The 144,179-nt window shown below is 31.0% G+C and overlaps 12 protein-coding genes and 1 long non-coding RNA gene across 24 annotated transcripts in view; 3 read left to right on the forward strand and 10 right to left on the reverse strand.

Annotated features, from left to right (window-relative positions):
* Positions 1-16,482: 16,482 nt before the first annotated feature.
* Positions 16,483-26,719, forward strand: LOC133801536 (receptor-like protein 4). The gene is made up of 9 exons (XM_062239772.1): positions 16,483-16,702; positions 18,018-19,073; positions 23,262-23,409; positions 24,368-24,439; positions 24,715-24,786; positions 25,234-25,305; positions 25,397-25,474; positions 25,659-25,840; positions 26,076-26,719. Exons 1-9 carry the CDS (start codon positions 16,639-16,641, stop codon positions 26,195-26,197), a joined length of 1,866 nt encoding a protein of 621 aa, XP_062095756.1. The 5' UTR covers positions 16,483-16,638; the 3' UTR covers positions 26,198-26,719.
* Positions 26,720-31,021: 4,302 nt separating this feature from the next.
* Positions 31,022-31,893, forward strand: LOC133801537 (ethylene-responsive transcription factor 12). Its single transcript, XM_062239773.1, has one exon. The coding sequence runs from the start codon at positions 31,197-31,199 to the stop codon at positions 31,710-31,712; it is 516 nt and encodes a 171-aa protein (XP_062095757.1). The 5' UTR covers positions 31,022-31,196; the 3' UTR covers positions 31,713-31,893.
* Positions 31,894-41,483: 9,590 nt separating this feature from the next.
* LOC133801538 (protein yippee-like At5g53940) lies at positions 41,484-43,773 on the reverse strand. Its single transcript, XM_062239774.1, has 5 exons — positions 43,583-43,773; positions 42,578-42,621; positions 42,088-42,196; positions 41,862-41,917; positions 41,484-41,770 (listed from the first exon to the last, which is right to left on the reverse strand). The coding sequence occupies exons 1-5, from the start codon at positions 43,676-43,678 to the stop codon at positions 41,692-41,694; spliced, it is 384 nt and encodes a 127-aa protein (XP_062095758.1). The 5' UTR covers positions 43,679-43,773; the 3' UTR covers positions 41,484-41,691.
* An 11,909-nt stretch (positions 43,774-55,682) lies between these two features.
* On the reverse strand, positions 55,683-56,903 carry LOC133801540 (ethylene-responsive transcription factor 4). The gene has a single exon (XM_062239775.1). It carries the CDS (start codon positions 56,771-56,773, stop codon positions 56,045-56,047), a length of 729 nt encoding a protein of 242 aa, XP_062095759.1. The 5' UTR covers positions 56,774-56,903; the 3' UTR covers positions 55,683-56,044.
* A 21,780-nt stretch (positions 56,904-78,683) lies between these two features.
* LOC133801542 (MACPF domain-containing protein NSL1) lies at positions 78,684-84,521 on the forward strand. Its single transcript, XM_062239777.1, has 7 exons — positions 78,684-79,252; positions 79,994-80,232; positions 81,431-81,635; positions 82,112-82,195; positions 82,299-82,482; positions 83,062-83,228; positions 83,523-84,521. Exons 1-7 carry the CDS (start codon positions 78,983-78,985, stop codon positions 84,213-84,215), a joined length of 1,842 nt encoding a protein of 613 aa, XP_062095761.1. The 5' UTR covers positions 78,684-78,982; the 3' UTR covers positions 84,216-84,521.
* A 321-nt stretch (positions 84,522-84,842) lies between these two features.
* Positions 84,843-88,131, reverse strand: LOC133801541 (pentatricopeptide repeat-containing protein At5g04780, mitochondrial-like). The gene has a single exon (XM_062239776.1). The coding sequence runs from the start codon at positions 87,778-87,780 to the stop codon at positions 85,000-85,002; it is 2,781 nt and encodes a 926-aa protein (XP_062095760.1). The 5' UTR covers positions 87,781-88,131; the 3' UTR covers positions 84,843-84,999.
* Positions 88,132-90,189: 2,058 nt separating this feature from the next.
* Positions 90,190-90,993, reverse strand: LOC133801543 (uncharacterized). The gene is made up of 2 exons (XR_009876890.1): positions 90,634-90,993; positions 90,190-90,527 (listed from the first exon to the last, which is right to left on the reverse strand). It is a non-coding gene; the product is annotated as an uncharacterized LOC133801543 (long non-coding RNA).
* Positions 90,994-96,088: 5,095 nt separating this feature from the next.
* On the reverse strand, positions 96,089-99,392 carry LOC133801544 (protein DEHYDRATION-INDUCED 19-like). Its single transcript, XM_062239779.1, has 5 exons — positions 99,094-99,392; positions 98,848-98,987; positions 97,707-97,786; positions 97,270-97,560; positions 96,089-96,554 (listed from the first exon to the last, which is right to left on the reverse strand). Exons 1-5 carry the CDS (start codon positions 99,176-99,178, stop codon positions 96,446-96,448), a joined length of 705 nt encoding a protein of 234 aa, XP_062095763.1. The 5' UTR covers positions 99,179-99,392; the 3' UTR covers positions 96,089-96,445.
* Positions 99,393-102,861: 3,469 nt separating this feature from the next.
* On the reverse strand, positions 102,862-105,609 carry LOC133801545 (protein NUCLEAR FUSION DEFECTIVE 6, mitochondrial-like). 9 transcript variants are annotated; one of them, XM_062239783.1, is made up of 5 exons: positions 105,344-105,608; positions 105,146-105,267; positions 103,834-103,905; positions 103,096-103,190; positions 102,862-102,978 (listed from the first exon to the last, which is right to left on the reverse strand). In XM_062239783.1, the coding sequence occupies exons 1-3, from the start codon at positions 105,505-105,507 to the stop codon at positions 103,886-103,888; spliced, it is 306 nt and encodes a 101-aa protein (XP_062095767.1). In that variant the 5' UTR covers positions 105,508-105,608; the 3' UTR covers positions 102,862-102,978; positions 103,096-103,190; positions 103,834-103,885. The 9 variants fall into 9 exon arrangements, with proteins under 9 accessions (XP_062095767.1, XP_062095765.1, XP_062095772.1 ...); XM_062239781.1 differs by having other exon boundaries at positions 103,096-103,345; XM_062239788.1 differs by lacking the exon at positions 103,834-103,905.
* A 9,118-nt stretch (positions 105,610-114,727) lies between these two features.
* LOC133802630 (uncharacterized) lies at positions 114,728-116,716 on the reverse strand. 2 transcript variants are annotated; one of them, XM_062240980.1, is made up of 3 exons: positions 116,543-116,716; positions 115,571-115,732; positions 114,728-115,229 (listed from the first exon to the last, which is right to left on the reverse strand). In XM_062240980.1, exons 1-3 carry the CDS (start codon positions 116,546-116,548, stop codon positions 114,999-115,001), a joined length of 399 nt encoding a protein of 132 aa, XP_062096964.1. In that variant the 5' UTR covers positions 116,549-116,716; the 3' UTR covers positions 114,728-114,998. The 2 variants fall into 2 exon arrangements, with proteins under 2 accessions (XP_062096964.1, XP_062096962.1); XM_062240978.1 differs by lacking the exon at positions 116,543-116,716 and having other exon boundaries at positions 115,571-115,744.
* Positions 116,717-121,756: 5,040 nt separating this feature from the next.
* Positions 121,757-124,940, reverse strand: LOC133801546 (small ribosomal subunit protein bS16m/bS16c). 3 transcript variants are annotated; one of them, XM_062239791.1, is made up of 4 exons: positions 124,776-124,940; positions 123,302-123,451; positions 123,024-123,069; positions 121,757-122,322 (listed from the first exon to the last, which is right to left on the reverse strand). In XM_062239791.1, exons 2-4 carry the CDS (start codon positions 123,432-123,434, stop codon positions 122,082-122,084), a joined length of 420 nt encoding a protein of 139 aa, XP_062095775.1. In that variant the 5' UTR covers positions 123,435-123,451; positions 124,776-124,940; the 3' UTR covers positions 121,757-122,081. The 3 variants fall into 3 exon arrangements, with proteins under 3 accessions (XP_062095775.1, XP_062095773.1, XP_062095774.1); XM_062239789.1 differs by having other exon boundaries at positions 123,302-123,462; XM_062239790.1 differs by having other exon boundaries at positions 123,302-123,521.
* Positions 124,941-131,984: 7,044 nt separating this feature from the next.
* LOC133801547 (protein E6) lies at positions 131,985-133,299 on the reverse strand. Its single transcript, XM_062239792.1, has one exon. It carries the CDS (start codon positions 133,210-133,212, stop codon positions 132,313-132,315), a length of 900 nt encoding a protein of 299 aa, XP_062095776.1. The 5' UTR covers positions 133,213-133,299; the 3' UTR covers positions 131,985-132,312.
* Positions 133,300-143,611: 10,312 nt separating this feature from the next.
* Positions 143,612-144,179, reverse strand: part of LOC133801548 (uncharacterized) — a 749-nt gene continuing 181 nt past the window's right edge. The window contains exon 1 of the mRNA XM_062239793.1: positions 143,612-144,179. This exon is cut by the window's right edge and continues 181 nt beyond it. Coding sequence (XP_062095777.1) covers positions 143,697-144,164 — 468 coding nt within the window. The 5' untranslated portion in view covers positions 144,165-144,179 and the 3' untranslated portion in view covers positions 143,612-143,696.

The raw sequence follows: 144,179 nt of genomic DNA on the forward strand, positions 1-144,179 counted from the left end.
CAACTAAGCATACTCATACTTCATTATGCCCCTTACAGGCCAATAAACAAATATTACATATGGATTCTCAATTTAGGCAGCTAACCACACACACTCCATATGCAAACCATTATCCCAATATTCACCCACATGCATTAGCAACACTATTCAGCATACCCCAATCTCATCATGCAATAAGCAATAGTCAAGGGCCAGGCCCTATCAGTATCTCATGCATATGTTAACTCATTTATCATGCTCTAAACAAGATAAGCAGGCAAACAGGGCATTCACATACATATTAACCAATCTTACCAACCAACCCTGAGTTAAGCCTGTCACTGACTGCGTGTGTACATGTTCGGTCAATCTCCAGAACCAATAACCTTGGCTCGCTCTGATACCAAGTTGTAACGCCCTACTTCCTTAGAGCCGTTACTAAGTGAGTTTGAATACGTGCTTTCATCTCGCTAATCAAGGTTTTAGATCAAACAGTGTAATTAAGCGATAAACAAAGAGAAAACCTTAGAAATATTAATTTCCATAGAAAATCATAAAAGGTTTACACTTGGGATCCCAAAATACAGTTTAGAAATGTTTACAACATAATAATTAAACCAAGTCGACTAGACGACAAAATCAAAGTTTATTTACAAGCATCTCCCAAAATCCTCTGGCCGTGGCGGCCAGGTTGGCCGAACATGTACACGCTGTCTCACCCCTGCTGTACTCATGGTTGATTGATCATCTCTGTACCCTTTTACCTGCTCCATAGAGCATCTGTGAGCCAAAGCCCAGCAAGAGAACCCACAAGCAGATAACACATGCAGCACATATATATATCAAACATACCAACATGCCACCAATGGCTAAACACGTACGGCCTAGCCATTCCAGGCATTTACCAAGCCCTGGGGTCGCGGACCATGCCGTAAGGATATCCCAGGTATCCTTCTGGGGACTCGCCCTGGCAACTCGCACTCCACGTGCTCAGCGCTGCTCCCGGCCCCCTTGCCGTTCTCGGCCTTGCACTCAATGTGCCCAACGCCGTTCCCGGCCCTTCACCGTTCTTGGTCTACACTGTTCCCGGCCCTAGCCGACCATTCACATCATAATTCACAAAGCATAACAAGCATACATAAAATTCTAGCATAATCAGATAAAGGGCTACGCCCCGCAGTTCTAACATATTGGGCTCGGCCCTCCATTCAATCACACTGGGCTCAGCCCTGCACATCAGCTCATTCAAACACGTTGGACTCAACCCTGCACACAAGCTCTATGGGAACAAGGGTTCTCTTACCTGAGTTCCGAGCTTTCTGAGCACCGATGTCCCGAGCACAGTCCTCACACTGGAGCCTCGTCGAAATCCCTAGTCACAACACATCACCAATATTCAGTCATCAAGTTCTAATCTAATGAATAACCTCAAACCATAACCCTAACCTCCGGGACCTTGAATTCTATCAATTCGAATGATAAAATCCATCCCGAGCCTTACCCTTTAAGTTCCCAAGTCAAAAATATCATTAAAATCCTCACTGACACTAAGGGCCGCAACCCCACCCTCTAGAGCCGCGGCTAGCCTCAAAACAGAGGCTAGCTCTCCACGGCTGCGCGCGCCTGCGGGCCGCGGCACACCCCTCCTAGGGCCGCGACACTAACAGTAAACCCATATTTTCCATTAGTTTTTTCATCCTTTCTTCAAACCAATTTCCACCAAAACCAGGCTAAGACTCCTAGATATTCAACATAATTACTCCAGCACAGAAACAACATCAAAACCTCATCAAAGTGTGCTCCAAAGCTTAGCTAAAACACCCAAAGATTAAGCAAGCTTAACTACATGCAAACCTCTAAAACCAGCAGAAAATTAAAGACTAAACCTTAGTGTTTAGAGCTTACCTTGCTGAGCTTAGTCCCAGAATTTTGATCCTCAATCCCAAAGATTCAAGCTCCTAAATCATCCCAGCTGAAATCCCCTTAATTCTAGCCAATTCTTTTGAGTTCCTTCTTGAGTTCCACCTTAGAGAATGTAAGAGAAAGGAGAGAAAAAGGCTAACTTCAGTTCTTGGAAGAGTATGGTCGGTTTCTCAAGGTTTCTAAACAATTCCACACATTTATTTGTTTTATATAACTTAAGTCTAAAGGTTACCTCAAGGCTCGGGGTACCAAAACGTCCCCGAGGGCAAAAATGGTAAATTCCCCAGATATTCTCGCCTAGACATTCTATCCTCAAATATATCTCCAAATATTTATTTCTATGTCCCGATAATCCCGTAACTCAACTAATACCCGAATTACCCCTCGACTCGCCCCGAGTCCAAATTTCAACCCCGTTGTGACTCCCTGGCTAACCGCTCCCCAGGAATGTCTCGGATTGTGCTGTACAGACATATCACACATATACCACATATATTCATTTATCACATTTATGCCCCCAATATCCAGACGGGGCCCACATGCACATTTAACTCAATTAAACATGCATCATAATCATATATACACATAAATTCACATATGAGCATATTAAACCACTTATTGCCCTCCAGGCACACTAATCAAGGCCCTAAGCCTGATTAGCAAATTCGGGTCGTTACACATTATTACTCATGCAAGTCAAGCAAAGCTTGACGAGTTTCTTGTAGAAAACTTTGGTCTTAGAAAGCTAGAGAGAGAATGAGGTTAGAGAGAGAGTTTGAAAGTGTGATTAAGGCTTTTCAACTCTAATAACCCATATATATAGTGTAGGTATCATCATTAGTCTAACCAATATGATTAGAGCATTTAAAACTCATCATTTGGAGTATTTTGCGTAAACTGTACGGTTATAAAAGACCTCCCAGACGATGTATTGCTTGCTAGGGCTTTTAAATCCCTTTGCATTTCGGCGATGCTACGCCACTTAGGGGGCGACTAATCGCCACCCTCTCTAATTTTGGACCCCTCAAATGGTCCTAAAATTGCCTTATACACAATCTCATGTTTTCACTTCTCTTTAAGTGAAAAATCCGTTAAGTGGTTTGTACCTCAATGTGAAAACATCTTGACCATTATATTTAACCAATCTCAAAAGGTCCTGGTTGCTTCCTCCTTAAAACGCTTGATGTAAGCTTTAAGGGTTTCGATGGGTCCTTGCTTTATGTTGGCTAAAGCACTGACCTCAAAGTTCACCTTTCGAACATATATGAATTGTCTTCAGAAGGAGGTGGAGAGTTGTTGCTAGGAGTGGATGGAACCTGGTCGATGCTTCTTGAACCACTCATCTGTTGGTCCCGTCAAAGTTAACGGGAAGACGTGCCATTTAGCGTCTTCGGAGCTAAGTTTTCTCCTACCAGTAGATCAGTCAAGCGTATGATGCTGTAATGTCCCAAATTCCCTAATATGGCTTAGTGCTTGGATTAGGGGGCCAAGAGGGCCATAACTGATTTAATATGCAATTATGTGATTATATGCATGATTATGTGAGTTATATTATTATATGATGATAATTGCATGCATGTGGACCCACTTCTTATTAGAATGGCATTTTCGTAATTTTGGTCATTGAGAGCACAATTGTATATTTATGTGCATGTATGTGATATATGTGTGAGACCACATTATTATGTGGATATGTTTGAGCTATTCGACATGAGACGATCCTAGAATGCAAAGTAACGGTTTGGTCATAACGTGGTTAATTACCGGGCTAGGGGTGAGCCTGGAGGTAATTTGATGCTTAGTACATTACCGGGAATGAGCGGGTAATGGGATATGATTTATCAATTAATTGAGGATATTGGGAGCAACGGGAATTGGAGAACATTAATTATGATTAACGGGATAGGTGGGAAATGACGATTATACCCTTGGGTGGCTTTGAGGAATTAAAATGGCCCTAGGGGCATTTTGGTCATTTTGACCATTAGATATGTTCAGCCAAGGAAGGTTTTAGATTACATAGCAGAAAAAACAAAGTTGTGTTCTTTCTCTCTCTCAATTTCTCCTTTCTCTCCCTCGGTTGGGATTTTGAAGCAAGTTAGAGAATTGAAGCTTAAGGATTTGAGGATTGAGGGTTTAGGATCGTGATCAACAACTGAAGGTGTTAATTCTGGGAATGGGGTAAGGATTCTAAGCTTTAATTTTGAGTTATACTCTATTTTTAAGGCTATTTATAAGCTTGATATTTGATCTTAGGTTTGGGTGTGTTGGAGGTGTTTTTGAATGTTACAAAGCTTGGGTTTTGCTGTTAAACTAGTGATAATGTTGTATAAATTTTTGGTTGTGATTTTGGGATTGGTTTGATGAAGATTTGGTTGGGTTTAGATTGGAGAGAATGCAGGGGAGCTGGGTTCACGGGGTTAAGTCGCGACTTGAATGTATCTCAAACCTTCCCCTGGGCTCTGTTTGGCAGACGCGCCGCGACCCTCAAGGTCAAGTCACGACCCGCCTGTCTTCCTTGTGCTAGGTTGGGTTTTAATGAGTTTTAGGTGCAGGTTTTCAATTCTCAAGACTCGGGATCGAATCTATTAACTGTTTTAGTAGGATTCGAGGTCCCTAGAGCTGGGTTTTAGTCCATGAACCTTTTATTACTTATTTTATTGATGAGATTTCATATTTTGGTTATGATTAGGTGCCGCTAAGGACCTAAGGACAGAATCATTCTTAAAGGTTGTTTTTTTATTTATTTTACGCTCAAACTTGAGGTAAGAAAACTGCATCCAGTGTAACGCCTTGGATAACCAAGACCGTTACACTGTGTGTTTAAAATAGTGCAAGACTTGCTAATCAAGTCATTTAAAAAAAGTGTGAAATTTAGTGTCATCAACAGATAAGGAACAAAAGATTTTGGTCACAAACAGGCTATTTTCATTAAAAATGACAGTTTAATACATGGAAACTCAAGACAGGGTTTAGACGTCTTCGTTACAACAAATTCCAAGAGTTACAAATAATTCAAGCCACTCTAATGGCAAAATATACATTTTAGGTTTTCGTCCCTGTACAATTCCTCGACCGTGGCGGCCGAGCAGCTGACAATGTACACCTCGCCCCCAGAGCTCTCCAACTCATGGTTGACTCAGCCTACCTTTGCCTTTACCTGCACCACGTAGCACCCGTGAGTCGAGGCCCAGCAAGAAAGCATGATAACATAGCAAGATCAACACCATTTATCAAATATTTCACAATGCACAACCAGGAATTCAGCATTTCATAACATTTATCCAATCAGTGGTAACACACAACAGGTTAACAGTTTGTCATCCAGACATCCAACAAATCATGTTCATAACACAATATTCACGATCATAATCAACAGTTTATCAGATCATCAAATGATATTCAGGGTCAGCGCCCTTAGTCGCACCCTCTATTTAACACACTGTCTTCGGCTCTCTTGGGCCGCCCCCAGTGTAATACTCACTGACTCCGGCCAGCTTAACCGAGCTCAGTGACAAATAAGCTGCCTCAGCTACCAGTGGCCGAGCCGCGCCCTGTGCGCAAATATTGATTCTGACACCCTTAGGCCGGTTATCACATGTCCCATGGCATAATAATACCATCTAATGACATGATAAGCAAATATAGGGAGCTCTTAGTCCCATCGTATCCACATGGTTAATCACATTCACATAACAATGCATACAAACATAGGGAAAACTTAGTCCCAACCTAGCCACATATTCAGGTGCAGCCTTCTTACCTTTTGATTCGCTAGCCTTGATCACTTGACTCCTTGAGCACGATCCCACCCGAGCCCTAGCGCTCACCTAAACACAATCATAGGTCAAAGTCATCACCAAACCTCAAGTCCAAAACCTAGCCTCGGGACCAATCCCGAGCCCCCGGGAAGTTCTAGTTCCACCAAACAAGGTGGTGGAACCAAACCCCAAACCCTTGGTCAAAAACCCTTGCAAATAACCCTAAAATCCCTTTCTGGAAATAGGGCAGCGCTACAGCGCTCTTAGGAGGGCGCTATAGCGCTACAAGCAGAACCAAATTCCCCCAGAAATCTTGGCCTAGCGGTACAGAGCCCAAAGGCTAGCGCTGTAGCGCTAGTCACAGACAAGCCAATTCCAAATTTCTCTTCCTGCGATTTCCTCGAACCAAACTCAACCAAAACTTCTCCAAACCTTTGCCAACCTAAAAAACAACCTTATAAACATACTCCACTCATCCCAAGCACCCCAAAAACTCAAAACCCAATCACATGCATCTCTAATCCTAGAATCCACCATAGTTGTCCCTAAGCTCAGAAACTCAGCAAAACCAGTCAAAACTTCAGAGTTTGAGGCTTAGAATTCATACCTTTAATGGAGTTCGATTTTAAGATAACCTTTACACCTCCCTAGCTTGCTTTTCCTCACCCTTTGGCTTGAATTCCATAAAGTCCCCATCAGATTCAACTTAAGCACCATAGTTCAAAGCCAAAACCAGAAACTGAAAAAACTCTATAGAACCTTACCTCAAGTGTTAGGGTGCTCATGCTAATCCTCTGCCATTTCTCCAATCCTAGCTTAGGATTCTTGATGCTTAGCCTAACCCAGCTCTCCTCTGAGCTTTGCTCTAAGAAAACCCCAGAAAAGTGGTGAGAGAACCACAAACCGACCCAAGAGAAAACTCTCTGTTTTCCTCTCCTTTCTCTTTTCTTTCTTTTCCTTCTTCAGACTTCTGAAATATTCTACCTCTTCCACTAACACAAAGCCTCAGTAATACCCATCTTTAAAAAGCCAAATGACCTTAATGCCCTCCCTTTTATTTCTAACCTTTTAATCCACTTAAGGGCATTTTTGTCGTTTCACCCCAATTCCCGCTAACTCCTCGAGTGTCTCTAATATTCACCGCTTACTACCCAATACCTAATTAACTACCAATAATATTCCTCAATGTCAAAATAGTCCCCAATATACTTACTAAATCCTCATTTATACCCCCAGGCGCACCCCGAGCCGGGTATAAATCCCCGCCATGACTTTTCGCTAATCTGCTCACTAAGATCGTCTCGAGTCTCAGATCACAGATATATCCACATAATAATGTGGTCTCAACATTAGCCTACCAATATACACACAAATCCACAATTACGCTCTCAATGAGCCAAATTACCATAATACCCTCACAGCAGAGTATATAGCCCCATGCATGCCTTTATCATCATATAATAATATGACCCACATAATTATGCATATAATCATATAATAACACAGTAAATCAATTATGGCCCTCCCAGCCTCCTAATCAAGGTCCTAAACCTTATTAGGAAATTTGGGTCGTTACATCCAGTATGTGACATAAATGATTATTGATGAGGCATGTTGAGTGCTCTATATATGGACATTGGTTGCATTGTAAATGCCTGGCAGGGTTGCTTATTTTATGAATGGCACTGACTTATTAGTCAGAAACAACAATAATGTTTAGTACTGGTCAGAAAGCTCTGACTTACCAGTCATGATCGACAATAGTACTGAGCGCTGGTCGTATGGAATTGACTTATGAGTCAAAGAGCGACATTAGCGTTCTGAACGCAGGCCGAAATGATTAGATCTAATCAACATGAGCATTAAATATTTGACCGACCTATTGGTCGAAGAAAACTAAGCACTTGGCTAGTCTATGACTAGTTACTCAGAGTCAGGACCAGAAAGGTTCACGTGATTTGATAGTCACATGGCTTAGGGCGCAGGACCCCAAAGAGACTTATTAGTCATCTATTTGGTTGTAAAGCAATGACTTATCAATCAAGGTCGGCAATAACGCCGAGCGCTAGTCGAAAGGCATTGACTTATCAGTCAAGAGCGGCAATAGTGCTGGTCGTTTTGGTTAGGTGAACCAGAAGCATCAAGTGCGCTTATACAGAGGATAGGGCTAAGGTTCCCGGGGTGACTTATTAGTCCCATATCCTAGCATTGACTTATTAGTCAAGGACGACATTAGCATGGTGAGTGTTGGTCGTAAAGCATTGACTAATAAGCCTCTTTGGGGTCCTGTGCCCTAAGCCATGTGACTATCAAGTCACCTGAACCTTTTTGACCTTGGCTCTGAGTAACTAGTCATAGACTAGCCAAGCGCTTTAGTTTTCTTCGACCAATAGGTCAGTCAAGCATTTAATGCTCATGTTGATTATATATAATCATTTTGGCCTGGAGTTAGAACGCTAATGCCGCTTTTGACTCATAAGTCAATTTAATATGACCAGCGCTCAGTACAATTGACGTTCATGACTGATAAGTCTGAGCTTCCCGACCAGTACTAAACACCATTGTCATTTCTGACTAATAAGCCAGCGCCATTCACAAGTAAGCAATGCTATCAGGCATTTACAATGCAACCAATGTCCAAATATAAAACACTCAACATGACTCATCAATAATCATGTATGTCACATACTGGGTGCAGTTTTCTTACCTCAGGTTCGAGCGTAAAATAAATAAAGAACGATCCTTGAGAACAATCTATCCTTAAGCCCCTTAGCAGTCACCTAATCATAACCAAATATGAAATCCATCAATAAAATGAGTAGTAAAAGATTCATGGACTAAAACCCAACTCTCGAGACCTTGAATCCTACTAAAACGGTTAGTAGATTTGATCCCGAGCCTTGAAATTCGAAACCCGCACCTAAAATTAAACAAAAACCCAGCCTGGCACAAAGAGGACAGACGGGCTGCGACCTGCTCCCCAAGGGCCGCGGCGCGCCCCCAAGACAGAGAGCCCCATGTCTGGGTGCCAGGGGCGGGCCATGACTTGCCCCTAAGGGTCGCGGCGCGCCTGCCAGATAGAGCCCAGGGGAGGCTCTGGGGTTCATTCAAGTCGCGACTTGCATGAACTCGTTCGCCACTTGACCCCGCAAACCCAGCTCCCCTGCATTTTCTTCAATCTAAACTCAGCCAAATCTTCAACCAAACAATCCCAATATTAAAACCAAACATCAAAATCACATTATCACCAATCTAGCTATAAAACCTAAGCCTCTCAACACCTAAAACAATATCAAATACCCAATTACACAATCAAACTCTCAACTTACAAAACACCTTAAAAATAGAGTAAAACCAGAGATTTCCAGCTGAAAACCTTACCTCAAATATGAATTGAACCCCTTTCATTTGTTGTAACACAACCCTAAACTCCAAGCCTTAATCCTCAAGCTTAAATTCCCTAGCTTAGCTTCAAAAATTCCAACCCAAGAGAGAGAGAGGTGAGAAGAGAACTTTGTTTTGCCTGCCTATGAAATCTACAACCTTCCTTTGGTTAAACATATCCCATGGTCAAAATGACCAAATTGCCCCTAGGGCCATTCCAATCCTTCAAAGCCACCCAAGGGTATAATTGTCATTTCCCACATATCCCGTTAATCATAACTAACGTCCACCAATTCCCGTTACTCCCAATATCCTCAAATAATTAATAAATCATATCCCATTACCCGCTCATTCCCGGTAATGTACTAAGCATCTAATTACCCCTAGGCTCACCCCGAGCCCGATAAGTAACCCCGTTATGACTAAACCGCTAACTTGCATCCTAGGATCATCTCATGCCGAATAGCTCAAACATATCCACATAACAATGTGGTCTCACCCATATATCACATACATGCACATAAACATACAAATACGCCCTCAACAGGTCAAAATTACGAAAATGCCATTCTTATAAGAAGTGGGCCCACATGCATAAAATTATCATCATATAATAATATAACTCACATAATTATGCATATAATCACATACTTGCATATTAAATCAATTATGGCCATCCTCCTAATCGAGGCACTAAGCCACATTAGGGAATTTTGGACATTACACTTAAGTAACCTCAAGCAAATCCCAATGTTTGGGGTCCCAAAAACGCCCCTCAGGGTAAAATAGTTAAAATTCACAGAATTCCCTCCTGATCTCACTAACTCCCAATATATCATCAAATAATCATTCCCATTACCCAATATCCCGGTAATGTGCTAAATACCCAGTATACCCCTTGACTCACACCGAGTCAAATATGGGTCCCGTTGTGACTTTCCCACTAACTTGCTCCCTAGGATCGTCTCATGTAGAGCAACCCAAATATATCTACATAATAGTGTGGTCCCACACATATATCACATATATGTCAAATATACTCATAACATACCAAATTACGAAAATTTCCCTTTAAATGGCCCCACATGCATATCAAGTCATATTATAATATAACTCACATAATCACATATTGACACACATATTGTAACATCCCGATTTTCCTAATATGGCTTAGCTCCTGGATTAGGAGGCCGGGAGGCAATAATTGAATTATTATGTGGATTACATTATAATATAATCATGCTTGTATTTTAAAGATATTGAATATGTGTATGTGGGCCGCTTCTTATAAGAAGGGCATATTAGTAGTTTGACCCGTTAGGGGTGTAAATGTGAATATGTGGTTGTGTGATTGAGACCACATTATTATGTGAATATATTTGGGTTACTCGACGAGAGGCGGTCCCGATGAGCAAGTTAGCGAAAAAGTCACAACGGGGTCTAGATACCCGATTCGGGGTATTCTAGTAATTTAGTACGTTACCGGGAATAGTGGGTAATGGGAATTTATTGTTGACCATGTGAGAATATTGAAAGTAGCGGGTATTGTAGGATGCAAATTGTGGATGGCGGGATTTAAAGCAAAGGACAAATTTGCCCTTGTGATCACTTGATGAATAAGATAAGGACAAGGGGTGGAATGGTCATTTTGGGCTAAGTTTAATGTTTGAGTGAGCTGGGATAGCTGAGAAGGTTAAGGAACAAAAGGGAAATAAAATACGCAGCAGTTCTCTTTCTCTCTCTCGTTTGTTCTAGGTGCCAAGGAGGTTTGAGGAGTTTTTGGAGGATTGAAGAAGATCAAGGCTTGGGGATTAGTTCAAGGGCGTTTTCATCACAGCTGAGGTTTTCGCTAAGGGCTTCAATCGGGGATCGTGCTCGGAGGGTTGTCGCTAGTAACCCGCTTGCGGACCAATGGTAAGAAAACTGCACCTATTATGTGAATGCATGCTTAGAGCTCAGTTAAGGTGATGAACATGATTATGATTATGTTGTGAATGTCTGATTAGGTATGATGTAACGTGCATAATTATGATTATGCATATAACTGTTGAGTGGATGTATTATAATGCATTGTGTGATTATCTGATAAGTGTGCTATATGGAACATGAGACTGTTTGTATGAATGTGAGGCTTAGTTTATAAACTGGGGTATCTCTAGGGTGTTAAAAGGAGATCAACTTATTAGTTGAGAATTTGATGGGTTCTAGGAGATTCTTATTAGTTAAAAATCTCAAAGCTTCAACTTATAAGCTGGAGGCACGTGGTGGCTTGACTTATAAGTCAAGGGTATAAGGGACTTAGTTTATAAGCTAAGATTGGCATAATGCACGTGGAGTGCAGGCCACCATGGCTGGGCCACACAGGGAGTGCGACACGCACTTGACTAGCTCGGATGCCAACAACTTGAAAGGAAGTGCAACATGCACTTGTGGGACTCTATGGTCTCCAATTGAGTTTAATGAGTGCACTGGAATCAGTTATTACTGTTTGATGGTTGTTTATTCACAAAACTGTTAATTAAGTTTTCTTGCTGAGTCTTTTGGCTCACAGGTGCTTTGTGGTGCAGGTAAAGGTAAAGAGAAGCTCAACCAGCCATGAGTCGGATGGCATTAGTAGTGACATGTACATATGCAGTCCGCTCGACCACCACGTCCGAGATAGTCAGAGGAACTAGGGTTGAACCCAGCTTTTGCCGCTTAGGACGGCTTAATGTGTAATCTGAGTTTTGTAATATACTTTTAAACTAATGTTTTTGGGATCCCATGTAAAGAACTTATCTTTAACTTAATGGAAGTGTTGATGATATGATCAAAAGTTTTTAGTACCTAAACCTTAGTGGTTAATCATGTGTTTAGTCCAAATGACTTCTTTGTAAGTCCAGCACTGGTTTCAAAACACACCTGGTAATGGACCCTAATTAGTAGGGCGTTACACATATATATCACATAATCACATATTGACACACATATATATCACATAATCACATAATTTGTCATCCTGGCCCCCTAATCAAGGCTCTAAGCCTTATTAGGTAATTTGAGAAGTTACATGAGATCCCTAAGCCACTCAGCTTCCATAGTTGAGTGTGAAATACATGTTTGTATAGTTGAACCCCAAGAAAACGCTCCTCCTCCAAGCATAAATACCCAACTGATAATGGAGAGATTGTCTCCCCACTTGATATCTAACTTATATCGGAATATCCTTCAAGTGCCTTAGGAAACCTTGAATATTGGAAGTTTAGCTTCTTGGTCCTTTTAAGGTACCCTAAAACTCTTTCAATAGTCTTCCAATGTTTGATATTTGGATTGCTAGCAAACCTACGTAGTTTACTAATTGCATAAGCAATATTCATTTTTGTACAATAAAAATCGTACATTAGACTCCCTAATGCACTTGCATACTCAATTTGAGCCACCGCTCTCCCATTATTTTTTTCAAGATTTTGACTTGAATCAAATGTTGTATTTGCCTATTTGATTTTGATATAACTAAACTTATCAAACTTTCTCAATATAGTGAGCTTAACTTAAGACATAACCCCCACTATTTCTTCTCACTTTTATACTCGAAATGGTATCGACCTCTCCAAGGTCCTTCATTTTGAAAGTGGAAGGTAGAAACTACTTCATATTTATTATGCCGTTCATCTCATTGCTCAAAATAAACATATCATCAACATATAGACACACAAAGATGACATAGTCATCATAAGTCTTAGATTATAAGTACTTGTCTGCATTATTGTGCCCAAACTCATCATAAATAATAACTTGATCAAACTTTTCATGCTATTGTTTCTGTCACTACTACAAAAAAGACTTTTTAGGACTAGCATTGCGAGTCCTAAAAAAGTTTTTAGGACTCGCTGTGTGCGAGTCCTCTATTTGAGAGCCTTAAAAACTAAGGTTTTTAGGACTCGCATTGCGAGTCCTAAAAAGTTTTCACTACTACAAAAAAAAGACTTTTTAGGACTCACAATGTGTCCTAAAAAATTTAGTTGAGTACCTTTTAATTAATTATAATTTTATTTTATAAATCAATATTTAGGTAAAATGCACAATTTTTTTTTTAAATCCCACTATTGTCTAATGACTAATAAATATATAAGTATATATTTAAAATATATTATAAAAATTTTTAAAAACATTACTATGATTAAATGAATAAATACAGTTCATATAAACAAAATCAAAAAGATACAATCTAATACAAAATCAAATCAGAAATACATAACCAGAAATACACAAGTAATGAAGATTCAATCTAATACAAACACAACACAAAACAGAAATAAATCAACAACAACAAAATGAGAGATTGTATATATTTTTTAAAATGAAGATCCAAGATTGCCCTTGTTAGCCACCACTGCCGCGAGCTACAGTCGCTGCCAGCCTCATCGAGCCACCTCCGTGAGCCACTGTTGCAGCGAGCCCTTAACCCCTCGTGAGCCACAGTTGCAGCAAGCCCCCACCAACCGTGAGCCTTCGTTCACCACCGCAAGCCTTCGTCCGCCACCAACCGCGAGCCTTCGTCCACCACCGCAAGCCTTTGTCTGCCACCACCATGAGCCTTCGTCCACCACCGCAAGCCTTCGTCCGCCACCACCGTTGCCACCGGCGTGAGTAATGAAGGATGGGAAGCTAGTGAGAGAGATGAGGAAGAAAGAAGATGGGAGGAGGAAGAGAATGAGATGGTGAGGCTGGCGGCTAGGGCTTCATTATTCAGAAAGAAAAAGATAAGGAGGGAGAGAGATATCACGTGGAAAGAGGGAAGATGATGGGTTTTAATGATAATAATAATAATAATAATAATGGGCTGTCTTTTTTTTAGTATTTTTAATAATAATAATAATAATAATGGTAAATGGGTTGTTTTTTTTTTTAGTATTAAGGACTCTCAAAGTGAGTCCTTAAAATTATTAAGTAAAATACTTATTTTTTAGCTCAGATTTTTTTAGGACTCGCATATTCTTTTAGGACACTCATTGCGAGTCCTAAAAGAGTATTAAGGACTTCCAAAGCAAATTCTTAAAATTATTAAGTAAAACACTTATTTTTTAACCCAGATTTTTTTAGGACTCGCATATTCTTTTAGGACACTCATTGCGAGTCCTAAAAGAGTATTAAGGACTCCCAAAGCAAGTCCTTAAAATTATTAAGTAAAACACTTATTTTTATAGCCCAGATTTTTTTAGAACTCGCATATTCTTTTAGGACACTCATTGCGAGTCCTAAATTGTGTTTTTTCAGGACTCTCAATGAGTGTCCTAAAAACTTTATAAATATTTTTAAGGACTTGCGTTTAGGTGCGTGTCCTAAAAAAGTGTCTCGTAAAGGGTATTTTGTAGTAGTGTGTGCTTGTTTTAATCCGTATAATGATTTAACATGCCTACACACTTTATGTTCATTTTCCCTCGTAACAAAATTCTCTGGTTGCTCCATATAGATTCCCTCATCGAGATTTTCATTTAAAAATGTTTGTTTTGACATCCTTTTGATGAATTTAAATGTTATATATTAATGATAAGGGAAATAAACTTTTAATGTGGTTATCCTATAAATCGATGTATATGTGTCAAAATAATCAATTCCATCTTTTTGTTTAAATCATATGGCTACTAATCTAGCCTTGAAGGTTTGTAAGGTGTGATATATTTTTTTTTTCGAAATACCCACTTGCACCCAATTTGTTTTGAACATTGTGAAATGTCTACCAATTCTCATGCGTGATTTGACATAACTTAATCTATCTCACCATTTATTGTCTCATTCCAAAAAGTGAAGTCTCTCGAAGACATAACTTATTGATATGTTTTAGGATCATACTTAACTTGAATAACCATAGGAAATTTCCATTAATTAGGCGCAACATGGTCTTAAGAAAGAAGTCTTACAATAACTACTATTATATATTTTAGATCTTAATTTTGTTTAAATTATGTTATTTAATAAAGTAGTTTGAAATTATTAGTTTCACATTTAGGTTAATAGTATGTTTTTTTTTAAATTTTGCTTTTATGTTTTTAGGTTTATAAGTTTCAATAAATTTTAACATTTAAAAAGTAGTTTTGATTTTAATTTTATAATAACAAATATATACTTATTTTTATTAATTATAAAATACATTTTAGTTAATTTTTGTATTTTCAAATAATTGAAATGATTTTTTTAAAAGAAATTAATGATTTGGACCAATCATGTCAAGACACGTGCTAGACAGTGAACATTAACAGTGACTAACAAATCAACTAGTGACAGAAACACTCTATTAATAATATTGGATATTACGGTAAATAAGTATTTTTGTCACCAATTCTCCTAATATTTATAGTTTAACTCTAAATAAATATAATTAGTTAAAAGTGATATGTAAAAAATTAATATAAAATGTAAGTGTATGTATCATTAATAGTAAATGCATAATTTAATATTTAAAAAAATACAATTTATAAATTAAATGCAATGCTTTTCAACCTAATATCAAAAAACAGTCAACACCCACTACTATCGTATAGTACACACTACGCACCATACTTACCCCCGATAATTGCGCACTAATCAAATGCACAAAAGTTGGTCAAAAGAATTGGAAAAAAAATGGTCAATAAACTCCTCTAAAAGTCAAACTCCATACTCTGATCGAGCATCCTCCGCCGTCGGATCAATCGCACAACTTACTAACCTCTCACAGATCAATTTTAATACTTACCACTACCAAGCTTTTAAGGGTAATTACGTCAATTCCATTATAATTCTCCTAGTTGCACGTGAATATTCCCACGTCACGTGGCTTATGTCGCATTAGTAAAACTGAAAGACGGGTAGATGTAAATAGTATATTACATTTGATATAAAATGTCATTATATTATATATTTAGAATAATTTTTAGTATTATATTTTAAAATATAATTATAAAAATTATTGTAAAATTTAATATTTTATTAATATTAATTTGATATTTATTGAAAATATAAAAAAAATATATATTTTATTTTTGATAGTATTAGACAATAATAAAATAATAAAGTATAATATTTAATGTAAATAGATAAAAATAATATAAATAACATAAAAATAAATTAAAAAATATAATATTTATGTGGTGTAAAATATGCACCATATTATATTTTATATTTTTGTGACAAATTTGGTCCAAATTTTTACAACTTTTAATACACCGTTCAAGTTTGGTTTATTTTTATTTTTAAAATGACCTATATTCGAGCAATGTATCACTAATTGGAAAGTGATGCTTTAATAGCAGCATTAATTTTAATCAGCCACACCCAATTAATCACAACCGTTAAAATATTAATTTGATGAGGTAGGTGAACCGTCAGATTAAAAGAGTCCATTAATATCTTCTATATTAATAGTCAACAACGCATAGACTTTTAATTCCAACTATTAAGAAGTTCACTAATTGCAATCACGTCCGAGCACTTACTCTTACATTGATACGCACTTTCTCTCTCTAAAAAAGAGTGAGAGATATAGAGAGAGATAGTATGAGGACGAGTCTGTAGTTGCAGAGAAAAGAACAAAAAAGAAAAAGAAAAAAAAGTAGAAGCGCGTAGAGCTGAAATGCTGAGGTTTGTACTGCCATGGTTAGTGGTCTTCATCTTCCATTTGGCTTCAGCTAATAAAGGTGAGGTTTCGAGTTTGGTTTTCTGCATTTCTTGATTTTTCTTTTTGGAAAAATGATTGGTTAGAGCTTGAGGTTATAGATTAGGGTAGTGGAACTGAATTTTGTGATTAGCATTGGAAGAGTTTTAGTTTAGAGCTAAACGAGTTTGAGTTTAGTTCTCGTGAATCTGTGGTTTGGAATAGTTAGGTTGTTTTGTTTTCAATTCAAATTTGGTTAAGTTGATAGCGATGGATTTTACGGCATTGTTGGGAATTGGATACGAATTTGAGACAAGCTTTCAAAATAAGTTATATATATATTTTATTTAAAGGAACTTTTTTCACGAAGAAATTGAAAATGAAACAGTGTGGATACTAGCTCATGCTTTTGCTGCCAAGTTTGAATCTTTTGGTTTCTGGGTAATTGTTTTCTTGAAAATTGGCTTTTTAAAATTTGGAAGAAAAAAACATCAAAAGCAACCGCGTCCTGTTCAGGTCATGACTCATGCTAAAATGCTAATCCCCATAATAGAGTTCATTTGATTAGTTTCACTTTAATTAGCAGCGTTAGTTTATGTACCCATGTATGAGTGGTATTTTTAGTGTTTATTATGTTTAATCTAATTGATTTTGAACCCCTCAAAAAAAAAAATCTCATTGATTTTGATCTTCATAAAGTGTTGAAAATCAATCTTCTCTTCATCACTTATCCAAGCGTCCTATTCTTATTGGTCATTTTAGTTAGAAGACTTTACTTTAGTTCTTGTTACAGTTGCTGACCTAGAGTTAGTCAATTAGCTCGGTAGCTTAGAATCTTCATCAGTTTAAGTGAGTCAGTTTTAATGTTGATTAAAACAATAGTGAAATTGCCGTGAGGATTGACTGAGAGAGAGAGAAAAGTGTATTGTGATACTGATTGAAAGGGAAGAAAGAGCAGGTTCTAGTTTTCAGGTTCTCTCTTGGGCAATACTCAAGAGAGAAGGGATTGTCTTCTCCAGTGGAATTGATTGTCAATAGGCTCTAGTTTTCAGTTAGGGAAGTTTTCCTTTCTTGTGCTCAGTTCTGTAACTACTCAGTTGTAATCTCTTGATTTAAGAATTAGTGCAAACCATGATCTCCTTGAGGAGTTCAAAGAGGATGTAGGCCACATATTTGTGGTTTAACCTCTATAAATATCTGCTCTCATTTACATTACTGCTGCTTGTGATTCTTAGGTGTGAGCTGAAGTGTTGGTTGATACCAACATAAAGCAAGATATATGATAGTCTATTGTGAAACAAATGAATTTAATTTTTATCTAATGAATTAAAATTCGGCTTATCTTTTACTGAATGCAGATCCATATGTAATGCGCATAAGCTGTGGAGCCAGGCAGAATGTCCATTCTCGACCTACCAATACTTTGTGGTACAAGGATTTTGCATACACAGGAGGTATTCCAACAAATGCAACACGACCAAGTTACATAAGTCCTCCACTACAGACGCTGCGGTATTTTCCATTGTCTTCAGGGCCAGAAAATTGCTACAACATTCGTAGAGTTCCGAATGCACACTATTCAATCAGGATTTTCTTTGGATTGTTTAAGCAAGTAAATTTCGATAATGAGCCTCTGTTTGATGTTTCTGTCGAAGGAACTCAGATTTCTTCTTTGAAATCTGGTTGGAGTAACCATGATGATCAAGCATTTGTTGAAGCCCTTGCATTTCTAACCGATGGCACAGCTTCTATCTGCTTTCACAGCACTGGTCATGGAGATCCAGCAATCCTTTCACTTGAAATTCTTCAGATTGATAATCAAGCATATTACTATGGTCCACAATGGGGCGAAGGAGTACTCCTTAGAACAGCAGCAAGACTTAGTTGCGGTGAAGGGAAATCGAAGTTTGATGTAGATTATAACGGGGATCGTTGGGGTGGAGATAGATTTTGGGGTTCTATTACAACCTTCAATCTAGGTTCTGATAGAATCAGATCTGTTGAAACAAGTATTAAGCAGGCATCAAAGGCACCCAATCATTATCCAGAAGCTCTTTATCAGTCAGCAATTGTTAGTACGGATAGTCAGCCTAATTTAGAATATACAATGGATGTGGAACCCAACAAAAACTACTCCGTATGGTTACACTTTGCAGAGATTGACCCTGCAGTCTCTAAAGCAGGGCTAAGGGTATTTGACATCCTGATAAATGGTGACATTGAATTTAAAGAGATAGATGTTTTCGAATTGAGTGGAGATCGTTATACTGCACTTGTACTTAATAGGACTGTTGCTGTTAATGGGAGGACTTTGACAATAACTTTGCAGCCCAAGAAAGGTAGTCATGCTATAATTAATGCCATCGAGGTCTTTGAGGTTATCATGGCTGAGTCTAGAACTTTGCCTGAAGAAGGTACATATCAGATCTTATATCTTTATTTTTCTTTGCAATTTTCTCATACAAAAACACTCCTGCACATACATTCAAAATATCTATGCTACTCATATGTGTGCATAACTGCTATATAATTAGGTTGTAATGTGTTCTAGCTCCTTTTGCTTAGAGAAGTTCATCATCTGGTGTGAAGTCCAATAATTTGCATAGCAATGATATATGTCAAATTCACATACCATTTTTAGTATCCTATTGTTATTGTTTGCTTTAGTACCAACTCATACCCCTCTAGTTTTGTTAATACTCATATCTATTTTACATATTAGTATAAAAACATACCTAATTGATATCTATTTTACACTAATTTTGATTAAATTTATTTTCAATATTATCAAAATATCTCTATTATAATTACATAATTTATCTAATATATTTTTTTTTAAAAATCAAATGATATATTTTAATCAAATAATATATATTAAAAAAATCAAATTTAAATAAAGTAAAACCTTAAAATTTAAACAATTAATAATTTTATCTTTTCTTAAGTTTTTAATTAATTAAAAATAAAAATTAGATACTAAAAAATTGTTGAGCTTCTAAAAGTTATTTAGAAAATTTTAAAATTATTATTTCAATTAATTAAAAGCTTAAGAACAATTTTTTTTTAAAAAAGAAATAACATTATTAATTTTTTTTATTTAAGTTTTTAATTAAATAAAGCATTCATTAATAATTTTGTTTTTTCTTCAGTTTTTAATTAAAAAGTAATAATAATTAGACACTAAAAAGTAGTTGAGTTTCTAAAAGTTGTTTACTTTATTTTAAAAATTATTATTATTTCAATTAATTAAAAACTTAAGAGCAAAAAAACTTAAAACAGAAATAATATTATTATTTTTTTTTATTTTAAGTTCTTTATTAAATAAAGTATACATTGATAATTTTGTTTTTTCTTCAGTTTTTAATTAATTAAAACAATAATAATTAGGCACTAAAAAATAGTTGAGTTTCTAAAAGTTGTTTATTTATTTTTTTAAATTATTATTATTTCAATTACTTAAAAGCTTAAGAGCAAAAAGACTTAAAAAAGAAATAACATTGTTAATTTTTTTAATTTAAGTCTTTAATTAAATAAAATTATTTATATACTTTTTTTTTTAAAACTTGAATATTAATTTTAAGAAAATTAATATAAATTTGATTTAAAAAAAAAAATATATTAGAGATAATTTTTGTATTATTGAAATTATGTTTTAAAATAGTGTAATTCCTTTTATTCTTAATCAGTTGAATTTGAGATATTGACACCCTTTCTTATAATTGTAGAGCCATTAGTCATCCTTTTTTTTTGAGATTTTTTCATGAGTATACCTAAAAACAAATTTTATTTACAAAAATTACTTATTACTAGATTGTTTTGAAGGAAAATAATGAAACTGCCTTATTTAAAAATAATGCCACCGGATTTTAAAGGAAAAAACATGAAAGCTAGGTGTTCATCCCACAAAAAATGAGATTTTTGCCATCTCAGTGTGGAAAAAGGGGAGCTTGGTCGCAGCCCCTTTTCTAGTTTTTATTGGGTTTCAAAAGCTCGTCTTGGTTTCTTAAGATACTGATTTATTACTTTTAAAGAGTGATTTCATTTTTATGTTATTTTATAGTATCTTATTATTCAAGAAACATTTTGGTTACCTTAAGATAAGGATTAGTAATCTTTCTTTAAAAAACATGACTCATTTTTATATTATAGTATAGTATCTTATTATGTAAACGACCTTTTTATTACCTTCAAATAGGGATAGAAACGGGGCGAGTAATTGGCGGGGCTGCTCCCCCCACCCCCACCCCCGCCCCCATTTATCATTTTAATCCCTGCCCCCATCCCCATATATTCCCCATTGGGGGTGGGGTGGGAAACACCCGTTGGGGCGGGGATCCCCGCGAGTATCCATTTATTTAAAAATAAAACAAACAAAAATAGATTACCTAAAATTAATATATATTACACTATATTAATCACTCAAAATATTAAATATGTACAAAATAAAATTAAAAATCTTTAAAAAGTTATTAATATTCTACAAAATCACATAAATAAATATGTAAAATAAATTAAAAATATTATAAAATTAATAAAAAATAAAATGGGCCCCGTCGGGGCGGGGAGTACTTTCCCTGTCCTCGCCCTATTTAATATTTGGGGTTTGAAAATGGCCCCCGTCCCCGCCCCGTTCCCCGTTTAGGCAGGGAATCCCCGCCCCATTAGGGGCGGGTACCCACAGGGTTCTGTCCCAGTGGAGAAAATTCCCATCCCTACCTTCAAACTTATTTTAAAAACTAATGTGTTGACATGTAGTATGACAATTTACCATATAACTTGTTATAATACTGATAACTTTAAAATGAAAAATTGTTGGGTGTACAACCAAAGTCCCACATTGGCTAGAAATGGGAAGGATCTTGGGTATATAAGGATGGACACTATCTCCATTGGAATGAGGCCTTTTGGGAAGGTGCCCAAAAACAAATCCGTGAGGGCTTAGGCCCAAAGCAGACAATATCATACCAATGGGGAAATAGATGGTGTCCGACGGACCTTACAAATGGTATCAGAGCCGGATCCCAAAATTAGCCATGTGAATGTATCCTCGGATTGCCAAGCAAAGGAGGTGAAGCTTGCTGCTAGAGCCATCGGAGGTTCAGATCTGATTCGAAGGGATTTCGAATCTAGCTGGTGAAGGGATTCATCTAGCTTACTCAAGGGGATCTTGAGTGTTGGAATCGAGGGATTCAGGTATTCGAAGGGATTTCGAATCTAGCTGGTGAAGGGATTCATCTAGCTTACTCAAGGGGATCTTGAGTGTTGGAATCGAGGGATTCAAGTTTAGATCTGTAATCGTCTGAGGGGAGACAAGGTGGTCCTTTGTTTGAGGGGAGGATTGTTGGGTGTACAACCAAAGTCCTACATTGGCTAGAAATGGGAAGGATCTTGGGTATATAAGGATGGACACTATCTCCATTGGAATGAGGCCACTTGGGAAGGTGCCCAAAAACAAATCCGTGAGGGCTTAGGCCCAAAGCGGACAATATCATACCAATGGGGAAATAGATGGTGTCCGAACCTTACAAAAATTATAATACATTTCTTAAAGTGATAACTGTATTATTTACATGTGAATTATAGTAGTTGTTTGATTAACTAAGTAGAAAATAAACACAAGTTGCTTTCGAATTATAGCAAAAAATACACATTTTGTGGACTTTTAAATTTAATTTTTGTTTAACCAAATTAAAAAGCAACTACAAAGTTACTTTTCAAACATAGCACAAAAACGACTCTTCCAATCATCTTCTTCGGTGACGATGATAACCTATGCTTGCCATATACCAAAATGATCCCTACAAAGAGTTGGTCGCGATATACTACTCTTGAGCCCAAACGATCAATAGTTTCACTGGAAAAAGCTTCTAAAGTTGCGGATATATCTATGAACTTGCCGGAAAATGCCAACGATATAGGGGGTGAGGATGTCTGGGTTGTGTTCCTCTTAAAGAGCTCGTTTCGAAAATTGCAGTCAAAGTTGCATCTCCAGTGACTTTGACCGACATGTACAACCTCATCCAGCAACGTCTGATGGCAAATTCGCCAGCATCTCCTCTTCCTCCATGTCAAGCGCGTGTAGTAGGTGGGTGGTCGGAAGTTGGCAGCTAGGCTTGACAGTTGGGAGAGGATGGTTGGGTTGTGTTCCTCTCAAAGAGATCCTTTCGAAAATTACAGTCGAAGCTGCATCTCCAGTGACTTTGACCGGCATGTACAGCCTCTTCCAGCAACGTCTGATGGTGAATTTGTCAGCATTTCCTCTTCATTCATGTCAGGCGTGTGTAGAAGGTGGGTGGCCGGAAGTTGGCAGCTAGGCTTGATAGTTGAGAGAGAGAGATTGTGTGCAAAAGTTGTAAAATCCTGTAAAGAGAAATGTGATTTATGTAAATCTCCATCTCCCTTTTCAAAACCAAAGTCATTCATGAACTATAAAGAATAAAGAATTAATTTTTGCTCTAGAAATTTTTTTAAAAAAAGTTTTATCTGCCTGAGACTGTTGTTTGTGTTTTGGCAATTGTTATCCTGCCTCTAGACAAATAGGAATAATTTCAGAGAGTAGGAACTGTTACTGATTTTAAGTTATTTTATCTTGTATTTTTCAGTTAGGGCCTTGCAGTCACTGAAGACAACACTAGGGCTTCCAGTTCGACTTGGATGGAATGGTGATCCATGCGTTCCACCACAACACCCTTGGAGTGGAACAGATTGTCTATTTAACAGAACTACCAATAAATGGGCCATTGACGGACTGTACTTTCTTGATCCTTTCTCTCAATTTAGTTTTATCTCATCAATTAGTGTAAATGATCTTTTGCTACTTGTGTCTTTCATATTGCTGCTTTGCTTCAATTGAATGTTTCTTCTTTTTCCTTCTTTGGTGTGAATTAGCTTATCCAGGGCATAAAATAGTTAAATATGATAAATAACACAAGAACACATGCCGTTGGCTTCCAAGAAAGCATTTAATAAGCACGCTAAATATCTTTGATAATTGTGTCAACTTGAGATATTGCAAAATATAACTTCCTAGTGAGAAGTTAATCATATTCTTTTAGCTTTACAAGTTTCTTATAGATTGAAGGTCTAAATGTCCGTATCACGTTTGTTTTTGTTTTGTTTTTATTGGTTAAAGTCAGTATTAGTTTATGGGAATGAAAACTGGGGGAAAAAAATCATTGTTTCAAGTACCTAAACTGTTATACTCTTATTTTCTTTACCCATTTAGGTGGCCATTGTTTACTAATTTGAATACTTTGTGTTTAGGGTATGTGTTAAGTTATTTTTATATGAAGTTACATCCAAGCAACCCAACCTGCATATGTGGATTTTTTATTTCCAAGCTTCATTATTCATCTGCCTCAATTTTATACATTGTGTAGTTTGCGCAAATAAATCTTGTAAGTTTGTCATGTTTAAGAATCAATTACCTGCACCGGAAAGGCGGAATATAATTAACCCGTAAATATGTGATTTGATATTGTTTGAGCAAATTTTACTTGGTATTTTAAATGCAAGTGTAAGAAAAATCTGAGGCATCTGGAATCAGATTTGATGGCCCTCCTCTACCTAAACATGAACATCTATATGTGCTTACCAAATTAAGCAGTGTGTTACTTATCAAAAAATTAAACAGTGCATTACTAAATCAAATTATCTTGAGAATGATTAGGCTTATCTTTTATGTTATGTTTTATTCCCTTCCTGCCAGTGGTCTTGACAACCAGGGTCTTAAAGGTTTTCTGCCTAATGACATATCCAAACTTCAACATCTACAAAGCATGTGAGTCTCCTGGGCATCCTTTTGAATTATTAATTATAATAAACTTTTCCTTTGTTTTTCATATTTTCGATACAAAGAGTATTATTCAATGTTAACATCTCAATATTTTGTAAAAAAATAAAAAAACGACATATTAGTTTATAGTCTCATCTAATTTTAAATTAACCAGTTGCTCTTACATTTGCTTTTGAAACTAAACATCTAAACCAGTCTTGATATTAATGAATTGAGGCATTAAAAGCACTTCTCGTTCATTTTTTGGTTTCATTTTACAGCAACCTAAGTGGAAATAGCATTCATGGGCCCATTCCATCCTCTCTTGGAACAGTTGCAAGCTTAGAAGTATTGTAAGTGCATAGTACTTGTTAATATTTCTTTCTTGGATTTGTTTTTTTAAAAAAAAAATTAAATTTCAGCATGATGATTGATTGCATATTGGTTTTAATAATCAGTGCACAAACATGCTTCAACAAAGCATTCTTCTAAATGTCCCTTAAGTCAATTTTAAGAGATCTTTCGTTATGGCAAAACTATATAACTAGGACTAAAGTTCTGTTAAGGGGGAAAAAAAGAAGTTAAAAACCAAGAAAAGGCAGCCACTTGATGATGGCATCTTTTTTAGGAGATAGTACATGGGAATATAGGATAGGGACATCCCAACTTGTTTGAAAGTTTGACCTAACTCCACTTTGCTCCCAGGAGAATCTTAGACAGATTTCTTGTCATGGTGGATGCATATCTTTTCTTTCTCTTCAACATTGTGATAATTGACCACATTTAAACTCCTATGACAGGGACCTCTCCTACAATTTCTTCAACGGTTCAGTTCCTGAAAGTCTTGGACAGTTGACATTATTAAAAAGACTGTAAGCTATAATAAGAATCTCATTAATTTATGAAAATAGAAATCATAGACCATTTACTCAAGCTTAGATTATCAATGAACTCATGATGCAGGAATCTGAACAGCAATGCTCTTTCCGGGAAAGTCCCTGCTGCTTTGGGGGGAAGACTCTTGTACAGAGTTAGCTTCAAGTAAGTTTTTTCGCTTGTGTTAATCGTTATATAATTGGGGCCTCAAGAAGACCCAAAAGACCAAGAATTAGCAGTACCTGATAAAAACATTCAATATATTTACATGCCGCGCCACTCTTGTTTCCCTCTTTTTGGCAAACGTTTGTTACTGAGCTGCTATGTTTACATGTTTCTATCGGTGCAGTTTTACTGATAATCATGGCCTATGTGGTCTACCTGGACTTCCATCTTGCGGGCCCCATCTTACTACCGGTGCCAAGGTTGGTATTGCATTGGGAGCGTTGGCACTGTTCTTGCTCATTGTAATATGTTCAGTATGTTGTTGGAAAAGGCGGCAGAATATCCTCCGAGCACAGCAAATTGCAGGTATTATACATCTATATTATATTTTGATTAGATTTGGACTTAAAATTTGTATAGAAACATAGTTCACAGCACCATATTTTGCTAGAGTCGAAGGTTGGGAACAATAATTTCTTTAGTCTTAACATAATCAGATAGAACTTCCCTTTCAAGTGGTGGTTGAGGAAAACAAATTGTTGCATAAACAAACTCGCATCCTCTTAATAAATATTTTTAACGCTCTACCATTTTCTTGCAGCAAGAGATGCTCCATACGCGAAAAAAAGGACTAATTTGTCACGGGACATCCAGATGACCAGGCATCATAATCTAGGCAATGCTCGGACTGCAGCTGAAAACGGTCCAAGTTTGCTTTCGTGATCATAACTCAAACACCCTTGTCTGCACAACCCGTCCAGTCGAAACTCGCAAAATTAAACTCGCTGGGTTTTGGTGCATGGATTTCTCATGTTTGCTTCAAAGTGTCAGTCAGTAATGCTAAAAGGTACGCAAGGGAAGTACTTCTCGAAGATCAAATTATCATATCAATATTCCCTGGAATTCCATACACTGGAAAGCAAGAAAAAAAAATGTACATTACTCCAATTCATTCTTTCCTATCTTTGAAACAAAAATTGTATCACAAAAAAAAAAGAGGTGTAATGTTAGAAGCCAGAAATTTTCACAAAATTCCATCTATTATTTTGGGCATGGGGTTTGGAATGTAAAGTAATGTGTTTTTATAGGCCCTATTATGTTAGTCATGAGGCTTTGGCATAGGTTTGCAAGGAGAGAGTAGTAGTATGTTCCAAATGTGTTCATCACATTATCATAATTTATTGTAATCTTGAATGTGAAAACTAGCTTGCCATATGGTTTTGAATGTCATTATTAATTTTTGCACTCCTAATTTATGGCATACCTTTATCTAGAATCTTCTCTTTCCTATTGTTATATGCTTTTCAAAATGGCCAATTATGATAAATTTTCACTTTTGAAACTAGAGAGAAGTATTGATTGAGAAGTATGATAATAATAGGTAGGTGTTTCTTGTACTATTCTTTTTTTTCCCCTAAACAAGTATTAAACCTTTGAATAGGAATTTCATTATGGTCAAGTCTTTATTATATCAATAATGATACTTTCACCGAAATTCTGTATCAAAACATTACAACAACTGACTTAATATTGTTTTCTACTATTTTTTAAAATAGTGGTCCGTCTGAAATAAATATGATTTGTTAAAATAAACTCTCACGTCAGTTGGTGTAATATTTTGGTGCACATATTATTACTCTTATATATAGGGTATTTCTATCGTGCAACTTGCAAAAAGAGGTCTACCAATATATTGTATATTGTAGTTATTTTTAGCATCCTGCAAATTTTCAAAAAATTATGAATATTTTACAGTATCGAAAATAATGTTCAAATCGGTTGTTTTCTACGCGCATTAAAAAAACTCACCAGTGCAACAATATGTTTGAATTTTGTTTTCAGCACTGTAAAATATTCAGAAAATTTTTAGAATGCTAAAAATAACTATAATATATACGGTCATAAAAAAATCTCACCGAAAACTATTTGCAGTAGAACACAAAATACGTGCATCGGTGCGCCCTACCGAAGAAAATTATATATATATATGTGAGTAATGATATGTGCATTAAAATATTACACAATTAGCATGTGAGTTTCATTAAACTAATCAAATTTATTTCACTAAATATAAGACAATGTTTTGATTCACATATCATTATTCTATATTTATATATATATAAGCATAATTAACTTCTAAAATCCACCTGAGGGAGCAATGGAATATTAGTATACAAACATGGGTTTTGTCGTATTTGTGAAAAAGTTCACCAATATATATGTATTAATTCTACCAGCAAAGTTTTGCTGAATCGTACAAGTAAAAGTTAATTTGCAAAGAAAACACAACCCAATTTTACATTCTCCGGTAATGTGAGAGATGTTCACATCACATATCTTAGTGATCGATGGAGCCGATTGTAAGGGTCGATCGTTCCACTAATCAGACAATGTAATACTTTCTTGAAAAATTCACATTTTAGAGAAATATATTTATATATACACACAAATAATTAAAATTATATATATATCATAATATACACATATAATAGAAAAGTAGTGACAAACTAAACAGTAGTTGGAAAACAATGTCTAACCATTCTTACTTTCAGAGTATTATATGGTAAGGGTTTTAAAAAAGAGTCGACCCCCACTAGTGAAGTTTTTTTTTTTTTTTTATTTTGACTTGTAAATAATTTTCGGTACAAATTTTTTTTTATGATGATGTATATTATAGTTATTTAGAGTATTTTTCAAATTTTCATAAAATTATGAATAATTTACCGTGCTGAAAACTGAGTTCAAACATGCTATTTTTCACACGCATAAAAAATTAGTAATGTCTGCATCAATCTATTTTTAAACAAATTTTCGGCACTATAAATTATTCAAAAAAATTTATAAATTTGGAAAATATTTTAAATAATTCCAATATACGCGATTATAAAAAAATCGCATTAAAATTTATTCACGAGATAAGAACACAAATTAAGTACAATGATAAAAAAATATTTTTTTGAAGCCCCTACGTAAAAACTTCTGACACTTCATTAGTCAACAATTATCAAAATATGCAGCGAGCGAGGAGCGAGGGATCCCCACCGTTCCCACATCTCAGAAAAAAACCCATGCCAGCCTGCTAAGATGCCACGTTTCGTATTACCACGAATCATATGAATAACAACATCTTATTTTATTATAAATCGATAATAATAATAATAATAAAACGAAATTCATCAAAAAGTGACATAAAAATCCAAAACCACATCACTCACTGCAAAAAACTTCTAACAACAATAATAATAATAATAAAAGAGTTCACGTGACGAAGTGGTTTGGGACAGTGTCAGCAGCAGCAGCAACAAGAACAACAAAAGGAAGAGTCATTCGAACAAATGACCAATGGTCAATCGTCACCACCGTCACTCCCCCAACCCAACATAACCCAACTCTACTTCACTCTTCTTTCTTTTCTTCTTTGGCCGTACAAATATGATGTATTTTACTGTTACTGTCTAGTCTTTCTTTCTTTCTTTCTTTACTCCTTTCACTTCCCAATCCATGGACCACCGTTTTTCTTACCCAGATCATCTCAACTCTAACACGCCAACCACATTTAATATATTAGGGTTTATACTACTTTGGTTTTTGTACCTTGTTTTGTGTCTCGTAAGTCCAATGGAGTTGCTTAAAATGGAGTTGCTCAAAAGAATGCTTAAATGGTCAAATCAATATTTTTTTATTAAGTTTAACCAATTAAATAAAATAAAGAAAAAGCAATGTTGCCTAACAGTGGCAACATTGTTAGTTTTCTTCTAAATTAATTTCTTCCACATCATCACCCTACCCCACCATATACCCCATCACTGACAGGCATTCTTTTGAGCAACTCCCATTGGAGTTGCTCTAAGAGAGCAAACAATCAGTACTAAAAAATAGTATTGCATTAGCTGGTGTAATATTTTGGTAATATTAGGGTTTGTTCTACTTTGGTTTTTGTGCCTTATAAGAGAGTAATGATATCAGCACTACAATTGTGCACCGAAATATTATACAAAAAACATGGTAGATTTATTTATCTAATAAAATTTATTTGAAGCGAAACCAACCATTTTAACAAACAATATCACATCGGTTGGTGTAGTGTTTTGGTTCACATATCATTATTATATCAACTGACGTGGTAATTTCATTTAATCAATTAAATCTATTTCAAGCAAAACTAACTGTTTTAAAAAACAATATCACATTAGTTGGTGTAATGTTTTGGTTCACGTATCATTATTTTTTATGAAATGTTTTAAAATAATCATATAAATTCAAATTCAGTTAAAATATTTCTAAATATAAGTTCACATTTTTTAAATCGATGATCCCGTAAATAAAATCCGAGAGCAACAAGATGATCATTTTTTACTATTTTATAAAATTCAGCCTCTAAAAATATATAATTTTTTAGAACAGAAGATCATGTCCATAGCACTATTAACGTAAAATACACTACCAAAAAAAGTAGAGAATTTATAACAAATAACCTAAATTAAGTGCATTTGAAGCTCAATGTCCCTATTTTAAAAATTGTAGAAAAATGGCCTTTAAGATCATTAATTTACTAAATTATCCCTACTGTATCATTTCTATCATATTTCTCAGCAAAACAACGTGAATAAGAGTGATATTACCAAAAAAATTCTCAGCAAAAAATAAAAAACAACGAGAAGGAGAGGGAGAAGTAGACTGTTTTCTTCTGTGGTCGCTGCCGGCAATTGAATCTCAATCTACTTTCCTCTATTTTTTCTAATAAAGAGGGAATGGCATATATAAAATTTCACTGTATTAATTTATTAGAATGGAATATTTATTGATTATATTTTAAAGAGAAACATTTATCTAAATAATATCTTATTTGGGGCTAATTTGCTTGTTAGCGTCCAATATTATTACAACAAATTTCTTAATTTATTTAATAAATAATTAGAAAAATAAAAAAAAAGGCCCAATCCCAATTCGAAACCCACTCCCGAGACGCTAACAGGCCCCGGCCCAACTCGGTCCTTGTCCCCTGCGACTCAGACACCACCTACGTCCCCTCCACGTGGGGCATTTTCTGACACCCCATAACCATCTCCCAAAAACCAAACAACTAAAACTCCATCCACTCCCACATCGACACGTCACTACCCTCCATCTGCCGCTTTCACCCAACACAATCCCACCCCACAATTTTATTTTTTTATTTTATTTTTAAGAAAATTAAAAAAATAATAATATTAAAATTTTAATATGGCAGGCGCCGCTGTAAAAAGGAGCCGTACCCAACAAAAAAAAATTAGAGAGAGAGAGAGTAGGGCTTACGTCACCCCCACGGCGCGGAGAGTAGTCACATGACAGTTCCCCCCTAATCTCTGCGCATACGTCTAATCAGGCGGCGGCTCTGTTCCTTTTACTCGGGTCGGGGCCCCACTTTTTGTCTCACGTGTGATCTCAAAACTCCACTCCACTACCGTCCGATTAACTATCGATCCATCCGACGTTTTTTTATTATTTTAATATTATATTATTAATAATTATTATTATTATTTAATTTTGCCTATATATATATAGAAAAAAAGCCGTGCCGTCTAGCCGACGATTACGGGTGACTGAGTGGTCTCTCTCTCTCTCTCTTTAGCTTTCTTCTTTTGTTTCTGATTCTCCTTTTTATCTCAGTGATTCTCCGATGGTAGAAGAGTCGAAGCAGAATTCAGGATTTTGATTTTGAAGTGTTGTTTCTCGCACGTTAATGGCGTCTCCTTCTTCTTCGTCTCGCGAAGGACACTACAGGGGAGTGAGGAAGCGTCCCTGGGGTCGTTACGCTGCCGAGATAAGAGACCCTTGGAAGAAAACTAGGGTTTGGTTAGGCACATTCGATACACCTGAAGAAGCTGCTCTAGCCTACGACGGAGCTGCCAGGTCACTCCGCGGTGCGAAGGCCAAGACTAACTTTCCGCCGCCGGTGACCGCGGGTCTCTCGCTCGACCTCAACCTTCCGTCGAGCCACTGGAGTTCGTCATCCAGTCGCCTCGTTCTCGGCGAGTTTTTACACACGGGCGTTTTGAAAGACATGAACTCCGTCACCGCAACAGCGGCAGCAGTAGAGTCTTCGCACGTGGCAAGGCGCGAAACTCCAATCTCCTCCTCAATCGGCGGTCTCAACGCCTGTCCCGCTCCAGAACTCTCCGCAACGCCGTCGTTTTTGGGTCTAGTCAGGCGCGGTTGCCCCATTGATCTCAACGAACCTCCACCATTATGGCTATGATAAATAAATAAATTAACTTTAAAAAAAAAAAAAAAAATAGAAAAGCCCAGCTGTTATTTTCGGGTATATCTTAACGACGTCGTTTTAGTTCGGTGTATCAGTGTTTGTGATATTTTGGAGAATTTGATGATCGCGAGCCCAGATATAATTATTAATGTAAATCTACTACTTTTATTTTTTATATATGTAAATATACATGCGTTTTGTTTCTTCCATTAATTAATTATTATATATTATTATTATTAATTGTTATGCACGCGCGAGTAGCGAGAGTGGGAGAGGTGTTGGTCATGGTCGGGGAGACTGAGACTCAAGCGTGTGGATATAGGTATAATGACATAACCCTTTTTAGGTTCGTAGAACAGTGAAACTGGTTCCGATAATTTGAGCAGTGTGTAATAAATTGTAAAAGAGGGTACTGCGACAAAGTTGAGACCCACTCACACTATCCGCTTTGTTCAAAGCGCGTGCGTGTCATGTCAATAATTTCGTCTGACCAAATTGCCCCTCGTTTGTCTTTTTTCTGGTACTACCATACTACTACTACTACTCATCCATCCCATCACTTTTCGAACACATGAATTTTACCACGCAACTAGTTTTTCATTTTTTTTTCTTTATAAAGTATTTAACCAAAAGCTTTTTTTTCTATAAAAGGCCCTGTCTTTTTGTATTTGTGAAAAATTAAATTAGGATAAAAAAAAGCAAACTAGTTGTGATTAAAAAAATTGTAACGTATGTTTATGGCTATGGAATCTCTTTTTAATCGTATTTTTAGTCACGGAAGATACTATGTAGGGTTTTCAAAAAGAACTTTAGTGGAGGGTTTTTTTTTTTGTATTTTTGACTAATGAATGTTTTTTTTGAGTGATTTGTCATGCGCATAAAAAAAATTAGTTACGCGTGTAAATATAGTATACATAGTCATTTTCAGTATTGTAAATTATTCATAATTTTCTGAAAATTTATATGATACTCTAAATAACTATAATATACAGTCGTATAAAAAATATCGTGTTAAAAATTATTTACGGATTGAGAATACAAAAGAGTCTCACCAATAAAACTCTTTTTGAAACCCCTGCAATAAAAATTTCCTTTAGGTATAATTAATAGAAATGAATAAAGTCTTGTTCTTAAAAATTAATGGTGAATTTTATTTACTAAGATTTATTTTAACTCATTAGTATTTTCAGTTATCTTTTTTATCAATCATTCATTTTTTGTGAGATTATTATTATTATTATTATTATTATTATTATTATGGTAGTGAATGTTCCCATCGTTTTCTTGCTTGGATTCATTGTAAAATTTCGAAATTATAAATTTATAAATACGTAAAATAGGGTTTATCGATAAGCACCAATGACTTTTTTAATCATCTTTTTTATAGCACATCATATATATACATATATTATTTTTATACCAAAGTAAAGGTATTTATAAAATACAAAATGTGATGGAGTTATTTCTTAGGACTCTTTTCTTTATTATTTTTTTTCAAAAAAACAAATAAATTAAATATTTATTATACAAAGGTTGTCCAATACAATGCTCTTTGTTAATGGTTGGTCTAAAAATTTGCAATTATATAGAAAATATGCTTCTTTATTTGATGACGTGAGTTGTGCTAATTTTCAAATAAAATGGCTGAGTATGTTTTTCATGTGCCGGCTGGCTGCTATGATTGGTTTTATTTTTTATTTTTTAATTTATTATTTTTTTAATTTATTTATTTCATTCACTCACATAAACATATAATATATATAAAGCTAAATAGTGAGAATGATGATTTGCATTTGAGCTTAGGTATCATTATTATGTGCCCCACTTATATAGAAATTTGATGCCGGAGAATATGGCTTATGTTATTATAGGTTTGGTAAAGATTTTACAATGTGTAAAGGTCATCTGGCAAAATGAACTATCGATGAAAGTTATTTTGTACTTTAGTCTAATTTTAATAATTATTTGTAATGTAATCTTTTATAATTTAGATAGTTAGTTGAAAATTTTAAATAAATAGTTGAAAAATTCAAACAGTCGGTCGAAAATTTTAGAGAGTTAGTGAAAAATTTAGACAACTGATCAAATTTTATACAGATATCATTTTACAAAAAATTATCAAAAATAAGTCAGAGTACAAAATCAATTTAAGAAAAAAAAATGGTTTTCATTAATTTCTATGGCATGTAAATTTGATTGGAATTTTTATTATTATTATTATATTGTGAAAGTGACCAAACAAAAAGCTACGACCATTAACCAATTACCTAGTCCGAAATTGACAAAATCATATTCATCTCTTTTTTTTTTTTTTTAAATCTACGTTTGATAGGACATTGTCATTTTCTAACATTTTTCCACTAAAGAGAAATGACAATAATACAAAGTAATATTAAATTCATTGTGCCAAATAGGAATTGGTGAATGTTGAATTTCACCTAGATTAAAGTCTCAACCACTAAATTTGATGAATATATATTTATTTATTTATTTATTTATAAGATTTCATAAATTTCCATTATACAATTTTGTTTACTTTTTATTTTTAAAGCTTATAATAAAATAATGGGAACATCTAGGTGATATATATGTATGGCTTTGTCCTTTTAAAGTTGAATATTTAGTCAATATGTAGTTGTACTTTTTTAGAGGGTATGAATAGTTATTATTAACTCTTCCCATTACTCTTTCTCCTTGGTTTTCTCCATTGTTTCTTTTTAATAATTATTTATATATTTATTTATTTAATAAGCATTCATTGCTTTCCTCCACAAATTTCTTCTCAAAGTTTTGGTCAAAAAGAAAGAAAGAAAGAAACCGGCAAAGAATCAAGGGCCATTAGGATTCTGTACCAAAAAGATACCTATACTTTGACACTTAGCCGAAAATTATAAAATAGTAATATTATTATTAATAAATTAATAAAAAAATATCATTTTCCACTATGTTTTTTTGAAGAGTAACGATACGTGCGTTTAAAATATGCACCTAAACATTACACAGCAATATATTATTATTTTTTAAAACAGTGAATCCTAATTTTAGATACCATTATTCTTTTTTAAATATACCATCGTTTTTATGTTTTGTTAAATGGTAATTCGAATCTAATGTTTTACAAAATGAAACAAAATAATATTTATAATCAATTTTGATCAAAATATTTTCAATTATAAACTAATAATTAAGTCGTTGGTGATGCGATTAGTGCAAAAAAAAGTAGTGAAGACAGTCGATGAACTTAAAAGGAAATATTATATTTGAAAATATTTTTATTTATTTTTTAGTCTCGTGGATGGTCTCATTTGGCAATTTCCACAAATAAATAATAAAAGAAAAAATCTTGAAGAAAATAATCATGGACCTTATGGAGTCTCATTGGGTAGTCATGTATGATACTCTTAGAATATATTTATTAATAATATCTATCAATGCATGGCTATAGATTATATATATATATATTAAAATTATATGTATAGGTGTAGCCAAACCACATAGATAGCCTTTTATTTATGGAATGTTACCTTATAAAAGTGTACAAAAGATTGCAATCTATTTAAAAGGGCATGAATTTTCAAATATAATTAGTATCAATTCATAGAAAGATTGTTTACATATAATTAATAATTATAATATAAGGTTAGTGGAACATAACCAATAGTTGTATATATATATTATCTTCTGGTCAACTTTTTTTTTGCTTTTATTATTATTTTTTTTTCCCTAAAAGCACTTTTTCTATGGATATATGGTTGTTTTGTTCCGAAAATATACAGCAAAAAAGGTTTTAACATGACCCCATATTTCAAATTGGTGTCGTTTTCAGGTAAAGAGCTTATATTATAAACAAGTTCTTTTGGATAATATATTAATAATAAAAGGACATTCAAGAAAGAAAGCACTCGAATAATTTAACTTTTGGGAGCTTATGTTTTATATTGCTGTCATTATTTCAATTTTTTTAAATATCAAAATGTTGCCATTATCTTTTATACAATAATGAAAATCCATTTCATATAGCTGTATCTATATATATATATTTATATATCTATTTTAAAATATCGGCTAATCATATGTGGAGAAAGTGGAGAGAAATTAGACAAGAACAAGAACAATATGGTAAAAAAAAAATTAAAATTAAAATATATTTTAGGGTATTATTCTAAATATTTAGGGGAGCGTTTGTGGTACAACTTTTTCTTTTTTGGTATTGGTATGATACATACATTAAAAACAAAAATCTTTTAATAATCTAAGGTTATGTTTAAATTATGAGATTGGATTAAATAAAAAAAAAATTAAAAATACAAAAATGAATGAGTTCATCATTTGCCAATAATAAATTAGAAGAAAATATATGTATATATATATATTTTTTTAAAAAGTATCAATTTTTTTTCTAATAAAATTATCTCAAATTTTTAAATGAAATTAAGTTATTCCAAACTAAAATATTATTTAAACTATTGGACTGATTTTTTTTATATTTATTCTAATTTCATAACAAAATGAATAATGAAAAAGATACACTTAAATTACACATATTTTTACACACAATAATATATAATTAATATTAACTAAAAATAAATACACATTACAGAGTTACATTATAAAAACCTTATCCAATCTTCCCAAAAAATAAAACATGACCAAAAGTATAGAGAAAGAATGAGAATAATCCAAAAATTATGGGGAGAAAAATCTAATTGTCAGAGAAAGCGAAACTCACAAAGTCCCAGTTCCTTTTTTTTTAATTTTTAATTTCCCTAAATAATAATTTGTTTTTTTAAAAAAAAAAAAAGAACCAGCGAATAAAAAAGAAAAGAAAAAGAAAAGACAGACAGACAGACACGCAAAGGCAGATATTCACCTAATGTTAACGTCATCAAACTGAGCACAGTAGTAGCAGTACTCACTACTACAAAGCACCAGCTCTGGCTCTCTCTGCGCCCTCACTGCACCACCAGCCGGCCGTCATTTCAACCCATTTGATTTGACCCTACTCTACTTACTGTGGTCCCCACCCTAACCTCTCAATCTGCTTCCCCCAACAAAATATCATAATTCTACCCTCTAATACCTAAAAACCTCATTTACTTGGCCTCTATAAAAAAAACATAATAATAATAATATTATTATAAAGAAGAATCTTAGGTAGAGAGGGGTGATTTCTTTTTTCCGTACTAATTTTACGACAACGAACGTAGAAGTTATAGATATTTTGTTAATTTTTCGATAAATTCTGATAAATTTACGAAACTAAAATTAGAATTCAAATAATATATTTCTCATGCGTATAAAAAAAAAATTAAACTCGTAAATAACTAATTATTTAATTTTAATTTCTGCATTGTAATTATTTAGAATTTCTTCAAAATTTGTTATAATCATAATTTGGTTATAATTTCTCTATGGATTGAAAATTTAAAAAAAAAAAGCTTCTACACTACGTAAACAAATTAAGAGAATTATTAAGGAGTATTATTAGTATTTAACACTACAAGAAAATAACATTCTATTATTGGTATAATTTAATATCAGATACTACTTATTTGAATTTAACTTATTATTGCAGACACTTCATGTGATATGATGTTGGCCAACTTAAGTTAACCGATAGCAACACTCCAAACTTAATGTCCACGCCTAAGAAAAGTTCCTATATATATTTAATTTTTTTTTAAAAAAAGGGGACCCACGTGCGTCACGTGTCAGAAAAAAGCAATAGATTGGGAGTGGGTCCACCACCCGAACGAATCTGTCGGCACCAGAGGCGTCACGGCGGTGTCTCTTTCCAACGTTACATTACCACACACCACTCCCCCAAAACACGCACACCTAATATTATATTATTATTATTATTTGTCGAGTTAAAAAACTACTCCGTCAGTGACGTGTCACATTCGGTGACGGCGGTTGTGGCGGCGATCCGCCTCCGACGCCGTCATGAGTTGACGGTCGTTATTTTTTGGATGGGGAAACGTGCATGGGGTTATGATGATGATGATGATATATGAATGGAGATACCATGATGTTTTTTAGAGTCTACGGTCATGTCATGCATCATGAAGTTTGACTGGTGTTAGCATACGTGGCAGATCTAGAATCGTCCACGTGGTCCTGGGTCTTTTACATCGTTCATTGTCTTTGGCCTAAAAAAATCTGTATGTCATTAATTAATATTTATTTTTTTGGATAGAGACTTTATATTTTATTTTATTGTCAACATTCATTAACCTCGTTTAAAATATGATTTAAGAGACGGCGTTTATAATATTTGTTTTCTTTTTGTGTATGATAAAGCTTGGTACCAATTATTATTTTTTTAAATAATAAATAAACTGTAACATGTGACTTTATCTCAAGTTTATTATTAATTATTAACCAAAATAAATAAATAAAGGTTGAAGGATTTAATCATTATGCAAAGCTTGGAAAGAACAACTGGTTGTGTTAATTAATGAGAAATTGCAATAATAAATTGAAGGATTTAGAGGGTGACAATCCCTTTAATCGGCTCATATAATAAAAGCTGTGACAACAAAGTGTTTTAACTCAAAATGTTTATTATTTTAAATTACTCCAACTACAAACCTAGAAAGAATTTACCCTAGATTAGGGATGTAAACAGGACAAGGCAGGGTCGGGGATGGCTCCCCCGTCCTCGCCCTATCTTGGGGTCGGAGCTCTATCGGGTACTCGTTTGAAAAGAATATTTAATTTTTTTTCTAAAATTGATAAAATAAATTAAAATAATTAATATTTGTTAATATTAAATAATTAAACAAACAATAAATTATACCATTAATAAATATATATATATTTTTATATAAATTATTATATTATATTTTTAATAGTATTTATATTTAAAATATATATTACAATGTAAATGAGGTCAGTTCGGGACGGGGGTCATGTCCCCTGCCCTCGCCCCATTAGGGTCGGGTCCTCAAGGGGACATTATCCCGCAGGTTAAATTGACATCTCTACCCTAGATAGAAAAAAATTATAATTATTGGATTCTATGTTTTATCTAATTATTTGTTTGGGCTTTGTATTTTGAAAAATTATATTTTAGGCTCTATATTTTGTAGATTGGTTCAAAGAGACTCCTAAAGCCAATTTTAATAAAGGTTCTTTGGAAAAATGACTTATTTTTTAAAATTATTTTGCACTCTAATATAGTTTTAATAATTATTTACAAAATTGTCTCTTATAATTTAGATAGGTAGTCGAAAATTAAGACAGGTGGTTGAAAAATTCAAATAGCCGATCGAAAAATTTAGACAACTGGTCGAATTTTAGACAGATTATTTTGTAAAAAATTATCAAAAATAGAACAAATTACAAAATCACTTAAAAAAATATTATTTTCACTAATTTCTTTTTCAATAAAGAAAAAATTAAATATGATAATACAATTATTAGACAGAATAAATTTTTTTTATTATGAATTATTAATTGAGTAAATTATTTTTTATATTAGTCCAAATCACGTTCACCAGAATTGATTTTAAAAGTGTGTTTGAACCATTTTACTAAACAAAATGTCCAAAAGTGATTTATCAAAATAAAAAGCTGTCTTTCATAATTTAATAACTAGAACTAATTTTGTGTATAGAAGCATGTTTGTTGAAGATGAAAACAAGTGTTTGTTGAAAAAGTCTCTTAATCTCTAGGCACACTTTGGAGCCAAATAGTACATATAATTTCAATGGATTTGACATTTAAGCTCATCGTTTTTACAAGTTTGACTCATAATGTCAATTTTTGTTTTTGTTTTTGTTTTTATTTTTTTACCTTAATTGAAGCATCACTGTCCTTAGTCTACAATAACAATACATAAGGTTTCATTCATGAACCACTTAGTAAAAAAATCAATTAAATTCAAGACTGATTAGCAGACATTCTCGAAACACATTACTTTTCCTAAGGTGTTGTTTGGGGGATGAGATATTCTTCGATTGGCCGTAAAGGTTCTGCTTGGTCTTTTAAACAAAAAGTGGTTGTTATACAAGGTATTATACTTTTTGATCATAGAACAAGTGAAATTTATTATAACTAGTAAAGTTCTCTAAAGTCAAATTAATAATTGATAAATGTGGTATTTTATATTCGAATAGTACTTTATACATTTTACACTAAAGTCTTTAAAATTATATTTATTTTAAAATAAAAATTGTTGACTTAGTTTCATTAAAGAAATAAATACGACAAGTGTCATGTGGTTTGGCTCGGAGAATAATGTACGAATACAGATTTATATTATTATTATTATTTATGAGCTCAACACCTATAAAGCTAGATGAATTTGAGTCAAGTGAGTTTCTTGTAATTAGGGAGCTAAGATTATAAAGGAGAGGCTTTTACGACGGTGAACAGATCCTTCGGCAACTCACATTATTCATATTTTTGCCACATCATCTTTTCCAAAAATATAAAGAAACAAAATTAAAAATAACTATGAAAACAAGTCATAAATAATACAATTTTTTTAATCTTTAAATATTATTTTAATTACATTTTATTTTATTATAATAATAATTTAAATGTTCTTTTATTTTAAAATGTGATCAAACATGACTAATTTTTTTTGTAAAATATTTCCTTTCTTATGTTTTTATAAAACTTCACATGCCAACATAAGGAGGAAAAAATGCTAAAATATAAAGAATTTATAGTATTCAAATTTATAACCAAAAATAATAATATCATCATAATTTAAAAAACAAGGCTTAATTAAGTCTTTCTTATAAAATTATAAATATAATCTTATGCAATGAAATTTTTAATAAAATTGTGATGGTATAAATATGTATTATTATTTGATTTTTAAGAAAATTTTCAAAAACATATAAAGTATAATTTTAAATGCCAAACTTATTGTATTATTACTCACCAAAAGAAAACACAAAATTATTATTTTTATAACAACCTAATATTAATATAATTTTGAAAGATTTTACTATAAATTTATTAACTTCAAGAGTTGTGTTTCAATTGATTTTCCCTCAAAAGATTTTAGCATTAAAAGTAGGGTTTATATATTTTTGGATCCTGTATTTTGTCTCATTACCTGTTTGAATTCTATGTTTTGACAAATTACTTTTTGAACCCTATGTTTTGTAAAATGATTAAAATAGAACTCTAAATTCGATTTTAGTCAATGTTTTCTCAACTAAAATCATGAATAATTTACCAAACTAACAATTCAGAACAAAAATAAATCATTCTACTAAAAAACTGTGCTGTATATTCAATTTTTTCTTCATCAAAATTGAGTTTATGATTCTATTTTACTCATTTTACAAAACATAAGTTCTAAAAAGTAATTTGTTAAAACACAAAGTTCAAACAAACAATTAGAAAAAATACAAGGTCCAAAACTGCGAGGTGGGTAGTTTATCTGGGGGCGGATGCCTCCTAAAGAGTAACAGAGGTGTGCGAAGGTAGGCTCAAGCTAAGATTCTGCTCGTGAGCGTAATGGTATAAGCCTGCCTGACTGTAAGACCGACTGGTCGAACAGAGACGAAAGTCGACCATAGTGATCCGGGAGTCTCGTGTGGAAGGGCTCTCGCTCAACGGATCAAGGGTACGCCGGGGATAACAGGCTGATGACTCCCAAGAGCTCTTATCGACGGAGTCGTTTGGCACCTCGATGTCGACTCATCACATCCTGGGGTTGTATCGATTATAGTATAAGAAAATTGTACTTGTAAATGTTATGAAGGGAGCACAAGTAGTCCAAAGTCCAAACACAAGAAATTTAAATAATAATACTAACATTAATCTAATACAACATTCATATGTTCATCCAGGTTCTTTTGAGGCTTATGCATCACTAATATTCTAAAATTATAACTATTTGTAACAATAAATAAGATACTCTTTGTTCTACTCTTGATTCATATAAATATAACTTACAGCCAGGTTTCTAGCATTTATTTATTTTATGAAAAGGCAAAATATATTCCTAAACATTTTCTGCATCGCTTGAACCAGGACGAGCATCAAGATCCAATTCGTCGGCCACATCCTCGTCTATCCTCCATCTGATACACAGACAAAGCAAAAGCACTGTAAAATTACAATTCTCATCATAGAAAAGAGACATGAAATGTAAACCAACCACAACACAAGCACCTCTCAAGCACGAATTTCCCTTCCTTGTACTTTTGGTTCTTGTCATGTGCAACAACCTATTGAGATTCAACCGACATAAATCGAGTTTCGGTAGTAAATCACCAAGAGAATTTTGTTATGTAAGATCAGTTCATATCCCACAACACATTTCAACTTGAGAAATTATTAGTCCAGCAATCAAGAGATGAAAAGTAAAGATTGAGGTAGAAAGACAAGGCAAACTTACATATTTCCAGCCAAGAATTTGACCACAACAACAGCAGAAGATATCTTCTACAGTATGCAAACCAGAAAGCATCAATCTCTCCTCCTCATTCCCGAGCGTAACATTAACCCTGTATTGAAAATTCCACTAGATCAGAACCAAAACAAGAAAACTGAATCCTAGTCGTATTAATCGAGCACTGACATATAATACTATCATCTCAAAACTCATGAGAAACCAATCATTCTACATGCTTTGTTGAAAGATTTAGTATTTTGGAAAGACAAGAATAAGAAAAAATTGAAAACTCAGAAAGTTCATTCCTGAACTGGTATTTTAAAGCTGGTGATTTTAGGCGCTAGATGATTCTTTGACTCATCCATAAGTTTCAAAGTAGAAATTTTCTAAGATATCATTCATAACAGAAAAAGAAATTCATTTATTCAGTCCTAAATGGAAGCCTGAAATTGATAATAAATTGCACCCAAATCAAGTTTCAAAGAGAGCTTACACGTTGCTGAATAGATATGCTCTCCCTTTACGGCAATTGAATGTCTAAAGCACAAATAAAGTCAACTAGTTAGAGTAAAATCACCATATACTATACAATACAATTGTTAGAACAAAAACTATACATGTACAGATAACTTCGAGTGGCAGAACACCATATTTTGATGATAAGATTCTAAAGCAACAACCAGGTCCCAAAAAGAAGATTAGGAGACCACATTAGCCACCATTTTGGGTCTTCTTACAAAACCATGTGAAGACTGATTACTCAAAGTAAAACTTAAAGGATTCTGGCTCCTGCCCAGATAACTTTGTATTCTTCCCACCAATATTAGGGCAAAAGTTACTATTACAGTGAGTGACAGCAGACTAAGTTATCTTTATTTCCACTGTTTCAAGTTGAACTACGTTATATGCACTTGATACCCAATGACAGATAAAGACACTTTTTAAAACACTAATCTAATCTAATCTAATTAATTAGTTAATCCAACTGCATAATTTAATATTCAGGCTTGTCTTTAACCATACCCCAAAAGTTTCGAGGGTCACAACAAAACCTCAAAAAGATTAAGCACTCTTCTCTAATCAAGCTCGACTATTTCCTACTCAGATTTCTTGGTAACCAAGCAATTCGCCACAATTGCATGTCTCCACTCATGACACGCTAAATGGGTAAATTTTTCACAATCTCAATTACCGTCACCATGGCACCCAAATTCAACCCAGTCTACACAAATTACTGATAACCCAGTTCAAAAACAAACCCTAGGGTGAACAAAATCCCTAATTTTTAGGTTTTTGATACAGTGAAGAAGGCAATAGACAAAAATCAGTTTGAAACCCCAGGCTGAATCACAGACCAACAAAAAAAAAAAGGAAAAAACTAAAAGCAATCAGAATTCAGAGGTCAAAGAAAAAGAATTCGATGAGTTTCCGTAACAGAAAAAAGAACCAGAGAAAGAGAGAGAGAGAGATATATAAATATATGTATATATATACATACCCGGGAGAGAACATCGTCGGCGAGGGCAAGAGGGGAATCGCAGAATCGGCATCGGTAAGCTCTGCCGTCCAATTCAACGAGGAAGACTCTTCCCATGTTGACCTACCTTTGATGACTCTCTCTATACCAGCACAAATCTAAACGAACCGAAACTGATAATCCTAACTAACAATTGTCTTAAATCTGGCACTTCCACCCATATTGACTGTTTTTTTTAAAATTTTTGTTTTTGAATTTTTTAAACACAACAAAATAATTCTATATTTTGTTTATTTATTTTTAAAAAAATAAAAAATGTTTGGTAATTTAAAAACAAAATATAATAAATGTCTTTTATAACTTTTATTTTTATTTTTTATTTAACAATATGAGGTGTTTATTTGAAGAAGAGAAGAAAAAAAAAAAGTAAAAAATAATTTTGAAAGCGAAAAATTTTTATTTTCAAAATTTAATGAATTTTAATTAAAATTTAAAAAAATAATAAATAAAAATAAAGTTAGCAAACACATTATATGTTTAATTGTCAAATTTTTTATTAAATAAATAAAAAACTATTTTTTTTAAGTAGACATGGCGAAATGGGGCGGTGAGGCGGGGCGGAGCCCCGACCCGACTGGGCATCTTTGCCTCGACAAAACGGGGCAGAATTTGGGGCGGGGTGCCGCCTCGATTTTTTTTTTTTGTATACTCTAACCCAATTCTCTTATGCTACTTATATATATAGTACGTAAAATTGACATTTTATATGTGGTTTAGAATATTTTTAATTCTATATAGACTAGAAAGAATTATAAATATTGAAAAATATGTTTTATATAATTCATCCTTATTCTTGTATTTATTTTGTAAATTTTAAAATAAAAAAACAAAATATAATATTTGATGGTGTAGTTGATACCAAGTGTAAAATATAAAGATTACAATAAAAAATAATATTTATGCTTGGGAAAAATTCTAAAATTATAATTTAATGTTTCTTAAAAAAAAAAATTAAATGGGGCAAATAAGACGGGGCAGACCCACCCCGATTAAACCGGGGTGGGGCGGAAGTGGGGCAGGGCGGGGTAGACCCGCCCCATTTACATACCAATTTTTAAGTGTTACCAAAGTGTACCAATATTAGTCTTTATTATTATTATTTCTTATGAATATACTCAATTGTCTATGTTTTGAGGTAGAAAAAAAAATTGTCTCGTTATGTTTTCAATAATGTTTATGTGTATTTTATAATTTGAAATTTTACATATTTTATAACATTTTTAATTAATAAATTTTTATCAATATAAATAAATTATCATCAATTATATATAATTAAGTAATTATATTTGAATTTGAAACTATATATAATTGAGTGCAGTTAAGTTATATTGTTAAAATTTTATTGATCAAATTTGAGTTTAGGGTACTAAATATGTACAATTTCAAATTATAAAATATTAAATGAGTATTAAATATCAAGTCTTAATTTCGATAAAACAAAGATATCAAATGAGTATTTATCTTTTAGTAACTTGGTCCCAACTATTATTTTCTGGGAGTGTTAGTCATTCACTTCACTAATAGTAGATGACTATTGCTGTCAAAAAAAAATTAAAGTTGGGACTAGTTTGTCAAAATAAAAAAATAAAAACTAGCGACCAATTTGTGAAAAATAAAATATTTTGACATAGATATTGTTCAAGATTTATATACACAACTACAAAAATTAGCTTTTATAACACTTTTTAAGGATACTCAGTGAGAGTTCTTAAAAAATAATTTTTAGGACACGCAGTGCAAGTCTTAATTATTAATATGGGTCCCAAAAGAATATGAAGAAATTTGAGTCAGTGGGGACTCTTAAGGGCACACTTTGAGTGTCTTAAAAAATATTGAGGACACTCAAAGTAAGCCCTAAAAAAATAATAATAAATAAATATTTTCTTAAGAAAATTATTAATTAATAATTAAAAATTAAAATTAATTAATTAAATTAAATTAAAAAGAAAAAACAAACCCCAAACCCCTATCTCTCTCTTCCTGAAGCTTTCTCTTTCTCTCGTGCCTCACCTCTGCCAAGCCCGACGGTCGCTGTACCGGTCTCTGACGACGACATGTGCTGCACAGGCATCCGAAACCCCCAGTCCCACGAGTTGTTCTCCACACTCGCCGTCCTCCGCAACAACCAGTCAGACAAAGCTCGGTCGTCGCCATGGGTTCCAAGGAGTTCCACAACGTCTAGTGACCTCTGATTGTGGATCTAGCTACACAGTTGGACTCACCACACCATGGGGAACAAAACCCACATGGAGATCAGACCCAAAAGTCGTCGGTGTCACGAAATTTTGTGGCTTCTCGGCCATGTTCCGACCACCACAGAGAACAATGAGCTTCACCGCCACATTTTTCCTTAAAATATTTTTTTTCTTTTGTTTAAATGATGTCTATAAATCTATATTACGCATAATAATTTGATTTTGATTAAGGGTGTGCTTAATGTATACTAATTGTTTGATAAAATGCTTCAAATAATTTATCAATATTTTCGTAGAATTTTATGATTACTAATATAGATATTTTCCCTAGTATTATATTTATGAAATAAGTGGGACTTTTAGTGACAAATTGGTCACTTCTCTTGGCCTAGAAATTGATTGGAATATTAAAATCACTACTTTTCATTTTGAATTTGTACATCTAATCTAAGATACATATGTTTGATTTTTTTCTAGGCTGTTTGGGATTGTTTATATGTTGTGTTTGCAGGTTTTCAAAATTTAGGGACCTATAGACCTATAATTTCAAGTTCTAATAAATTTAGATTATTCGTTAAATCTTTAATATAATAACATTAATTTATTAAATATCAATATTGTTCCACTAAAATTGTGAGACTGCATTCTTGCAATTACAGATATTTATTTACATAATATTTTTAAAGATAAAAAACGTCATCGATTTAATCATTACATACAATTCAATCCTATATTAATGGTTCATAATTAAAGATAATGTAACATTCTGGATAGACAAGACCATTACACTTTGTATTTCCTAATGTTATAAATTAATTGTTTTTTTAATTAGTTTATATTAAAAAGTATTAATTATTTAATTTATTCAATCAATTTCAGAAAAAATATATTTTTATTAAATGGGTATCCAATCGAGCCTCGACCCTAAGACAAATTAAAGATAGGGGAGCCATTCCCTACTCCGCCTCGCCCCATTTACATCCTATAGTTGATTGTCTACATTAGTGTCGTCTTAACCCACACCTGCCAACATATTAAGTACATGTGTGGTCAAAATTGTATAGGTGTGCGATAATTGGATTCCATCACACACTTCCTTACGTTTACATTTAAGTTTTTTTTTTTTTACTAATGACGACATTCACTTCCTTACGATATTATTATATTTAACGGTAGATTGTAAACATGATTTAAATTTAAATAAATTAAAATATGATACTTTTTTAGATATTTCACAATAATAATTATTTAAAAATAATAAAATTATATAATTTACAACTTAAATAAAATTTAATTAAACTTAAATTTGATTTTATTTTAAACATATTATATATAATATTTTGTTGTCATTGCCAAATTAAAAAACTATAATAAATATAAACTTAAACAAAATTAATTAATTAATTAAAATATGATATTTTAAAGATATTTTATGATAATGTAATTAATTAAATCATATTTATTTAAAAATAATAAAGGCATACATATCATTTTTTTTATCTTATAAATTTGTGTGATAATTTATTTTTTTATCAAGTGATTGGAGTTATTTTTCTTTATCAAATTCACAAAAGGACATTGTGAAATAAATTAGAAATTAAATATAGTTGATGCATGTATATTACTTTTTATAATATGGATTTTTCTATTCTTATTTTATTTCTATTATTAATTTCTTTTTAAATATTATTATATTTTATATATATGTGATGTTACCATATAAATATATATATTTATGTCAACGTTGTGTTTATGTGTTATATATGTAAAGATTATTAATATAAATATTTATATATACTATAGAATTATAATTCATTTTATTCTATATATTTTAAAACAATGAACTGATTTTTATTAAAATTATAGACAATGTTTTAAATTTTAAAACTAAGCAAACATGCATTGAACGTTGCTTCTACCTAATATATATGAGAAAATATAATTTTGGCTCCTATATTTTTTCTGAATATGCAATTAGACTTTTGTTTTGTTAAATAACAATTTAGATTCTGTGTTTTACAAAATTGATCAAAATAGTACCATAAATTCTATTTTGGTCAAAATATTTTCAATTATAAGATTAATTATTGGGTATTTAGCGATGCAGTGGGTTCAGAAAACACAGAAGGTGGTCGAGGAGCTGATAATAAAATATTATATTAGAAAATATTTTTACCAAAATCAGGTTTATGATACCGTTTTGATTCATTTTGTAAAATACAAGATCCAAATTGTTATTTAATAAAATACAAAAACCAATCACGTATTCGAGAAAAACACAGAGACCGAACGACTATTTTTCCTATATATTTATATACATACATTAGTTTTATAATAATGGTGATTGATTGGTAAAAAATATATGAGCGAGCTAAAGAGACTAAGGGTGGCTATGACCCCTTAACTTTTTCTTCCATATATCTTTGTATATTGTTTTTTTAAAAAAAATATATATATTGATCCCAAATTGAAAAGAAAAAAATTATATATATTATTATAATCTTTATTTAAATAACCATATTTGTATTGTATATACATGCATACACATACATATCTATATTTAATTCCTTTGATAATGTTCAATTATATATTCTATAATATTTAAATTTTCAGAGACTGACATGATAATAACGTTCATGAATTATTCCAGGCCAAATATTATATACATGTATCTGAAATTAATAATTCTCCCACCAATTTTTTTTTATATATATTTTATTCCACTCTTGGATACAAATTTCTTTTTAAATGGCGAAAAAATTCTTAAAGTCAATCACATTTCATTTCAATTTCATTTTTATAAGATTATTATGTATTACCCATTATTCTTCACAAATTTTGGTACAATTAACCACGTTTGATTAAAACATTGAACATTAAATAACGTGTTTCGTTATTTTATTTATTTATTTTTTAAAAATGAGTTGTTAATATTAATTCCATGTATGAAGTTTATTCTTTTTCTTTTTAACAAAAACCATGTACGTATGAAGTTAAAATAAACGACAAACAAGCTCATGAGATCAATTAATCATAGTAAAAGTTAAAATCTCCTTAACTAAAATTAATGTTATATTATAATAAAAATAGTAAATTTTCTTTATATTTGTGTATCGTGAGAACAACAACAACCTTTGTGAGAATGGGATCTATAGGATCAAATCGTGAGAAAAATAATAGTATGTTTGTCTTTTGTATATTTCTATGTAACGAACAAAATAATAACAAATAACTAACTAAGATCTGATCACAAACATCGAAATCGAAATGAGAAATGATAAAACAATAGCAAACTAAACACAACTTACAAAATTATATCGTTCAATCAAAATTATCTCTTGTTTATTCCACGGGGGAACAACCTATTAGGTTTGCAGTCTTTGTTAGCCACTTAGCTTAATAACAAAGTCTCGGTTACAAAATATAGAAATCAAAAACTCCTTACAAGCAAAGGATTTTGGTTCTTGAAGAATGAACACAAAATCTAGTAAAAGAAGAATTTACAATTGAAAGAATAAAATGGAATGTGTCAACATGTGAGAGTAAAAAGAAGTAGTCTTATATACAAGTAAGCAAAGGGTATAAACTGTAAAATGTTCAAATTGGAAAGGTTAAGTGGCAAGTTACTATCTAACTAAACTAACTTCCACATTAATAATTATATTTACCTTTAGAAAATCATATGGAAAGAATTTACAACACCCTCAAAAAAGGGTTCACAACATTATAGAAAGGCATAAAGATAAGAGAATACAAAGCTATTTTGCTCTATTTTTCTTGTACAAGTTCTTCATCATTTATATGGTCTTGAAAAACCAATCTTTCATCACTTAATTTTGTATTTCTCTTACTCTTATATCTAATGCTTATAGTTTAATCTGATGTTTAAATTCATCTCAAGTTTTGTTAACATTTTTTTTTTGTGTTAACATATAATAAAGTGATCAATTAAATATTTTAAATAATATTTAATATTTTCTAAAACTTATAAATGATAAAAATTTATAATTTGAATACCATTGAAAAATTCTTATAATTTTTTTTTTAAGCATGTGGATCACTACAAGGATAAAATCTAGATTTCAATTTGAGGCACTTTGATTGGATTGGATGATGAAGACTATATCGACATTATCCTAAAAGCTTGGAATTCCACCTTATATAATTGGGTCCCATATTCTGCAAGAGCTCTACTTATTTAGGTGTACTTCTTTGAGATCTTGGCATTATTCAAAAGGTAGCCCCTTATTAGATGTCCCTAAACTCCAAAATCATTTTTATTTTAACTATATTTTTAAAATTTTATTTAGAGGCAATTCAAAGGGAAGCTTCTCTAGTTGGACATTCTATATTCCAATTTTTTTTTTTAACTTTACCAAAGTTATTTATCTTTGTTTGGTTTGTGTTATAGGTTTTATCGGCCTGTCAAGAGAATTACTTATTTTTTAGGAGTCTTATACGCTTTTCAAGCTGAATCTTTTGTGATAGCAGTTAGACTTTTATGTGCTCAAAGACTTATTCTTTCGCTTGATGTAGTTTATTTTTCTTTTTTCTATTTTTATGATTATTTTTACTTGTTTTTGGCTTTGAACAATACTTTAGTCTATCAAAATTATTTGGGTATAAATTTTTCCAATGTAATTTTTTTTTTTGTCTAATTTTTCGAGAACATTTTTGCATGCTCTTTGACTAAGTAATGTTTTTTGTTAGTTAGAAGAACTCCTTTCTCCAATTTGTACTTTCTATCCTCTTTAGTCTTCTTTCTAATTTGAGTCATACAAGTGAAACTCACGTCCTTCTTGGTTGAAATTAAAATGTATTTATTATAATTGACATGTAACAAATTGACTAATAACTATCCTTAATTTGAATTTTTTTTAATTGTAATGGCTTTCCAATTAATAAGAGAACTACGATGTATTATATACACAGATCTTTTTAGAATATCGAAACTTTACCAAGTTGTATTCTTACACGACTTTGCAGAAAACCCAATGGCTATAACCCTCAGATTCTAAGAGCTAAAACAACAATAATAATGTCAACTTATAGACTTAGGGTTTATTAACACCTGAACCATACTAAAACCTCTTTATTTTTCTATAACTAATTGTCACTTTTGCTTTCTATAATTGTTGGCCGAAATCGTGATCAACATTTTTTATTACTCGCACACCCAAGGTCAAAAATGCTTGCTCTATGAATCATCTTCGACCAACTAGTCTTTGTAATACATTGTAAAATATTTTTTCATGGTGATTGTTAATTATTTCAATCGACACCTTAGTTTGAAAATTTAAATAATAATAATAGAAGTTCGGATAATCAATAGTGAGTTTCAAAGTCATGTTGTATCTATCTGATAGTCTCTTATCTTTTCTTTGCCGATAACACTATTTTTAAAACAAAAACAAAAAATTACTCTTAGCAGTTGTAGTGCTCTTAAAGATATCCAAACTATTTATAGACGTGCTTCTAGATAGTCAAGTTATAAAATTTTCAGAAATCTTCTCTTGGTTTCTAACCCAATATGCCTAATCATAAGATAGTTGTATTCCAATACACTTTGGATATGACCATTTGTGATTGTCAAGCAAAATATATTGGCCTCCATCATTTCTTATTGTGGTAGAGAAAAATGAACCCTAATTGGGGAAATTACTAATAAGTTTGGAAGTTACTTTTTCTTGTTGTATCAGACTCTTGCTACTAAATAATAGGGCATCTTTTTCTATATATAAAAACAAAAAATAAAAAAATAATAAAACATTTGAATTTCATGTAAGAAAAATGTTTAAAATAATATTGAGCTTTCATTACATTTAGAGAAGTTCAATCAATCAGTCCATATATACTTTTTTTTAATCATAATCAACATCAGTTAATACTTTTTTTTATCATAATCAACATCAGTTAATTTTAAATAAAAAATAAAATCTAACGCGGTTTATTATTTATTTATTTTATACATTCTCCCTAAAGTTACACTATTTAATTATACAACAAATAATTTCAAATTTACACATTATTAGAAACACACAACTTGTAATATCCAAATTTTAAATTTGGCAACAAACTACGAATTTAAGTATCAATTAAAAAATATATTTTTTATAATCTAAAAAAAAAAAAAAAATTCAATATCACTATTATTTTTTAATATCAAGTATATTATATTTTATTATATAACATAATATTAATAATTCATACACAAATACCACTTAACATCTAAAACACACTTTATATTTTAAAATAAAATATAACTATTATTCTAATAATTACACAGTAACTTTTAATTACGTCCAAAAAAAAAAAAATTAATACTTGAGTATATTTATTAACAAAAATATAGTATTAGTAGGACAAAAAAATTACTTTAATATTTAAATACAACTATGAATAAAAATTTAATATTATTAACGTCTAAAAATTAATTTATACACTATAACATAAATTTTAAACCCATCTAGAACAATAAAATAAAATTAAAAAAAAAAAAAAAAAGCGCCGGAGTGTAGAGGAAGACAGTGGGAGAGGTGTCACCTCTAGAGGCAACAAAGTCGCCACTCAAAGAAAAAAGATGGCAGCCGCCCACACCTAACACCAATATTACACAATTATAATAATAATAATAATAATAATAATAATAATACCCCCAATATCAACACTACTTTTAATGGGACTATATCATTATTATAATAATTCTAAATTAAAAATATATATTTTTATTATTATTAATGTTATTATTTTTTATTTTATAAAAATAAAAATAAAAAATTGAGTCGATTTTTTTTTTCTGCCGGTGAATTGTGTATATTATAGTTATATAGAGTATTATCTGAATTTTCTAAAAGTTATAAATAATTCAAGGTGCTGAAAATTAGGTTCAAATATTTTGTTTTTCACGTGTATAAAAAAATTAATTATGTGTGCAACAACATATTTTTATACTAGTTTTCGACACTATAAATTATGATATTCTAAATAACTACATTATACACGGTCATTAAAAAATTGACAAAAAACTATTCTCGGGTTGAGAATACAAAAGAGCCAAAAGTGAGAAATTTCCAATATTATTTTCTACAAAAAGAAATAGAAAAAATTGACGCGGTTGCATTTCGACCCGAGGATAGTTTTCAGCGCGATTTTTTTTTAATAACCGTGTATATTGTAGTTATTTAGAGTATCTGCAAATTTTCTAGAAATTCTGAAAAGTTTACTATGTTCTAACATGTTATTTTCCACGTTCATAAAAAAAAAAAAAATTTAATCACGCGTGCAACAATTACTCTTATACTAATTTTCACAACAGTAAATTATATAAAATCTTCTAAAAATTTACAAAATCCTCAAAATATCTACAATATTCACGTAATACAAAAGTAGCCCGGTGATAGGTAAATTTCCAATATTATTTTCTAAAAAAAGAAATAAAAAAAACTGTGGCGGTTGCTTTTATAAGTATGTAAATATGGCCCTACTATTGGTGGGGTTTCTTCTTTCATTTTCTTCGACTTTGGGCTCGAAACGTGGCGCGTCACGAGGCACTTTTTCTCCGCTCTCCGTGTGTGTGTGTGTGAGATACGTTGAAAAGAGTGGACCCCACACACACACACATCTATATAAACAGCTTTTTCACAAACACGCCGACCCGCCGGCGCAACTGTCTGTCCCTATCCGACACGTCACCGCTCACTCTTTCTTCAGTTCCTTTCTCTGCGCCGTACTATACACCATTTTTATTTATTTATTTATTTAATTTTTAAACTTATTTTCCATTTTCCATATTTACCCTTCTGCTTTCATTTCGTGGCCCCATTATTACGCTCCACACATATTCCCAGGGACAGCCATTTCTTCGTGCCTACATTTTAGCAATTCTAAGTATTGTGTTGCTTGTTTCGCTCCAAAAGTAAAGTTAAATTATATGTTTAATTATTAATGTTTAGAGAATATAGAATACTTTATAACGTAAAGTAAAATGCAATTTCAGCCAACCTTCACTATTAAAAAATAAATAATAAAAATCAATACAAAATACAATAGTGGAAGACGTGTGAGGTGAACCTCCCCTTGTTTTCGTTTCTTTTTTACTATTTATTTTGGTTTAATTGGAGGAGTAAGTTTATATTCCAATTCACGCAAACAACAAAAAATATATAATAAAAATTAAGTTTTTTTTTTTTGTCATCTTGTGTTTTATTTTGTTTGTATTATCTATTTTGATAAATTATTAATTTAAATAGAATTTTAAATTTAATTTTTGTATACAAAGAATTGAGTATAATATCGTAATTGTTAAACAGAATGGTTGTATTTTTATTATGAGTTGATAGCTCGGTTAATTATTTGTGATTTTTATTAAAAAAAAATTAGATCAAAATTAGATTTCTAAGTTTATTTGAATGATTTTACAAAATACATAATTTAAAAACTAATTTAAATGACTTAATTTTTAAATCATCTTACACTTTAGACTAATTTTAATAATTATTTACAAAATAGTCTATCATAATTTAGACAAGTAGTCGAAAAATTCAAACAATTACTATTTTACAAAAAATAAACCAAAAAACAAAACCAATTAAAACAAGGAGTCATTTTCACAAATTTCTTTTTATTAAAACACATTATTCAAACCTTTAATAAAACAAAACACATACAAAAATATATAAGGAGTCATTTTCACAAATTTCTTTTTATTAAAACACATTATTCAAACCTTTAATAAAACAAAACACATACAAAAATATATAATCCCTTGTTAATAATAATAATAATAATGGAAGATTTTCAACAAAAAAAAAATAATAATAATAATAATGGAAGAGGCCAAAATTGGTGGTGAATTAGCTTACCATCGTGGAAATGATTAAATATTAATAAAATAATAATAATAATTTTAATAAATAATGGGAAAGCAAAAAAATATTGTTGATAGATATATACGACCACGAAAAGGGCAGGTAGGCCCCACCAAAAGAGGCAGCCGCGCTTCCCCACTTTTACTCGCCTCGCCCGCCTCCCCACGTGGGACCCATCTTTGTCTCCCTTTCCCCACCTTTTTCGCGTTCTTAAGCAAACTCTATATTTGGATTAATTACTTTACTACTAACTATTTTTATATTAATTAATTAAAATAATAATAAATCCAAACAAAGATCGGACGGCTGTATCTCACGTGAGCGTCCACACCCCTATCTCGAATCTCGAGACCTCTATTACTCAGTCAACATAGAATTTGCTTTCGGTCTCAAAACCAGAAAACCGCCCATAATCTCTCACGCGCCTTCCTGTCCCCTTTTGACTAGAACCACAGCTTGACACGTTTACACACCAACATTTATTATCTCTTCTTTATAGCCAACCATTTCTTTAATTTCAAAGAATATTAGCATAAAAAGTTACATTCAATTTTCACGTTTTACTTTTTACCTTTTCTTCACAAATTTTAGGAGAGATTTATTTTTACTACTGTTTTGGCATTGATTCCTATTAAACCGGTTTGATTGGCTTACGACACGTTTTACCGTATGACCGCTGAAAAATTTATCACGCATTAATTTTAACTTGTAATTTAAATTAGAAAAAAGGATTAAAAGCATAATTTTTTATCCTTATTTCGCACTTAAAATTATAATAATTATAAACATGTGATTAAGGAAAAATAACACAAGCAAAACAGAAAAACAAGGCAATCGCCGCGGAAAAACTTTCGGAAATCTCGTCCGTCGGTTCAAAGTTCAATCAATAAAACTCGTGTGCGGTTGAGTACGGATGAAAATCACACGTGCGCAAATGGATCAGATAACACTCAGTTTGCCGGAATCAAATTATATTTGGAATAATTAAAAAATACGAAAGAAGATTAATAATTTTTTATTTTCTTTTGTCCATTCATTTTAATGATAAGAAAAATAAAAAATATTGCCGACATGAGATTTAACAACTAGCTGATAAATTACAACAGAACAAAACACAGTCGTTTTACTGTTGCAACAAAAAAGGAACCGATTCAGCTAAACGGCGGTGTATTCACATAAAAAAAGCGTTAATACCTGCTCTCTCAAGCTGTTTTTTTTTTTTTTTTTCCCTTTTTCTCAATTATGTTTCTTTTTTGATATTTTTCTAATTAGGATAAATAAAAATTAAATGAAAAACGAAATCGGAATCTGAATCTGATGACGATCTCCGGCGATTATGTTAAGACGAGGACCAAAAAAATTTACGCAACTTCTGGCGGTGGGAAGTTGAGATCGAGATCGAAAATTCTACGTGGCTGATCGTTGTGGTTCAGATCGACGACGGAGGACGAGTCCGAATCACTCTGAGCACCGCCGGCGAAAGAAGCGGCATGGAAGTTATGAGAGGCCTGGTGATCAAATCTCAGCCGCTGAAGCTGATGATTATGACCATTCACCAACCCAGCATGAACGTACGGATCGAAATACAGCACTTGTTGGTTCGTCGACGGCATACCGTAAACAGTCCCGACGGCCGGGGCAGTTTGAAACGGAAATCGAACGGCGGAGGAGTTCGCTGAGCCAAATCCGTGACCAAGATTAAGATCCAAAGGAGATGATTCAATCATCAGAGCCGGCTCCCGGCTCGAGGACTCAACCGTACTACTCTGGCTAGGGCTCTGATTAAGATTCTTTTTGTTAACATTCAAAACGTTGAGATTGTTCTCGTTGATGCAATCGGAAGGGAGAGGGAAGTTGGTCTTAGCCTTAGCGCCACGGAACTCTCTAGCGGCGGTATCGTAGGCTCGGGCGGCTTCCTCCGCAGTGTCGAAGGTGCCGAGCCAGACCCGGCTCTTCTTGCCAGGGTCCCTGATCTCGGCGGCGTACCTGCCCCACGGCCTCTTCCTGACTCCCCTGAAATGCACCTCTTTGACGTTGCCGTTATGTTTAACGGCGGTGGTGACGGCGGCCGACTTATCTCTTGGCGCCATAAATATTAAAGATGAGAACACAGATTAACTCGATAATAAAAGATAACGACGAATGGTCTTTCTCGGGAGAGAAAAAATGGAAAGGGAATAATATTGCGAAGAGGGGGAGGTGTATAGGACCTAAGGATGTGTAGGAAAGGGTGTTTGGTTTTATAGCAGAACAAGAGAGAGAGTAGTCAGCGAAGGATTTGACTAAGAGAGAGGAGAGAGAAAGTGAGATAGAAAGAGAGAGAGAGGGGGCGGCTAGGGAAGAAAGAAAGAGCGTGGGGTTGGGTATTTAGTAATTTAGTTCCCGAATTACGTGGCATGTGGGCTGTCTTGAGAGCAAGCCATCATCATTATTATCATCATCTAACGGCTGCAAATCCACTATTGATTGCGTGCGGTGCGACTCTCACCCACCGCTTTCCTCTACGCGCTCTGCTCTCGCGTTTACCTTTTGGGATTCTCTTTTTTCTTTTAATTTTTTTTAAAAAAACTGTCGATTTTTTTATTTTTAATTAAAATGTACATGCACCCTTGTAAATTAATAAGAATTCATCGTCAAGATTTAATATCCATGTGTATGAGTATATTTTGTTATTTACGGTAGAGTAAAGGGTGAAAATGACCTTCTCTTTTTTAAGTTATTCTGTATTATAATTTAATTTTGATATTTTTTTTTAAATAATATCTATTATAAAATTTGACTATAATTGTTTGAATATTTTGACTATAAAATTTTCAACCTATTATTTTGTAAAAAATTATAAAAAAAACTAAAGCAAAATGTAAAATAATTTCAAAAATATCTCTTATTATATTGTAAATCATGTTTTTTTTATTATTAATTATAAATTATTATTATAGCTTTTTTTCATTTTTAAGAAAAAAAAAAGTGGAATTATAGTTTTCGCTAAGTAATTTGCTCAAATTAATTAAACTTTTAAACCACATAATAAACCGCTATAAAAATGGTGAATTTGACTAAAATTTTAAATCAGAATAGTAAATTATCATAAATCATAAATATTGATAAAATTATGAATATTTAGATGCGAGAATTATTGTATGTATTAATGATAAATAGTACAAGATTAAATCAAATATAATTTTATTAGTTATAATCAAATTAAATAAAATTATTCATCACTAAATTTTAGGACGGCCTTGTTGCCATCTTTATTTATTATTGAAAAATAACTAACATTTTAAAACAACATAATACATTTAGATAAATATTAATATATATATATATGTGTGAATTTTTTTGATAAAATATATATGTGGGAAATATCATATTTATTAATAATAAAAAATATAAATATTTATTAATATAAAAAATCAAATAATATAAGTATTTAGATGTGGGAACTCTCATAATATTTATTTTAATAAATAGTCTATGATTACATAAAATACACTTTTATTAGTTATATAAACAAACTAAATAAGATTATTCATAAATAAATTTTTTGAACGGCATGTAAATTGCAATAAACATTACCAAAAAAATATACTAATATTTAGAAGTGAGAATTATCATATTTATTAATAAAAATATATATATAAATATTTAGATGTGGGAATTGTTATATTTATTAATCATAACCAACCTAAATAAGATTTCATAATTAAATTTAAGCGGTGCAGTAAATAATAAATAACATGATCAAAAAATGAATATGCTTAAATGTAGGCACTATTTATTATTATTGGAGTTCTTCCACGAGTTTTTAAACATTGAATTTTCTTCCTAAATGACATATCTTAGAATCCAAGTCACTCGGATCAGAGCGGTTACTTAGATTAATTAGTGGATGAGATTTTAGAATAGACAAACTGAAACAGATTTAGAAGTTTTAAATTTAATCATAGATCATCCAACCATATTGCTTGTTTAATGGCAAAGAATGCTTTGAGTTGGAATGGGTATTCCCTCAATGGCTACCTATTATGGTAGAGGATTTGATTATTTCCCTTATAATTTATTTTTGTGTTGTTCCTTCTTCATCTTATATATATTAGAATGCAACAAATATATATATATATATGACAATTTTTTTTATAAGGCTTCACTTTAAGTTTTATTGGTGAGACTCTCAGTGTTTTTTTTTTACGATCATGTATATTGTAGCTATTTAGAGCATCCTGCAAATTTTCAAAAAATTCCGAATAGTTTACAATATCGAAAACTAGATTCAAACATGTTGTTTTTCATGCTCATAAAAAAAATTAGTCATGCGTGCAACAAACATATTGTTTAATAAGCATATATCTTTCCCTTAGTTATCTTTCCGTATATTTATTTGTCAGCTGTACCTGAACTGAGTGAATGAACTCGGACTAAAATTAGGTTATTACAACAATACAATTAGCATTCACATCACACTAATTTAACACAAATATTTTAATCATACACAAAATTTACAAGCAATAAAATATTATCAATATTAACCATTTAAATATTTTTCATATGGTACTCATTATTAAGCACTTATCATTTTATATTTATATATATATATATATATTTTCATATTCATCTTATTTCATATCAATTAGTACTAATATATGATTTTGTTGAATTTATTTGTACATGTAGTTTTTGTCTTTTGTCCCCTTATTTATATATTTTTACTGTGTTTATCGATACACATAACATTTATGTCTATATCATTACTAATCTATAATTATATTTATACTTATTTAAATTTAGACATATTTTATGCCTTTAAATCATTCAAAAATGTGAAGCTATATTATTAATAGAGATTTTTCTTTAAATACATTTTTTTTTAAATAAGCACTTAAAATTTTAAAAATACGATTTTCAAAACTTCATAATTACAAAAATACGATTTTTAGGAAAAATAACTAAGAACAACTTGAAAAAAATTCACTGGATAAAAAAAACAATATATATATATCAGAACAACTATACATCAACAAAAAAATCTAAAAAAAAATACTTGAAAATAACACAAAAAAAAAAGACAAAATCGTAAAAGTGTAAAAAATTTCTTAAAACCGTAAAATTTTAAAAATAAAATATTTGACCATAAAAAAATAATATTTTAGCAAAAATAAATATTTGATGTAAAAATCTCTTATTTTTAAAAGCACATCATATTCGATTGTATATATTCTCTATATCTAACTTTTATCGTTAAACTTAACTGTTTTTCATTTCAATGTAATTTTAGATTTTGAAGAGGTAAGGGTGTGAATGAAGTAATTGAAATTAAGCATAGTGATATCCAAATATATGAAATGTGACTAAAAATCATTATAAAGGAGAATGCAGCCATCAAAAAATGGTTGTCATGTGCTGTTTAGAGCTTTGACAGTTTTGGCCGCCCACGTATTGGATTTTAGTCCTTAGTTGGATTCTGTTTTAGATTATGCATTTAATTTGAAATTAATGGCTGAGATTGGTTATTGAAAATGACCCCATCTTTATGTATTTTTAACCATTTTTTGTGTGGATAAGATATACCAACACTTATTACTGGTGTGTTTGGAGAATTTAGACTTTTTATCAACTTTGTCTATTGTATTTTTCAAAGGACTGATTTTTTATTTTAACGGTTATCAACCCAATGGGATATACAATACACAAACTACTCAGCAACTTAGGTTTGGAAATATTCTAATCATTTTGATTTTTTTTTTTTCTTTGGTTTGGAAATATGCTATTATTGTTAAGTTACTACTAAAGGGAGAAAAAAAAAGAAAGAAAATGGAAAATCCTATTTTAACCGGAACAACTCAGGGCCTACCATGGCTCATGGTGATTTTGTCAGTTTTACAGTTTTACCAAACATCATGAATCTATATTTTAACTCTTGAACCACTCTACGTTTGACCTAGCTGTCCCGTGTGAGTTTCTTGCTTTATACGAAGAGATTGTGGGTTCGATCAAGACCTAGGTCAAAAAAGTATATATATGTTTATACACATGTACTAGTCTTTCAAAATAGTGGTGATATTGTGGTTTCTGCTCCCCTCGTAATGATATCCGTTACTCTTTTTCCTCACGGGTATTCTTGGTGGACGATATTTGGATAGGAATGGTAAATAGAATTGAGATCATTATCATATTATGTTCTACAATATGCACATGATTTGTAACATATAATGATGGGTTTATATTTTTTTAGACCATGTGTTTTGTCTCATTATCTGTTTGAACCCTGTAGTTTTGACAAATTATTTTTTGGACCCTATATTTTGTAAAATTGTCAAAATACAGAATTCAAAAAAATATAAATCCTATAATAAATTTCACAAAAAAAAACCTAAAACTTATTTCTCCATTAAAAAATCCCACATTCAATATCAATAGAAAATATCCCATCATTTTTTGTTTTTGTTTTTTTGTTCATCTAGAAGTTCTTATACCAAATTGGTTTTCATTTTTATTTCTATAGATACTCATCTTGTCATTTTGGGATATTTGTTTCTATTATTGGTATCATTAATATTATTTTACTTTAACTAGGTGTGGATAAGAAAATAATATAAATATAGATAGATAGCCGCTATTCAAACAATATCCTGAAGACAGAATCCGAATCACGAAAAAAGAATAATATAAAATTGGATTTATTTGGGAGAGAACAACCACCAAAAACAATACAAACCTAATCTCAGCCGCCAATTAAATCTCACATCAATTTATTAAAAAATTAATAAATAAAAAATCAAACATGAAAATATTATGTTGGGCCGAAGTGGGCCCCACCAAATATCCGCCACAGGATTGACTTCATTGACTTGGCCCAGCAAGATCTTTTACGCACCGTTTTCTCAATAGCCGGAAACGAAAAAGAAAGTTGCTCAATGATTTAAGGGGGTGGGGCCAGGGATGACAGGTGGCGAACGATGAATGGAGGGACTGTAGATAAGAACGTAATAGTTCGTAGGGGAGGGGTGGCGTGAGACACGTTGACTAGAACCACGTGTCCCTCAAGGTGTAGACAGATTGAGCAATCAGTATGGTTTTTGTGGCTAATAATAATAAGTGTAGACTCCACCACACCGGATAATTCGTCGCCTTTTCGCTTTTGATGGGTGCCAATTAAGAAAAGGCTGTGGTGACGGGAAACACCCAAACCACATGTACCCAATGATTTGACATCTCTATTTTTTATTTTGTTATTAATATATTAAATACTACCAACAATTTAACAATAATATTAATATGTGCGTCTAAATTTTACACTTAAATATTACACAGAGTGATGTATTAGAGTTTTTTAAAATAGCGAATCTCAATTTTAATAAATATAATTGACTAACATAGTCTGCTACGCCACTGTGTAATATTTATGTACATATTTTGGGTATACGTATCATTACTCATTTTACAATTATATCACTAGTAATCCATCGTCGATACAAGCAACTTGTAATGCACGTTTTCTTAGTTTTATTTATACAATTGATTAATTATTTTTATTAAATTTATATTAATATCATATAAATTTCAAATAAATATCCTATTTTAATTGAATAACTTATTTATTTTTATTTAAGTTTATGTATGTTGTAGTATTTGAATTTGAGAGTGACAACAAAAGATTATACATTATATGTTTAATATAATATTAAATATTATAAGTGGATTTTAAATTTAAGTTTTTTGCTAATTTTTTTTACAAGCAGATTGTTGCTAATTGATAGTAGATTATATTATAAGTTTAATATGATATTATTCTAATACATGAGTTTAATATTAATTAAATTTTATTTAAGTTATAAATTGAATGATTTTATTATTTTTAAATAATTATTATTGTAAAATATTATAAAAATATCCTTTTTTTTAATTATTTATTTTATTTTATTTAAGTTTAAGTGATGTTACAATTTATTGTTAAATATAAGAATATTTTGTTAAAGATAACATTAAAAAAATAAAAAACTATTAAAACCAAGAATTTTCGTTATCTACACACTTTTTATATATCGAAATATATATTTTTTATTTTACATCAAATTTTTACTAATAGCTTCTTTATTCTTTCTTTATATTATTTAAATATTATATTTTTCTAATTTTTTTATTCATTTTAACTATAAAATAATAAAGAGCTAAAGTAAAATGAAAAATGAGAGAGACAAAATATATTATTTTTACAAATTATGATAATAATTTATATTAGACATCTCATCAATTTTGCAGAAATTTTTTGTCAAAGAATTCAAAACGTCATTGTATTTTGTCCACTATGTGAGCTCTTAGGTGTTTATATCGGCACATTTTTTTTTCTTTCCTTCTCACTCATTTATAAATAGTTAATTATTTGTAAATATAATTTTGTATAAATTAACTTAAATATCCTTAAAAAAATTTAAACTTTAATAAACTGTATTTCTTAACACACACTCTCTCAATACATTAAATATGTATAAACATTCAAAAAAATTAGATTATTAATTTTGTATACTTTGATGAGTGACTATAGATGTGGAAGACTGCACCAGGTGTTTAAAAATATAAATAATAATATAGAGGGATGGAGAAATAATTTTTTAAAATTTTATGAAAGATGTAATTAAAAATTAGTGAAAAGATAAAAAAAAAAAAGTGTATGCAAATAGAAATATCTTTATTTGTTTTTTGTTAATGTTAAATATTTGATACTTAAATATTAAAAACTCACATTTTGTAAAAAAAAAAAGAAAGAAAGATTTAAAACTTGTATTGTAATTCTATTTTATTTTTGGGATTATGAGAGTATAATTTATTTAAATTATAATTACAAAGTGTAATCAATAATCATCAATTAGTATTTTGTTGGAAGAATCTCCTCTTTTGATTCTATTATATATCCGCATATTTATTTTTTTAAATAGAATATTAATATATATTGGGTGCATTTATGGTGCACCTAGTTTTTTTCTTTGAGTTATTTTGGTCCTGTAATTCCAAATTTTTTTATACCGACCAAAAATGTAGTCATTTAAGGCATTTTGCGAAATTTCAAGAAACTTCGAATGTTTGTTGTACGTATGTTTAATTTTTTTTGTATACGTGTGTAAAATTCAACTCTTTGAATCTTATTTTTTTGCATTATAAATTATTCGAAATTTTTTAAAAATTTACACGATATCTTAAATAATTACAATGTACATCGTTATATCAAAATAATTGGAAGTATTGAAAATAAAAACAGCTGCACCGATGGAGGGCCGTAAAAAAAGTGACTACACTGGAGTGACCCCAATATATATATATATATGAGAATTCTCCTATAGGAGCTTCACTTTAAACCATATCGGTGGAGCTCTCAATGTTCTCAATCCGTGAACAGTTTTCGGTGCGATTTTTTTTGTGACTGTAGATATTGTGGCTATTTAGAACATCAGCGCAATTTTTAGAAAATTCTGAATAGTTTATAGTACTGAAAACTAGGTTCAAACATGTTGTTGCACGCATGATTAAATTTTTTTTATGCGCGTGGAAAGCAACATGTTTGAACCTAGTTTTCGGTACTGTAAATTATTCGAAATTTTCTGAAAATTTGCAAGATGCTTTAAACAACTACAATTTACACGGTCATAAAAAAAATCGTACCGAAAACTGTTCACGAGTCGAGAACACTGAAGAGTCCTACCGGTAGAGCTTAAAGTAAAACCCCTATAAGAGAATTGTCACACACATATATATATATATATATGTGTGTAGGCAAGAAAGGGACAAGTGAGAAAGAAAAAAGGGTGTGAAATGTTGGGGGTGGGGATGGAGAGAGCAAAGCGAGTAAGTAAAGTGTGTGGTTTGAGATGTTGGAGAATTATAGACCATTTGCGTGTTGACTGTCGAACTCATTCTACCCTTTTCCTTTTGCTTTGTTCATTAATTAAATCATTCATTTCTTTCTTTCTTTCTTTTTCTTCTCATCAAGTCAAGTTTCTCAAGTGTGAATACATACTTGCACTTTCTTTCAACCTATCTATATTACATTCATTATATCATTCAGGTTCACATGAAGTTTGTCTCAATTTTGGGTCATCTTTTGTCTTCTTCACTGAAATTTCTCACTTCACATTAATATTAGATTGAATTGATAAAAGGGAAAACACAAGTTTCACCCTTTTGTTTTTCTCGGATATGCGTTCGGTTTATGTATTTTGTTAAATGATAATTCAGGTCTTGTGTGTTTACGACATGGATCAAAATAATATCTTATACCTGATTTTGGTCAAAATATTTTCAAACGTAACTACTTTCTCTGTTTCTCTGAACTCATTATATTGCCAACAACTTAAGAATTAATCATATAATTAAAAATATTTAGGCCAAAATTTTGTCTATATTACTATTTTGATTCATTTTATAAGACACAAAGTCTGAATTATCATTTGACAAAATACTTGAGGTGATTGCGTATTTGGTAAAAATACCATGGTCAAAATAATATTTTCTCAATTAATAATATATATATGTGGAAATGATATTTATGTAGAATTAATATTACTATTTTGATCTATTTTATAAGACACAAAGTCTAAATTGTCATTTAACAAAATACTTGAGGTGATTGTGTATTTGGTAAAAATAATATTTTCTCATTTAATAATATATATATATGTGGAAATGATATTTATGTAGAATTAAACAGTTATAAATTTATCAATGAAACTAAGTTATGTTATTATGAGTAGATTCTTTTCATAATTAGATTATTTTCATTTAATATGTTTTCTATAAACACACATTAAAAATGTTTAATCTAATACTTTTGTTTATACATGTTCATCTGGCAGTTGAAAACCTTTTTTTGTTTGTTTTTGTTCTAAGAAAAGAACGGTTAGCCAAATAATTTATAATATGTCAATCCAAAGAAATTCCACAGACTCTGTCCGAGGCCCAGAAGCTGCTTAGCCCAATATCAAAAACTTGCTCTAATAAGGAAATGGGCCCGAATATGAGAAATTTTGGCCCAACACTTGTAAAATTATTATTCTGTTTTTTAAAGTGGTATTTTTTCTATAAGTTTGAGAAATATGGTGTTTTCAACTTTGTGTATTTTTTATGAATTAATATAAAAACTTGCTCTAATAGGGAAATGGGCCCGAATAATAGAAATTTGGGCCCAACACTTGTAAAATTATTATTCTGTTTTTTTTTAAAGTGGTATTTTTTCTATAAGTTTGAGAAATATGGTGTTTTCAACTTTGTGTATTTTTTATGAATTTTTCTGTTTTTTTTTTAAAGTTTTTTTCTTTTCCATAAATTTTTTTTTAATGGTAACCAGTTACTACCATATTAATTTTTAAAATAACTAATTCGATACTAGTCACCCGTTACAACTATCAATATAGTTTTTTAAAAACTAATATTATAGTAATAGCCGATTACCTCCATATCACTAATAAACTAAAAAAAATATTTTAATAGTGGTAATTGGTTATTACCACATCAATTTTTAAATAATTAATTCAATACTAGTAACTGGTTACCATAAAAAAAATATGGGAAAACAAAAATTATTTTACCAGAATATGGAGAGAAAAAACCCATAAAAATGTTTTTTTTTTTTAAATAGAAAAAGCCATATTTTGGTGGCATTAATTTTTTGTCCATATTTATAGAAAGTAAGTTTGTATTTACCATATATATATTTTGTAAATTTCACATAATTTGGTAAAAGATGACTGGACAAGATAATTATAAACTTTTTACAAAATTTATAAACAAATGATCAGTCAATTTTAGCCATTAAGATTTTCAAGTGAGATCATATCATTTTAAATTATGTGGATGAAATTTGTCACACGTATTTATTATATAATTTTGATGTGTAAATTTTGCAAATCTTTATCATTACTCTTATTGTTACAATGATGTTCTAAACTTAAAAAAAATCATTTTTTAAAAGTATCAAATTGTGTATAACTTTGTAAAAAATACCATTTTATTAAATGATTTTATGTACCATTCAATTTCCATTTGTTTATGAATGGTAATTTATTTGTTTCAAACATTACATTATAAATGTATTATTATTAGTCTAATTTATATATATATATATATATGTATATATATCCTAACATTATACTAAGAGCGCATATATATATAAGTGTTGGAAATTTGTCTAAGCTTTATGTATAATTCCACTCAAGTTCTTTTATGTTCTTTATGAATGATTTGACCTAACAAATAACAAATAAGCTTCATTTCCTTATATATTTGATAACTTATCATATCCTCAAACTTAAATTATTGATCGCTCTTTTAGAAAGGTGACGCAAAAAAAAAATAAAACAAAACACAAACAACGACCAACCAATTCAAAAAGCAAATTGCTTAAATTAATGAGTAAAGATCTCATAAAAGATTATTAAAATGAGTCAATTTTACCTTTTGTGCACTCATAAACCAATATTTCTCAAGCATTAATGAAGCAAACAATTAATGAATTAAGTGCTAGGCGAAGGGGTTGGAAATATGAATATTTGTAAGCTAAAACCATCCTAAACCTAACTTGCCTTAAGACCTAATAATCCAAGTACTCTAGCCATTTTTTGTTTAGTTCACGAACAATGTACCCCTATTATTATAATTCTTCACCCTCCTTTGTTTAATATATACATATATTTTGAATATTCATATATGCCCAATACTATATGTATTTCTTCTTTTTTTTTTTTTTGATTAACAAAAAGTAAGCAACTTGAGCAAATATATACATGACTAACTTAAGAGCACAATAACATATTTTTTCCTTTTTGGATGAACAAAAATAAAATAAAAGAAACAAATGCAATAAACATAAATATATTTATATATACACATTGACACTATATTTGTAATATCCAACATTTTCATTATACATTTTTATTATAAATCAGAGTTTTAATACATAAAATATACAAGTTTACAAATTTAAGAAATAGTAATGAAAAAATAGTGTTTAAAATATCATTTTATGTTTTTAATGAGATTAAAGAGAGAGAAACTTGAGTAGTCAAGTATTGGACCCAAATGTCATATAATTTTAATTGGGGATTTTTATAAAATTAAGAAAGTTTTGCTAAAGGGCTTATTTGAAAAGAATTTTAGTATTTTGGGTCCAAGTGTAATTTAAAAAAAAAAGAAAAGGCTTCAGCCTTTCTTTTTACCCGAGCCCCTCCCTCTCTCTCTCTCCTCAGAAACTCTCTCTCTCTCTCTCTCTCTCTCTCTCTCCCTCTCTCTCTCTCTCTCTCTCTCTCTCTCTCTCTCTGCGTGCTACTGTTGCCAACGACGCAGGAGTACTTTCCGGCCACCACTTTTAGCCATGTGCCGGACCGTTGGATTCAGAGGCCTCCGAACTATCGTCCCACGCGGGAATCTAGAGCTCACTCGCCGATTAAACGCCTCAACCACTCGATTTAGGTTCGGCCACCCCGCGACTTCAAAGTTGCGATTCGGCCACCTCGGGCATCCGTTTGCCGATCCGTCACCACCGTCGTGCTCCTCGTGTTGTGGGCTTCAAAACCCAATAACTTGTTCCTACATCTACCATAGTTGGGTGGTGGGCCCACCACGAGCCACCGCGATCCACCGTAGACCGACAGCCGAAACTTAGTGTTCGAGGTTCCGAAGTACGTTTTGAGTTTCAGAAAATCATCGTTTGACTTGTTGTGGAACTCGATCATTGTGGTATAATTTCTTTGACCAATATATTGTGATTTAATTGTGATTGATTAGAGTAATTGTTATTATGTGTATTTATAGTATATAATTATATATTATTGATATATGGAATATTTTTCTATAATTATACTGGCTGTCTGGGATTATATATATTTCTGATACATGTTTTGATTTTGGGTTTGTCCATTTTATAGCCGTTGTGCTGTCCAATTTTCTATAAAATATTAGATATTAAATAAATTATAAAAATACATATTTAATTGATTTTCTATTAATATGGAAATTATTATGATTAAGTAATTTTAATTATTATTGTTATTATTTTGTTAAGTAAATCAAGAATATAGTTTCATATATATATATATATGAAAAGTGTGATTTATAGTAAACCTATTATTTAACAATTATTCTTATATATTAATATTTTGTTAATATTTGAATATTTAAAATAATATCAAATATTAGTTTCTTACAGTTATTGATATTTGTAAGACCAATGAATTTTGGAAAAAGTATATTTATTATATCACTGAATTGATGTTATGACTAATTAATAATAATATAAATATTTATAATTATATTATTATCACAATATCGATTATTACAATTTTATGTTAAATATATAATTTCTTTTATAAAATGACTATTTGAATATATACATTCCTGTACGTATTGCTATTGAAGTATTTTGTTATTAATATTGAAATAAGTTTATTTATAGACGATAATTATTATTGTTGTTGTGATTATTATTATCATAAGAGTACATTATCTTATGAGCAAGGTTTAAAGTATGGTTTTATATGAAGAGTTATTTGTATTACGTTGATAATAATTATTATTATCATTCATATAGTTTATGGTATTGTTAATATACACTATCAATAGTGTATATTTACGATTTTGATAGAATTTAATAAATGATGTGCCTTGAATAGGATTTGTATGTATTTGATTGATTGACTCTTGCTGAGCAATTTTAAAATAAGCTAAGGACCTAAGGTAAGTAAATCTCACCTTTTGTGCTTAAGTGTAAGATGCATGACTACATTGATTGTGTACATCTGATGAGTTAAGTATGGTATGATGATGATGCATATGATAAGTATGTGAAGAATGGTTATATGAATATCATGATAGTGTTGTGTGATATGAATTTGATGAATTTCGTGATATGTGAAAGATGTCTTACTTGGTTAAGATTGATATGAATTATGTGTAAGTATGTGTTCTTATGTTGATGAATATGTGGATTACTTCTATGTTCATGATTTTGTTATATGTTATGATATATGAAGCGTTTAAGTTTTTGGGCTGGAAACTTTAGACTTGAGCCATAGCTCTACGTTAAGGTATAACAACGCCACCAACCCAAAGCTTCATGTATTATGACTAAAGATGTTTTGAGTTATATGAGATATGATACAATGCCTTGATGGAATACCATCAAACATGAATCATGGACATAAAATTGGGCATTTCAGCATCAGCATGTATGCATGGCATGTACAGTTATGTGATACATTATTATGTGATATAAGACCATGCATATGAATATGAGAAAAGTTATGAAATGCCTTGAAAAGTCTTATGTAAAAGTGAACATTTTAATGACACAAGACTTAAGCAAAGTGATAATAAGATGTTAAAAAAGGGTGCCACTGTTTTGATGAAGCAATCAAGTAAGTTCAGTAAAGAAGACGGAAGTCTATAAGACTTATAGTGGCTGCCCACTAGTGTGGGCTAGGTCAGAGTTGACCATTCAGATATCTTTGCCATGTTTCCGTCTTTCTCCTCCATATGTGTAATAAGTATGGCAGCTATGGCAACGATGAAATGAGTGTTATGATAAGCCTAGCTGTGATGATGGCTAGCCGGAGGAGAACCCATGAGATTCTATATGATATGTGTAACAAGCCTTGCAGGCATTGGCCGAATCAAACAGTGTGCACAAGTGATATTGGGCCCATAAAAATGTGAAACTAAAAGAAAGAGCATAAAAGTAAAGTTTGAAAGTGCATGAGCAATAAATGAAATGCATAAGTATATAAGTCAGCATATTAGTATGTGTGCACTACAAACTCATGACATTCATGTGTATGTGTATGCATGAGATTTGCTTACTGAGCGTTAGCTCATTATGTTATTTTCCAACATTTTTCCAGGTGTGGCTTTAGCTGTTGAGCAACTTGTGGAGCACGAACTCAGTAGCAATGCAATAATGGTTTAGAGTTTTCATATGGCTGCCTTAAATTTAAAGTATTCATACATGTAATAATTTCTACTAATAAGTTTATATAAAAGTTTTAAATTTTTCTGTATTTCTTCGTATCATTTTATTTAATTCTTTTGGTCAAGTGCCTTGCATACTCGTAAACCTTAGAATTACGAGTATGTGACAGACGTACCCTACCTTAGGGACGTTACAATATTGCCTCACCCCAAACTTAAACAAAAATATATCTAAGACAAACTAATTTTAGCAATAGTTATGGGACAAAAGAAAGGGAAGATAAATAAAAAATGGATATGGCTAAATGCTTTCAAGGTGTTCAATAAAAATGACATTTTAGGATAGGGACATTTTAGGTGTTCAATCAAAATGGGTAACAAAGGACAATAATCTCAATGATAAGGGCTAGAATTGCTCAAATGGTCAAACAAAATGTGCATGAGTCATTTCTAGATTGCTAAGCCTCCTAGAGTTTCGCCTTAAGGAAATCAACAAGTCAATTCTAAGATCTTAGACTTTCACAATAATTTAGCATCTTTAAGGTTTCAAGAAGTTATGATAAAACTATGCGCACAAGTTTTAGGTTCACACTTTCCTTATTTCATAGTTCACAATATTAATGACTAGGTCAAGCTAGTCTGAACCATGCACAAAATTAGCTCTTTGATTTTTAAATTTTTTTAAGAATGCATCATTGATCCCCAAAATTTAAGCACTACTATATTGATATGATTCCTCTTACAAACACGACAAAAGAATGACACAAACAACACAACTCAACGACATAAACAAAACACAACTCCCCCAAACTTATAGGACACAGTGTTCTCATTGTGAAACAAGTAAAACACAATAATACAAACACACTAAAACATAAAATGGTAGAGACAAGATAACAACTTGCAGAAAAAAAAATAAGACAACACGACAAAATAACATAAGTAAAACGCTGCTGAGATAAGAAAAACTCCCTCAATTACTTATTGAACTCTGCATTGGAAAGAATCTTTTCTTCATCATTCTTAGAATCAACTACCCATGGCTTGAGGAGCCCAGGTCACACTTCTTTGTGTACTCCTAATAGGTGGTCAATCGTGCATAAAGCTCAGTGGGATCAAAATCTATGTTGGCTGATGGTGGCGCACTGCTAGAAGAGGCTCCAAGAGGAGCAGAAACACTTTGCTTGGCGGGTGGAGTAGCTTTAACCGCATCATCTTTCATAAGGCGATTAATGTTTTATATGTGTGTGGAAGTGTATACAATCGCTAGCAAGTGGTTGAGGATATTTAGTCTACTACAAATATAATTTGGCAGTTGTTGTGGTAAGTGTCCTTCGATTAGAGCTATTTGGTTTGGTAGTGTCTAGAACATTAAGTGAGTTACTTTAGCGTGCGAGTGGTGACGAGTTGGTCAAATGGTTTGTAGACCATCCCTATATTAGTGACACTTATTGCTCGTTATAGTACCCATTTTCGGTGTTTGCAACTATGGTTTGTGAGTCCTTATGGTAGGCATGTGATGAAGCTTTCTTGCAACCAAGATATTCACCCTGATAATCTTATTTGGCAAATAAGTTTCCTTGTGGTGGGTGTCATCAAGGGTCATGGACATGCACTTGAAGGTGATCTTGATCACCCTCATATCATTCTCCATGCAGCTAAAGCTAATTTTAGTCCAAACATTGGAGTTATGTGCATTAACTGTGACATTGCTTACTCTAACGACAAATGTGCTCTATCTGTGGTGGCAAGGAATGGTGCTAGCCAAATTTGCATTTTCGCTGATGGAATGTTGTGAAGCCAATTTAGCTCTTTGACACTTTTGATGCTTTTAAGATTTTGTAGGTAAGTTTGAAAATAACTACAACATTAGAAAGATAGAAGGAATATGAAGTGATCATGGAAAACAATTTGAAAAGGTAAAAAACCTAATCTCAACTATTTTCATGTATGCAAGAGTATTTTTTACTTCATGAATTCATGAAAATCTTAGTAAGTTTGATGCTAAAAGTGATATAGATGATTTTCTTGAGATCATTAGTAAAAAAAAAGAGGGGAGCTAACAAAACTTTATTTTATAAATTATTATTGCTTAAAAATATATGTTTATGATATAATATTTGACTCTTTCTCCAATCATAAAGTTGATATGAATTTGTTAATCAAATAAAAAATGAGTTTGAAATGAGTATGGTTGGATAATTGACTTTCTTTCTAGGTTTGCAAGTAAAACAACTTAATAAAGACATCTTTATATATCATAAAACAAATATGCCAAAATTCTTGTTTAGAAGTTTGAAATAAAATTGACCAAGCACTTAAAAACTTCTATCATAACAACTGTGAATGTAACTAAGGATGAGACGGGATCAAATGTGGATTGGTACTATACAAAAACATGATTGAGAGTCTTGTATTTTACTACTAGTCGCCTTGACATAAGCTATAATATACGAGTGTGTGCCCATTATCAAGCAATCAAAAGAATAATTTGCTATGTGAATGAAACTACTAACTATGGACTTGGTACTTAAAAGACTCTAACATTAATCTTGTTTGTCTTAGTGATGCAAATTAGGGGTGTTCATATAAACCGCAAACCGTGGTTTGGAACCAAACCGCACCGCACCAAACCGCCAAAAACCATAACCGGTGAAACTGTTTTTGATGGTTCGGTTTTAATCGGACCGCTCAACTTTAATGGTTTGGTCACGGTTTCTAATTTTTTAAAACCAATTAAACCGGACCGGACCGTGATTTTTTCTAAAAAAATAGTTTTTAGAAATGATGGTTCAATGATTTGAACCCCTACACTTAAGTTAATATAAAATCTACCAAACCATCCAAGCCAACATAATTTAATTATTTAGGATATGTTTTTAGTAGTATTTAATACATGCACAAGTTTCCAAAACTAAAAAAAGAGAAATGTAAAGTCCCACATTGTTTAGAAAGTAAACATTTCTTTTTCCCACTTCTATAAAATGATTCAAAATACTTACACTTACAACAACAAAGAAAATAAGCTTCTTGTAGACTTTTATAGTCTTAAAAGTAAAGCTAAAATTATTATTATTTAAATACAATTATTTAGTTAATTATTTTATAATAAAAAAAGTTTAAAATTTTAATAATTTAGTTATATGGTTAAAACCAAACCAAACCGCACCAAACCGTTTATTTATGGTTTGGTTTGGTTTGGTTTTTTAATTTTAATGGTTTGGTTTGGTTTTTCATTTGAAAAAACCGCATGAGCGGTTTGGTTTCAAAATTCTTCTAAACCGCACCAAACCAAACCGTGTACACCCCTAATGCAAATTGAGTTGGCAATGTACATGACAGAAAAAACATAAGTGGTGGATGCTTTTATCAGGGAAATAACCTGGTGTCCTAGCATAGCAATAAGTAGAATTCAATATCCTTGTCTACTTCATAGGCTAAATACATTGCTACAAGAAGTTGGTGTGCTGAATCCTTATGGATGAAGCATGTGCTTAAGGATTATGGTATTGTACTAAGAAACTTTAACCATGTATTGTGATAATACCAGTATAATATGTTTGGGGAGAGTGAGATTACACCACCAATAAAGTAAGAGTCTACACATAATGTTGCTTGACAGAGTCCAGTAAAATATTAGAGTAGAGAAATGCAACCACTAGTTGTAGAACAAACTCTTTGATCTTCTTGCAAGCTTTAAATCTTAGATGGAACTGTTGGTATTAAATATGATAAATCAGGATACACAGCAAAATTGATCTTTTTTAAAAAAATTATTAATATCAGCTAAAATCATGCATATATAGATATATTATAGATATTACCTCTTGTAGCCTATCAAGAGTCCACAAATCTTCTATCCTTATTATGAAAGCTCACGCCTTGATCTTCCAGTTCAATCCAGGACGTGTGTGGACACATAGAACTCAAAAGATTGATTTAGACTCTCTAGATGTACTCAACACATGAGATCTAGAGAGGTTTGAGAAGATAGAGTATTGAAATTAGAATTTCAGGTTTAAGAAATTCTTTCTTGAGAGAGAGTCTAATAGTTAAGTGCTTAATTCAATTTCTTAAAAATATTGCTTATTTTCAGGTTTATAAAGATAATTAACTAATTTAATTATTCTTTATTGTATTTAAAATAAAACTGATCAGTTACATATATTTAATTATTTAATTTAAATTATATTTAAAAAGAATAATTAAATAATTATTCTATGGCGCCACACACACACTCAATGAGCCACATTAGTGATAAGGTCATTTTTGTATTAACATTTGTTAAGTTTTTCTATGCTTTGATGGTGTTATGATAACATTTTTAATAGTTTTAACTAAGTTTCGTGATTCTACAACATATTTTCTACATTGCGTTTTATGATGATAAATCTGACATTTTGATGGCAAGTGTAGTTAAAATAAAGTTTTAGGAGTATTCCAAGCTTTCGAGATTGAAATGTTGAAGTGACGGCAACGTACAAGCTATCTAAGATCAAGAATTGAAGAAATTGGAGGTAGGCCATGGCTCATAAAACTTAGGCCGCGACACTTTAAATGGAATTGGAGTTTCAGAATTTTTTTTCTTCCAGACAGGCTGCTGCTCATAATTTTTAGGCCGCTGCCTAGTGTGCCAGGGCGCTGCTTGAGTGACAGATTTATGCACAAATTTTTTTCTAGGCCGCGGCTTGCGACGTCGTTTTCAGATTTTTTATTACTTTTTAATTAGAATTTAATTGAGACTATAAATGATGATTACGATTAATTTGAGAGGGATTTTTTTATTATGGTTTAAGATAGAAAAAGACTGAGAAATGGCTGAAGAGAAGACGACAAGACTACATTACTTTTGTTCATCAATCTAGTTTATTTTATTCCCTTAATCTCTTTAATTTTAATTATAATTATGTTTGTGATTATGATTACTATTATGGAGTAGGTTCTTTTTATGTTAAGGGTTAATTCAAAACCCAAGATATGAATTATTGATTATTGATAATGAATATTGTCCTTTAATTTCTCTCAATATTATATTGTTTCTATTTTTCCAATTGAATGTTATGAATTTTGTGATTTTTTGTTAGGTGGCCAACTAATTAAGGTTTTACATTGTTCAATTGTCATCTTAGAATTACTACTCACCTAATAGTTTAGGATTTTAAGTGTGTGTGATAAATTGCAATTGATAGTGATGTCAAAAGAATTGTTGATTGTGATGAAAAATAGAACCTAGGTTAAATGAATTATATACTTCATTAATTTATTGTCTAGATTAACTTGTTTCCATAGGACTTAATGCTTTATCTAAGTTAAATAAATTGTATGCTTCATAGATTTATTGCTTAGATAAAAGAGTTAATTATTAAGCGTTTCGCCTTGATTACTTATACTAGGGAGACTGAGATAATTGACTACTTCAGCGTTATCTGCGGGGTTAATAGTTTAATTGAGAAATTGGAATAATATTTATTATTAGTAATTAGGAATGATTGATGAGGGTGGAGATTAACCTTTAACTGTTTCTTAATATCGTAATATCAATATTTAATTGCTTTCTAGTTTATGTTATTTAATTTTGAGTTAAAAATCAAAATCCTCTTTTAAGTTTTAGTGTTAATTCTTGAACAATAAAGTGAACGATAGTCATCGTGGGTTCGACCTGTGCTTGCTATTATACTGAAATAATTGGAAGTATTGAAAGAAAAATCATTGTTAAATTTGTGTGGTATACGACAGCCATCAATTATATTTTTTCTAATTTTCTCATTTGATTATTTAATTAATATTTAAAACAATATATTTATCGTATGTAGCCACGGTGGACCTTGAGATAGAAGTTGCATTGCAAAATTTCTATGGTATTTCTAGAAATTTCAAAATTTGGTTGATCTCTTGCTCAAGTAATAAGGTAAGGTTGCCCAATCATAAAAAAAAAAAATTAGGTTACTTTGTCTTCGTTCCGTTATTTAGAAAATGCAGGAAATTTCAAAACCCATTTTGTCAAAGTGTTGAGTTGAATCAAAGTGGAATTTCAGAATTACCAAGTCTTTACTCATGAGTTAATCATGTTCCAATTCTGTAGTAAAAGTTTTTTCATAATTAGGGTTTTGTTTTTTTGTTTTTTTTGGTGATTTGAGACAAAAATTCTTGCGTGTTACCTTGGGTTTTTGGAAAGGACAACCCAAAAGTTAGACTTAGTTTAATAGAGTGAAAATATCCACTTAAGTTGTAAGTTTGAAATTTTTTGTTTATAAGAATCTCATTTTACACATTAATTTGATCAAAACTAATGGCGTATTATTGATGAGTAGTGATTAACACATACTTTAGTTATATGCATTTTTTATAGACTATAGTGTCTACATCACTTAACAATATCTATAGATAAAATTAAATATATATTATAGTGTGTAAAAAATGTGTAGCATTACTCATAATTGATAGATTAGTTACAAAATTTGTTTTAAGACATTTTTACAAGGGATAATCTATAGTTTTGCGAGCCATTTACAAGTAATTAAATTTGGCATATTTTATGAAATATTTACAGTAAAAATATATAAATTATTAAGTTTGTAGCACTTAAGTATCTAATTTATTTTTTTGTCGACGAAAGTATCTTTCGTTCCTGTTTTGCTGTAGTTGCCAGTTCCAACCGTTAAGTACATTTGTGACATATTGGTGAAAGTACCAAATTAAATGAATATTTGTGGTGAACGAACCTAATTTAATAAATATGTGAGACAAAAATACCTAAATTGTGAGATATTTGCGGCAAAAGTATAAAGATTATAAGTAAATTTGACATCACAAAATGAATTTAACGGCAAAATGAATAACTGCAACAAAATATATACAGAAAGTACTTTCGTCGACAAAAAGATAATTTCGGAAGAAATAATTTAATTACTTTTGCTACTAATATAAAACTTTTAAAAGAGATCATTTTACAAGTAGGAAGTTTACTCATTTGGTATATTTTGTTTTTGCAAAGTATTATTTCGGTACCCTTTGTTTTCAATAATGTTTATATGGTACTCCGTATTTTGAAAACATAGATATTTGATATCATAATTGTAGCTTGTATGATTGATATTAATTTAATTAAATTGGTAAAACTTTATTAATTAAATTTGAGTTTAGAGTACCAAATATATACAATTTTAAAATAAGGGTATTAAATAAGCATTATGTGTAAACACAAAGTAACAAAATGATACTTTAAACTAGGGCTGAGCATAAAATCCGAAAAACCGAAAAAACCGTGTACACCGACCTACCGAACACCGAAAAAACCAAAACCGTTTAAACCGAAAACTGAAAAAACCGCCAACGGTGCAAACCGCCACTGTTCGGTCGGTTTGGAAATTTTGGGTGAACCGACCAAAAAAACCGAAACCGACCGAACACAATAAAATAATAATATAATATTATATAATTATTAATTATTAAAAATTAAATTTTTTAATAAAAAAAAAACTTAAGGCACTTATAAATGTAATTATGTTCTATATATTTATGTTTTAAAAACATACAAAAATGGAATCTAACAATCCAAAATTTTTAATTTTTTAACTAAAACTTAAAAAAAAAAATAATAATAATCAATTCGGTTTGGTCGGTTTAACCGACCAAACCGCGGTCCAAAACGGTCGGTTTTTTTTTAAACTAGTTTGGTTCGATCGGTTTTCGGATTGCACCAATCCGAATCGAAAACCGAATTCTGGATTTTTTTTTGTGAAAAAATCGCCCAAACCGACCGATGCTTACCCCTACTTTAAACAAACAAATGGTAACAAATAATTAGGACTTTTATATAAAATTACAAATAATTATGTATAATGTATGTATTAAAAATAAAAAAGAAAAAAGAAAAAAAAAACTCAAATCACGTGAAAGAGGGAGGAAGGCCGAGTCAAGGACTAGATCGTAAGAACAACGCGTCGACACGTGGCAGACAAAGAAGAGTACAGCCGCCAATCGTATTCTATTATTCACATTGTGGTCTGGTGAGAGTTTCAAAGTCCAACTTCGGAAAATACCAAAGTAGTACTTCCATTTTTCCAGTAATCTTCGACGCTCATGCATATTAAAATAGTAATTCAAATATAATAAATAAATAAAAATCAAACAAACGAACAAAAATGGCTCTCTTTCTTTTCTGGGTTCAGTCAGTCAGACCTTTGAAAACTTAAAGCTGAGAGCTTTCAAGCGACGACCTTTTCAATGGGACTTTCGTATGATTATTCCTCTTCATATTTTTATTATTGGTGTTCTTCAGTGGGAAGACTTGGAAGAATAATATTATGTGAGAAAGAGGCCAAGTAGCTCGAAATTCGACTCTCTGATCGACCATGGCGTCTAATACTCGCGGCTTTTCTCCACAGTCAGCGGCCGAGAAGGCTGTTTCGGTTATAGGCTTCGGCTACGATATCTGTTCCGATATTCGATTCTCTGCCTGCAAATCGGGTCCTTCCGGGTCGACATTGATCGACCTCGACCCGACCCAGACCAGAGACCTCGTTGTTCCTGGCGGGGTTCTTGTTCCTCATGTGCCCACCTCCATCAGATGCGATAAAGGAGAGCGCACCAGATTTCGCTCCGATGTCCTTTCTTTTACTCAGGTCCTTTTCTTTTCTTGAAATTAGTTTTTGGGTTTGAATTGGTTATAAGTTTGCAAAAAGAGATGAGATGAGATGAGATGAGGAGTTAGTATTGGAACCAATAAAGAAGGCATTTTTTTTTCATTGGCAATGATCAAAAGATTTGATAAAACCAGACTGTTGTTTTTGTTATTAGCTTAAAAGTTTTGGATAGAACAGTCTAGTTTTGGCCTACCCATTTGGTTTCATCACCCTATGTTCATGTGAGAATGCCTACTAGAAGCTTAATCTTTCTGTAGTAGAGTGGAAAAACCAATGGAAGATCATTTTTTTTCATTGGAAATGATCAAAAGATTTGATAAAACCAGACTGTTGTTTTTGTTATTAGCTTAAAAGTTTTGGATAGAACAGTCTAGTTTTGGCCTACCCATTTGGTTTCATCGCTCTATGTTCATGTGAGAATGCCTACTAGAACCTTAATCTTTCTGTAATAGAGTGGAAAAAACCAATAGAAGTGAGGTGGAGAAGCTTCTCATGATGTACTTTTGTATAGGTATATTTTTCTTTTAACATTAGTTCTATATTACATGTTAGAAAAGAAGTAAATTTACCTCTTTTTTTGTTCATGTGAGAATGTCTATTAGAACCTTCAATTATTCTGTACTAGAGTGGAAAACCCAATAGAAGTGAGGTCATGATGTACTTTTTTATAGATATATTTTTCTATTGACATTAGTTCTATATTACATGTTTATGTTTCAGATGTCAGAGCAAATGAATAAAGAGTTGTCTTTATCGGGAAAAATTCCTTGTGGGATGTTTAATACTGCTTTTGGCTTCCGGGGATGCTGGCAAAAGGATGCAGCTACCACAAAGAGTCTTGCTTTTGATGGTTGGTTCTACTCACTTTACAATATTGAGCTAGCAAGGTCCAACATTTCACTATCGAAACAAGTGAAACAAGAAGTACCGAGCTTATGGGACCCTGCTGCCCTCGCCGAGTAAGTGTTTTTAACTGAAAGTTGGACTTTTCTATCTGTTCTGATAAAATGCAGTTTGTTCATATTAACTGCTAAATGATCATCATTGAATTTGAATGCCATTTCTTGTGCTTAAAGTGGAATTTGTGCATGTAAATCTCTAACAATGAGGTGTAGACTATTTAAACATGTGCTGGAAAGCTTTGTAATAATCAAATGCCTATTAGAAAGAAGCTTATGTGTGATGTAAATCCTACACCCTTCAAGAACAGCAAACAAGAAAGTAAAACAGCAAGAGAATCAAACTAAAACTTTAAACCAAAAACAACACCAACAAATTACTTGGTTCAGCTCAATTAAGAGCCTACATCCAAGGTAGAACAGCCCCAATGAATGGCTGTAATGGCTTTATTTCTCTCAAGTATCAAGTACAATTTTACACAAGGGAGACTTGCTCCACACACAAGACAATTCTCTCAAAAACAGAACTTACAAAACAGAACCAGAACTGATACAAAACCTTCTCTTTTGAAAACTTGAAAACGAAAAAAGTAGTAATGAGACTATTTAAAACCTCTAACACTAATAGCCCTTAGCCAACTGTATTAACCGAATTTTGAACTTCATCCAATGAGATAAAACCACTTCAGCAGTCACTTAAGTGGCTTGAACCAATCACCACATTATGAAATAAGATTAAATTTTTCATTAGTGGAAACTGAAACCATGTCAAACATGATTTGGTTATGGGAAGTGGATTTTAACCTTTAAATTGGTTCTCTCGGTTATTGAAATCATAATACTTATTTTGATAAAGGGAAAAATTACCATGCCTTCGTTTTTCTGCATGAAGTTCTTTTATTTGAAGAAGGCATTGTGTAATGTCAAATTCTCATCGGTACGAGTCAAGGGTCTTCCTTTGATTTCCATATAAAGAACACGACTAGCATTCATATATCTACTGAATTCATAGAAGCCGGAACTTGCTAATGATTTTTTATTTTTTTTTGAGATTACACTTATTTTGTTATGGGAAGGATAGCGTCCATCTATCGAAAATTGTATGTTTAGTTGTCTATTTTGTTTCCTTATCTCATATTGTCCGACGACCACCATGAGTTATAATCAATCTTACCTTTGAAAGTTTATGTTCTTATTTGTAGATGCTACCTGAATTTTCAGTGTTTGTTAACTTTTGATTGACAATATGTTTTTCTAGGTTTATTGAAAAGTATGGCACTCATGTTATTGTTGGGGTAAAGATGGGAGGCAAGGATGTAGTTCACGTCAAACAGCTACAAAATTCAAATCTTCAGCCCAATGAAGTGCAAAAACTGTTGAAAGAATTAGCCGATGAAAGATTTTCTGAAAACGTAGACACACAGCCGGCTTTGAGTGCTAATGAATTATCCGGAAAAGTTATGGTAAGTAGAATCTTAAAATCTGCTTCATCAAAACCAAGTGATAACATCACCTTATAGAGCATGTAGGTCACAAAATTATTAATGACAGAAAAGTTAGGTTGGTTCCTAACAGAAGTCCATAATTTTTGTTTGTGTAAATTTTAATTTATTTAGTTATTTTTGGTCATGAACTTGGATTTTTTGCTTTAGGTAGGGAATAGCTCTACCATTTAGGTTCATTCATTAAAATTTCTGAATTTGAAGGCTTATAATTTTCCTGTTATTCTTCTTGTCTTGCCAGCCAACACTAAAGTTCTTTTTTGTTAAAATTCTACACCACCTCAATCTTGAATATCATCATGTTAGAATCTGAGTGTAGCCTTTTTCTTTTTCTTTTCTTTCCTATACTGTTCTGCATGTTTCATGAAAGGGGAAAGCTTTCGAGAATAGTGAGGGCAAGCTCCGTCATTTTAAACATTTATTATTCATCATTTCAGGAAGAGTGGTCGATGCCATTGGATTTTCACAATTCATTCGCTGCCTCATTTAGGCCGCATTCCATCACACACACAATGAAAGATGTAAGCTCATTGCAGTATCCCTTTGTGATGTTTTAGAGACAGAGCCTAATGTAATGTAGTTTATGTTAAATGGATTAAGACATATTTACTCAATTTCCTGCAGGAGACAATGAGCATAAGTGTTCGAAAGGGAGGCATTGACTTCGGTCAAAATCATAAAACGTGGCTTTCAACCGTATCACAGTCACCTGATGTAATATCAATGACTTTTGTCCCAATAACTTCACTCTTAGGTGGAGTTCCAGGAAATGGATTTCTAAGCCATGCAGTTAATCTATATCTTAGATGTCAGTATGCAACCCTCAAACTTTCTGTTTGATTCCTTATTACTAAACCTACTAGTGAATACTTGTTTTCTCTCAAAAAAATGCAAGTAATTGGTCTTTTTGGTGTTAATTGTCGCGCTGGATCCATCCAAGGTGCTTTAGATTTGTGTTTTAATTTACAATGAGAATCTTTTATTGTATCAAACTTTGTGCTACCTGCATTTCATGAAGATTAAATAAAGGTTTCCCAGTGCTTTATTCTCATTAGTACTACTTCTTCATGAGTATATCTCAATTACATTCTGGTTTGTTTCTTATTTCATTGTAATTTTTTTTAAAGCATGTCATAGGCTTAGTTATACTTTTTATGACATGGATCAATGTAGTGCATTGAGTATAGTGTTGAAGAAGACAATAAATGTATTTTTAATACTTCTGTTCTGTATTTACTATTGGGTACTGCTGCATCGAGAGTTTGACCTACACCGGTACATATTAAATATCTTGAATGTAGGAAGTAAGATAAGTGTGCATATTCTGTGTATGAAATCTTTCTAAACAATTAGGTTATTCATTTGCATGTTCTGATGCATAATGCAGATAAGCCACAAATAGAGGAACTGCATCAATTCTTGGAATTTCAATTACCACGCCAATGGGCGCCAGTGTATGGCGATTTGCCTCTCACTCTTAGGCATAGAAAACTTGCTTCCCCATCTCTTCAGTTCACTTTTATGGGACCCAAGCTTTATGTTAACACTATGAAGGTAATATCTCAATTCAGTGCAGCAAAATGACAATTTCTTTTAAAGAAAGATCAATCAGAATTTATTTTCCCCCCATCACTGTCAGAACACTGATCCCTTATGATTCACACACCTTCCAATTCTCAGTTCTCTCTTTCTTTTTGGATTCCAGATCGTACAGGAGGCCTGAAATTTTTATCTATTAGTTTACTTTAGAACAACTGACATATTTTCTATGTTCTCGAACATACGGTGACAATAATAATTCCTTGAATTTCTGATTAGATCCTGTTTTCCATTTTTACAAACTTTCAGATTGATTCAGGAAAACGGCCAGTCACAGGACTCCGTTTATACCTAGAAGGTAAGAAAAGTGATCATCTAGCAATCCATCTCCAGCATCTCTGTACACTTCCCGATAACCTCCATATCCCGGATGATCATAGTTACGAGTCCACCAATGAACCTGTGGAGCGGGGATACTTTGAACCTGTTAAGTGGAGCATTTTCTCGCATGTTTGCACTGCCCCAGTTCAGTGTAATGGTGCCTGTATTGATGAATCTGCTTCAATTGTTACAAAAGCCTGGTTAGAAGTTAAAGTTGTTGGAATGAAGAAAGTCTTGTTCCTGAGGCTTGGATTTTCAACAGTGGCATCTGCCAAGATCCGTAGATCAGAATGGGAAGGATCTTCAAACACATCTAGAAGATCAGGATTTCTCTCGGCGTTGATCAGCACAAGATTTAGTACTGCACTAAATCCACCTGAGAAGCCAGCAAAAGTGGACTTGAATTCAGCTGTCTACCCTGATGGTCCTCCTGAACCTGCTAAGGCCCCCAAAATGGCAAGCTTTATAGATACTAAGGAAATGGTGAGAGGTCCAGAGGACCCACCTGGATATTGGGTTATCACTGGGGCAAAGCTCTGTGTTGAGGGTGGTAGAATTTCAATCAAAGTAAAGTACTCATTATTAACCATACTATCAGAGGACTCTATGTTGTTTTTGTAAAGGCCACATGGGTAACAAGAGCAAATTCTATTGTTCCTGTAAATTTTATGATGTATATTTACATTATTTAAAGTCATTTACAGATATAAATTGGCTCAAAGCCTTGTAATAATGGAAATCTTGATTTTTGTTGTTTTTTTTTTTGGAAATAACTGCTCAATATGTACTGGTTGTAACTTTAGGTGGTACAACTTGAGGAGCTCAAAGTGTCTTGAGCAGTTTTTCTAGTAGCCTTGAGAAATGTATAACCACCCTTGAGAACTTGTGATTGATTCAACACTATCAAGTTATAGACTTCTACCACAATTTGCCTTTAATAATGGGAGAGCATTAACCCCAAGGGGTGGCTCAGTGGTAAGGGCGAACTTGAGGGCCTTATCCGCCTCAGGTTCGATTCCCCACGGAGTCATTTAACCTCAGGAGGCTACTGGGGCAATCTCCGGCTGAAGCGATGTGCTGGCGGTCCAATTGAGTGAGTCATCGACCAATCGATGAGTCTCAGGGCTTGCTGGCGTGGTGGTAATACCGCTTGGCACCAGGGCCTCGAGGGATTAGTGGAGGTGGGGCCCCTGATACCCTCGGTGACCAAAAAATAAAAAATAAAAAAATAATGGGAGAGCATTGAAATGGAGAAAAATAAGGAATATATAATAATTATTAAAACCAAAATTTCCAAAATTTTTAGTTTCAGTTGGTATCTAAAGAATATAGCTTTTCAATAGGCCATCACATGTGCTATTTGCTTCAAAATCAGTAGACAAGCAAGAATTCATCTCACTAGCAATCACCAATAATCTCCACAAGAACATGATCCATCTTTGAAATGGTGGAATCTGTTGGTATCTCTCACAATTATCTCCCTTGAAACTATTTTGCAAATGAACTTGAGTGCAGTATGGCAATCCACGCAGACTCGTAGATTCTTCTTCACCCTAATGGGAGCTCCTGGAGGAGTGGCAATTAACCCGAAAGCCACTGCAAGCTTCTCACTATGGTGCAATAGAAGCTGTTCTTTTTCATTTCTATCTACATCATGAAGGTCCATCTCCACCATAGGAACATAACCAGCTTTAATCATGAGATCACGCAGCTCATCAAGCTTTGCATATATCTCCTTGCTTCTTGAATGACTTATATCTCGTACTATAAAGGTATGTACTTTGTCTTGAACCTCAATCCAACTGATTCCAGGTTCCTTCTTTACCTTGTTATATTTCATAAGTCTTCTCACGTCTGCCACATTTTCCCACAAACCAGCTGATGCATAAATATTAGCAAGTAGAACAAGGGTACCAGATTTTTCAGGCTCGAGAATTAAGAGCATTTCAGCAGCGCGTCGACCAAGCTCAACATGTTTATGAATTCTTGCTGCACCTAGAAGTGACCCCCAAACTGATCCATTTGGTTGAAATGGCATTGTATTCACAAGCTCCATCGCCTCATCTAACTTCCCCGCTCGGCCAAGTAGATCAATCATGCAAGCATAATGCTCTTGCATGGGTTCAATACCAAACAACTCTTTCATTGATTCAAAATAATTTCTGGCTTCAGTTACCAAACCTGCATGATTGCAAGCACAGAGTACACTAACTAAAGTTATATGATTGGGCTGGACGCCATCTTTAAGCATCTCATCGAACATTTTTAAGGCCTCTTCTCCATGTCCATGTTGAGCAAGTCCTCCTATCATTGCAGACCATGAGACTATTCCTCTCGCTGCTATTTCTGAGAAAGAACGACCAGCATCATCAATGCTTCCACATTTTGCATACATGTTAACTAGAGAATTCCCAGCAAATACGTCAGACATGAACCCAAACTTAAGAATGTGAACGTGGATCTGTTTCCCTTGTTCATATGCTGATAAATTTGCACAAGCATTCAGAAGAGAACTGCATACGAATGGATCAGGCCTGATCCCCTTGTCCTGCATTTCTGAATAGAGCTTTAAAGCTTCTTCACCTTGACCATATTGAGCATAAGCTGCGATCATGGATGTGAAAGCCACTAAATCTCCAACTGTGCATTCTTCGAAAATTCTTGCTGCATCTTTTACTTGGCTACATTTTGCATACGTATCAAGGAAGCTATTTATAACATAAATGTCAGATTGGTAACCAGTTTTCACAGAAATCGCATGAATTTGTTGGCAAACCTTAATAGCTTGTAATGTAGCTGTTGATTTTAGGACTGTAGATAAAGTAGTCCGGTTGAAACCAATCTGCTGCTTGTACACCTCAGAAAAAATCCATAAAGCTTCTATATCCTCTCCATTCTGTGAATGCCCAGTGATTATAGCATTCCAAGCAATCAAATTCTTCTTTGGCATCAAGGAATGAACCATCCTTGCATCTTTCATCATCTTACACTTCGAATACATATCAATGAGTCCAACATCTACAAACACATCTGATTTTGTATCCATCTTGATCAAGCTAGAATGCAGCTGCCGACCAAATTCTTTAAGCCCCAGTCCGGCACAAGCTTTAAGAGCACTTGACAGTGTAAACATATTCAGACACAGCCCTGATCTTTTCATGTCCATGATCAATTTTAATGCCCATTCATGGTCCTCATGATGAACACAACCAGCTATGATGGCATTCCAGGATACTATATCAGGTTGTGCAATTTCCTTAAAAGCAGAAATTGCTTCTTCAAGACCTCCTACTTTTGCATACATGTCAACCAGTGCATTTGCGGAGAATGGATCTGACTCATACCCAAGCTTTACCAAAAATCCATGAATTTTCTTTCCTTGAGTACCATCCCCGAGACCTGCACAAGCATTTATTATACTTGATAATGTAAACTCATTTGGTCTAATTCCACTCACAATCATTTCCATGAACAACTTTACCGCCTCTCGACAATGATCACGCTGAATGTAACAAGAAAACAAAGAATTCCACGAAACAACATCTCGTTCAGGAATCTCATCAAAAAGTCTTCGTGAATCCACAAATTCCCCACATTTTGCATACATACAAACCAAAGTATTTGCCACGAACACATCTGACTCAAACCCTGTGACCAACGCAATCCCATGGACCTGCTTCCCCAGGTTCAAATCCTTTGTAATGGAACAAGCCTTAAGAACACTAGGAAAGGTGAACTCATTAGACTTCACTCCCAACAAGTGCATATCATGAAATGCCAGAAGGGCTTCTGCACCAAGCCCATTCTGAACATACCCAGATATCAAAGCAGACCAAGAAACTAAATCTGGTTGAGTACTTTCATCAAGCAGTTTCCGGGCATACCCAAAACACCGACACTTAGAGTAAAAATTAACCAAATGGTTTCTCAGATTTGGGTCTCCAAACAATCCAAACCTGATGATGTGGGCATGGATTTCCACACCTGCTCCCACAATCTTGGAAGCAGTACATTGTGACAGTAGCTTGGATATGGAAATGGAGGTGTCTCTGTCATTGCTAGAGGTTTGAATAAGTTTAGCGGGAAAAGAAAAACGGTATGAAAGAGTAAAGGGTTTAAAAGTTAGGTAAAGTCGTTGGAGGGAAAGCAACGGAACACACTTCATGGTCCATTGGATTTTTATCATGGACACCCTCTGTACAACCTCAAATAATACTCAATATGGTGCTAAAGTTCTGAAAAAAATTGTACTAATTTGCATGAACTTTGAAGTTGGTAAATTGTTTCGGAAGAGTATAAAACTTTGACTAGTAGACCAATTGTGTGCTTTTTTATTCTTCTTTTCTCACTTTCTTTCCTTCTTTCTTTCTCTTCCATGAACAGCCACCACCTCACACTATTGGTCTACCTTCGAAACACGCCAGCCATGGATGAAGTTAGTCGATCAACAAAGCAAATGCAAAGTAGGTGAGCCATCTTTGAAGAGCTTCAGTTCAACTACCTCTCGGCCAGAGGCTCTTACGACACTATATTGTCCCACATCTAACATATATATATTTTCTCACGACAATCTCGCATATATAATTATATATTATGGTGATTAATCTCAGGTATTGCTAATTGGTTTGAATTGTTTTATGTGTAGATATATTAATTTTGTTTAATTAATAAAGTATGATATAAAAAGGGATTGTTTTCTTTTAATTTCTTCAACAAATAAAAATTAAAAAGCTTTGTGAAAAGAAATTGTTTTCATTTTTAAATTTAATAAGTATAATTAGAAAAAAAAATAGTGTATTAATAAAAATACCTTATAATTATGATATTATTTCAATAGTTTTGGCTTTTGAGTTTTGGAATAAATTGAACACAAAAAGAAATTCATCCCTCTCTCCTATTTAGGTATAGTAAGGCCAATGAGAAAAGACAAATCATGTCTAGTCTTTACATTATCACAGATATATCCACACATACATATTTAGTTTCATTGTCATAATTTTCTTGACTATCTGTTTTGTTTTGTTTTGTTATTTTTTTTTTTTTGTTTGTTTGGTGTTTCTAATAATAGTGTTTATCATTCGAAGTTTAACTATTACTCAGATGAGGTTAGTATTTTTTTTGGAGTGATGTTTTACCGGATTGGTCTATTAGAGTCACTTGGTATGTTTAGATTAATTATTCTTGTTTTGATCTCTTTCTAATCTGGATCTAGAGTATGTCTGGTTAGTTTTTGATCTCTTGTCTTGTATTCATTCGACGAGATTCGTTAATGATCATAGATTTCGTGGATCATTATTTTATTTTTAGTGGTGATATTTTGATTGTATTTAGGTATTTTGATTGTATTTAGGTCTTTACTCATTATTGAAGTTGATAATTATATGATGGTGAACATTATAAACGACTCACTAATTAGCCTATATTGGTCATTTGACTTTGTCTTGTAATCAGTTTGACCTATCATCATGTACATTGTTGGACTAGTCGTATGAATAGTGATAATTACCTATTTTTTAAATAGTAATTATAACCTCAGTTTTTTTGTTGCAAAATTTCGAAAAAATTTATGTTACTGAAATTATGGTTTAAAAAATCTATTTTCCATACATATATAAAAAAAATAAGCACATATGCAATATAATTTTTAAAATATGATTTCGATACTATAAATTATGTGTAATTTATTGAAATTTTTTCAAGACATACTATAATTATAACGAACCCTTTCGTAAAAAAGCCAAGACTAAAATTAATTTACATATCTAAAATAGGATTGTGCCTATCAATAAGGTAAAATAGCTTCTTTCATTATAGAAATTTTCCATAATCGAAAGGTTATTAAGTTATTTGGGATAAAGAGATGAGTTAAAAGAAGGACAACACCATTCATTACATGGAGTATGGTACACCTAACCTAACCATTTCATTTCATGTTAGTTGTACCCTAAGAATCACCACCCACCGACATTGTCACATTGTTGCAAAAATTGTGAGTTAATCTAAAGTATACTAAATGCATTTTGCTTAAGGGTTCTCACTCAATTTATTTATGGGTTTATATTTTTTTGAACCCTATATTTTGTCTCATTACTTATTTAGACCATATATTTTAATAAATTATTTTTTGGACTATATTTGTTTGTAAAATGGTTTAAATAGAACCCTAAACTCAATTTTAATAAAGAAAAAATTGAATATAACAACACAGTTTTTAAGCAGAATAATTTTACTTTTGAATTGTTAGTTTGATAAATTATTTGTGATTTTAGTTGAGAAAATATTAACCAAAATCAAATTTATGATTCTATTTTAACTATTTTACAAAACATAAGGTCTAAAAAATAATTTATCAAAACACAGAATCTAAACAAGTAATGAGACAAAACACAAGGTTAAAAAATGTATAAACCTTTTATTATTTATAAACTTAAATAAGTAATCGGTAAAATTGTCATATTTTTTTAAATTATTTTGTATTCTAAATTATTTTTGATAATTTTTTTTTTTAAATTGCTTATGTCTAAATTTTTTTGATAAGCTGTCCACTAATTAGTATTCCGGAGTCCATTTTACAAAAAAACTATCAAACTCGGAATACAAAATCACCTCAAAATATTTGCCATTTTGACCAGAAACCCTGAATTGAATGAAAAATACATAACTTTTTCCACGAAAACAACTTATTAGAAGCTTACGTTACTACTAGACTATGGATAAGCTTTCAAAATTAGCCGAAGTTTCCCAATTTGTTTAATCAAATACAATATTATTAAGATAATCACAGCTATTAAACATTAACAAATCTATATACAAAGCATCGCCGCGGGTGTACGCCACCACCAGATTCCTTACCGTGGACATGCGATCGTCTCTCTCTCTCCCTCTCTCTTCTATTCTTCTTTCTCTCTCTACCACCCAACAAATCCCAGAAAGCTGTAACCCATAAATTAGTTAAATTAAAAACATAAAATTTAGATAAAATGTTCCAAAAAGAAGAAAAAAAAATGGGTTTGATTTGGTGAAGAGATGAGATTATTACCTGAGAGATCGAATGGAAAGATGTTGGGTTATAGCGTGGAAGAAGAAATTGGCTCCGTGAAGGAACACCACAATTCCAGTGCACCCTAGAACGAATAGCTCCACCATGGTCTTGTTTTGATTTGATTCGAAGGTACAAAAATAGAGAGAAGAGAGAGCTGAGTTTCTCTGGTTTTTATTTGAAGGCTTATAAAGAGTGAAGAGAAGAGACTATTCTTTTTCTTTGTTGCTTCTATTTCTTTATGTTTTTTTTATAATTATTTTTATTATTAATTTAAATGAATATGATTCCAATGTCCACTCATAACTCTTTTTAATTGGACTTATTTATTCCACTTTATTGTTCAATTGTATTTTTTTAGGGAAGAAAAAAAAATGAAAATTATATTTATATATTTATCTGACTTACCTAAACAAAACATATTACACGCAATTTTTTATTTTAATATATTATATAATTGGTTTCAAATCAATATTTTTTTTTATTTAACAAACTAGTATAAAAGCATACTTCATTATTATAATTTTGAATATGACTAAAGTATCTATATTTTAATATTAATTTTTATACAACTTAAATTCAGAACTAATAATAGAAAATATTATCTTCTTCTTCAGTTTTTAATTGATTGAAATTATAATGTGTTGCTTTTATGTTTCCATATTATTATTTTTAGAAAATTAAATATTTTATAGCGTATAAACATTTGGTTGACTTTCTAAACATATTAATATACTTATTTTTTATTAATTAAATAAAAATAGAAAATTATTATTATTATTTCAAATAATTACATATAAAAAACAAAAGGTATATTTGCAGTAAAAATACTCAATTTATTATATTTGTAGCACTTAAGTATCTAAGTTATTTTTTTAGTGGCGAAAATACATTTCGTTCATATTTTGGTGCAGTTTAGTACAACTGTTAATTCTCACTGTTAAGTTCGGTTGTGACACATAGACAAAAGTATCCAACTAAAAAGATATTTGCGACGAAAGTATGTCAGTTATAAGAAAATTTCATATCATGGTGGCAGACTTAACGACGAAATAAACAGATGCACTAAACTGCACCAAAACATGCAATGAATGTATTTTCGCCACCAAAAAAATAACTTAGGTACTTAAGTGTTCAAACACAACAATTTATATACTTTCGTCGCAAATATCCCAAAACAAAATTATAAAATTTTAGGTCTTTGGTCACCTTATTTTTACATATTGTTTTATTAGTTAGTCTTTATTTGGATTATTTATTGGTGAGATTTGTATCTACTATGAGCATTCAGAAATATTTAGATTTTGAATTTTGTTATAGTTTAACCAAATTCATAAAATTTTAGGAGGATTCTCCGGTGCACCCCCTAAAACGGGGCATATTGGTATAACCTTTAGTGTTTTTAGCTCGGGAAATATTTTCGGCGAATTTTTTTTATGACTTTGTACATTGTAATTATTTAGAGCAATTCGAAATTTTCAGAAAATTTCGAATAATTTACAGTCTTGACTACCGAAAATAAGGTTCAAACATATTACCATCCACATGCATAAAAAAAAACAGTCACGCGTGCACCAAACTATTTGAACTTTGTTTTCTACATTGTAAATTATTCAAAAAAATTCGAAAATTTGCAGGATGCTCTAAATAACTACAGTATACATGACCATAAAAAAAATCTGCAATGAAAATACTTTCTGACCCCAAAACTAGAGGGAGTACACCGTTGTGTTCTTTTTTAGGGTGAACCGATCTACCCAAAATTTTATTTACCTTAAAAAAACAAAAGAAATTAAAAGAGAATATTTTTCAAAAAAAAAATAATAAATAAATAAGTGGAGATGATATGGCCATCCACATCCTAATGTAAAAATCCAAACAAAAGATGAATGTGGCATGTTGACTTATTAAGTGTATTCCCTTTGGCGGTGACCAGGAAGAAGCATCTGGATCTTATCACTTGAAAGCTTCTTTTATAAAACTATTTTATTTTAATTTTATTTTTAAAATTCCTTTAGACAACTCATAAAAGAAATAAATAATTTAATAACAAATATTCTTATGATAAAAAACGGTGAGATGTTCTTAAACAAATAAATGTTATATTGTTGGAACAATTTAAAAATCATATTAATGAATCCCTTCAAATCACTAATTGATCAATGATTAATCAAAATTGTTCATTGAGTCAAGTAATTGTACTAAGGGTCATTTTGTCAAGAAAGGAATTTAAACACGACACTAGAAGAATTTGAGAATAAATAATTGGTCTATTAATTAGGGTTTATACATTTTTTGATTGTGTGATTTGTTTTTGACTTTATGTTTTGACAAATTATTTTTTGGATATTGTATTTTATAAAATAATTCAAATAGACTCAAAAACTCAATTTTGATGATAAAAAAATTAAATACGACAACACAATTGTTAAGCAGGTTGTGGTTATATTCTAAATTGTTTATTTAAACAGTTTTACAAAATAAGAAATCTAAAAAATATTTGTCAAAATGCAAAATTCTAATAAATAATTAGTCAAAACACTAAGGTGATATTTGTCTGGGATTCATAGAATGGAATAAAATAGAAATGAATCAACTTTCATTCTATTTTTTTTGTTTTGTTGCATTTTAGAATATTAGAATGTCATTCCAATAAAACAGTTTTTCCACTATTTTAGTAGAACAACTATTCTATTTAAAAATGAGAAGATATACTATTCTAATATAAAATTAATTTTTTAATCATATTAATTTTTATTTTATTCCATTCTTATTTTGTTTTTCATTATTATTCTTATTCTTCAATTTTTATTTCTAGAAACTAAACGCCGCGCACAAAAATAAATATATAAAATTTATAATTATTGGTTATGAGATAGAGATATTGATGATATTTATCAATGTTCTTGTCACGCTCATCATGCCCAAGTCTCTAAATAATAAGAGACCCAAAAGTGAGTAAGGTCAAAATCATTGATGATTAGCTTATTTATTATTTGGTTTTGCACGCTGAGCTGAATGTCGACAAGGCTAATTTAATTAATGAAAGCAAGGTAAACCTAATTAATGTCGACAAGGCTAATTTAATTAATGAAAGCAAGTTAAACCTAATTAATGTCGACAAGGCTAATTTAATTAATGAAAGCAAGGTAAACCTAATTGCTCTTAATATCCTATTCTAATTCTAATTCAAATATAAAATATATACAATAATAAGAAGGTTATTAGATAGGTCAAAGAACAAAAGTTGAAATGTAAATCATGGCCAATGAAAACTTACTTCTATTATTATTAATTAAAGGGATACTTTTTTTTTCTTTTTAATAATGCTCATATATTATCCTATATTTTAAAATCATACATATTTGGTACTCTGGATTTAAATTTGATAAATAAAAATTTATCAATATGACTAAACTGTCATCAATTATATGTCATTAAGTAATTAAATTTGGATTTGGATTTGAAACTCATATAATTGAGAGCAGTTTGATTATATTGGTAAAATTTTATTAATTAAATTTAAGTTTAGGGCACCAAATATATACTATTCTAAAATATTGGGTACCAAATATGTACGATTTCAAAATACATGGTACCAAATGAGTATTATTGTAAACACAAGGTACCAAAATGATACTTTATATAAACACAGGGTACCAAATGGTTAATGGACATGTTTTGAATATAAAATGAATAGTTGTAATTAATGTATTAAATGTAACTAATGCTTAATTATTACTTTCTAGCAATCTCATGATGGCTGCATATTGTGACAAACGCCTTATTTTTACTTATAAATGGGTGATCCTAAGAACAAAAAGACTAATCACATTCTAGATTGAGTGGGCATAGGCACATTGTTTTGCTAGACTATTGTAATTCTCTATGTTATTTTACTTTGAGAAATGCTAAGGGGTACTACTGGTACCCAACACCACAAGGAGGTGACATACCGCTATTAGTGCAATCCAATATCAGTCCCACACATATGAATTTAATAAGTATTATGAGATATCGCTAACCAATCATAATGTGTCACCTCATATATTGTTGGGCACCTTAAGGTGCCAAATAGTAACACTCTTTTACCTTATATTCTGAGTATTCGCATATTGTGATTCAGTACTCGAAACTATATTAAAATGCTTGCATAATATGTGTTGTTACAAAAATCCTCCAACAACAAATTAGTATAATTATTTGTGACTCAATCTAATGTCAATTAGATTAACACACATTATGAACAACTATTTATTAGATTTTTTTGATTATGCATAGTTTTACACTTGGCGTTAATTGATTTGTCATACAGTAAAAAGCCCCATATCTTGATATATCTCAATCAACCCATTGGGCCAAGAGACCTCTATTTCACATGGACTTGTTTGACACATTGTGATAGACTTTGAGGCTTATTTTTTATTAAATAATTCATACCAAGAGGTACATTTGATTAAAAAAAGAGTAATACATATGTATTTCTAATTTTTCACACTCAAATTACATACTATAATATATGATAGGTAAGTAATCTCAATTATATATATTTTACACATAATATTTAATTATATAATTAAAATTACTTACTCATCATAGTTATCATAGTGTGTAATTTGAATATATAAATCGGGAGTACATCTATTAATACTCTTAAAAAGATTAGAATTTTTTTAGAGATCTCCATTAATATAACTAGCTCATCTATAGCTCTCTAATTTGAAGAATGAATACATAAATTGATGGGAGTGCTATTTCTTATATTTCATTCCCTATAATAGTTTAAAAGGTCATTCAAGGTTTTTCACACAAATATCTTTTATTTATATTTCAATAGATATAGCATAAATACTAATTATATCCGAACATAGATGGACAACACCACTAGCTAGCAAAAAGGGAAGCAGAGGACAAAATCTATTTACTTTTTTAAGTTTAGCTATTATTGAAACAGAATTAAAAGAGGTTGTTATTTGACAACTTAAATGCCCAATACCACAAGGTGACACTTCATGATTAATTAGTGATATTTCATAATATTTATTGGAGGATTGTTATTTGACAACTTAAGATGTCCAACACCACATAAGGTGACACTTTATGATTAGTTAGCAATACCTCATAATACTTATTAAATTCAAATAAATAAGACTCGATATTGAATTTCCCAAATAACACCTCTTCAACACCAATCAATTCTCGTATAAAAAGGTTAATAATTGTGGTTCATTTCTTACGATATGATGGACCACAGTCGTGGTCTATATTATTATCCAACTTTTCAAACAGATGGGGTGGCAAGGGCACCACCTACTCTGACCAGGCCACCAACCAAATCACCGACTGAGACATACATAACTATTTCCCTAATAATGATTTGAGCAGAAAGCTGAAAAACAGTCCTCTAATTCGATAATTGCCCTACAATACTTCTAATTTCAATTAGACCCAAAAATAAAGAAGAAAAAAAGAGCTCAAATTTCACACTTGCCAACTAGTAGTACAATTACAAAAGTAACATATTAAGTTTTTTTCTTTTTCCACTATTTGGGTAGTAACTTAACAACATCACAGCATTAAGTCTTTCCTAAAATTTAAAAGACCATGGTTTCTTCAGGTAAAAAGAGGATGGGATTATCTCAATGGGGCCTGATTTAGTGCCTGAATGCTCTGCAATTACTCATACCCAGCCATGCCTTGGGTTATCTTACAAGGTACATACAACCATTTGAATCCCCACCCTGAACCATCCCTTATAATAAGGACTTTGAATAACTTTCTTCCCATTATTGAAGAGCATTTGCTGCTTACATTAGTCTCCTAACAGTGTTGTGAGGAACAGATCTTGCATAAAACCAGCTCTCCCAGTAGCTTGTTTCATCCTTTTTTCGCGTTCCTCGTGACTCAAGGATGGATCAAAACTGCAAGAGAAAGAGTTAAGCATCAGATTCGAAGTACAGATAGCCATTTTAGAATTTAATGAGACCATTCTGATTTCTCATCATTAAAGAGCACAGAAATGGTATCTGCAAAGGCATGGAAGTGTAGCACGCCAAGTTCTTCCAAGTCCTTTCTTACCCGAAAGATCGAGGAGTCACGAGAGACTGATTTCAACCCCAACCCATGCACCTAATAGGCACTCATAATCAAGTTCTATTTATTTCATCAAGAAGTTTGAGCAGAAGCTCGGGCAGTACCCCGTGGCAGAACCAGACTAAGAATACAGGAGACCAAATAAAGGGCTTCTAAATATTGAATTCAAAAGATAATGTGTAGATAATTTATTGGTTCTGCCACTGCAGGTACTCCCCCACTCTGGGATTTTTATTTTGGCTTTGAACATTCGAACCAAATTTTTTCCAGTGGCTACTACAAATCACACGACTCTGGTTCATGATGACATCCAACATAGTTTTATTGGCTCAAACAACACACAGACAGACTAGCTTGTAAATAAGGGAAATTTTTTTATATAAAAAGTTCTGTCAAAGTTTTCTACCCAACGTGTTATGAAACTTTTAAGGTGCATCCTAAGTAAAAAAATTAATTATTTATTTTAATTGGAAACCAACGGACTGAGTAGTCAGTTGAAGGCATAAAATCTCACTTATACAAATAAGAAATCTAGAAAAGCACCTTGATTTCCATGTATGAGCTGGTGCCACTTTCTTCACAGGAGTGTCATCAGAATTCGCAACAACAGACTTAGAAATTTCTTCTGCTTCAGATGTAGGGAAATTCAATATAAGAGATGACAAGAGTGGATCAGTGGCTGCATTAGAAACACTAGAATTGTTTGATCGATATCCACCACCACCACCACCACCTAAAAGCACCTGCAAATGAGCTTCACGAAGATCCCGACCAAGAAGAGACAGAGCTTGACTGTTAGGAATGGCAACTCTGCGTAGCCTTCGACGACGTTGGATGTGATTTTCAGTTAAGGAGAAACTTAAAAGAAAATATAATTATATACGTAATATTCAGTCAGGTATGCAACTTAAAGCATGATTTTCAATATTTTTACCCAGAAAAACAGAGGGATTGGATCAATAATTCAAACTTAAAAGGATATCTTGAACAAGTGTGCATGTTGCAAGGTGATATGACTTAGCATGTCCCTTGAAACTCTAACAGAGCATACTGGACAAACCTGCACAAAGATATGAAAGCGTAATATGAAGATCTGAGACCCTTTTGTCATGAAGGATAGTTACAATTAGATATCAGTTCACGTAAGGAAACAAAATACGAGATGTGCTATGTTTCATCATTGCAATATAACGTGAAAGTTCAATCCTCTGAAAAATAGAAATGCTAGAGCAATGCATGAAGAGGATTAAAACAAGTTCAGATGAACATCAAAGAAACATTCCTCAACAAATCCATCCCCAGGTGAACCACTGTAAGGATTCATGCAGAAACTAAAAATCTTAATCACAACATCCCAACCCAAAACTCAAACAGTCAAACCTGAAGCGTTCATTGTTAGCCTATTAAAATAATCATACGAGAATCTGTTTACCGACTCAAGTACCATGAACATCTTCTTGGGTTGCTACTTATTCAGATAGAATGGCCTAGGGAAGAAAGACTATTACTAAAATCTTAAGAATAATGTACGCTTTATTATGCACTCTCTTCAGCATAAATATTATTAGGAGTCAGGAGATGATCCTAATCTATCACAAGAAGTGATAAAGTAGATGACCTATTGTCTCTCTCATAATTTTTTCTTTTTTTAAAAAAAAAAAAATCAATCGTTAGCTCAATTTTCATTTCAAATTGTACTGCAAACCCCACCCCAACCAACAAACCAAACATATGTACATACACACATATATCTTTTGCAAAAGGAGCTTAGCAAATAGTAAACTTGCACCCAAAAAAAATCCACCAAATTATCTAGCAACCATGAAGCGACCCCCTTATGCCGTCTTATTTTGTAATTTCACTTTCTCATATCACCATTTTTACAAATTTCTCACCTAAAAGCAAGTTTCTTTCAAAACTCAGAACTAATTTCAGCAAACAGGTTTGAATTGAATTAGAAAACATAATTAATCATTATTTTGTCTCAGAAACTGAAAACTCTCTTTTTTTTTTTTTTTAAAAAAAATCAACAATTAACAATAATTATCATATATGTATATGTAAACGTATCATTTGCGCAGCTCAAAGAATCATCAAATAGAAGGGAAAAAAAAAACTTACGGTGGCTTTGGATTCGCAAGCGTGGTCATCCTCAAGATGCGAACAGAGGGAAGCGATGTCAAAGTCTTCGTAGCAATAGGGGCAAGGGAACTCGGGTCGGATATCGTCTTCAACCTCCAAATCATCTATGCCCAACCGATCTAATCCATCCACAAACGAATAAATCTCATTCAAAACTCCACAACACGAAATAGATCATGAAACTCATACAAGTATATATATATGTATATATACATAAAAACGAACCTAGGTGAGAGGTCTGATTATGGTGGTGCAACGTATATTGGCGTTTAGCGGCGGCGAGACGAGAGGTCCAGAAATCAGAGTCCATTTCTCAGATCAAACGCTAACCCTTTCAATCTTTCACTCTCTCTCTCTTTTCTTCCGATCCCTCTTCTCCTTGTTCTTCCTCAAGTTTTTTTTTTTTTTTTTGATAGTAAGTAATTTTACAGAAATAATAGATTAATTAAATAAAAAAAAGAACTTCAAATATGAGAAAAAATAGAGAGAAATGGGAAAAAGAATAAGAAGACGAAGAAAGTTGTAAATTTGTATTTTTTAATTTTTTTTACATAAACATTTGTTTATATATATAAAAAAAAAAGGAAATTTCTGTTGGTCTTCTTAACTTGACTTTTTCCTAAAATGTGAGAGAAGAGGAGTTTGAAAAATGAGGCTTCGATCAAGTGGGTTCGTAATAATGTGTGGTCAATACAACTGCTGACGTGGACTAAACGCCAGAGAACATGTCGCTTTTGTTTTTAAATTTTATTTTTAATTAAATAAAGAATAATACACAATTGTTGGTGGACGGAGTTTCTCAAGAAGGAAATATTCATAGGAATTTTCTTTGGTGCCCTATCGGTGGAGCTCTTTTGTGTTATCAATCTATAAATTGTTTTCGGCGTAATTTTTTTTATGATCGTGTATATTGTAGTTATTTAGAGCATTCTGCAAATTTTCAGAAAATTCCAAATAATTTATAGTACCGAAAACTAGTTTAAAAATAAGTTGTTGCACGAGTGACTAATTTTTTTATGCGCGTGGAAAATAGTATGTTTAAACCTAGTTTTCGATATTGTAAATTATTCTGAATTTTCTGAAAATTTGCAAGATGCTCTAAATAACTACAATATACACAATCATAAAAAAAATCCCGCCAAAAATTGTTCACAGACCATAAATACAAAAGTGCCCCCACCAATGGGGCTGTTTTTGAAGACCCATAGAATAGTCCATATTCATATAATATTTTAGTAATTTTATTTTCTTTATTTAATTTAATAAAAATGGAGGGCCAATGAGAAATTGGGTTTCTGTTTTCCTGAAATAATAATTTTTTTAATTTTTAATTTTTGGCTCGAGTTTGAGCCAACTCCACACGGATACAACACAGCTGAATAAGCCATCACACCACACACACGTGTAACCATTTCACTTGATCTTTAAATATCATAGAAAAACAAAAAGAAATGAGTACGCGTAGTGTCAATTACATTTTTTTAAATATTTTTTAAAATATTAGTTAAAGTATTACTTTATTTAAAAAGCTTATTTAGAAAAAAATATTAAACTCAAAAATATGATTACTAATACTCAATAGTTATTTGAAAAAGGTCACTTAAGCCAAAGTTTTGGAATAAATTGCTTTGGATTGAAAATTTTAAAATTCAAAAAGTTTATGCAAACTAAACATACTTTCAAATGCAAAAATAATTAATCCAATTTAATCTACATTTATTTTTATACATAATTAAAAAAAATTGGGAATTCGGTAGTAGGGTAGTCTTTTTTATCCTATTGGTAGGACACATTTGTTTAAAAACGTTGATAAGTTATGGTATTTTATTTTTATATGATAATGTCAGTTGTAGTTACAGCAATTTTCATGTACGTTTTTGAGAAATTTTAAATAATTTAGGGTAAAAAATAAAGTTTATGATATTCCAAACTACCATGCACGCAAAACATATTTCAACATTAATTTCATCACACTAAATTATCTAGAATTTACTAAATGTAACTACAACAAACACCGTCATGTAAAAAAATTAAGTCATGACTTATGTACGTGTGTGAAACTAGAACATGTTATACCGTACAGTAGTGTAGACATGTCCAATAATTATAAATATATATAATAATATGATCTTTATTTATTATTTTTTCTTAAAAAGAACCTACAAGTTAATTAGATATTATTTAGTTTCTGGGTTTATTTCAAATATCTCTTTTATATAATAAGTGTGTAAATAATTAAAATTCTTTGTTTTAACGGTTTTTTATTTTTTTAATGTTAACTTTAATGGAATATTCTTATATTTAATAGTAGTTTGTAAACACTTAAACTTAAATAAAATAAAATAAATAATTAAAAAAGATATTTTTGAGATATTTTACAATAATAATTATTTAAAAATAATAAATAATTAAATAAATTAAATTATGATATTTTTTAGATATTTTACAATAATAATTGTTTAAAAATAACAAAATCGTATGTTTTATAAGTTAAATAAAATTTAATTAAACTTAAACTCACTTATCAGAATAATAATATAATCTACTGTCAATTAGCAACAAATTGTTTTTCTAAAAAAACTAGCAAGAAATTTAAATTTAAAATACACGTATAATATTTAATATTACATTAAACATATAATATATAATATCTTGTTGTCACTCCCAAATTCAAAAACTAGAACAAACATAAATAAATGATTTAATTAAAATAGGATATTTATTTAAAATTTATATGACATTAATATAAATTTAATAAAAATAATTAATAAATTATATAAATAAAACTAAGCAGATGTGCATACTGCACGTTGCTTGTATCTAGTATATATATATACTAGATACAAGGAACGTGCATTATGCACGTTTGCTTAGTATTATGTGTAGAATTTATTAATTATTTTTATTAAATTTATATTATTGTCATATAAATTTCAAATAAATATCCTATTTTAATTAAATAATTTATTTATTTTTATTTAAGTTTATGTTTGTTCTAGTTTTTTAATTTGAGAGTGACAACAAGAGATTATATATTATAGGTTTAATATAACATTAAATATTATACGTGGATTTTAAATTTAAGTTCTTGCTAGTTTTTTTTTTTTTTTAAAAATTGTTGCTAATTGACAATACATTATATTATATGTTTAATATGATATTATTTTAATAAATGAGTTTAAGTTTAAATAAATTTTATTTAAGTTATAAAATGTATGATTTTATTATTTTTAAATAATTATCATTGTAAAATATCTAAAAAATATTATATTTTATTTTTTTTAATTATTTATTATTTTAAAATAATTATTATTGTAAAATATCTTAAAAATATCATATTTTAATTTATTTAATTAATTACTATTTTTAGATAATTATCATTGTAAAATATCTAAAAAAAATATCATATTTTAATTTTTTTAATTATTTATTTTATTTTATTTAAGTTTATGTGTTTACAAACTACTGTTAAATATACGAATATTATATTAAATATAAGAATATTACGTTAAAGTTAACATTAAAAAAATAAAAAATCGTTAAAACCAAAAATTTCCGTTATTTACACACTTATTATATAGAAGAGATATAATCTCTATTTTATTAAAAATAATTAAAAACTTACACATTTATTTGATATTAATATAATATACGTTATTTTAAGGAGAATTTTTTCTTCTACTTTCGATTTTAATATTTGTTCTTTATTTTAGTATTTTTATTTAAAAAAAAAAGAAGTGGATTTCCCTAACAATTTCGTTCATCGTTGTGGTTGGGTTAGGTGTAAACCAATAAGAAAATGTTTATAATATGTTATGTCATTGATTTATACACTTGCGAAAGGACATGAATATTCATAATTTATTATTAAGAAAATAGTGCCTCCTGAAAAACAGTATTTAGTATTGTACAAAAAATACAAAAAATAATCCATGGAAAGCCAGAGGTTTACTATCCCAAAGCTAAAAAAAAATTAAATTAACAAAACGCAACTCTTCTAAATTTTGGCATCAAATGCTATATAACTGGCCTCAAGCAACTCTTACAGTCTGATTCAATCCATGAAAAAGTACCATCAATGCACGGCATCCCAATAGAATAATCATCCATCTACAATGCAAGAACAGAAAAACTAAATAAATGTTTTTTTACAAAATATTATTCTGGTATTTTTCTCCATTTAAAAAACAAAACAGAATATATAAAAAAAAAAAAAAAACATTATACATTGTTCCTTGCTACTTGATAAAAATAATACAAAACAGAATTGGAACATGGCAAATCTCCAAAGTGTGAGCAAAAGAGCAATCATCATCACAGCCCTAAACAAAACAACAATCAGAGTCAAAATAAAGAAATCAGAAAAGGGTAGGATTTGAATGAATCAAATTCATCTTCATAGTAGTCTCTTCAACAGTATAGAAGCCTCAGTAGTCAGCAAACTCCAGTATTATGAGTATGACCATTACCTACGAAACTTGATACCAAAAGTAGCCAAGAGTATTAGCAATGATGTAGAGAACATCACTTCCATCAAAATGTAGAAAATACATAACAATTTATTTCTCACTATTGTGTAAGTATTATTAATAGTATTTTGCATACCATCTAAACAACACATTGTTTTTGGCCTTTCGCCAATTGCTCCTACCGTCCTACATGTTGTGTTAGTGATCTATCTCGAGGCGTATATTTTGTTTACTTTTCTAGCCCTATCACCGATCAAAAACTTGGCGTTTCTTTGCTAACATTTCTTAGTTGAAACCATATTCTTCGAAAGGCATCGTTCAAATAGCACACACAAAGAATGCATATAACGAAATTACAAAAATGAAACTCGAGGAAAACACTCATCATAGCAATCAACCTTATCAGATCCAACACTTGTGTAAATCTATTCAGAAATCCCACATACAATTTTATTTTATTTTATACTTCTAGAATATTGGAGTGTTTTTTCACCACCTTGTTCTAGGGCGCAAGTACAATTAACTTTGCTCGACCATTCTGATATTCATCATACATCATCATTGCAATCTGAGCGAATAGAACAAAACAGTATTATGTGATTATGCTATCATAAATACTTATAAAAAATGTAAAGAGCTACAAAGAAGGCCAAAACTTGTAAGCAGTGGTCAAAAAGAAAACCATGGTACACTTTTATATGAAAAATTAAGAAACCAAATAGGCAAATATATGCAGGACTGTTCTAATCTTAAACAGTTGGTCATCTCATCTAGTTTGCTGAAGAGATATTTTGCTAAATTATAACAAATCATTTAAAATTTCTGTTATTAAAAAAGAAACCCTTTTAGTCACACTTTCTTGACAAAACATGTAAAAAAAAAGAAATCACATACATAATTAGAAAGGTTTTGATTGGGAATAAGGTTACCACTAATTCTTTTTGGTTACACATCTGACATCCAAGTTGTGCACAAACCTTACATTGCCAAGAATTTTTGGTAGATGTAAAGCATTCTCGAAAACTACTACAGGGTGGTTCAAGTCCAACCAAATTTAGCCCAATAACAATTTACCACTAACTTGACAAGGAAAAGTCTTCTTAACAGGACCCCTGTCCTCGTTCGTTTTCTTTAATCTGTTTCTATTAAAAATCTTACCTATCTTTATATCCAACTATCAAATATACAAGTAAGAGTAATAAATGAAACACACATTTTACATTCAAACTATACACACACTGATATGGTTTATGTTACATCTATTCAAAGTGGTATGAATTCAACTTGAAAAAGTTGCTTGTTTGAAAAAAAAAATTACCACATCAGTGAGTACAATTTGAGTGTAAAGCTTTTGAACTCTAGCAGCGCCCAATAAGTAAAGTCCATATTTTAATACACAAATCCCAGTTTGAAGGTTTTATATCAGTTGGTAACAACTGTGATAACCTATATCATAAGTGAAAAACTAAATTACCTAGTCAGCTACTCAAAGGATACATGATCCTTCATATAAAAACATTCTAAATGACAACAAAATTTAGTGTCAACAATACAGATAAATTTGCAGGGCCAAACCCAAGTTTCTCAAAACAATCATACAAAGCAAAAGCCATCTCTTAGCTAAATTTGCAGCCACCATTACCAATTACAATACTTTTAACATCAGTGTTATATAACATACACTTAATCAAACCTAAATTAGTGTTAACCAATTCAAATGCCGCCATTGACCAATTACCCATTACGAATATGCAAAAGTCCAATCTTATAATTTAAGGGAAAGAAAAGAAAAGAGTAAAAGGAAATACCTTCAAGGGTCCAACCGCAGGTCCGGCGAGAAACGGAGATCATCGAAGTAAGCAATGCAGAGGCCGTGGCGGTGTGATAAGGAAGCATTGAATCCAAGCAGCGACTCGTCTCGACAGTCGACCTTTCCAGCAAACCAATTTGTAAGCACAGAGAACTATATACATACACAAAGAGATACATATCTATGAATGTATTACCTGAAAGTGCGACCAGAGGGGCAACTTTGCTTTTGCTTGGGGATCGAAAACGGTGAAGACGATGGTTTGGATTTGGCTCCAGCTGCGAGCCTCGAACCCATGGAGGTTCGACCGGCGGCGGTGGCGGATCGGAGGACGGACCTGGCGGCGGCGAAGGAGGACATTTTGAATGGTTTCGGGGGTTTTAGGATGGGTGTGAGAGTCTTCGAGGGGTTTTTGGCTTACGGAGTTCGGACTACTGTGTACTCGCTCACACAAGGGCGATTGTGTGTTAGTGGAAAGAGGTTTGTTTGGAATTTTTATTTTAATTTATTTATTTTTTGAAAAGGGTGTGTTTGGAAATCGATATATCGTATATCCATTTTAATTAAAACAAAATTTATCAAATTAAATAGAATAAATAAGATTTGTATGTCCTTGGAATTGTTAGCGTTAATAAAAATAACTCAAATTTAGTGTCAAATTTGGTGTCTTAATATAGTGTCTGAACAATTAATCATGCATTAATACTTGTAATCTCAATTATATAATTATCTTTAATTTTTTTAGGCAAATATAAAAAATAATTAATACATAACTGTAAATTCTTCTAACAAACTGTAACTTTTTTTTAAAAGAACAAACTATAACTTTAATTATATTATTATTACTATTTAACAAAATCATATTAAAATTTTTACATAACAAAAATGAGACATTTTCAATTTCTTTTATGCTCTCCATAACTTTATATATATATTTATACAGTTTTTTTTTTTTAAGAAATATACAGTTTTATTATTAATTTCATTTACAGCAATCAAAATTAAAAATAAATTAAAAAAGTTTCTCCTTGTAAACAAATTCAAAGGAACTTCTCCACATAAATTATCTTTTATTGGTTAAAAGGTAAGATTTTAAATTTTTTTTTTTACTGCAAATATTATTATTTTTCTGTTACTATTTTAAATAAAAGTATTATATATTTATTTATTTGCTTATATACGTGTAAAATTTGTTAAGTGTCATTTTAAATTTGTTACGGGCTCTATGAAAACTTTTAAAACTTAAGTTTATAGTATATATTTTTTGGGGAATTCTTTTATAGAAGCTTCACTTTAAGTTCTATTCGTAGGGCTCTCAGTGTTCTCAACTTGTGAATAGTTTTCGGTGCGATTTTTTTTTATGACCGTGTATATTGTAGCTATTTAGAGCATCCTGCAAATTTTCAGAAAATTCCGAATAGTTTATAGTACCAAAAACTAGGTTCAAACATGTTGTTGCACGCGTGACTAATTTTTTTTTATGCGAGTGGAAAACAACATGTTTGAACCTAATTTTCGGTATTGTAAACTATTCGGAATTTTCTGAAAATTTGCAGGATGCTCTAAGTATCTACAATATACACGGTCATAAAAAAAATCGGGTTGAAAACTATTTGCGGGTCGAGAAATAGTGAGAGTCCTACTAATAGAGCTTAAAGTGAAACCCCTATAGAAGAATTGTCCTGTATATTTGGTGTAATATATCATACTAATTTAATTTAGGAAGATTTACACTCACACACCTTATAACATAAATAATTACTAATTTGAAACTGATATTTTAATATACCCATATTATAATATTAATTAACCGAAACAACAAACAATCAAATTTTATTTACCTATTTATTATACCAACTTTTTTTTTATCATAATATATCACATTTAATATATTTCCTTATACAACATTATATTTTTATAATTATATACTTACTAGTATCAAACGACATTACTAATTTAAACAAGCATATCATTATAATTATTCAACTATCGAGTATCAAACGATATTGATGTATAAACATATTCTAATTAAAGATGACACCAAATAAGTTTGATGGTTTAGCCACTAATAGCCACTATTCTTATAACAAATGTTATCATTAAAACCAATTTCAAGAAATATAAAAAATGGGCAAGGTCTGTAATTTTCGTATTAGATTAGATGAAAAATAAAAAATAAAAGTAATAGAAACATTAAAAAGCTATCAAATGGTACCCAAATTGATTGTTTTGCTCAATATTGGACTACTTGGTGGCAGCTTATGATCTTCAGTCTTTATATTAATCTTCAAGTTGGTTACTATAGTACAACAATAGAGTTGTGTTGCTAATAGTCAAACTATATATATTAGCAACAATAAAAACTACCTCTTAGTATCCAACATTTAAATACATTGCAGTATAAATCCAACAATAAATTTATATTTATATACTTAGTGATATATATTACATAAAAAAAAACTACCTATTAGTATCCAACATTTAAACATTATAAGCTACCCTTTATATACTTAGTGATATATATTACAAGAGTTGTTGTTAGGTATCCAACAGAGTCTCAAAGACTACTTTTTGGTATCAAAAGATAATAATAGTAGAAACATATTCTTAATAAAAATGAGACCAAATAAGTTATATGTTATATCCATTATAAAAAATAGGATATGCTTAGAATAAACAATAAACAGCTAGCAAACAGTATCCAAAATGCTTGTTTTTCACCTCTTTGGATTATGCAGTCGATGACTACTTGTTTTATAATTTTCCACTAACCTTGTAGTATAACCATGGTGTTTCTTTATTAATAATTAAACCAAATAAAGTATTAGTTATATGAATTATTAATAAGTTGGTTAATTATGCTATTTTAAGAAAGTTGGTATGTTGTGAGTATTTAAGGAAATAACAAAGTTGGTATGTTAGTGAGTATTTTAAGAAAATTGGTATGTTAGTGAGTATTTTAAGGAATTATCCATAATATGTTAGTCGGTTATATATAAAAATAATTAATACGTTTTGGGTATATATTTTTATCTCTAACAAAGTTATAATTATTTAATTTAATGTGCATAGATATGTAAAGTCCCATTTAATTTACTAAGCCATTATAAGTCCTTATTGGAAATTGGTATAATCTTTCCATAAAATTCCATACTAATTTATTTTTTATTTTTTTATTTTTTTATTTTTCAGTCGTTTTTTCTTTCCTCATGTAATAACTATTTTACTTATATTCACATAAATAGTCTTCCTTCACCTTCATTTGATTGCACGTGGGTCAAAATGTTGTATGATAAAAAAGAAAAAAAAAGTGAATTTTGGACATGAACATCCTTAAAGTTAATATACTATTGTATGGTGTATATTTACTATCAATCAAGAATAACCTTCAATATTGTTTATACTAAATTTGTAAAATTAAATTGAAGGGTGAAAAATTATACACACCTGTCTCTCCCCATCTCTATCTATCCCTCTTCCTCACTCTCTTCTTCCTCACCCCTAATGGCACGTCGTTCGCTGCCTCCTCCGTTGATTTGACATATCCCACCCACCATTGATCTTAGTTTCTTCTTCCCCCACCTCTTCTTTTTCGTGTTCTTTTTACTTTCATGCATCATTGATAATTATATAAAATAAAGTTATTTTACCATATTTTTTATACTAATTGTTATTTAGTCTTTTGGTTTGTAAGTAATTTATTAGGTTTTTAAGAAATTTTGAATTTATTAGTCTTATTGTAATTTTTTAGATTTTTATATGTTTTTATAGATATTTTGTAGTTTAATGATTTGAAAATAGTGTTGTTAAATTAAAAGTTAAAAATATGATTTTATTGAGTTTAAATGTCAAAATAAATTTAGTTTTAATTAGTATTTTCATGGAACTTATTTCGTATATTTTATTATTGAAAATATTTAGTTTTAATTTAATTTATGTTTATTTTATGGAGAATATGTTGTATTTTTTTACCCTTGAAAAGTTGAAAAATGAAGAAAATAAAGTGACATTTAAAAGGAAAAGAAAGGACATTTCTGAAAAAGCCTCAAAGCTCAAGGACCTGAAGCCCACGAGCCCAAGCCTGTGCCCCAGTTGCCTAGCCAGCCCAACCCACCTTCAGCTGCCTCCACTCGGCCCAGGAGCTTGTAGCTGTAATATCCAACATTTTCATAATACATTTTTTTTATTATAAATCAGAGTTTTAATACATAAAATGTACAAGTTTACAAATTTAAGAAATAGTAATTGAAAAATAGTGTTTAAAATATCATTTTATGTTTTTAATGAGATTAAAGAGAGAGAAACTTGAGTAGTCAAGTATTGGACCCAAATGTTATATAATTTTAATTGGAGATTTTTATAAAATTAAGAAAATTTTGCTAAAGGGCTTATTTGAAAAAAAAATTAGTATTTTGGGTCCAAGTGTAATTTAAAAAAAATAAAAAATAAAAGGCTTTAGCCTTTTAACCGAGCCTCTCTCTCTCTCTCTCCTCTCCTCAGAAAAAATTTCTTCTCTCTCTCGTGTGCGTGCGTCTGCCCGACCACCGAACATCCACCGGCGGTCACCACTTTTAGCCACGCGCCGGACCGTTAGATTCAGAGGCCTCCGAACTATCGACCACGCGGGAATCTAGAGCTCACTCGCCGATTAAACACCTCAACCACTCGATTTAAGTTCGGCCACCCCGCGACTTCAAAGTTGCGATTCGGCCACCTCGGGTATCCGTTTGCCGATCCATCACCACCATCGTGTTCCTCGTGCTGTGGGCTTCAAAACCCAATAACTTGTTCCTACATCTACCATAGTTGGGTGGTGGGCCCACCACGAGCCACCGCAATCCACCGTAGACCGACTGTCAAAACTTAGTGTTCGAGGTTCCGAAGTACGTTTCGAGTCTCAGAAAATCATCGTTTGACTTGTTGTGGAACCCGATCATTGTGGTATAAATTCTTTGACCTATATTGTTATTGATTAGAGTAATTGTTATTATGTGTATTTATAGTATATAATTATATATTCTTGATATATTGAATATTTTTCTGTAATTATACTGGCTGTCTGAGATTATATGTATTTCTGATACATGTTTTGATTTTGGGTTTGTCCATTTTATAGCCGTTGTGCTGTTCAATTTTCTAGAAAATATTAAATATTAAATAAATTATAAAAAAATACATATTTAATTGATTTTCCATTAATATGAAAATTATTATGATTAATTAATTTTAATTATTATTGTTATTGTGTTGTTAAGTAAATCAAGAATACAGTTTCAAGTATATATATATATTTATATGAAAAGTGTGATTTATAGTAAACCTATTATTTAACCATTATTATTGTATATTAATATTTTTGTTAATGTTTGAATATTAAAATAATATCAAATATTAGTTTCTTACAGTTATTGATATTTGTAAGACCAGTTAATTTTGGAGAAAGTATATTTATTATATCACTGAAATTGATGTTATGACTAATTAATAATAATATAAATATTTATAATTATAATTATATTATTATCACAATATCGATTATTACAATTTTATGTTAAAAATATAATTTCTTTTATAAAATGACTATTGGAATATATACATTCATATACGTATTGCTATTGAAGTATTTTGTTATTAATATTGAAATAAGTTTATTTATAGACGATAATTATTATTGTTGTTGTGATTATTATTATTATTGTTGTTGTTGTTGTTATTATCATAAGAGTGCATTATCTTATGAGCAAGGTTTAAAACGTGGTTTTATATGAAGAGTTATTTGCATTATGATGATAATAATTATTATTATCATTTATATAATTTCTGGTATTGTTAATATACACTATCAATAGTGTATATTTACGATTTTGATAGAATTTAATAAATGATGTACCTTGAATAGGATTTGTATGGATTTGATTGATTGACTCTTAGTGAACAGTTTTAAGATTAGCTAAGGACCTAAGGTAAGTAAATCTCACCTTTTGTGCTTAAGTGTAAGATGCATGACTACATTGATTGTGTATATCTGATGAGTTAAGTATGAGATGATGATGCATATGATAAGTATGTGAAGAATGGTTATATGAATATCATAATGGTGTTGTGTGATAAGTAAGTGATGAATTTCGTGATATGTGAAAGATGTCTTACTTGGTTAAGATTGATATGAATTATGTGTAAGTATGTGTTCTTATGTTGATGAATATGTTGATTACTTCTATGTTCATGATTTTGTTATATGTTATGATATATGAAGCGTTTAAGTTTTTAGGCTGGAAACCTTAGACCTGAGCCATAGCTCTACGTTAAGGTATAACAACGCCACCAACCCAAAGCTTCATGTATTATGACTAAAGATGTTTTGAGTTATATGAGATATGATACAATGCCTTGATGGAATACCATCAAACATGAATCATGAACATAAACATGGGCATTTCAACATCATCATGTACAATTATGTGATACATTATTATGTGGTATAAGACCATGCATATGAATATGAGGAAAATTGTGAAATGCCTTATGTGAAGTGAACATTTTAATGACACAAGGCTTAAGCAAAGTGATAATAAGGTGTTTAAAAAGGGTGCCACTGTTTTGATGAAGCAATTAAGTAAGTGCAATGAAGAAGATGGAGGTCTATAAGACTTATAATGGCTGCCCACTAATGTGGGCTAGGTCAGAGTTGACCATTCAGATATGCTTACCATGTTTCCGTCTTTCTCCTCCATATGTGTAATAAGTATGACAGCTATGACAACGATGAAATGAGTGTTATGATGAGCCTAGCTGCGATGATGGCTAGCCGGAGGAGAACCCATGGGATTCTATATGATATGTGTTATAAGCCCTGCAGGCATTTGCCGAATCAAACAGCGTGCACAAGTGAAATCGGGCCCATAAAAATGTGAAAGTAAAAGAAAGAGCATAAAAGTAAAGTTTGAAAGTGCATGAGCAATAAATGAAATGCATAAGTATATAAGTCAGCAAATTAGTATATGTACACTACAAACTCACGACATTCATGTGTATGTGTATGCATGAGATTTGTTTACTGAGCGTTAGCTCATTTTGTTATTTTCCAACATTTTTCCAGGTGTGGCTTTAGATGTTGAGCAACTTGTGGAGTACGGACTCAATAGTAATGCAATAATGGTTTATATTTTTTCATATGGATACATTAAATTTATAATATTCATACGTGTAATAATTTATATTAATAAGTTTATATAAAAGTTTTAAATTTTTCTGTATTTCTTAGTATCTTTTTATTAAATTCATTTGGTCAAGTGCCTAACATACTCGTAAACCCTAAAATTACGAGTATGTGGCGGACGTACCCTACCTTAGGGTCGTCACAATAGCAGCCAGCTTGACTTGCACCCGCCCAGGCCCACACCCCCAGTAGGCCCGCCTGCCCAGCCCCCATGGCTCGGCCACCTACCACAATCTAGCTGTCTCCTTTTTCTTGAGCCCACAATTGTCCCCTAGTCCCAATGTCCAAAAATGCCACATTTTTTTACTCAACTTTTCTACATATTTCACTACAAAATCATCATTACACCCTAGAATTTACCGCTACATGTCATATTTACTTTATTTAATTAATTTGAGTTGATTATTTTAATACTCTCATTTTGGCTATAAATATGTAATTTCAAGACCATTTTTTGGGGCTTAACTTTTTTGTTACTATCATCTTTTCTACACATTCTACATACATTTTCTCTCTTCCTTTTGGAAGATCATTTTGTGCCAAGTATGTATATCTTTTGTAATATATTTTGGATTCTAATTATGTATCTCTAATATTTTTCATAAGATTATTTAGATAGTAATGAAGCAACTTGTAACTAGATAATATTTATTGTTGTATGTTGATTTCTCTTGTAATGCAACAAAGTTTATATTACGTTGTGAATGGTTGAGAGAGAGAGAGAGAGAGACAAGACAAGAAAAGGGAAGCGAATGTGCTTTTTTTTAGGGTTTATATCAGTAGAAGTCCCCAACCTTTCTGAAAAGTATCACTTAGGTCCCCAAATTGTTGGAAAATAATTAACTGGGTCATAAATCACTTTACACTGCGTAATTGGTAAATCGCTTTCGGACACAAAAGACATATGTGATATATATTTAGTAAGTTTGGGGACCTAAGTGATACAAAATAAAGTTTAGGGTCCTAAATAATACTTTTCACAAAAATTGGGATCTCTGTTAATATAAATTATTTATTTATTAAGGAAAAAAGTAGGTTTTATTCTTTTTATTTTGTTTAAAATTTAATAATAGTTTTTTAAAAGCCAATTCATAAAATATGAGCGTATTTTGGTCTTATTTAAAATAATTTTTACTAAAATCATGTCTAGGGATTCATTTTTTTTCCAATTTACCAAATATGATGTCTTTCTAGAATTTTTTGAAATTCGAGATCCATTTTGGTATTTCAACAAAACAGAGGGGACCATTTTAGAATATTTTTTTTCTCTATAACTCATACATCGTATTTACATTATAAATAGGTTAATTAAAAAAATTAACATAAAATATGAAATTATTGTAATATTTTTTTAAAAAGAATGTAATTTTCCATTACAATAAAAAAAACACATGATTTTTTTATAATGAAAATGACCTTTTTAAATAATTATACAAGAAGATTAATATTTTAATTTGTAAATATTAAATGATGGAACAATTTAACTTTGTGAAATGATAATTGTGTAATTTTAACTCTTAAACGATGCATCATATAGTAATGAATTCAATTAATTTAGGTAATAAACAATTATCATATTCCTACTATTTTTTTTTTAAATTAGGGAGATTTAAATCAAAATATTAAGTAGTCATAGGCCAAAGCCTAATAACATCACTGTCTCTTTGCAAAAAGGAGGTCTAAGCTTGACTTTCTCTAAAAAAAAATCAATAATAATAATTAATTAAAAATTCATGTACCTTTATGCATTGATACTTTTTTTTTAACAAAAAATTCTTATTTTATCTAATTCCCTTCACTTCACTGCCCAGTAGATTCTAAAATAACATCTTTTCAATACTTTTTAAAGAATAAAACACAAAAAATGGACAAAAAATCAAAGAAAACCCAAAGTCTTGGTTCTCAATCTCAACTATCAACCCTCACTCTCATAGAAGTTTCCAAAAGATAAAAAAGATCAAAGATTCCAATATTTTTTTACTGTTTATATATTTTTGGACCTTGTGTTTTATTCAATTACTTATTTGGACCCTGTATTTTGACAAATGACTTTTTAGACACTGTATTTTGTCAAATTATCTATTTGGACTCTGTGTTTTGACAAATGACTTTTTGGATCATGTGTTTTGTAAAATTGTTCAAATAGAATTCTAAACTCGATTTTGATCAAAGTTTTATGAGCTAAAATTACCAATAATTCACTAAATTAACAATTTAAAACAAAAATAAAATCATTTTGCCTAAGAAATGTATTGTTATATTCATTTTTTTTCTTCATCAAAGTTGGGTTTATAGGTCTATTTGAACAAATTTACAAAATACAGAGTCGAAATTTTTTTTTGTCAAAACAAGTAATGAGAGACAAAACACAATGTTTATTCTGTATTTTATGGAAAATGGCTTCACACTATAAGAAAGTGAGTAAACATACAATTTGAAAACAGCAGAGAAAGCAGAAAAATTGCTATCCAATCTCCAATGCCAATTCCAATGATATCTCAAATAGCTTAGTTATAAAGAACATAACTGATGTGAACTAATCTAAGAGAAAGTAATACATTGTATAGAAGATTCTTATTACTCTCCAATCTTTACCATCCAAACTGTTCTGTATTTGCCAAAGCAAAACCCACTACCTCTTTGCCTTGTTGTTCTTGCTTTTGACTAAAGCACAAACCAAAAGTGGTATGCAAATGCCTGGACATAAATTGAGTTCATGCCCTTTTGGACCCCTTTTTGACACTCTGCCATGTTCTTCTAAGCCATTCGAATTCGGGTAGTACAACCGCCCTCTCTCGCCTGGTCTAATCCCAATTAGCCGGCCTAGCGACACACTGTGATCTTGGAAAAATGATGCTGTTGACTACAGATTGAGTTTCTTTGCATTAGTACTTTGTTTTGTTCAAGCTTAAGTTGAGTATTCAGTGTGATTTTGAGTGATGTTCTTCAAGTGAAATGAATCATTGAATTGAGAAACAATAACCATTATCTATTTTAACAAGAGTAATGATATGTGCACCCAAACATTACACATAGTGATGTGCCAGTTTAGCCTAGCCAATCACATTTATTAAAACTGAGACCCACTGTACACATATCATTACTCATTTTGACAATGATCAAACAAACATCTATTTTTGTAATGAAAAAGAAGAAAAAGAAAGAGAATGAAAATGAAAATGGTGAGATTTTGCTTTGAAGTACCTCAGTGTCAAGATTGGAAGATGAAAATGAAGAGAAACTAGTTGAGGGTGCATGGAAAGTAGTGTAGTGTTCTGCTGCAGTAGATGGTAAGCTACTTACAACTTGGAGCCTCACATTCATAATCTCTAGCCCAAGTGGCCATCCACTGGGGATCTCCTGGTTCTGCCAACTCATAATCAGATTAGTCTAACATTTTTAGGCAAATCACAATCTCACATTATGTTAATATGAACTCATAAGCCTTTGCTTGTATGACCATTTACAATTGTATATCAGTAAAGATCAGAGAAATAAAATATTCACTTCTTAAATACTTAATGTTTGGCTATTCAGAAACTCTGTCAGAAAATTTAACAAGTAATATTAATATATTGTAAGTCATCATTCATTGACTTTTGGTATCATCAATTTTTTTTTTCTTCTCTACAATAAAAATGTTGCTTGTGAATTAATGAAGGAAAATGCTGGCTCTCTGGTCAAAAACCAATTGTTTACTGCTTTCAATGACAACATTTATGTCCATGCAACCCCCCTTGGCTTCTACCCAGTTAAATATTTCTTTTGATCTTATTTTAAGAATTTCTAAATATTTCAAAACTCAAAAAAAAATATTAATAATAATAAAATTTTCCATTAATTGTACTCTTTCAATCTGATAATTTTTAATTTTTTTAACTTTCCTGGGTGACAGACTCTTGACACCTCATGAACACATATCATATTAGCTAATTAAGCAAAAAAAGAAAAAAAAGGTCAAATTTACAGAGGAAAAAATGGAGATCATATTCCAAGAAGAAAACAATTCAAAACCCAGAAGAAGTTTTATTCTTCTTATTATTATTATCACTCATTTCTGATAACAATGCAGCAAAAATATAGAGCAAAAAAAGCAATAGAATCCATAATAACCATTCATATGATTATAATAAGTTTTTAGTGATTTAAACTTATAAGAAGGAATGAGATGAGTACCTCCATGGCCAGAGAAGAAGGGAGCCAATGAGCTTAGCAAAGAAGAAGAAGGTTGATGTTGAAAAATCACAATGAAATGAAATCTTGAGAGTAATCTAAAACAAAATTTAAAATAATGTTTTGGAAAAACCTAAGAAGAAAATAAGGGGTCTTTATATTATTTCTTAAAAAGGACTTCATGACTCCAATTAATAAGGTTGGGACCCACTTTGATGTTAAGCTGACCAGCTTCCTCAGCCATTATCATAACTGAGATTTTACACAAACCTGTGATTTGATCTCTTTTCATTAGCTTTTGAAAGTTACAGTTTTTGGAACAAAGCAACAACAGTTCACCAGTTGTGTTGATAATCTATTGCCAAATATTCAAACCTTGTTAACTGAGATTGATTTGATACTTGACAAAGGTAAAGGTCACTTTGGGTATATTTTTAAGAAACTCACAAGGCTGACATTCTGGCTTATAATCTAAAAGTTGAATATTGATCCAATGAATTTGGGTCAACTTGTTCAACAATCAATGTTTTTTATTTTATTATGCCAGAAATATATATATATATATATGAAAATTATTAGGTATTATTTTAAGCTTACCAGTGGGATTCTCAGTGTTCTCGACTCGTGAATAATTTTCGGCACGATTTTTTTTGTATAATTGTGCATATTTTAGTTGTTTAGAGTATCGGCATATTTTCAGAAAATTTCGAATAGTTTACATTACTGAAAATTAGGTTCAAATATGTTGTTTTCCACATGTATAAAAAAAATTAGTCACGCGTGCAATAGCATATTTAAACTTAGTTTTTGGTACTGTAAACTATTCGAATTTTTTTGAAAATTTGTAGGATGCTCTAAATAGTTTCAATATACACTGTCATAAAAAAAATCGCGCGGAAAACTACTCACAGGTCGAAAATACTAAGAGTCCCACCAATAAAGCTTAAAGTATATTAAAAGGATTTCCCCAATATATTAATATATATATATATATATATAAATAACACCACATTTAATTTCAAAAAATGTATGACAACACATTTTATGGCCTACAAACTATTCATTAAGTACTTTTAGCCTGATATAATGGCTTAAGATTTAATGAATGCATGAATTAGAAAGATATGAAATTCAAATAGTTCTAATAAAATGACCTTCATATCCTATTATTTGAATTGAAATAACTCACCAACATAAATGAGTGGCCATAATATTATCCCAATATAATGTACATTTCTATTAGAAATTTTTAAAAAATATATATAAAAAATAAAAATCCATAGATGTTTCCAGGAAGTTTCAAAAGGTTATAACACTATATAGCCTGGCCTAGTGTTCTCTAATGGTTGGACAAAATGGTTTACAAATGAGTTGTAGAGATATAAGTTCCCAAGAGATTTTTGGTACCTTAGATACATATTAACTCCTTAGCAAGTTATGGTAAGCCAATTATTATTATTATTTTTCATTTCATTTAAGAGAAATTAGTAAAATTGACATTTTTTTTAAGTTGTTTTGTATTATGGTCTATTTTTAATAATTTTTTGCAAAATGACTTTTGTCTAAAATTTGATTAATTATCTAAATTTTTCGATTAGTTGTCTAAAATTTTTGAGTGACTGTTTGAATTTTTCGACCAGAACTATTAATACTAAGCTAGAGTACAAAATGACTTTAAAAAATATGTTATTTTGTCAGAAGACCCTTCATTTTAATTAGTATGTTTCTTTTAAGAGTTAATTTAATATGAATGGGCATTTTTTTTTTCTAAAAAGACAAACACAGCACTGACTCTGAATTTAGAGGACTTCCTTCAATGTTTCCTGTTTTAATTTTTGCTGATTTAGTAGTTATGTGTCCAAACATAGAATTATCTGATAATTAATAATCTAAAATTTAAGTTGAGTTCATGAACAACACAGCAGCAATGTACCAATTGATTTTATGTCCCATAATAATAATAATAATTTAATTCTTTACAACACATTGAAAAAACTAACTCATGTGATCATTATATGTATTGATCATCATGATTTGAAAACCATATATATTGATTTTACATATATTGTTGATTTGTGTTTGGATTGATCTCAACCAATAATGTTATGGGGCCACACTTTGGGTTATTATATGATTATTTAAGAGAAAATTAAAGAGTTTGGAACAATAGCCCCTTAATTTATTTTTTTCTAATTTCTTTTAAAATGACATATATATATATATATATATACATTGTAAAGTTCACAATTTTTATACAAAAATATTTAGCCCTCTTGGAGAAAATTTTATTCCAGATGGGTCACTGATTATCCAAATATTTTTCAAATAATTTTGCTGGGAGATTAGTTGCATGTGGCATGATTTGACATATATGTTATATATTGAAGTGAAGTGAATTATTGTTACATATGTTACGTACGAGTGTTGTTATTTGACATCTTAAGTTGTCCAACACCACATAAAGTGATACTTCATGATTGGTTAACGATATCACATAATACTTATTAAATTCAAATAAGTGGGACCTAATATTAAATTGTACTAATAGCGATATGCCATCTACTTATGGTATTGGACACCAGTAGTGTTCCTTAGCAATTCTCTATGTATATATCAATTAATGTCACTTATATATTACCATGAATTTGAGAGAGAGAAAATGATTTGAATGAAGATGTTATACAAATAATATGAAATAATGGGTTAATGAGGTGAAGTAGGACCAAGAAAAAGGAGTGATATAATGTATTGGTAAAGAAATTAGTCACTCAGAAAAGCCTTGTTTTGGTCATTATAGCGTAACCTAAGATACCGACACTCCTCTTTCTCTTTATCTCTCTTTCATAAAAATCTTTCTTTACACGGCATCAATTGTGTGGTGGTGGCATCCTTTGGCACTACTACAAAATTAGGTTATTGAAAACCATAGTTTGGGGGAGACGATTCAACTCAAGAGAATTTCATGATCAATTGAAAATTTTTTCGGTAGGGTATCACTTTTGTTCTACTAGTAGGGTGTTTTTATATTTGGGATGTGGAGAAATTATTATAATAATTTTTTTTATATGATTGTGTGCATTATAGTTATAGTAGACATCTCACCAATTTTCGAGAAATTTTGAATAGTTTAAGTTGCTTAAATCAGGGTCCAAATAGGCAGTTACATATGTGTCTGTTTCTATTTTGCCCCTAAACCCTAAAAACAAGCATGAGTGTAACAGACTATTTGAACTTTGGTTTTGACACTATACATTATTCAGAATTTCCTTAAAACTGATGGGATGTATGCTATAACTATAATGTATACCATAATATATATAATTGAGTTGTAATTTCTTCAGATACCAAAAACAGAGACACCCCTAGTGATAGGGCAAAAGTGACACCCTACCAAAAAAAGCTCTTTATAAATATATTATATGGAGCTTCTACATTGGGAACCCTATTTTGGACCTACTGATAGCAACTTTTTCAATTTTTGGCACTTAGATAAGTTGTAATCCAATTCAAATATATATATATATATATATATGACAGTGTACAATGTAGTTATAGGGGATCTCCCACAAATTTTTAGAAAATTCTTGATGATTTAGGTTGTCGAAATCATGATTCAAACAGTCTATTTCACAATATTAGGGTTGGTGCCCTAAAAACATGTAATAAGGCATTTTTGTTTGGAATTAAATAAAATTACATTTTTTTTATAATTGATTGTTTAAATTATTATTGAATAATTATTAAAAAGATCAGAAAATTCCATATTTATTAATGAGAATGTGATCTTGTATGAGTACGAAATGATTAAGATCATAAATAATGAATAAAATTGTCAACAGCATTTTAAAGTATGAAGTCTTTAATCAATGGTTGCTAGTACGTTTTACTAAGAATTTTTTAATGCATGTGATCTAAATCCAGATTGCTGACGTGGATAAACATTTTAGTAAATGTACTTTATATAATCATATTATATACGACTGAACCGTTATGAATTAATTTCTTTATAAACACACTTTTTGCCATAAAGATTTAATTTATATCAAAATAATGATTATACGTAGATCAGTCTAAATCATGAGTAGTCATCAACTCATATTCATGTCTATTAGGTCTTTTGATTCACTCACTAAGCTCTCTTAAAATAATAAGGATCAATAGTAAGAATGGTTGGGACATGATCTTACAAGATTGAAATCCAAGCTTTCTAACCGATTGAATATTGGTTCTCTTAAGGATTAATTATAAAAATGAATAGTTATTGAACTCAGACTTATAATATGATTATAAATGAACTCTTTACTAGTGAATTAATGGTACTAAGAAACAAGAGGTAATTAGAAGGGTAAAACAATATTCTTGACTAGCTCCAATTAATGAACTAATAAATTGATCCTACATCTAGTTTGAGCAGCGTCATAGCTCAATGGGAAGATCGTTAAAAAGGAGAGAAGAGAAAAGAGAACGGTATGTCACGTCCCTAGCCACGGTATGTCACGTCCCTAGCCTTCAAGTAGCAATTGTGCGGTACTTAGCACTGTCCAGGTGCTTTAGCAATTGTGCCTTCAATGCTTTGTACAAGTTTCCCAAATTAGCTACAAATGAATCCCAATGAGCTATTTATAATTAAGCCTCATGTTCACGAGTGGCTAGGATCTTGCCATTTTTCTAAGTCCTATCGATTTTCTATAATGTATATAGAATATTACAATAATATTCTATATTATCTACAAAGATTTAGCACCTTCTAACCAAGTCTAATCTTTCTAAAGTTGTCTGGCTCTCTCTTGATAGTTCTAAGATGCTCTAGAATATTCTAGAGTCTTCCACATTCTTCTCGCACCATCTAGCATGTTCTAAAACATTCTAAAAATTTCTTGTGTCTTTAAGCACATTCTAGCATACTCTAGAACTTTTTAGAGTCTTATAGGCTCAAGTTAAGTTCATCCAACTTTAGCTCTCTCTAGACAATACTAGACCACTTCAAAACTTTCCTTTGTAGAAAAGTCTTGTGACACTTAGCTCACAAAAAACAATTAATGGTAGGTTGGAAAAATGAAAAATAATATTTAACAATTTTATTCAAATGTACTTTCAAAAATAATTAATTGGAGTTTAGGCCATTTAACTAAGACTTCAACTCAATGTAAAGAAATTTGAAGGGATAAAATTTACATAATTTGTCAAACTAAAATATAATTTTGTTACTTACAAAAATTAGGGAATAAATCGATCACTCCAAAATTCTAGAGTGCGTTATTATTATTAGTATTATTATAACAAACTATTTCCTAGAACACTTGTGCAAAACAAGACAATTTGTCAAGCAATGCAAATCTGCATGTGAAAGATGGTCGACCATAATTGGATGGAACGAACAAAAAGTTCAACATGTAGAAAAGATAACTCTTAATATGTAGTCACAAGCCACTGCAGTCTCCAAGCAATGCTAGTTAGTTATTTTTCATGGTTCTGTGATCAAATATAAGATTACTCCTACAAAATAAAGAGAAAAATATCTTTGAAACTCGTAACTGCGAGTTCACGGTGTAGTAGCACCATCTTTACCACCATTTTCATTGCTTTCGGCGTCCTTTAATTGATCAGGATTGGCTGGAACCTTTGGCGATGCAAAGCGCCCGCTCAAAGGATCTACGGGGCGAGTGTCTCTTGGACCACCTTTACGTCCCATTGCCACCATTGGTGGTGGCGGTAATAACCCTGCTCGAAAAAGAATGCGTTGAGCAGGGTCCGAAGGCTGAGCACCAACAGACAGCCAGTACCTGCAACATTCAAACAGCACGAGAAAATGACAAAACACGATTCAGTAACAGAACAAATTTCAAATTGGGGCGATTTCGATAGTCTTTATTGGCATGTCTTGACCAAATCATATAGTGTTGGTGATCATAGTTATGATGAGCAAAAGGGGTTAAATGTACACAATTTCTAATATCCTAGCCATATATCCCCATATGTTAATATACATAGTTTCAGAATATTGCTAGCATGAACCTGCCTCAAAACTCACTTGTAGACCATGTTAATGTGACAAATCTCAATCCAAGAGTTACATGAGGTACTTATTTTAATGTCACATTGTCACCACAAATAGATTGACCAATGAAGGTGAATCAAAGTTCTTTTTTTGTGTGTGTGTGCATATTGTGTGGAATTAAAGCCCTAGTTGGCAACGATTTTACTTCGGGCTTTGACTTTGGGGAAAAGTGCTATTCCAAAAAGTTAATGATAGCATATTTCCCAAAAAGAGCTTATTTCTCTCGTAAGCTCTTTTATATATTTATGCCACTCAGTAATCAAAAGCCACTAAAATAGCTTTTATGACTAAATAATAAATAAAAGGGCTTTTGAAACGTTGTGCCAACCACAGCCTAAGTGATGTTAATCTAATGAAAAAGCAATAGTAAACCAATTGAGAATTTTGTATGCATAACAGTCTTACAAAATAGAAGAATATACTTACTTCACTCTTTCGAAATTTATACCCATCCGTTTACCACCATCTTGGCCTAAACAAAATCAGAGATAATGCAAAAAAGTGAGTAAACAAATCAATAAACTCTTTTCCTTCAATATAAACTACTACTTCGCACAACTAATAAAAAGAAATTGTAAAAAAAACTATATTCAACATAGGTGTGGAAGTATAAGAAACTATCTCTCCCCAAAAATAACATAAAATTAAAAAAAAAAAATCAAAAAATGGATTTGAGAACCCAAAAATTGAAATGAAAAAAGCACCTGGCAAAGGATTGTAATAGCCAAGAACTTCGAGGTGCTTGCCATCTCTAGGAGACCTGCTATCTGCTGCCATGACCCGATAAAATGGCTTGTTCTTGCATCCGAACCGAGCCAATCGAATCCTCACCACCATTTTCACTAAACTTTAACCTAAGTTATCGCTGAATTTACCAATCAGTGTCGGATCAATAGTTGATAGGGTAAAAAAAAGAGAGAAATGCTGCATACAGTAAAAAAAAATCTTAAAAAAAATCCTTAGTACACATTCATGACAAAATCAAATCTAAAGAAATTAACACAATAACAAGTTAAGTAAATCTTTGTTAAAACAAATACTAACATAACAAACCAACAAAATTATGGTTTGAAGGGCACCATCAATACCATATTAGTTAATTTATAGCACAAATAAGCACAAATATTTTTAAAGGTGTGACTCTAACGCATAATATCATTAACAAATTTACTTTAAAAATTTTGAAAACGTAAAGAAGCAAAATAGATGAACTTCCCAAGTTCTCACCTTTGAAAATTTTGTTATGAATCAAACCAATAGATTAAAAGGACAGAGCATAATGAACTAAAAATTGATGATTATAGTTATGAACAGATAGATCAATCAAACTAACAACCATAGCAAGATTTGGAAAAATGTGTAAGAAAAGAACTTGATATAAAATACACAACATAGAAATTTATCAAACTAACAATTGATGATTATAGTTATGAACAGATAGATCAATCAAACTAACAACCATAGCAAGATTTGGAAAAATGTGTAAGAAAAGAACTTGATATAAAATACACAACATAGAAATTTATCATATACACAACACAATTGCAGTAAAACAAACACAATATATATATATATTTATACACAGCTAAAAATATAATAAACCATGACAAATTTCTTAATCTCTTACTGAAAGAGATCACTAAAAAAATACACATGCACCCAAAGAACTTCACAAGCAAGCCCTATATATCATACAAGAACAATACAAGAGAAGACTCTAAAAGCTAAATCCTTGGATAAGAAAAGGCAAATAAACAAGCGCACCAGTGGTTAAGAAGTTGATAATTACATCAGAACTTATATTAAAAACTAATATGAAAGTCCACTAAAGGGGTTATATTATATAACTGAGTAGAAAACATACTTAACCAATCATTAGGGAAAATAAAAGTTTAACAAACATTACAATGAGATCCTTAATGTTATAGTATATGATATCAGAGAATCTATATAAGCTCAGAGCAAGCTAAAAGCACAAGGGATACCACAACAAGCAGAGCAACATGGACTAGAGAACAATACAAGAGCAGTGTAATCTTCTTCCAGTACAAAAATCCAAAAACAATATGAGATCACAAGTTAAGAACACCAAATGTATCCCAAAGCCAAAACCATCATGAAAGAAATAAACCCACAAAAGAAACAAAAAAAATTGTGACAGAGAAAATGTATACTGACCTTGGGCTCAGATCGTTACAGAGGGGGAGAGAGAGAGAGGAGGAGGGACTGGTGGTGGTGCAACATAACAGAGGCGGAGAGCAGGGGCTTGGGGGTGGCTGGGAGTGGTGCGGCTGCCGTGACTGAGAGAAGAGAGAGAGAGAAAAGAGGGGTTTTGGAATAGGGTAAGAGATTAAAGTTTTAAAATATGAAATAAATATATATATTTTTTATCTTAAAAAAAATCTATAATAAATATTTGGGGTTTTTTATTAAATACATATTTCTTTTATTTATTTTTAATTTTTAAAATTTAAATACTCAAATTTTCAAAAATACAATTTCCAAATTTTCATGATTACATAAAGTTCTCATGAAAAACAAAATGTATAATAACAATTAAACAAAGAAAGAAAAAAGATAAATAATGTAATAATGTAAAAAAATCTCTGAAAATCGTAAAATTGAAGAAAAAAAAATTGACCGTAAAAGTATAATTTTTTTTAGCACAATTAAGTATTATTTTTGTAAATCTCTAAATATTTATAAGCTTAAGTTGGATTTTTTTGTGTGTTGTGTTTTTATTCTTTTTAAATTCGTGCTTACCCGATTTATCTTATTTTCGAACTTATCCTATCTTTTTTATATTTAAAAAAAAAATCAAATACATGATTTTTTTCTTACTCAAATAAATAATTAAGTTTAGAATGAAGTCGTACTTTTTTTTTTACATATTTAAGTTGTATTATTTATTAGTGACGTTTTACACTTTTTTTTCTTTTTACTTTATTTATGACATAAATAAGAGAAGAGTTGAGAACTACTTATTTTTAGGAGTAGTTAACTGAAATTAGACAATAAATATATTTAGTTGAACATTACTCATTATTATCATAAGACTTCCTAAATTACTCTTATTTGAGCACATGATTCTAAGTGTTATTGTAATGTGTATTATATATGTCATATTATAGTTAAATTGGAAATGTATTATAATTGTAGCATGTTTAAGGAGAAAAAAAAACATGTAATTGAAGAGGTATAATATGTACATTAATTGAAAATTTTGGTACTAAAATAAGAGTTAAAAATAATTGGTAAAAATTAAAGTGGATCATTTAAAATAAGTACCGGGTCTAATTTCCACCATAATATAAATAACTTTTACTAATCCAATATAAATTCATTTGACAAATAATGTGCTGGTACATGGTAGGTCAAATTAATTTCAAAGTAACTTTAAGACATTCTAAATGTTGTAAGTAAACTTAAAATATCATATTTTCTCTTTTAACATACAAACAACTATTTATTCAGTTAAGATGGATTAATATATTTGAAAACTTAATTACATCTTTACGAGCATAACCTATTATTTCAGATTTGATAACCTAACTCAAAAGTGTCGTCGTAGAGTAGGTCAGTCTTGAAATATTTCACCTCGTCTCCTATCCATTAAGGAGATTAACCTTAGTATTAACATAGAAATAAACCATCCATAGAGGGATGAACTTAAGCGTCTCGAAGCTCGACCCATATTTCACCGTGTTAATCAATAATGATTTCTTCTCCCACTAACTATTTTAGAATAAGTATTTTCTATTAATCTAATATTTGTTTGATATGTAAATGACCTTAATTTCTAATCACATTGGGCCTTGGTTTATTAAACTTTATAAATCAATTTTAAATTACTGGTGAACCTAAATTATAATTAATGTGTTTTATATTATTAATAAATCAAATTATTTATTAAAATGGTTTATGAGACTATTTATTAGTGTGTAAAAATTGCATATTTTTAAGTATTATTTGAGTAAATAAATTTAATCTAAGTTTTTTATTTTCATACATGATTTTAATGCAGTTGAAAATATTTAGTTTGATTTATTTATATGTTAAAATTTCAGGTTTGGTTAAAAAATGGTAAATATGAAATTGTGAAATGAGATGCCAAAAAGCAAGGCCTAATCAATTCCATTTTAAAGGCCCAATCAATTCAAAGCCCAACCATCTATTACATGGATTCCAACATATTAATATATGTGGAATTTGTATGGGATATGTGTTGGTTTTAAAAGTGTAGATTAGAGTGTGCACTAGAAAGGTGTATTGCAAAAAAGTTTTTTAATACTAGGTCAAGATCATTATATTTGTCTATACATTAAATCATGAAACACAAAAGATAGATCCAGATCTAATACTTTTTCTAGCCTATCAAGTATCATCGATATCTTTTAATATATAATAATAAACATCCAATCTATGCAGGCAGACAATGAGATCCACACCATAATCTTTTAAGTCAATCCTCAATACACAATAACGTGTTTGGGCACGTAAGATGTATATGACAATTTTTTGTCTCTTGATGTACTCAACACATGTGATCAAGAGAGTTTTAGAAGGAAAATGCTAAGAGAATCATAGAAGAAAAGTGAAAAATATCTTTATATTTTTCAGGGTTTTCTTTTTTAAATTACAAATTAGTCTTTTCTCCTTTTAAGTTGTCAATAACATCCTTACCTTAAACAATGTTGTATAGAGTCGATTTTGGGACTATGGACCTACAATGCTAAGCTCTGGTAAACCTAATTATTAATTAAACTCTTTGATTAAATAACCTTATTTATTAATTTCATTATTACTTTACTATAAATATAAAATTTCACTCTTATTACTTATAGAATTATAGAGATAACAGAGGTCGGTAGTAACAGAATCAAAATTTGTGGCATTGGGTATTTCTCCCACAGAAAAAAAAAAGATTGGGTATGAAATCATTAAAAACCCAAAATATTATGTATTTATGTCGTAATTTACCCGTTAGAATTATTTTGACTATTGTTATTTCACAAAATTGTGATATAAGAAAATTTTTAATGCATACAAAAAAGTCAAATTTCACATTACCATTATGTGAAATCGTTAAGTGTTTGCACCACTTTGTGAAAAATACACACACCTAATATTTAACCAATTATGACTTATTGTGTGTGTTGAGATTGATTAAATATAATAGTTAAGTAGTATTACAAAAGGTGGTGTAAAATACTTAACGATTTCACTTAAGTTGAAGTAAAAATATGAGTTTTTGTTGTAGACATCTAAATTGACATTTTTGAGTCTAAAGTGATACAATGAAGTATCTAAACATCTCTTAAGAGTTTGAAGTCACTTGGAGGTGTTTAAGGGCAATTTTAGACACCTTAGGTAGCGACAGCTACAACAAGCGACATGTCACTTGACACTAAGAAATTAATGTAAGTTTTGGCTTAAAAAATGAGTGTTTAAATGGTACTATCCTATTAGTTAGTCCCAATGATGGTGCCTAAACTATAAAATGGGTCCTTTAGAATTGTAAAACCTTGATCATACTTTTCAACTCTCTCTAGCACTTAAAGATTGTAAGTTTTCTCCAATAAATTCATTAAGAAAGTGCTATTGTCTTGAGAATTTCAAAGGCCTTTTTAATCTCAATTCTCTTTCCTCTTAGAAAAAACCTCAAGCATCAATGGTAGGCTAGAAAATAGAGAATTTAGAGAGTGATACTCCTTGTGTATGAGGCTGATGGTGTTTTCTCCCCCGACGTTGAAGTTCCAAAGTGATGTTCTTTATTTCGTCAGATATTGGATTTCATTTTTCAGTTTGCACTTGTTTTCTCCATGAACTTTTTGGATCTTTACATTGTAAGTTTTAGACAAGGGGTGTAAGTTCACTCTCCTCCACCAATGTATACTTAAGAGACACCTAACATCTTGGTCATCAAAGAAGCAATCTGGTGTTGCCATAACAAGCACAAAGTCAGAGTACATGACATTGACTCAAGTTATAGCTGAGATTTCTTGGATTCAAGCATTGCTTCGTGAATTTAATATTTCGATGCAAACACCACTATAACTTGGTGTGACAATATTAGGGCAAGTTTTTTGGTCTCTAATTCGGTTGACCAGGCTAGGACAAAACATATAGAGCTAGATGACATCCATTTTGTTCGTGACAGAGAGTACTGCTGAAACAACTTGAAATAAGATGCATATCCTCATATGAGTTAGAGAAAATATCTCATATGTAAAGTGTGTGGGTACATTTAACAATACATATAAGAACATGAGTTACTTCACTTATCACAAATTGATTTTAAGATGGAACCTCATGCTTCTTACTATACACCCTCTACTTTTCCACATTCTAACAACATGATCAAGTATACTTATGTACTATCTATCGCACTCGAGATTTCAATTTCTTGTGAGCAAACTCTGTGTACCGCAACGTTCGAGGGGTGGTGTCAAGAAATAAAATCTTCTCCCATGACACTCTAGTTCTCCACTACCCATGATCGCCTCAGAAATCTCAAAGCAGTTTTCTTAGCATTGTTTTTGAGCTGAGTTATACCTTCTATTTGTTTTCACTAAATTTAAACTTAACTAAAATTATGATCCCTATGTTGGGTAGAACATACATAGATGTTGGTTTACAACCCTACACACTTAATTATGATAATTAATATTCTTAGTTGAAACTATTACTATGCCTATCATCATATCACCAAACCAAAATTTAATAACATTCATCATATAATTTATTACACATGTTATATTTTGATGTTAGTCGACGTGTGGGGAATAATAATTACTCTCAACTCCATAAACTTTTATCATGAATGTACTGCATATGCATATATATATATATACACACATAGAGTATGGCACTGATGTTTCGTGAGATAATTAGATATATATTCTCCATATCTTGAAAGACGTCACTAAGTTAGATATAGAATTTCCCTTATTTTCATTGGACAGTGGCTCCCACGTACCCACCCTTTTCTATGGTCCCAAATTTGTTGCATTATGTGATAGTTAATACTATAAATAGAGGCATTAATGTGCCATGCTTCCAATTAGTTTAGGCAGATAGTGACTTGGTCTATGCTGTTTTTAGTGACTGATAAGAAATGGGAGTATTGCCCTCGGTCCGAGAAATTGTAAATTCTACATTGTAATAACAGATATCGATCTTACTTATTTTTTAGAAATTTTGAATAATTTACTGTATCGAAATTATAGTTCAATTAATCAGTTGCACGCATGTTTGATTTTTTTTATACGCTTGTAAAATAGATTATTTAAACTCTAATTTTTATACTTTAAATTATTCAGAATTTTTTCGAAAATAATTAGTAGGATGTCTACTATAACTATCATATGCATTATCATATAAAAAATGAGTTATAATTTCTCTGAGTATCAGTTGGACTCAAAATATTCGGCCCAAATGTTTTGTTATTTTTGGAACAAGTGAAACGGAGCGTTTAGGTCCAAACAGAAAAGATGCGGTCAGAAGCCATGGATCAGAGGCGAGCTTTATCTCTGTTCTCTGCAAATCGGGTGGGCCAATAGACATTCTGGCAGGAAATTCAGTTATTCTAGTAACTAATCAGGAAGTAGATTGAACAACTAACTCTTTAGTATTTTGTCTTATAAATATCACTTTGCTACAGAAAAAAAACGGAGACTTGACTTAAGCATCGGAGTGTCTTTCTTGCACCCAGACAATTTAACGATTACTTGAGCCAACTACACTGCTGGAAAGAGATCGGAGAATCATCGTTTGATACCAAGTACCTCCCAAAATAGATTTAACGAAATTGTTACATCAACAGTATTAAAAATAGAAACACTCTCATAACAAAGAAACTCCCTATATATATCAATGTATATATATATATACATATATCTTACGGATCTCAATGTATGGAAATGGAATACATATTATAATTAATTTGTAATATATCATTGATCATTGATATGTACATTACAGTAGTATAGTGGTTTTCACCTATTTAATTATACACAAGCATCGATCGTAGTCAAATTAACAAGAGTCCCAACCTATTGACTTGAGCGCAACGAAGTAGACATTAAACTATATATTATTGTGAGGTCAATCCGTCTATCACGGAGAATAATATAATGCAATTAATTAGAATCCTAATAACCAAGAGGCATCATCGGTGCCCGACACAAGCGGGTGATATACTGTTATTATAGTAATTTAATATCAGGTTAAATTTATTTAAATCTAATAAATATTATAAGATATCGCTAACCAATCATAGAATGTCACCTCATGTGGTATTGGACATCTTAAGTTGTCAAATAACAACACTCGATAATTACCCTATTTCTTTCACCGATGCCCAACACCATAAGTAGGTGATATACTGTTATTGGTGCAATCCAATATCAGGTCATACTTATTTAAATTCAATAAATATTATAGGGTATCACTAATCAATCATAATATATCACATCATGTGATGTTGGACACTTTAAAATATCAAAAAGCAACGCTCGATTAATTAACCTCTCTATTTTCCTTTAATTCTTACAACTAATCACTATAATGTGTGAAGTATTTTTTGGGTCAGATGTGGTGCCAGTGGTTCACCAACTAATATTATTATAGCTCTTGCTTGGTCTATCATCACTTTTGAAAAGTTCAACCCTTACTCTCAAGTTGTCTAATAAAGCCCTTACAAATTTGAATACAACTAATATATTTCATAACTTCATGACCATATTCACTAGGCTTTCAAATGTAAGGATCAATATTATTACCATAAGGTATCAACTAAATCATCACCCCAAATTACCCAAAAAAAAAAAAAGTAAGAAAGAAAGGAAGAAAAAAAAAAACAAGATGATTGCCTTCTTTTTCTTTTGCTTTATCCAAAGTGATTATGCTGATTTTTTTTTTCTTTTCTTCTGGTAGCTACTCATCTATTTCTTCTTTCCTAATATAAATGAACTAAAAAATTTCAACTTAATATGCTATATTACACTAAACACATAATATGAATATAAAATAATTGATGAAAATGAATTCTTTTTTGAAATTATTTTGCACTCTGGCCTAATAATTTTGATAATTTTTTCTAAATTAGTATCTTTGTCTAAAATTTCGACCAACCGTCTAGAGTGTCGAATGTTATTTTAAAAAAAATATCAAAACTCAGTAGTTTATTTTGCCAAGACACCTAGGAATATATATATTTATATATATATATATATTCTAAATTTAATTTTGGAGACTCTTTCTGCCCCAACAAGGGGTGCTTAATAAGTAACATTTATGAAAGTAGGAGCAAGACATATATAACTGTCTTGTTCCTTTAAAAAAACTTATAGGTGGCACTTTATTGAACTGTCTTTAATTGATTAATAATAAAAACTAAAGCAACATATATTACTTTCACATTTATTATTATGAGAAGTATGGAATAAGGACAATAAGACCCCAAAAACAAAATACATAACATACAAAAACTCTCCTTAAATTAACCTACATATATATATATATCTTTTTCCAACTTAATTAAACCATAATAATAATATTAATTTTTTTTCATCAAAATAAATCAAACCCTCCACCTTGACTGAGTGACATCATGATAATCAATAATTAACAAAGATAGAGAAAAACAAACATTATAATAAATCATTATCTGTTCTCATATATAGCTTTGAGCTAATGATGATGATGATGAAGATCAAGGCTCCTGATCATAGTTGTCCTCAAACTGGTTCTGGTTCTGGTTCTGGTTCTGGTACCCTTCAAAGGAGTTGTTGTTAGTCTCGTACGACCTGTCGTTTGGATTGTTATTGTTGTGGCCGTAGTAGTTGTTGTTGTTGTTGTGTTTGTTTTCCCTATTGTTGTACCAGTTGTTCCTCGGCTCCGCCACAACCCTGGAGTTTCTGTACGAGTTGGGGTCGTAATTCTTCTCCATGTTAAGGTCGTAGAAGTACTTGCCATTTTCCATGAACCTCGTGTCGCTCATGCCTTGTCTCTCTGGGTTGTACGACCTGTCGTTTCCTCCTCCATTGTTGGTGTTCCTCTTGTTAGCGTTATAGTTCTCGTTCTCGTTCTCGTTGTTGTTGTTGTTGTAGAACTGGGCATTGTTGTAAGCGTATTTGTCGTTCTCTTCTTCGGTCTGATCATCGGCCCTGTACGGGCGGCCGATCGGTGTGGTGTACGGCTTGTAATAAGTAGTAGTAGTGGGAGTGGTGTAAGGCTCGTAGGTGCTGACTGGGGTTGCGGAGTTGGTTGTGTAAGGGGCTGCGCCGCCGCCGTTGGTTGTGGTCTTGGTGGTGGTGAAGTGTTCTTCGTTGACAGATGTCTCGGAAGGTGAGAACTGACCGGACTCGTGGCCGTAAAGGCCGTAGCCGTTGTTCTGTGTGTCTGGGATGAAAGTGGGCTCCTCTTGCTGCTGATCGACTTGCTTTTGGTTGTCGTTGTTTCTGGGAGTGACTACTGTTGTTGTCGTTTCTTTTGGGTTGTTGTTGTCGTTTGTGAATTTGCTGAAGAACTGGCTGTCTCTGGCGTGAATCTGGTGAGAGAGTAGGAATAGGAAGAAAAATGAGAAGAAGAGAGTTGGCTTTGGGTGAGCCATTGATAGTGGTTGGTTTGATGATAGCTAAGCTAGTGTGTGTTTGTGTTTGTGTGTATAGTGATTAGTGCATACTTCAGTGATATATATATATATGATATGTTTATATATATATATATGAATATATAGCAACTTCTAATATCTGCCACGACCCAATTTTTCTACTTATTAGGTGCAAATGGGGATTGTGGTCCCCAATTGAGAGGAAACTTCAAAATAAGAGCACTTTTCCCTAATGTTTCTTTATTGTGTATATATTATGGTTATTGTTTTTCTTTTGTCCTTTTGTATTATATAAAATTTATGGGGAAGTTGTGTGGTAGTAAAGTATTACTTTTTATCTTATTGGTACAATACATTCTTTAAATGGGAATGTGAGAGCTGTTTTACTCTAATTTTTTTTTTATCTATTTTTTTACGATAGTGATTATTTACCGACACGAAATTAGAATTCAAATAAATTATTGTACGTGTATTTGTTTTGTTTATATGCGTGTAAAAGTAGTTGGCTAAACTCGAGTGACTTTAGTGGAAGGGGAATGAAAATGAAAAAGTAAGAATAGGAATGAGAAATTGAATAAAAATTAAAATGAATAAAAAAAAAATTTAATCTTGCATTTGAATAGTATTTCCTCTCATTGTCATTATACTAAAATAGTAGAAAAATTATTCAGTTGGAATGACATTTAAATATTCTAAAATGTAATCAAATAAAATAATATAATAAAAATTGATTTATTTTGATTCTATTTTATTCAATTACCCACAACCAATTATCACATCAGTTTTGGACACTCAAAATTATTTACAATTTCTTAGGAACTTGCAGAAAATTCACTATAATTATAATAAACACTGCTGTCACGAATAAGAAAAGAAACTACGGTAAAAACGCTCTCATACACCCATACAAAGAATATGTTTTACCATTAAGTAAAAAAGAAAACTACCCTACATATATATATATATATATATGCTCTCAAATTTATATTTTTATATACATAATTTTTTTCAAGGGAGAGAAGGATACCATATTGTGGAAAACAACATAATTATCTGCTAATCTTTCTGATCAAAAGCCTATCATCTGACTTGGACTTTACTTCCCAAAACAGTCAGATAAAATATAAAATATTGAAATAAACAACATTGCATTCTCTTTATTATTATTATTATTATTATTTAGCCTTGTCTTTTCGTTGCTTCCAAGCAAAAAAAAACCAATTAACATAAACCAAAGTCATGATCACATATATGAGTCCGAAACCATATCAAACTGGGATACATGAGACATTGAACAATAACAACAATATTAGGTCAAAATGGTGGTGCAAATCATGAGGCCAGGGTAACTTTATCTAGAAATAATTTTTCCAATAAAAATATATATATATAATAAATAATTTAGGTGATATTTGATAAGATAATAAAAAATAATAGAACAGAATATAAAAAAATTAGTTTTCATTTCATTAATTTGTTTGGTTGTATTTTATACTATTAGAATATTATTCCTATAGAATAGTTTTTCTACCATTTTAATGGAATAATTATTTAATTTGAAAATAAGATAAAATACTATTTCAATACAAGATTTTTTATTTATATTAATTTTTATTCAATTCTATTACTTTTTATATTCATTTTACATTTTCGTTCTTATTTTTACATTTTCATTCTCTCTAACCAAACGTGACCTGAATGATTAAACAACAGGGGAAGATTTTTACACATAGCATAAAGTGAAGAAGGTTATTAAACAAAGACTAATAATAATAACAAAAGAAAGGGATATGAATAGGAATAGAAATAGGAAGATGGTGGGCAAGCAATTAAGCGTGGATTGTGGAATGAGTGGGGGGGACATATCATAATAATTAGGGCATGTAGTGCATACACCATGTGCCCTCTACTCTTTGTCTAAATACAATTCTACACTAAAAAAATAAGAATGAATTAATGGGATACCCCCAAACATTACTAGGCAAACACACTACTTATTAGTGGGTTTGGGTCCCACAATGGAGGCCTTTCTAAGAATTCTTCAATTTAGCCAAAGAATTCTACATTCTGATTAATTAATTAAAAGATTATGTGCACATGGGATGTGATTATGTGTTTTTTTTTATAGAAAATTTGGTTGTTGTGAAAAACGTATTGAAGAAATTATGTTTGGTTCTTCATAATTATACTTTTTTTTAATATTTATCTGGATTATTAGAAATAATGAGATTTATTAGGTAAAAAATATTGAGTGTTGTTATTTGACACCTTAAGTATGATACATTCTTGTGGTGTTGGACACCAGTAGTGCCCCTTAGTAATTCTAAAAAATATTAAGTGAATCATGGAGATAATGAAAATGGTAGAATAGGAATGAGATGGAAAGATTAATAGGAATAGAATAAAAAATAATTTTTTTCAATTTTGGATTTGAATGGTTTTTCCTCTTATTTTAAAATATAATTAATAATTATTCCATCAGGAAATTCATTTTATTGAAATTGCCTCCAATACTCTAAAATATAACCAAATAAATAAATAGAATGAAAATTGATTCATTTACTTTAATTTTATTATCCTCAATCAACATTTTCTCGAACAAATTGCAAGGTTCCATTTATAGGTTTATAATAAGTTCATCTTTGTCCATCTTTAACCATTGATCAAAATGGGACTCATTTGAAATCTTATTATTTGCTGTTATTAGTAGACTCGAGTTCTAGGTTAACTTATTAACAACTCAAAACGAACAAAAATAAGTATATGTACATAAATATAATTTAGGGTGCTTCAACTTTAATAAATTTAAAAGTTACATAATTTATTACAAATTTTTTTATGAGTACTTTATTATTACAAATATTTCTATGAGTAATTTATAGATATAGAGTGATCATCACTCAGTATAATGAGGCTCCACATATATAACACTATGATGATCAATAATTATGTACATATGTACAGCACTTTGTACATGGTTTGTCTTACAATTTTTGTATATTCCTACATAATGATATATTAGTGATTATAATATACCAAATAAAGCATGTAACAAATTAAGAGAAAAACCAACAACAAATAATAAAAATAAAAAGTGTGTATAAAAATGTGTATCTAACAGATTTTTTATTTAAACTATAAAAATAAAAATTATCTTTTCTTTTAAACTATAAATAATATTTTGGTTTAATTTTTTTAATATGTTTATGTTATAATAAAATTTATGTAATAATTAAAAAATATAATGAAGATAAATTAATATATATTTTTAATAAAACTAAATAAAGGTACATTTGAATGTTACTTCTTAAAATCAAGAGTTTATACTTTTTTAGACCCTGTGTTTTGTCTCATTACTTGTTTGGACTCTGTGTTTTGACAAATTATTTTTTGGACCCTGTATTTTGTAAAATGGTTCAAATAGGCTCCTAAACCTGATTTTGATGAACAAAAAATTGAATATAACAACACAGTTCTTAGGCAGAATGACTGTATTTTTGTTCTGAGTTGTTAGTTTTGATGAATTATTTGTGATTTTAGTTAAAAAAACTTTGATCAAAATCGGGTTTAGGGGTCTATTTGAACTATTTTAGAAAACACAGGGTCCAAAAAGTAATTTGTCAAAACACATGATCCAAATAGATAATGAATCAAAACACAGAATCTAAAAAGACATTAACCCTAAAATCAACTACCTTCATACATACAAATGTTTTGTGTATAGATCACTTAATTACTTCCATATTTCTTGAAGATTAATGATTAATTAGTCATTAGGGAAAAAGTGATGGCATTATTAAATTCTTGCTCTTGCATATAAAATTGTACATTAATATCTTATTACTAATTATTTACACAATCTTTAAATTCGTATCCTCTTTATGTGAGACGAGTCTACTTATTAAGTTTACTATTAATGCATGTTTTCATTATTTATAGATAAAATTGAATATGTAGAAGAAAAAAAAAGGAAATAAATTCATCACCAAATATTAAAACACCAAGCAATGATGTTCCAACCATTTCATTGAATTTTGGTTCATCCATCACCTTCGATTATTAGTATATATTTAAATACTTTCAACCATTTTTGTTGGAGTAGTATTAATTATAAAAAAGATAAAATAAAATAAACGATCAAGATAGTTGGATAAAGTCTATAAATATAAATATATATTAAGAACCATTGGTATAGCTAAGCCTAAGGATCATAAATAATTGTACATTTATAATGAATTCTCATGGAAGAGTTGGTATTGATATATAGCAAAGGACTAGTACTAGTAGATAGTCATAAATACCAATTATAGTATCAATAATAATAATAATAATAATAATAATAATAATAATAATAATAAGGGTTTATGCATTTTTGTTTTTGTGTTTTGTCTAATTACTTGTTTGGATCCTGTATTTTATAAAATGGTTTAAATAGAATCCTAACTTGATTTAGATCAAAGATTTCTGAGATAACATTACAATTAATTCGTCAAACTAACAATTTAAAATAAAAATAAAATCATTTTGCCACTGTGTTATTATATTCAATCTGAGTTTATGGGTCTATTTGAATTAATTTACATTATACAGAGTCCAAAAAATAAATAATCAAAACACAGTGTCCAAATAACTAATGAGACAAAATACCAGATAAAAAAATAAAAAAAAACTAATAATAAATATGACAAGTTATAAAAGTACGGTCTTACTGCCTAGTTATTTATTTATTAACTTTTTTACTACATTTGTAATTAAAGGGAGATCTCAATGAATAAATTTACTTTCTATTCATTTAAATGCAAACAGTACTGATATTATCTTCATCAGTGATTATAAGTAAGTGTAATTAATTATTAGTTCACTTTTTAATTAAGATGTTATTGTGATTAATTAATTAAAATGGAATCGTTTGCTTTGTTGTCGTTTACTAATGTTTTTATTCCATAACCATAATAAACTTTTTGTTTTTGCTCTCTTTCAAGCTTTCGAGAGGTGGCTATATCTATTTGTATATAGGTCCCAAAAATTAAAAGCAATCCATGTGACCAAGATATTATATGTATATATATACAAAAAGTATATGTATATATATATACTTTTTATTTTTGCATTTTTCGATGTATGGTCATATTTTTTTTTAGTGTAGCCTGTTGTGTTTGGACTTGGGAAGATAATATAAATATATACACATACATATATATTTATTGTTGCAAAATAGTGATTAATTGGGGGTAATAATGATATGTGCACTTACAAAATATGTATATAAAAATGTCTCAATTTTTGTGACCAATCACAATTATCTAAGCTTTATTGTTTTAAAAGTAGTGTCATATGACTGTATATAATATTTTTGGGGTAAAAATTACACAGAGTATCCAATATTAGATATGACATTTAATTTTTAGGCACTTTTTAAAAAAATTAATTTTATACCCAATATTTATTTGAATCTACCAATTATATCATTTAATCATACTTAAGTTATATGTGTATAAGCAATGGTACTATGAGAAATGTCATTATAATAATGGGTAAAATTCAACTAAATTTATTTAATGGCTAATTTTAGTCAAGTAATCCTAAAACTGGATATTTATCAAGTAATCCCATCATTACTCTTAATTGTAGGGATGTAAATGGGGCGGGTCGGCTCCGCCCCGCTAAAGATCTGCCCTGACCCGCTAAGTTTATGCCCCGACTCGACCCGCCCCGTTAAGGCATTTGATGCGGGTCGGATCAAACCCGCCCTGGATGTGATGGAGCGGGTCAGACCCGACCCGGTAAGGTTTTTTTCTTTTCTTTTTCTTTAATAAAAGAAAGACTAATTTTTTAAAATATGTTACAATATAAAAATAAATGGCAAAAAATCTCTCATACTAGACATAAATGAACTGCCTAATTTTTTTTATAAATGGTCTTGTATACTAAAATAAAAAAAAATTAATATACTTCAAAGCAAAACATCAATTTTCTACTCTATCTCTCTTAAATATATTTTGTCTTATTTATATATATATTTGAATCATGGATCACCCTAAATAGTGGTGCTAATTAGTTTTTTTTCTAATTCTTTATTACAAAAAAAAAAAAAAACAACAACAACAACCGGGTCGGGTCGTGATTCGACCCACTTTAATTGCTAGCGGGTCGGGTTGGATCTCGACCCGCCCCATTATTGCCCCGGTTATATTCGGATCAGGGGCGCCCCATCAGGTCGGGGCTCCGACCTACCCCAATCTGCCGAGTTTTTTTGCCATCCCTTCTTAATTGTAGCTAGTTATGAGTAGGGCCGGAGGGACAAATTTGGTTAGGGTCAAAACATAAGAAATTTTTTTATGGGGCTAAATATATAATTTTTGGAAATAAATAAATAAAATGTGGAGGATGAGAATTATTTTTAGCCCCTTCTTTCTCTACATCCCGACTATGAGTATTGTTACGGGGCATGTATGTGTGTAATACTATTTAATATAACGTAAGATAATTTGTTTAATATAATATCAAATCTCACATATTTTAATCGATCGTTATATGTTACGTAACCATATGTGTCAGATCAAGATGGATATCATATGTACCTCGTAATATTATTTATAGAGAATTCGATCAACCCTACATATAAAATTTTGATCAAAAAGCAAAAGTAATGAGCTTTAGTCTCTCATCTCAATCAAAGTTAGAAGACTGTACAAAGCTAAAAGGGGTTGCAAAGCAAATAGAGATGTTAAGAAGAGGCTTCTCTGTCACCAAAACTAAATAATTTCATTTCATTTTTCATTTATTTTACATATTTCGAAATGGTACGTAAATATTAAAGTACTTATAAGGTTAGGCTCTAAAGCAGTAAAACAGCATTTTTTTCTTGGTGGTTTTGATAGAAGACAACAAAGCTTGATTGTTTAGAAATTTACACAAAAGTTACATTTAATTAAGGTAAATAATTAACACCCAAATCTAAATCTAAATCTAAATCTAAATGGTAAAAGTAGAGATCTAATTGACCCTCTTAATGCCGAAAGATAACAGTGATGACATGACTTTTCAAGCTTTGAACAAAGTTTAAAGTCCACCACGATTAACTATAACGAAGACTTTCATTTTTGTCCAATTAACTATAAATTGTCTATTATAAAATTTGCATTGTATCCCAACCCAACCAAACAATTCACCAAAAAGCTATTATTATTAATTTAGTGCAAGAATTGTTTAATGTGAAATAATATTATATTTTATATATAATTTAGTTTTTTTTTAATATTCATATAGAGCATTGTTATAGGATGTTTGTGGTAGACACCACCACATGATAACATATTATAGAAAATAAATTATTATATTATTAATTTTAAAGCTCAACATTACATGTACTCCACTTATCAAAAAGACCTCATTTTCCTAAAAAGATGATAATAATAATAAGTATGTATATATTTTTTTGCACTTTGTATTTTTTTCATTACTTATTTGATTTTGGACCATGTGTTTTGATAAATTACATTTTGAACTTTGTATTTTGTAAAGTTGTTCAAATAGACTCCTAAACTAGATTTTAATTAATGAAAACAAAATGAATATCACAATAAAATTATTAAGCAAAATAGTTGTACTTTTGTTTTGAGTTGTTAGTTTAGTAAATTATTTGTAATTTTAGTTCAAAAAATTTTGAGCAAAATTGGAGTCAAGGGTTTATTTGAACTATTTTACAAAATATAAGATCCAAAAAGTAATTTGTTAAAACAAAAAGTTCAAACAAATAATTACACAAAACACGGGGTTAAAAAAAGTAGGGGTGGCAATTCGTGTTCATAGGTTGTGTTCGTGTTGTGTCGATGCTCTTGTATTATAAGAAAATGCTTAATCCAAACCCAACTCATTTATTAATCGTGTCGAAAACTAAAATACAAACCGAGTTATTTATAAACGGGTTGACCCGACATGATTTGTATAACCTGTTTATACAAAGATCGTGTTAAATTTGGGTTCACCTATCAACCAATGAACATGTTTATAACACGTTTAACACATTTATGACTCATTTAACACGTTTAATATAAACAAATTAGCACATTTCCAAATTATGCGCTTATTTTAAATACAAAAATATAATAAATAAAAGTATGTAATTATAAATAAATCATTAACGAGTCAGTTTCGTATCAAGCATATCAACAATAATCTGACCCATTTATTAAACGGTTTAGACAAATCAATTCAAAAATGACTCAAACTCATTTAAGGTAAACTCAAATCCGTTAACTTCGTGCAAATTTCGAGTCGTGTTATCGTGTCTGCCCTTACAAAAAAAAAGTCTAAACCTAATAATAATAAGGTCACATAAATATGAAATTGAGTTAATAAATTAAATATGTTTAATGTGCATGCACACATGTGGAGTGGAATGGCATGTTAGCATTAGTTAGGCATTCAATCAAGGTTGAAGGTTTGAAGATCAATGAAGTCTCCATCAAAGATAGTTGGGTTTAGTTGTTAAGAGGATTGATTGATAGAATGGTATGGTTTGGTTGGGTGGGGTCTATACTTGTAAAAAAAAAAGTACATAAATATATTGTTTTTTTCCTGTTTGACCAAACAGCCAGAACTTTCACTTTTTTGTTATTATTATAACTTTTTCAATCTTTTTTTTTCTTTTTTTCCTTGAAATAAGTAAAATATTGAGCGTAATTAGCGGAAGAATATTGTTTTCAAGTTTTGAAATTGTGTATTGGTAATTGGCTGAGCTACTCTTTGCGTTTTGGATGGGGCAGCCTTACAGCCAGTTCCCTAGTTCCTATCCTACTTGTATTAATTCAGAGAAAAAGACCTAAATTAAAGAAGAGGGTATCCAAAGTCCACATTTTTTAATTTGAGCATCGGTAAATAACTCTATTAGTTACAAGGAGTAGTTAATATGTTATTGGTATAATCAAATATTGAGTGATATAAATTAAAAAAAAGCTCCAAAGTCCACATTTTTAATTTGAGCATTGGTAAAGAACTCTATTGGTGTTGAATACTACAATGAGTTGTTATTCTACCATTGGTGTAATCAAATATCGAGTGATATAAATTAAAGGAAAATGGTATCCAAAGTTCACATTTTTAATTTGAGCATTGGTAAAGAACTCTATTGGTGTTGAATACTACAATGAGTTATTATTCTGCTGTTGGTGTAATCAAATATCGAGTGATATAAATTAAAGGAAAGGGTATCCAAAGTCCAGATTTTTAATTTGAGCATTAGTAAAGAACATTATTGGTATTGAATACTATAATGAGTTGTTATTCTGCTATTGGTGTAATCAAATATTGAGTAACATAAATTAAAAGAAAGGGTATCCAAAGTCCATATTTTTAATTTGAGTATTGGTAAAGAACACGATTGGTGTTGAATACTACAATGAGTTGTCATTTTGGTATTGGTGTAATCAAATATCGAGTGAGATAAATTAAAAGAAAGGGTATCCAAAGTCCACATTTTTAATTTTAGTATTGGTAAAGAGCACTATTAGTGTGAATACTACAATGAGTTGGCATTTTGTTATTAGTGTAATCATATATCAAGCTTCATATATTTTAAATTAATAAGTTTTCTGACATGTCGCTAACCAACTTACGTTTGTCATCTCATAAGATTAGGGGTTAGATACCTTAAGATACTAAATAGTAACACTTTTTTCATTTTGATGAGATATTGGTGGTTTTTTTTATAATCTTCTCAAAAGATAGATAAAGACTTATGTTAGCACAAATTAGAGATTGGAATGGGAACAATAATACAGTGATTTGTGTGACTAATTAAGGCCACTCATTACTCTAGTATAAATCAAATAAAGAAATTTTAAAAAAAGAACTTTAAAAGAAAATTAAAAAATTGATGTAAATTTCTCTAAATAAAATTAGAGGTGAGAAACTTTATTTTCTTTCATGTGGAGTGGACTATTTGTGTCAGCTAGAAGAAATGTACGACAGATGCTTTTCTATGTCAAAAAGTGAAAAAAAAAACACTCAATAGTGATGCATTTATTTTGTATATTTCATAAATTAATTAAAACATTCTTAATGATTCAAACTTAACCTATCAAATTATATAAATTTTTTTTAAAAAAATAAAAAAAAATCTTTGAGAAGAGTGAAACATTTGTTTATAACTTTATACCATCCAACCACATGGTATAGCTCATCTAGCTCCACTCTTAGCCATAGCCATAGCCATAGCCATAGCCATAGCCATAGCCATAGCAGTTAACAACTAACGGCATAAATGGCATTGTCACTATCTCTATTATCATTTTATTTATTGATTCTAATCGGTAATGTGATATTATTCTCTATAATGGAGTAGTGTATGAGATGTGATAATAATCTACTATGCCAGAGATAAAAACAGTTCAAATCAGGTAACAGAATCATTGAATTGTATACACAACAATAATGATACATAGATTATTAAACTGTTAACCCAAAAAACAAAACAAAAAATCTCATTTGGCATCGGGAAGATCAGGGTCCCAGAGCAAAAGAGAAAACAATAACAGATTGGGAACTAGAATAGGAATGAAAGGGTTGATATTGGTCAGAAGGGGTTTCCTTCTGAGTCTTTTTCTGAAATACTGTCTTCTCTGTTCTTCACCCCACTGAGCTTCTTCAACTCCTTTAGCCAGAATCAATGGCGGCGGCTGAAGGAATGGGCATTTGGACCTCCAAGAGGTCTCAGGGAGACCAAATCTGGAAACCCTTTTCAGGAACAGAGAGATACCCCATTTCAAATCCAGAGATGGGAAAGTTTTGGAATATTTTTTGCAGAGGACTGGTGGGTAGTCCCAGTTTAGGTAGCATGGTATTTGGGTGGAGATGAAGAACTGTGAGTGAAGAGATGGTGAGTTTGTGGGGCTTGTTAGGATATGAGTTAGGGCATGAAATCTCTCCTCCCATGTTGTCTCTTCATCCATTTCTGTTTTTCTCTC

Source organism: Humulus lupulus, chromosome 9, assembly GCF_963169125.1.
Source record: "Humulus lupulus chromosome 9, drHumLupu1.1, whole genome shotgun sequence".
NCBI classification, from domain to species: Eukaryota; Viridiplantae; Streptophyta; class Magnoliopsida; order Rosales; family Cannabaceae; genus Humulus; species Humulus lupulus.

Excerpts from the sequence above, each read along its gene's own strand:
- LOC133801545 (XM_062239784.1), bottom strand. The coding sequence starts at position 105,507 with ATGTCCTCCTTCGCCGCCGCCAGGTCCGTCCTCCGATCCGCCACCGCC. Across the intron at positions 105,268-105,343 it reads CCCTCTGGTCGCACTTTCAG|GTCGACTGTCGAGACGAGTC; the intron begins GTAATACATTCA and ends TTTGCTGGAAAG. Across the intron at positions 103,906-105,145 it reads CTGCGGTTGGACCCTTGAAG|ATTGCAATGATGATGTATGA; the intron begins GTATTTCCTTTT and ends CTATTCGCTCAG.
- LOC133801544 (XM_062239779.1), bottom strand. The coding sequence starts at position 99,178 with ATGGACTCTGATTTCTGGACCTCTCGTCTCGCCGCCGCTAAACGCCAA. Across the intron at positions 97,561-97,706 it reads CATGCACACTTGTTCAAGAT|CCAACGTCGTCGAAGGCTAC; the intron begins ATCCTTTTAAGT and ends TGAAAATCACAT. Across the intron at positions 96,555-97,269 it reads GCTCATACATGGAAATCAAG|TTTTGATCCATCCTTGAGTC; the intron begins GTGCTTTTCTAG and ends TTTCTCTTGCAG.
- LOC133801537 (XM_062239773.1), top strand. The coding sequence starts at position 31,197 with ATGGCGTCTCCTTCTTCTTCGTCTCGCGAAGGACACTACAGGGGAGTG.
- LOC133801536 (XM_062239772.1), top strand. The coding sequence starts at position 16,639 with ATGCTGAGGTTTGTACTGCCATGGTTAGTGGTCTTCATCTTCCATTTG. Across the intron at positions 19,074-23,261 it reads TAGAACTTTGCCTGAAGAAG|TTAGGGCCTTGCAGTCACTG; the intron begins GTACATATCAGA and ends TGTATTTTTCAG. Across the intron at positions 23,410-24,367 it reads AAATGGGCCATTGACGGACT|TGGTCTTGACAACCAGGGTC; the intron begins GTACTTTCTTGA and ends CCTTCCTGCCAG.
- LOC133801546 (XM_062239791.1), bottom strand. The coding sequence starts at position 123,434 with ATGGTGGTGAGGATTCGATTGGCTCGGTTCGGATGCAAGAACAAGCCA. Across the intron at positions 123,070-123,301 it reads CTATTACAATCCTTTGCCAG|GCCAAGATGGTGGTAAACGG; the intron begins GTGCTTTTTTCA and ends GATTTTGTTTAG. Across the intron at positions 122,323-123,023 it reads ATAAATTTCGAAAGAGTGAA|GTACTGGCTGTCTGTTGGTG; the intron begins GTAAGTATATTC and ends TGAATGTTGCAG.
- LOC133801541 (XM_062239776.1), bottom strand. The coding sequence starts at position 87,780 with ATGATAAAAATCCAATGGACCATGAAGTGTGTTCCGTTGCTTTCCCTC.
- LOC133801542 (XM_062239777.1), top strand. The coding sequence starts at position 78,983 with ATGGCGTCTAATACTCGCGGCTTTTCTCCACAGTCAGCGGCCGAGAAG. Across the intron at positions 80,233-81,430 it reads GACCCTGCTGCCCTCGCCGA|GTTTATTGAAAAGTATGGCA; the intron begins GTAAGTGTTTTT and ends ATGTTTTTCTAG. Across the intron at positions 83,229-83,522 it reads TTTATGTTAACACTATGAAG|ATTGATTCAGGAAAACGGCC; the intron begins GTAATATCTCAA and ends ACAAACTTTCAG.
- LOC133801540 (XM_062239775.1), bottom strand. The coding sequence starts at position 56,773 with ATGGCGCCAAGAGATAAGTCGGCCGCCGTCACCACCGCCGTTAAACAT.
- LOC133802630 (XM_062240978.1), bottom strand. The coding sequence starts at position 115,744 with ATGAGTTGGCAGAACCAGGAGATCCCCAGTGGATGGCCACTTGGGCTA. Across the intron at positions 115,230-115,570 it reads CTTCCAATCTTGACACTGAG|TCAACAGCATCATTTTTCCA; the intron begins GTACTTCAAAGC and ends CTCAATCTGTAG.
- LOC133801538 (XM_062239774.1), bottom strand. The coding sequence starts at position 43,678 with ATGGGAAGAGTCTTCCTCGTTGAATTGGACGGCAGAGCTTACCGATGC. Across the intron at positions 42,622-43,582 it reads CCGACGATGTTCTCTCCCGG|ACATTCAATTGCCGTAAAGG; the intron begins GTATGTATATAT and ends TTTGTGCTTTAG. Across the intron at positions 42,197-42,577 it reads GCATATCTATTCAGCAACGT|GGTTAATGTTACGCTCGGGA; the intron begins GTAAGCTCTCTT and ends TTTTCAATACAG.
- LOC133801547 (XM_062239792.1), bottom strand. The coding sequence starts at position 133,212 with ATGGCTCACCCAAAGCCAACTCTCTTCTTCTCATTTTTCTTCCTATTC.